This window comes from Talpa occidentalis, unplaced genomic scaffold (genome assembly GCF_014898055.3).
Source record: "Talpa occidentalis isolate TD23 unplaced genomic scaffold, MPIMG_talOcc4v2.1 talOcc4.4, whole genome shotgun sequence".
Classification (NCBI taxonomy): domain Eukaryota; kingdom Metazoa; phylum Chordata; class Mammalia; order Eulipotyphla; family Talpidae; genus Talpa; species Talpa occidentalis.
In genome coordinates this window covers 16,405,801-16,549,979 of record NW_023604295.1, presented here as the reverse complement: position 1 = coordinate 16,549,979, position 144,179 = coordinate 16,405,801, and the positions used below count along the sequence as shown (strand labels likewise).

The 144,179-nt window shown below is 34.4% G+C and overlaps 1 long non-coding RNA gene across 2 annotated transcripts; it reads left to right on the top strand.

The window, feature by feature from the left end:
- The first annotated feature begins 35,545 nt into the window (after positions 1-35,545).
- On the top strand, positions 35,546-123,178 carry LOC129146714 (uncharacterized). 2 transcript variants are annotated; one of them, XR_008553778.1, is made up of 4 exons: positions 35,546-35,599; positions 41,409-41,512; positions 119,918-120,025; positions 122,972-123,178. It is a non-coding gene; the product is annotated as an uncharacterized LOC129146714 (long non-coding RNA). The 2 variants fall into 2 exon arrangements; XR_008553779.1 differs by lacking the exon at positions 119,918-120,025.
- The last annotated feature ends 21,001 nt before the right edge of the window (positions 123,179-144,179 follow it).

The following is a 144,179-nucleotide window of genomic DNA, read 5'->3' as shown; positions in this document are numbered from 1 at the left end:
AACATCCCTGTCCTCTATATATTTGTCTCTCTCTATATTTGTTCACTATATATTTGTCACACACACCGCTCATTTTTGACAACCAAAATAGTGTGAGTTGTCAAAAGTCACTTGAGAACATTTCATTCCATCTGAGAACCACTGAACAGGGTAAAATGAATGATCACTCCCAGAAATATTTCAGCAATGCTATGGATCAGTGACTATACCTCCTTTTCATTGTTTCTCTTTCCAAGTAGCATTATTTATTCCACTTCTGCCTTTGTTGTTCCTTTGTATGTTGGAAATAGAAGAAAAGAGGACTTGTCTTCATTTCATAGATTTCTGGATCAAGAGCTTGATATAGTTATCAAATTAATACTATTTTGGCTATGGAGATAGGGCAATCATATGTATTTTGCATGTGAGAAGAAATTGTGGCCAAGAGGGCAAGACTCTTGTCTTTCATTATTGGTCCAAATTAGCTGTGGCAAGCCTTTGCTACTTGAGTACAGTTCTTTCCAGTGTAGGTGTGATATGTAATTCCTTGACTTCAGGTCCCCAATTTTAGCCCATTTGGCTAATAAAATAAGGAAGACAAATTTATGTGCTAGTTTTGATTAATGTATGTGGAAAGGATTTTGTTTCTTCTTTTGCCTTCTTTTATCTGACAGGAGAAGACCGTAATGAGGTTCTCCCAGAGGTTCCAAGAGGAGGCTGGGAGATCATTTGGAGCAGTCACTCTATCTGAATTCCTCTAGCAAAAACTAGCCTAGATCAGTCAATTTGCAGATGTATCAACCACTCTAATAGTAATCAGCAAAACAATCTTAGGAAAAGAAAGTCTGTCCCTCAACAGGTCTTTTTCTAGTCCCTATGGACTCTCTGTTATTTGAGGTAACATTGTTCCATTAGTCCAAGACCCAAAATACAAATGCTCTACAGGTTTTTAATTTGCATTCTCAAGATTTTAATCTTAAATTTATACATGCATCTCTGTTTCCCTCATGAGTCCTTCAACTGCAGAGTTTCTTCATTTTCATGATTTTGAATTCATTGTTTTTCACATTGAGATGTTTCCTTTGTTACCTACAAGTTTACCTTTATATTTATGTAAAATGTGTGTGTATGTGTGATGTGTGCAGTGTGGTGCTCCTGAAGCAAGTGTGAACTTTCTATACTAGTACAACTCCTATTGATAAGACATCAGCTATGTATTAAACCATTTCTTGTGTCATTTCTATAATTTCTATCAATTTGTAACAGGAAAGAAGGATTGCAATGTCTTTCAATTCAAACCACTACTCATTTTTAGTTATTTACTTGGTAGACATTGCAAATGTCAACCATGTAAGAAAGAAATGTAAGACATCATATTCACTGATTTCTAAGAATTGGGGAAACATTGCCCTGGGGTTATTTCAGTAAGGTAAGAAGAACTCAGCTTTGCTCACAGGACACCTACATTTTCTGGAAGCAGTAGTTGAGAATCACAGTACAGCAATATATGGTTTAGAAACCATTCATATGCATATAGCATTTTTTTTGTTCTTTACAACAATCTACCGACATAAGTATTATTTCTAAAAATCCCACTATACTAGTGTATGGCATAAAAGAAATTTGGAATCAACCCATATGCCCAAAAATAGATGACTGGATCAAGAAGATGTGGTACATAGACACCATGGAATATTACTCAGCATTCAAAAAAGATAAACACATGCAATTTGCAGCAACATGGATGGTGCTGGAAGGGATCATGCTCAGCGAAATAAGCCAGAAAGAAGAAGAAAAATACCGGATGGTCTCACTCATAGCAGGAATCTAGAAAACTTAAATAAGGGACCAGGAAAATGAATAACTATAAGAAAGTGAAAATCATAATCAACAAACAACTATGAACCAGAGACACTCTATGAGGGGTGGGGGGCAGGGTGGGGGAGGGATTGGGGTTAAAATAAAGGGGTCACAATTGTATGGGGAATATAAAAATAAAATTAAAAAATAAAAAAAATGTTTGAATACAGTGGAAAAAAATCATTCCTTTGTTATCAAAAAAAAAAAAAAAAAAGAAATGGCTTACTCAGATTGTCTTCCAAATGAACAGCAGAGAAATCATTTAGATCTGAGGGAAAGATTCCATATTTCTACAAAACTGCATGACTTCCAAGCAGCATAATTCTTAGTAGCTCCCTTCCCTCTTTACTACCAGCCTCCCCTCTTCTTTCTCTCCTTTTCTTTCTTTTTTTGAACCAATAATAAGGGTAACTCTCCTTTTAAAGAAACTAAATGACTTCCTACTAAGACAGACTTTCTGTTTCAAACAGGCTAACGGTGGTAGTTTACTAAGTTGAGTATAAATTAAAAGCAAGTTTATGTGCTCCAAGACTTAACTAGGTATTAATGAGTATAAAGTAGGTCCATTCAAAAGGAACCACATTTTAATTCTTCTTTAATCAATATATAACACAAAAATATGTGTCAGCAAGAATGGCTTTAGTCTATTTTCTGTTTAATAAGTACCCTTTAAGCATTGTATAAGGCAAAAGCTGCATCTTTCTTCATGATTTTTTATTCTTTATAGTAGAACATGTTTTAATTTTTAAAAGAGAAAATGCCTGTTCAGATGAACACTAATCACTATATATCATTTTCAAGGGAGAAAAGAATAACAAATGTTTAAAAGACTAAACAGTGTTTCTCTCTGAATAAATATCTCTAATTATTCTTTTCTGTGCTTGACTAACTGTATAAAACATGATTAGGTCTAATGCTCTATTGATGTATCACAGTCTTAGGCAGAGTTAATGGTATACTTAGCTTGGGTCTGCCTTTCTTTCTTTTTCTCATTTTCCAAGCTGCATTGTAGCACAGACTTTAGTCAATACAGCAGCTCCCTCCTGAGCAAGCATTAAATTGAACAGATGAATGGCAGCATTTTAAAGCAGATCTGATAACCTAAACATGCTTGCAGGTTTTAAAGAGTCCACATCAGACAAAAAGAACTACTGGACACTTGAGAGCTGACATATTCTTCTAAAAAAGAAAGGTTCTCGAGAAATCAATTGGGCTATAGAGAATATTCTCCAAAAGATCAAATAGGGCAAAATAATGTTTCTATTCCTCTAGAGAAGTATACAATATTTAGTGGAAATACTCTTTCAAATAGCCAAATAGATTCATTCATACTGTAATTTCGTTTAAAAAGAGTTGAACCTAATATGTCTAAAAATGACTTTTTAAAATCCCTCACATCATTTTGAAAATATTTTCTATCACAGTAGGTGTTCAAAGAAAAACTACACTACTCAAAAAGTAAGTTCATAAATCATTTAGCTTTTTAGTACTCAGAGAATAAAGTAGAATTTCCTGAAGGCTGTAGGAGGGATGTGTGTGTGTGTGTGTGTGTGTGTGTGTGTGTGTGAGAGAGAGAGAGAGACAGAGACAGAGACAGAGACAGAAAGACAGAGACAGGGAGAGAGACAGAAAGAGAGTAAGTAGAGTATATTTGAATACTTGTATATTTGAAGTTCAACATAATATTGACAGTCATCTAATTGCAGAGGAAAATTTATAAATATCTCTGATGACAGTGATCTTTTAAATTTAAGACTTAATGTGAAAAACCTCTCTAATTTAGAACCCCGCATTAGCCATTATTTAAATAAATTATGTCCATCAATCCATGGAATGTCAATGGGAAGAAATTATGGGGTGAGGCTAGAGCCTTGGGGGTAAAAGAATTCACCAGAAACAGAATGGAGAATAGAAGAGGTTTTATTGAAATAGGCTGCTAAGAGAAGCAGTGGGGGAGACAGGAGAGGTCTTCTGACTTGAGACTCTTGTTTTTGCAGGCTTACACTCTTGTTTTTGCAGGCTTTCTAGCTTGGGCTGCCAGTTTGCACCAGTCATCTGCTGGAATGTCTGGTGCAGGGCTCTAGCCTTTGCTAAAGAAACGTGTCCTGACCTCTGCTTGTGTGTTCCTGGGGTTGGGTTGTTTTTTCTGGTCAAGGTCCTAGTCTTGTGGCCTGATTCCCAAGGCAACCTTCTGTACTCCCTTATCTATTCAAGCCTCCCAAACTTGCCTGCTAGCAAGGAGCTGGGGGCTTAGTTTTTAACATTATTAAATGCTACCCTGACATAGAACACATTTACTTACTAATTTAAATCCTTTATTTGATTCCTTTTGTCAAATAAACCTACATTGATTTTGTAACAGTGCAATCCCCACAGAAAGGGGAGGTTCCAGGTTCCCTGCCCCACCTAAGGAAGGGTGGAGCTGAGCAAAGAGGGGAAGCTAAATAGGACTTGGGAGAAAAGAAGAAAGGGAGAAGACTTGGAGGAGGCACAGGGAGGAGAGATATGTGAAGAAGCCTTGCGTGCTTCTCAGCCTTGGGCTTTGGAGACTTGGAAGGAGACCTTTTAGGAGATAAAGACGTGGGTGAGAGACTGAAGAGGCTGAGAGTGGCAGCCTTTATCTTGACTTGTGCTTTGATTTGGCTCTTTTCCTTCCAGACTTGCCTGGCCCTTCTGCCCTTTTCATATGGGTCCCCACCAGAAGGTGCCTTTTGTGCAAACTTTTGGGCCTCAGTGGTCCTGTTTTGGGCCAAACCTGTTTGGCTGAGGATTTTCCCAGGAGGGGATGGGTGACTTTGGGTGCTTCATGGGGAAACTGTCTTACCTATTCTTTCCCTTCTCTTCTCTCCATTGCACACTAATTGTATTAAAGTTATTTTCTGTGACGATTTTATGCACTAGGAGTATGCTTGTTTTTATTTTTTTAAAGACTTATCTATGCATGCAAGAGCTGGGGTACAGGCCAGAGGTGTGGGGGGTGAGAGGATTCACCAGAGACAGGGTGGGGAACAGAACAGGCAGACTGACTGCTGAGGGGAGCAGCAGGCCAGACAGGAGAGGTCTGCTGTGCCATGTGGGTTGCTCCCTGGCCGGCCGCGGATGGAACTTGTGCTGAAGAGGCTGCAGACAGCTTCATAGGTTGTGTCTTAACCCCTTGAGCCACCAGGGAGGCCCCAGGGTATGTTTGTTTTTATGCAACAGAACACAGAACCCATTTAGAGCATGCAGGTTTGGGGGTCCTGAGATGCTTCTCATCCTGCCTGCTGACAATTTTACTAACAAAATGGAATAAGTCTCTAAAAATTTTAAAATAGGAAAGAATGGAAGGAAGTAGGAAGCAAGACAGGAAGGGAAAAAGGAAGGGTCTCAATTGAAGAATAAGCAATTAGTGTCTTCACATGTCATGATTTTTGTCCACTAGTGAAAGATTTTAATTTGTCTTTGATAAAGAGATGAGCAACATATGCAGGAAACACTCACTGAAAACATTACCTAATAAACATGTAGGAAACATGAATTAAGATATATTTGCTATGCTCAAATATTTTATTTGTACTTTTTTGATTAAAATACAAAGAAAAACAATGTATAGACACAAAAGATGATTCCAAAATCTAGCTTTGCAACCACCAGATATGGTGAGCTATTTATTTTAATGATTTCTAGTAGAAGAAAACTAAGAAAGAAGAAAATACCAGAGAAAAATATCAATGAAAATATTGGGTGTTTCAAAAAAATCACTCTGGTTATATTGATCTACTTCACTTTTCTATTCTTAACAGAGAACATTCAATAATCACATCCATCCATCATCTTGACATTGCCCTTTGGAGAGCAATTAATAGTATTAGTTTATTTAGCCTATTAGGATGTTTCAGAACCCACATATGCTATTAATATCTGTGCATTTTAATTTTACATCTTTGATTAATTTTTTTTTCCTTAAATAAGACAATTGCAATCACAGGATTGACATCTGAAGTACATGCGGGAGGTTCTGGGGAACAATAATGGGTTTCTTTTTCTTTTTTTTTAAAGGTTTATTTATTTACTTTATACAAGAACCGGGGTACAGGCAGAAGCATGAGAGGGTAAGAGGATTCACCAGAGACAGAGTGGGGAACAGAGCAGGCAGACTGACGAAACACACTGCTGAGGGGAGCAGCAGGAGAGGTCTGCTGCACCATGTGGGACCCTCACTGCTGGCCGGGATCGAACCCGGTGATGCAGAGGCTGCAGACAGCTTCACAGCACACTCAACTGCCCAGGCCACAGGGGGAGGCCCAATAATGTGTTTCTATACTCTTAACCAGGATCTGATGCCAATCATACATTTTCTTTACTAAAATTGTCTGACTGGCATAATATTTCATGAAATTATTCTTTCAAATGGGAATTTTTTTTCCAAGTTACATTTTTTGAACAAGCTAGTAAAAGGATTTTCAGTATTTAAGTGACGTGAGTCTTTTTTCTTGCTAAGATAACATGTGTGAGGTTATTTATTGCAAGGAACAGAGCCATTGAATTTAACAGATTAATGCTAAAAAAAATCTATTGAAGGTCTAAGGCAGTGTTGTCCAATAGAAACATAACTTGTATCACCTATAAAAATGAAAGTAGTGTAAGAACCTCACTAAAAAATTTATAAGGGGGCAACCCTGGTGGTGCAAAGGGATTAAGACTCAGCTCTATGAAGCTATCAGCAGCCACTGCAGCACAAATTCCATCCCCAGCTGGCCAGGGAGCAACCCACATGGCACAGCAGACCTCTCCCGTCTGGCCCACTGCTCCCCTCAGCAGTGTATTTCGGTCTGTCTGCCTGTTCTGCTCTCTACTCTGTCTCTGGTGAATCCTCTCACCCCCCACACCTCTGGCCTGTACCCCAATTCTTGCCTGCATAAATACATAAATCTTTAAAAAAATTATAAGGTAGAAAATAATTTTTATAATAAATTCAGTTAAACTCAATATATCAAAAATAATACTTTATAAAAATGTATCAATATAAATCTCTTTCAATATAAAAATCAATATAAGATTTATCAATATAAATCTCTTTCAACAGGTGCCTGACATTCATAACACTTAAAACATCCCCTACTAAGGCTATAGCTTTGAGAACTATAAATTCTTTGGTTTTGCTGTGTAGTCTTTAGGTATAGGGCATTCAGACAACTTAACATGTCTCCCTTATCAAAGTTCTGTGTTCCGTTCTTTTACACACCAACAGAAAGGAATCATCTCTCATATAGGGCTTTCCTCACAGCAGCCTACAGACACCAATATCCTTAATTTTCCCCACAATTCCTCTAATTTTGTGGCCTGGGTCAGTGCATAGTTTATATTCTAAGAAATTGCAAAGAAAAAAAAATTTAGCAGTTTTTCCTTTGAAGATATAAGGCCATTCATTTTCTAGTTTCCAATACTTGGCAATGCCAGGTCTCATGCCTGATTACATTTTCTATATCTAGAATGTTTTGGGGAGCAACTCAAGGTCTCTGCTGCAAAGAAATAACTACCATAGTGAAAAATTGAAGTATTGCATCTCATTCTAGGAACGGGATTGCTTCTATGAGCTTTGAAGGATAAACAGGCTGTAGAGGTGGGGAGAAAATTCCCACAACCCCTTTGGGTCTTAGGTTTGCTGAGCAATAAAAATAAGATCAGACAGATGAGTAGGAGGAGAAAAGAACAAATTTAATTATTTAAGTGGGGAGATTCTACATGGATGTAGGTTTTAAAGTCAACGAGACAAAATGATTGTATGTGTCCTGAGCTAAAGGAATGAGGCTTCAAGGAGTAAGGAGGGAAAATCACACGATGAGAGAGTGACTCACACAACAAAAACCATATGCTCTGTAATTAGATATTTGTCCTGCTGTACAGGTAGGTTTTTTCTGTTACATTATTTTGGATAAAAGCCCTAATTCTGGGTAATAGTTGCTATTTTTATTCTACCTTAACTATCAGGTGGTTAAGGGAGTGGGAAAGGTTTCTCATTAGCCTACAGGGCCTCAAATGATTTCAACTAAAAATAATCCACACACCAAAGTGACACCTCTTGGGAAAGTCACATCTTGGAAGGGTCTCTCCTTTAAGGTTTAAACAAGGTGGTTAAAAGTGGTGAACAGTGTTGGGGTTAGGAAATAGAGATAATTATAGTAAGAGGAACTGATGAAAGAGTGTGTGTGTGTGTGTGTGTGTGTGTGTGTGTGTGTGTATTTGTGTATGGGAAGCATAGTACTATTGTGTATAAAGTTGCAAGAGTTTTTTTTTTCTTTTCTTTTCTTCTGGAGCATAATGTTAAAGGTATCATCCCTGGGTGAAGTGAGAGTGGTGAGGTGGAAGAAATCTTGTCCTAGGGAGACTTCATCACAGAATTAATAGTTAAACTCAGATCAATTTACTGAACACATTTAATTTTCTAAAGAGAGAAATCTTACCCGGGGAACTCACAAATCATATATATTTATTTTAATATCTAAGAACTAATACACAAGATGAAAGGAGTTTTCAAATCCAAGTCCTTTGGAATTTCAATTGGCATCTGACAACTGAGATTACAACTTTTAAAATCTTGCTCCTCCTATTTTCCTATTTTTTTCCTAGCTCCTCCTTACCTCTGAAAGTGTGCCTTTTATTTTATGGCTCTTTGAAACCATATATGGCAAAATTTCAAATGAGCAAGGTAGGGGTAGTGACCCCTCTTTCGGGCTGTGGCATGGTCAGCTGCAGTGGTGCCACTCAGCAAGCCTCTGCAAGTAAATAAAATGAAACCTCAAATTCTAAGAAAAATATGAGCTAATCTCTTCCCACACAACACAGATGGCTCACAAAAATGGGGAAAAGACATGTACCTGTGAGCAGATTTTTTTCTAATGATTTTCTTTGTTCTGGAAAGGTTTTTACTCTTCTGACTGGCAGGGTAGAAGCTCTTAACCTACCTGAAGATCAATATGTGCTGAATACTTTTCCAACTTTGAAGTTCAAAGAACTTATAAGTAAACACTGTAAGTCTGAAGATTTAGGTGATGAGGCTTTTTAATTACTTAATCTGTAATTATTTCACCTTTCATAATATATGACTAGTATTTTAAAGAAAGTTGATAATTGCAAAGACATTCCCTACTTACCTACTTTTCCCTTTATTTATTTATTTATTCATTTATTTATTCATTTTTGCATATAAGAACTGAGGTGTAGGCCAGTGGCGCTTGGAGGGAGAGGATTCACCAGAGACACAGTGGGCAGCTGAATAGGTGGACTGACTAAAATATACTGCTGAGGAGAGTTGTGGGTGAAACAGGAGAGGTCTGTTGTGCCATATGTGGGTTAGCTTCCTGGCTGAGGATCAAACTCAGGCCTCAGCAGTGATAGCATGATAACGCTGAGACTTAACCCCTAGGCCACCAAGGAGGCCCCGGAATTATTTATTTATTTTTTTTATTGATGTAACTTTGGTTCATAAAATTATGTAGGCTTCAGGTGCATAATGTTATAAAGGAACATGAGTATATGTGCCTATTCCTCTTATGATCTAAATTAACAAAATACATGCAGTCTTAGTTGAATAGACCTGTTGACTAATAAGCAACAGAAATTCATTTACCAAAGGCTGTAATTTTGCAAACAGGCTGCTAGACTGCTTGGATTCTGGTGAGAGATCACTCTCAAGTTTCAGACAACTGACTTCTCAGTGTATCCTTGGACGGCAAGAAAAGAGGCAGCTCTATGTTGTCTTCTAATAAGAGCACATATCCCATTCATGAAGCATCCACCCTCAAAATTATAACTTCCTGAAGGTCCCACCTCCAAGTACCATCGCATTGATAATAAGATTTCAACATATGAATCTTGAGGTGGCACAAATATTAAGTCCATAACACTCTTCAAATGGTTTACATCAACAACAATCTCCTTTACCAGTTTTCATGATTTTAGTTTTTATTCATTAGAATGAAGCAAATATTAGTCCTTATCACAAAATCAATTGTGTCAAAAACAAAAAACCAAAAACGAAAAACAAACCAAACCAGATGAACATTCTTAGTAACTATTTTGACTTTAAGGAAAACTTCACTTAGCATCAACATCTCAGGCTAATTTTGAAAAATACTTTTTTAAAGGATGGAAAATAGGGCCTCCCCGGTGGTACAGCGGTTGAGCGCTGGATTGCGAAACTGCCCGCAGCCTGTGCAGCGCCAGTTCAATTCCTGGCTGCTCCCCGGCCAGTGGAGGAAGGTCCCACATGGTGTCAGACCTCTCCTGCCTCCCGCTGCTCCCCTCAGCAGTGTACTTTGGTCCTTCTGCCTGCTCTGCTCCCCGCTCTGGCTCTGGTGAATTCTCTCACCCTCCCGTGCTTCTGACTGTACCCAGTGCGTGTATAAACAAAACAAACAAACAAAATAAATAAATAAATAAAACATGCCTCTATTTAAAAAAATAAATAAATAAAAGATGGAAAATACATTTTTGTAGTGGATATAATACATTAAAAATAAAGCTGAGCAGCAGTTTAAATATTCATGTGTCTTTTTTTTTTAAAGATTTATTTATTTATACAAGAACCGGGGTATAGGCCAGATGCATGGGAGGGTGAGAGGATTCACCAGAGACAGAGCGGGGAACAGAACAGGCAGACTGACGAAATACACTGCTGAGGGGAGCAGCAGGCGAGACAGGAGAGGTCTGCCACGCCATGTGGGACCCTCACTGTCCAGCCGGGATCAAACCAGCGCAGCAGAGGCTGCGGATAGCTCCACAGCGCTGCGTTCAACCGCCTGTGCCACCAGGGGAGGCCCCTTCATGTATCCTACTAACTTATCTTCCTAATTCTCAGTGTGGAGGCTTCTGAGATATTACATAGATGTTACACCTAGCTGGTATGTGGGAGAAGAATTATGTCGGTCTTGGTCCTTCTTAAGAAGTCTTGCTTCCTGGAAGCTCCCAAGAAAGATGACAAGGCTTTTGAAAAAAGCTGGATAGGCACGCTTCTTGGAAGTAGAATCATAGCCAGAATAAAGGGATTTTTTCAGATCACTGACTATGGACCAGAAGCAGCAGAGAGGTGGCAGAATTGAAAATATCATGCAAAGTAGAAAAATCAGCACCATGAAATTGCATAACAGATGATGAGAGAACCAATTCTTCAAATACTTTAGAGCTTTGTAAATTACACAGTTTCATGCGATCCTGATGGCTACAGGAACGAGTTCCTGAAATTTTCTGTGAGTCCATCAAGATAGGACTGCCATGTAGAAATCCATTTGAATTTTTGAAAAGGTAAAGACAGATGATAGTTTTTACCCCTGGATTTGAGGCCTATGAATTAAACCTTCTGAAAATAAATATTGCAAGGCAGACATATGGTGTAACATTTTTCCACAGAGTTGCATCACTTTTCTTCTGAATATTGGGTCATTCTTTTACAGCTCTATAGGAAACCTCTTGAATCTCTCTGAATAAAAAACAGAGCAAGACCAGGTATTGAAAAGTGGTTCAAACCTTTCTAAATAATTTAATACTTACTTCCAAAGTCATTTAACAAGGCAGGACACATAGAACACAATTTTTATACAAACTTAGTGTTTAGCTCTCAAATTTCTAAATATTCATCCTCGGATTTTCAGCGGATCCCTGTAGATGTTGCCTAACCCTTATTTCTGATAGTGTTACTTTTAGTGCATCAAAATTAGTGAAAGCAAAGCAGGAACTACAAACTATAAAAAAGAAAACAGAAGGAAGAGATTCAACATCATCTATATACAACTAAAAATGTTATTTCAAAATTAATCAGAATTGAGAACTTCACTCTGAATTATCTTGCATTTATAGATTCATATTATACAATTTACTTGTCAAATGCCCACTAAGTTCACTGAGTTGCTTTCAATACAGATGTGTACTGTGATATCTGAAGGCTTAGAGTTTAGGTATCAGTCGTTTCCCAGTTATTTTTACTTCAGGGATTTATTTGATATTCCTGGTCTTCAGAAAGTAAGAGAATAATAACTTACATTTATGATTGCTTTAAATTAAACTCTCTCCTGCAACACACACACACACACACACTCACACACCATTTTGTAAAATACTCAATATTGTGACATTTATTTGTAATACAGTATATAGCAATTGCATGTTCACAATCTTATGAATACAAAGATGGTATGTAAATTCTATTAGTAAAACAAAATCTTTCTTAATTAAAATTTGAAGATGAACTAAATAAAATACAAATAAGTTTTTAGACTCTAAGGCCAACTAGTGGGATGTGAAAGGGGTGAGTAAATTGAGGAAAAGTAGTGAATTGATGAAGCACAGACTTTTAATGGTGAACAATTTTAGTATCTGCAGACATTGATTTATAATGATACACACCTGAGATTTATATAACATAATGCAGTGACACTTCAATTCATTTTTTAAATAAAAATAAAAATTAACAAAATAAAGGTTTAAAGAAATAAATATAGGAGAAAATTTGATTCTGATAAATTTATCCACAGTTCTTCTGATCATTCATAATAATGTATTTATATAGTTTTGTAATTATCTAGTAAATCAATCAAATTGCTTAAAAAGAAAAAGAAAATAAACTCAATGAATTCAGGACATAGTTTTATTAAAATAGTTACTACTTTCATTTAGGTTTCTTTATGCTTTGTAAATAGTAAACAACTTACTATTTCCTTCAAGAGGAAACAATTATTTCAAATTATAGTCATAGAATAATTAACACTACTAACCACTAATTTTTACTATGACTACAATCTTACATTTCATTAAATGTATCACTTCACAGCTGTCAACTGTGTAAACTTAGAACAAGATTTAAGAATCAATATTCCTTTAAACCTGTATAAATTTTTTTTGGCAATGCCAGGAAATAAGACTTGCTGACCTTTGTTTTTAGTAATCTGAAAACAGCATAAATTATGTAAGTAACATCTGATTTAACAGTATTATGTCATTCTTTTCTTTTCAATCTTCTTTTATAATATGGCAAAACTCTATTTTGCACATTAATGGTTCTAAAAGAGTTTTGTTGGTTTTTTTTTTGCCTCCCAGGAGACTTTTGGAAACGTCTGGAAACAGTTTTGGTTGTCAAAGGGGTTGGAGAACTGACATTTAACAGGTGAGAGACCATGGCATTGTCATATACCCCAAATTCCCAGGCCAGTCCCCCTCACAAATAATTGGCCACAAATATCAATAGTATTCAGGTTGAGAAACTTTATTGTAGATCACTGTTACTTGATTAACGAAGTTTGTGTTACTATCACCGATATTTATAGCTTTTTTTTGTCGACTAATTTGCACTTTCTATTTTTTCTTTTTGAGGCTTAAACATATGCAAACATTAAAACTAACCAGTGATCGAAGTGCTACATGCAGTTAAACTTTAAGTTTATTGGAATTGATTTCTTTGAATTTCTGTATATTTCTGATTTTATTAATCCAATTTGTTTTTTCCTCTTTAGTATATATTTAAATTTTATTTAAAATGAAATGAAATAGTAATTTAAACCTATATATCTTGAGTTGTTTGCCTTGTCCTTTTTTATGATGTTTTCATATATTATACATGATAATATTACAAGTGAATTAAATAATTAATGATTAAATTGAATTATATTGACCCTATTGATTTTCTTGTAATTAAGGACAAAAAGCTCAATGAATTATCTTAAAAGTATTAGTCTAATTATTAGTTAATAGACACTTTAATACATATAATGAAGAAGAAATCAGTCAGGAATGTTGTGACTTAACCATGACAATAAAAATTTGACCTTACATAATATTGAAAATAACCATTAATGCACATATTATAATTTCTTACAAATTATTTTGATGATTCATATAATCTTTAGAAAGCAGTTTATGGGTTGCCTTTTTTTCATTTACATGTTCTACTTCAAACTACTCAAACAAAGTGAGATTTTTCCAAATAATTGAATTAAAATAATTTTGGAATACACTAATTTTCCTCATAACTATTTAGAACATGGAATTATATCTGTAATTCAAAGGAGGTTTCAATTTATGGTGTCTTAATAAACAAGTGTAACATTAACATTTAACTCATATTCATTTATCTTACTATGAAACTGATCAGATAAAATATTATAATCAAAGATATGAAGTCACTGAAAAAGAGATCTTAATTAACTTTCTTAGTTACTTAAAGGGGAAGATTTGAGCCAAGTTAGCCTCTCAGAACTGTGATCAGTAAATTATCTTTCATAAAAATACAAAGGAAAATGAAAAAATGTATTTTCGACACATAATATAACATTAAAATCCTTAATATACAAAGAAAATATGAGCACAGCAATAGAAAATTGAACAAGATTGATTAACATGACATGTAATTCTTTTAAAGATTTATTTATTTATACAAGCACTGGGGGACAGTCCAAAGGCATGGGAGGGTGAGAGAATTCAGCAGAGTGAGAGAAGGGAGCAAAACAGGCAGAAGGACCAAAGTACGGAGGGGAGCAGCAGGTGAGACAGGAGAGGTCTGCCTCGCCATGTGGGAATCTCCCTGGCTGGCCGTTAATTGAACCAACGCTGCCGAACCTGCAAACAGCTTCACAGCACTGTGCTCAACACGCTGCGCCACTGGGGAGGCCCAACATAACATGTAATTCTATAAGGAGAAAACCTAGTAGATAAAAAGAAATATAAAAAAATTCAACCTCAATGTGTCAATTTCAATTACAATGATGTACTAATAATAGGTAATACACCCTAAAGATATTATGTCTTTATCTCTGGGATCTGTGGATGTTACTTTGTATTGCAAGAAATAAGAATTTTTATGATTGTGATTAAATTAAGGTTTTGAGATAGGGAGATTTTCCCAGATTAAGTGAACCAAAATACTGCCACATGGATGTTTATAAGAGGGAGGTAGAGTCACTGAAAAATAGCGTGGGATTTTTCTACTCATATAAGAAGAGAAAACAATGGGACCATTGAGGAAGATTTCAGACAGATGCAACTGCACGTCAAGGAATTTTAGCTGCCACCAATAGTTGGAAGAGACAGGAGTGAATTATGAGAAACTTAGGAGGGAGTGAAACCTGCTAAACGTTCAGTTCCACCCAAATGCTACTGATTTCAGATTTCTATACTCCCAATCTGTGAAAGAATAAATATCTTTGTTTTAAACCACCAGTTGTTGATAATTTCTTATATAAGCAACAGGAAAGTCAGTTAGGTGGCAAAATGACTTTTTAATTATCAGATTTTATTTTTTTTAGATTTATTTATTTATACAGGAACTGGGGTATAGTCAGAGGTGTGGGAGAGTGAGAGAATTCACCAGAGACAGATTGGGGAGCAGAACAGGCAGATGGACTGAGGATACTGCTGTGGGGAGCAGTGGGCGAGGCAGGAGAGGTCTGCTGTGCCATGTGGGTAGCTCCCTGGCTGGACAGGAATCGAACCCATGCTGCAGTGGCTGCGGACAGTGTCACAGCACATGCTCAACCCACTGAGCCACTGGGCAGGCCCACTCTTATCAGATTTTAATAAGACCTAAGATCAATATGATTTGGCAATGTCCAGCAGAGTCAAGGACATTTTGAATGTTTTGTTGAATTATATATTACTTTGAGGTAAATTGATTATTCAGTAAATGGTTTTATAACAGGGTAACCCCCAGCAAAAGGGGGATTCCAGGTTCCCTGCCCCACCCCAAGGAAGAGTGAAGCACTACAGGGAGGAGAAGTTAGAAAAGTCTGGAAAGAGGAGGAAGAAGACAGGAAGAGGGGGATGACTTGGGAGAATAGAGGAAAGAGAGAAGACCTGGAGGAGGCACACGGAGCAGAGACACGTGTGAAGAAGTGGCCATGCTTGCTTCTCAGCCTTGGCGTTGTGCCAGGGACTTGGGGCATGGAAGGAGACCGCTGAAAGAGACAGAGATGTAGGTGAGAGACCAAAGGAGAGGCTGATAATGGCAGACTTTGTCTTGATTTGCCTTTTGATTTTGCTCTTTTCCTTCCAGACTTGTCTGGCCCCTTCTGCCCCTTTACCATGGGTCTCCACCAGAAGGTGCCTTTGATTTATGGCAGGCTTTTGGTCCTCAACAGCCATGCTTTGAGCCAACCCTGTTTGACTAGACATTTATCCACTAGGGGTTGGGTAACTTAGAGTGTTTAATTGGACACTATTTTAACTATATTCTTTTCTCTTTATTGCACACTAGTTGTCGATCTGTTGCACACTAATTGTATTTAAGTTATTTTGTATTGAAGGTCTTACACACTAAGAGTGTGTTTGTTTTCATGTGGTGGTTGGCAGATCCCATTTAGAGCAGGTAGGGTTGGGAGTCCCAGTATTTCCCTCATTTTGTATGCTAACAGTTTGAACTTTACACTGTAAGATCTACAAAAGCAGGGATTGTTTTCTATTTTGCTCAATATTAAAAACAATCTACAGATCTACAAAGTTTGCATCTTCAGTGTCTACAACATACCTATCCTATATGGGCACTTGAAATATAATTTTTATATTAATAAGTAAATCATAAAGCTCCCAAATATTTTTTTTAATTTAGTTATATAAGTTTTGAAGAATTTTAATAGAACCTCTCCTTTTCCACTTACTAACCTCTGAGACGCATTCTAAAATGAATAAGGTTTAAAACGTATAGTCAGCATTTGAAAATCACATACATATCCAATAAAAAAATATTTGTCTAAATAACCTTCATTTTATTTATGAGCCAAGAATTTGCATCCCTAATTACAGTGAAAGGTCATGTGTAAGGCAGATGTGTTCATTAGGATCAAAGCCGATATAAATTAAAAAAGCCAACACTTAAGTTTCTTTTGTGTTGGGTGGTGATCTTTAACTGGCATGTCAGATATGGCTGCCTATCTTTGGAGTCCGCCCCATCATGAAGGAATCTTTTCCTCTGCTTCATTCTTATCCCTCTACCAGTCCTTCTTCCAGATTAGAACCCAGAAAGTATCTAGACAGTGTATATAGAGAGCACTTCTCAGCACATGGTAAAGAAAATAAGCCTGTTTTGTTTGCTTATTTTGATGGGGTTTCTGTAACATGCCAATGAATATACTCCTAACAGAGACATGGGTACTTTGAAAGTTTAAATAATGTATTTAGGATGGCCAAGCTAGTAACTATCAGATAAATTACATTTATCTCACTCCAAAGTCTATGTACCTTTTATATTTCACTTTCTTTTGGAAGTTCGTAAGAGCTTGAATTTAGTGCTTTTTATTAGTGCATACATTATATACCATCAATATTTTAGATTGCATCAAATAAAGCTCCAGAGAAAATAATATATAAACTAAACATTCCAATTCATAGAAGAATAAATAAAAATTTATTACTCGTTTATGGGTAAGTTTATACTTAAGATGTAGACCTGAGGCTATTTTAAAATGGAAAATACTTCTCCAATTTTTTTATAGTTATTTTCATTAGCTAACAGTAAAACAATTTTCTGATATATAGCATCATTTAAACCAAGATACACTATGATTCTTTTTCTAGCAACAGTAGATTGTTTCCTTGTAAAAAATGATTTGATCTTATAAGAAAAAATCAATAAAATGAAAATTTATAGGTAATACCCTATAAACAATTGTTTGTGTTATTGAAAAAGCAATATATTAAAAAATTCCTTATGTTTTATTTTAAATCTTATAAATTATATTGTTTTTGAAGTAAATCATGACTTTATGAAATGCATTTCTTGCTTCCAGGCAATATATGGTGACACAGATATAATATGTAATCATAAAGATAAAACATGGAAATGTAGGATCCCATTGGAAGTTCACCAGATTTATTTTCAGCAGTGAACCAAAAGGCAAGTTTTAACACTTATTAACTGAATGATCATGGACAAATACTTCACAATTTTGAAATGTTTCCTATTACCTAAAAAAAAAGCATAGTTGCATTTACCAAATATTTTGAGTCTTGAAGAGACAAAAATATGTAACTTAATATTTCTATAAAATGCATCGATTATGAATTTATCAATTTATGAATACTAAACATAAATTAATGAGGAAGTGACATCATCTTTCCTAAAACTAGTCCCTCATAGTTTTGTTTCCGTGGTAACAAATCCAGTGATTTTGCCAATCCTCATGTTCTTTGAGTTCTATGCCAATCCTCATGATCTTTGAGTTGACAATTTGACCATATAAACCTTGTGGAAATTAAAGAGTATACACTAGAATTTTGGTAGTAGGGATAAAAAAGAGGAAAAACATTTTAGAAATAGTTACGTGGTAAACCATGATTGATTGATTGCTTGGATGAAGAAGTTCTTTTTCCCTCTGAAGGATGAAGGAACTTGATGACTCCTTGAATATCAGATTTTGAAGAGATGGGTTAGGTATATCTGGTTTTATAGCTTGAGTGGAGGGTGATACTAAGCATCAAATTATATGAGAAGGATAATATTTACAGGAAAATGATGCATTTGTAAAGCTAGCTTTGGGATAACTGTGGCATATTTCATCAAGAAAGTATGAGTCTGAAGATCAGTGCAAACTATGATATCTATGAAATGTATAAATCATCATAGGGAGGATATAGAGTGAGCTGACATATTGTCCAGAGGTAGACATCTGGGATGTGAAAGTTTTAGGAACATGTATGTAAAATAAATATTTGGGGAGAGAGTGGAGAGAAATGGAGAAATTGAGCTGAGTATTTTCAAGAAAGCTTGTGGAATGAATAGATGTATAACTTATGACTTACCATATATCCACTTTTCACCCAAAACCAAGCTGCCTTAAGACCTAGTTCCAAAGCAGAGAACCAGTTTAGTGTGGCTATCCCAGTTTAATTTTTATTTTTTTAAAAGATTTATTTATTTATACATACAAGAACCGGGGTACATGCCAGAGGTACAGGGAGTGAGAGGATTCACCAGAGACAAAATGGGGAGCAGAATATTTGGATTGACTGAAATACACTGCCTTGGGGAGCAGCAGGCAAGTCAGGAGAGGTCTGCTGTGCCTTGTGGGTAGCTCCCTGGCCGGGGATCAAACTAGTGCTGCAATGGCTGTGGATAGCTTCATAGGTTGTGTCTTAACCCCTTGTGCCACCAGGGCGGCCCCCCAGTTTAATTTTTAATCGCACACTCCTTCAATCTCAAAAATGTCTTTGTTTGAACAATAAATTGGCGTATGACCATCCTAAGACTCTCCTGCCCAATGGAGATCAAATTGGTGGAGGAAAATTAGTCCAGGGAACTTATTTCTGCAGTCCGTCCTGACTTATCATAGTGTGTTGATTGTTCTTTACCTCATTGCCCCAGCAGAAACTAGTCATTGCTGGTAGCTCTGGGGACTAAGTAAGGGTACCTACTCTTTTGCCCATCCCTTTCCAAGCTTTCTATTAAATGATCCTCAGTCATTCCATTGGAACATGCTTTGTGTTTTTGCTAAGACTTTTATTGGTGCAATGGTAAGGACAGAACTAAGACAATGAGGTGTCATGAAAGATGTGATTTTCAAGAAAACTTGTGTAATGAATAGATGTATAAGGACCAATGATGAAGCGAATGCACAAGAGTGAAATATCAAAATTGGGAAAAGATAGTAGAAGTCATGGAAAGTGTGTAAATTATGAACTCTATGGCTGAGCAGTGATAAAATTAAGCACATGTTAGGCAAAAAAGAGAAAAAAATTGTATCTCCTTTGTTACTCAATTTAGTGCAGCAGCACTAAGCATTACCAAATGCTTATTTTGATTTTAGGCATTGGATATGAACATCAACTAAAGTATTCTTGGGAGAAAAATTATGGAAAGGAGAGATTAGGAAAGTCACAATATATTGCTGCAATATATTTACTTGAGCTTGAGTCTGTCTGTATTTAACCCTTTCTGGAAAAATAGAGAAGTACTGCACAGAGAATTTTATTGATATATTATTTTGATCAAAAATACTTTTGTCCCGCTCATGAACACTTCATTTAATCAAAAGTATACAAATATTTTAGCATCAAAAATCCATAACACGTATGGTAGCTAATAAGTTGTTTATATATTTTTAAATCCTGCCTTTGATGTGATCAATCACTTTTTCAAAAAGCTACAATTGTCCAAACTGAAATGGACTTTGATTATTAGAACAATATCAATAATTAGAAAGTAGGGCCTCCCCGGTGGCGCAGCGGTTGAGCGCTGATTTTGTGAAGCTGCCCGTAGCCTCTGCAGTGCCAGTTCAATCCCTGGCTGCTCCCCGGCCACCGGTGGAGGGTCCCACATGGCGCACAGACCTCTCCTGCTGCCTGCTGCTCCCCTCAGCAGTGTACATCGTCAGTCTGCCTGTTCTGCTGTCGGCTCTGGCTCTGGTGAATTCTCTCACCCTCCTGCGTTTCTGACTGTACCCAGTGCTTGCATAAATAAATAAATAAATCTTTAAAAAAAAATTAGAAAGTAAAGATATGAACAGATATCTAAAAACATGGCAAATTTGGGTGGATGATGTTTAAAAAGTTAAATAAGCAGTATATAATAAGCTTGCCATTCTCAGGAAGTTAGAATTCAGAATAATTAACCTGACAGAGAAAGAGTCAGTTTTGTGCACTCACCCCAAATTCTCATAGTTTTTCAAGGGTTTGGTACATCTGGGGATACTGATAGCTGAGCCCTGAATCCAATTTAGAGAAAGCATCCTTAATGTTAGCTGAAGGCAGTGGAGTAGAAACTTATCACTGAGGAATGGAATGCATGCCTTTTGGCTGAAATCTGCTTAGAGGAATGCAATTTTTGCAGTATAAAAGTACATAGAAATCTTAGTTGTATTTTTCTTTAAATCTGTGAAAAACTTTATATGCCCTTAAGGGATAGAAAACCTAAGCAGTTCTTAAGAAAACAGGAACCATCCTAAAGAAGAACAAACATTGTACAGCAACACCTCCATCGTGGCTCACTATTCTTTGTCCCATTTCAGAGGCCAGACTACCTGGAATTTTGTAACCCAACAAAACTTCAGACTCCTCACATTTCCATCCAGCTTCACAGAACTGGGCAGCAAGTTCTTGCTAAGGTTCAAGTCCAGGAAAATCTGTAGGAAAGAGACTATTCTGTTGGAGATCTAGGACTCTAAGTAGATACTGTGGAATTTCCAAAAACATTCCACATGCTTTGAAGAGCCCTAGTCTACACCACTAGTTTTCTGGGTTTGAATTAAAGTAGATAGTCAATGAATGAAGTGAGGAAGAATGGAGATAACAAAGCTGGTTTCTATAGAATCCCTGCAAGTACCAGACTGTTTTCCCTTTTTAAATAAAATGAGTTATTTTACAAATTAGCATAATATTTTGAAACACAGATTCAATGTGTCAAAATGAAAATCTTATACTTTATTTTTGTGGGCCCCTCGCCGGCAGCCGGGGAACGAACCAACGCTGCAGAGGCTGCGGGCAGCCTCGCAGCCCAGTGCTCAACCCCTGTGCCACCAGGGGAGGCCCGAAAATCTTATACTTTAATGAACAAATATTGTTAGTGGCTACCTGTACTAATTCTTCCATATTATTGAGAAAAGCTGGTTGTAGGCAGGTAAACTTAAATATTAATAAGTAAAGATGAAACTTCCAGTAATCCCTCGTAAGTTTTAGAAGAGGAGAGAACCTTCTAGATGTCCCAAAGGTTACAGATGTGCACACCAAGCATTGTTATTTTTCTTGAGGGTGCTGAGCATGCCTTTTTGATCTATTCCTAAGGAGGAAAATATCTGGAAAGAACGTTTCTAGCCTTTGTTCACATATCACACATGCTTTTCTACAAGATTTTTTTATTTTTATTTTTTTGCAAGAAGAGACTGCATTATTGCACTGGCCACTGCAGATTGCTCTTTGCAGAGTGCTATACTAAGGGCTCAAATACTAATTTCCTTTATTGCAATGCAGGGATACTTATGGAGGCCAGATTCCTCAATTACTCAGGGAATGAGAACAATTTAGGGAGAGGGGTTGGGAAGGCTGTCTTAAAGCCCAATAGGCCTCAGATTTATGTCACATTCTATGTTATTTCACTAGTAATGAAGCTGATGTTTAATCTCCACCTATCTGATTCCAAATTTTATTACTTAATGTTTGAAACTAAAGATTCAAACATATCCCACCTAGTTGCATTCAAGTCTCTTATTACAATTTCTAAAACAAATCATTTAATTTGCCTAATTTAATTATTCTTAAGAATATAAATATCAATTTAATGAAATTCTTTTGTTAGAAATCTGGGTGTTTCATGAAGTTTATAACTAAACTTATTTAATTTTTCTCGTTTGATAATACTTTCATGACCATAAAGACTGTTCTGCCACAAATAAAAGCTCAATAAATTGTTCTGATTTGTTTTAGCAAGAGTTTATTTTTTTACCTTTCCCAGGCAAAGCTATTTTACTAGGAAAAAGTGAGCATTTACAATCTAAGCATTTCAATGTTAATATATTGACGAGAATGCAAATGTAAACAAGTAGGCTATGAAATTATTTTGTCTTTCCCTTTTGGAAAAGCTACCAAAAATGTAATATAAACAGGTATATAAACTGAGTAAATATTTGTCTACCACTGTTTATATTTTTCCTTTTCTATATAAGTTAAAATCAGATGCACATGGGAACTGGCAAATAATGTTAGAAAAAGAATAGTGTGTCAATATTTACAAAAGAAGATCTGATAGTGCCACACTGAATACCCTTCTGTGTGTGTACATATTTTTAAGTTGAAAGATTCTTTGAAAAAAAATGACATTTGCTACACTCTTAAGAAAAAGAACAAAAATAGAGGCATCAAGCTCCTGAATTCAAACAATACTACAAAAAAAAAAAAAAACACCCAAAAAACAAAACAGATGAATGAAGGAGATGTGGCATATATACACATTCAGATATTAAAAAAAAAAAGTCTTGCTACTTGCAAAAACATGGATGAATCTTGAGGCTATAAGCCAGATAGAGAAAGACAAACATCATATGATTTCACTCATATATGGTATAGAGAGAAAACAAATAAATAATGAATTAAATAAATTAAAGTTAAACTTTCAGACTAGAAGGACACTTAGTGGTTACCAAAAAGGAAGGAAAAAAATGATGGTAGGTAAATTGGCTAAAAGGGGTCAATTGTACTGTGAAAGTTAGAACTTGAACTCTTAATGTTGAACTTAGAGTAGAATATACACGTATTGATTTTCAATGATACACATCTGAACTTACATTTTATAATGCAATGTTACTTCAATAAAAAAATACATATAATTCCTTCCAATAATGGCATGCTATTCTATGTAGATTGCATGAAAGAATCTAGGTTTGCCAAAATCATTTAAATGTAATCTATTTTCTAGATACAGCAACATGGACTGCTTCTTCCACGTGACTTCATTTGCCTACATATTTTGCCTCTTGACCCTCGCCCCAGTTGCTAATTTATACTTTCTATTTCACTTTAATGATTTTTGTCTTTGCGACTCCATCTCTTGAATTTCCCCATTCTGCATTAAGTATAGGATTGCCAGATAAAATTCAAAATGCAGAGTCATGTGAATTTCAGATAAAAAAATAATTGTTTTAGTGTAAAAATATTCCAAAATTTTCATGAGTAAGTTCTGTAGGAGGGTAGATGGACAAAGAACTCCACAGAGAATGTTATTGTAAACAGGACAGGGCAATTACATTTGGTTTATGTCAAGTTTTTTTTTTTAATTACAGTACAGGGCCTCCCCGATGGCACAGTGGGTTAAGCGCCACGCTGTGAAGCTGTCCGCAGCTTCCGTGGCGTGGGTTCGATTCCCAGCCGGCCAGGTTGATTCCCACATGGCGAGCAGACCTCTCCTGTCTTGCCCACTGCTCCCCTCAGCAGTGTTTTCAGCGCGTCCATCTGCCTGTTCTGCTCCCCATTCTGTCTCTGGTGAATTCTCTCACCCTCCCGCACCTCTGACCTGTACCCCAATTCTTGTATAAATAAATATAATCTTAAAAAAAATTACAGTACAATGACATCTCAAAATGAAAACTAAAACTTTGGCCTGTAAAGTGACCTTGTTTTCTCTGACTTTGAATGACTAGAGACTTAAATCATCATTTTAAGATAAATCTAATCATTCCATACCCTTCTGTGAAATATGCTTTAACTTATGTTGGTGAATGATCTGACCAAATTATACCATTTTCAAGCACAAAGGACTGACTACCTTCTCATTGGGTACCAGTAATTGAATAATAAAAAATGTCAATATCATTAACATTAAGCAGCTAGAGTGAATTTTCACTTCTGCTGTAATTACAGAATAATTATAGGATTATTTAATCAAAGAGTAAGGTGATAACCACTGTGAGGTTGATAAAATGCTCACATTACTTGAAGGAATAAATTATTTCATTCAAGTTGACATGTGGAAGTAAAAATCACAGGATGTAAAAACATTTTCTATTTCAAAATTTAACCATGATATTTGTCATCCACTAATATAACAGCACTTAGTTTCATATCATATCTAAAGTTCAGACAATATAAAACCGAATATTAAGCATATTTCTATATATAACAAATGTGTGTAATATTTTCTTAAAAATGCTAAATATAGTGATCAATCACATCATAAAAGTGCACATTCTTTATGATAACCTTATAAGGAATATATGTTTCACATATGTACATATATTACACTTATATACACATAAGAAAAATATTGACATAAAGAAAGAAATTGAAATAATTGGATATACACCTAATAAAACATCTTTATTTGTTCTGGTGGTTACCTCTGGTTGGGTATATGGGACACAGATAACTTAATTTTCTTTTTTGCTTAGTATCATTTGCTAAATATTCCCTAATATGTTTTCATCAGGCAAAAAGAAAAAAAATATTTTTTTTAAAAAGCTATCCTTTAAAAAATTCTTTACCTTTTATTACATGGTTTGCCAGAGGCCCAAGTAAATATAGGATGTATTAAGCTGGATATGCCTAGTAAAACTAAAATGCCAAAGTGAATAATAAAATAATACATAAAGCAGTAATTTGTTTCCTAAACTCTTAAGTATAAGTGACTTCTTGCTGAAGAATTGGCCAATTGTACATTGTTTTTTATTGTTACTTATATCTTCAAGTGAATATGATTAGCATTTCCCCTAGGGTCCTTCTCTGTGGTTATTGATGATTTCAGCCATTCATTGCATAGGCACATGATGAATTAAAATCACCTGAGAAGGAACCTAACACTTTTAAAAGAGAGTCATTGTGTTCAAGAAAACATGGCCCTAAAGTCTCTGTGCTGAAAAATTAATCTTTACAAATTCCCACTGTGCAAATGAGTACTCAAGGCACAAAACATGGAAAATAACCTAAACTTTGTCATTACCACTCAAATATTTCTCATGTTTATCTATTGAAAATTATGTAGCATGTCTAATAGGGCACTTTATAAATCTGTAAAACATGATACAGTTTTAAGAGAAGTCACTTTTACTGAGATGAAGTACTACATGGGGAAGCAAGAACATAAAAATCTATCCAAAAAGATCTTCTGAAATAAATGTATTTAAAAATGTATTGCCAAAAACTGCATTATTGAGGGACAAATCGGGCATACATGAGGATTGAAATATAATTAAAATTATTATTATGTGGCCCTATTCACTCATAAAATGTGTAATAAATACATTATTTATACACACGGGTATTTTTAATCACTATTATATGAACTTACATTTTAATACTCTTACACACTGTAGACTGATAATAAATAGAATTATCTTAAGTACATTTTTCTCTTCCAAACAATTGTTTAAGGATTCAAATGAAGAAGAAAAATAAAGGATTAGTATATAAATATTCAAATAGTACATCCATTACGAATCACCTTCATTGCTCTTACCCTAAATTTCACAAATATCTTAGGATTGGGAAAATTGTGTTTGCTAGAACTTTGACTTCTGGATCAGAATCCTCTGATTTCACATATATACAATCCAGAGTAAGTCAAAATTCCCTTTAATTTTGAATACAATCTTTTTTTTTTTTTTAAAGATTTATTTATTTATTTATTTATTTATACAAGCACTGGGTACAGTCAGAAGCGCGGGAGGGTGAGAGAATTCACCAGAGCCAGAGGGGAGAGCAGAGCAGGCAGACTGACAAAGTACACCGCTGAGGGGAGCAGCGGGCGGCAGGAGAGGTCTGAGCGCCATGCGGGTGGCGGGGGATCCAACCTGCGCTGCAGAGGCTGCGGGTGGCTTCGCAATCCAGCGCTCAACTGCTGTGCCACTGGGGAGGCCCTTGAATACAATCATTTTGATGAAAGTTTTATATATCCTGTCAGACCCTATCACGATTTGTTCCTCTTCAACTTATTTTCAGCTCATTTCAACCATTCGTGTCTAGTCATCCCATTGCCATCTCTTCTCCCAAGGCCACAAACTAATTTCAAGTTGAAAAAGCAAATGGCAAAATACGAACCATGTTTAATTTCTGGAAAAATCTGAAACTTCCTCCACTTTATATGTTCTCATCTTGACGTTGTTGACTACATTCAGAACTGATTAGCTTTTTCGTTCCTCATTTCAGGCTTCTCTCACCCACCTTAAATGCTGTTCTTCTCAACACTGTGTTTCATTCTTTTTTCTTCACATTCTCCCTTGGTGATAAAATCTATTTTGATGGCTTTATCGTCATAGCTAATGACTAGTCGTAGCTAATGACAATTTGAATCCTTCTTTCCATTTGTGTTTGTTTAGCTATTTACCCCCTGGATGTTTTTACAACGAGGTTTCATTAGACACTTCAAACTCCACGTATTAAAAATGCGGTGTCTCCTCTTTATTCACAACCTGAATCTTTCTATAACTTTTTTTAAAAAAGATTTATTTATTTATACAAGAACTGGGTACAGTCAGAGATGTGGGGGTGAGAGAATTCATCAGAAACAGAGCGGGGAGCAGAACAGGCAGACTGACGAAGTGCACTGCTGAAGGGAGCAGCGGGCAAGACAGGAGAGGTCTGCCACGCCATGTGGGTTTCTCCCTGGCCAGCTGGGGATCGAACTCATGCTGCAGAGGCTGTGGACAGCTTCACAGCGTGGCACTCAACCCACTGCGCCACCAGGGAGGCATTTGTCATCTGAGTCACATAACCAGCTTTCTGGGAATAATCTGACTTTTCACTTTCTCTTGAGTTTGTACATTTCCCTTGTCCACCACTTCCAACTTAGTCAACACTCATACATTTGCTTGTTTGGGTTATGGCTAACAAATCCCCCTTCCATTTATCCTTCACAGAGTGGTGGGGCGCATAGTTGATCATGGTATTTATTGCATTATTCCTCCTTAGTTTTGTTCTAATGTGTATCTTACATGGTCCCATCACTGTGCAACTATAACAGTGTAATCCCATACAAAGGGGAAGTTCCAGGTTCCCTGCCCCACCTAAGGAAGGGTGGAGCTTAGCAGAGAGGGAAAGCTAAGAAGGACTTGAGAGAGAAGACAGGAGTAGGCACATGAGCAGAGAGAAGTGAAGAAGAAGCTGCATTTGCTTCTTGGCCTTGGGCTTGGACAGGGATTGGGGAAACATGGAAGGAGACACATGAAATAAACAGGGGTGAGAAACCCAGGGGAAGACTGACAATGGCAACCTTTCTCTTGTCTTTTGATTTTGCTTTTTTCCTTCCAGACTTGCCTGGCCCCTTCTGCCCCTGTAATTTGGGTTCCTCCCAGAAGTTGCCTTAGACTATGGCATGCTTCCACGTTTTAGTGGCCCTGCTTTGGGCCAACCCTCTCTGGCTGGGTGTTTACCCATGAGGAGATGTATATAACTTTGGGTATTTCATGTGGAAACTATTTTAACTATATTCTTTCTCTTCTCTCTATTGCACACTAATTGTGTGAAAGTTATTGTCTATTAAAAAGTCTTATGGGCAGTGTATGTTTTGTCTTTATGTGGCAGATGGCAGAACCCATTTAAAGTAGGGAGGTTTGGGGGTTCCAGGGTGCCCCTCATTCTGCCTGCTAACACAGCTCTTCCTTTATTTCTGGGTTCACCTAAGTGTACATGTTCATTGATTTCAGAATGTTTAACTCATATTTCCAGATGAAACAAATTTATTAATTAGCACTTACATAGTTTCCAGTCAAAATTATTGGCAAAATCATTTAGGTCATTTTGTGTTTTCCCCCTCTGTGGAGGATATGCCATATATTTACATTTAAGATATATTTGCATTGTCAAATATTTATATTTAGGTTATTTAGATTCTTTGGTTGTAATGTGTATTTCCTTCTCTGGTTCCTAGATTTTCAATTTGCATATTAACCTAATGCTTTTTATGTCTTATTTAATGTCTATGTAACTTAAAGTCATAAAAATCTTTATCTCTTCTGAGAGTTTGCAATGTTTATTTTATTTTAAAATATTCTATTTCATTTTTGTATTTGTTTACACAAACTTTGATTTCACTCTGCTGGCTAAAAACTTCAGTACCATGTTGAATTAAAGTGGTGATGGGCATCATGTCTGAAGTTATTTACCATCATACTGGTAATGCTACGAACATATCACCATTAACTATTTAACTGATAGTGCTGGGGGAAAGGATGTCCTGAGCTAATTCCATGCAGGCTTTGTGGACTCCACCCCCACTCCAGACCAAAGCCATCAGGACATTGGGAAAGACAAATCCTGTCACCACCAAAGGGAAGGTGGCTGGGACCTGAGGGTGGAGTTGGGCAGCCAGGTTTGGTATAAAAACCAAACACATGGGCCTTGGGGTGCTCGCTCTGTCGCTTGCCTCCTGCTTCATGGCTTCTGGCTCACAGCCAGCTCTCAGAGTGCCATTTGGGATACCAGATCGGCAGATCAGGTAGGATGCATTTAAAACTTTGTCTCCCACTTTTCTTCCCGAGTTGTACATTTCCCCATTGCCCTTCCCTTGTAAATAAACCTTTTATTAACCTTTCGTGTGTGCCTGCAGTAGAGCATTGATAAGTCCTTTTAAGCACACGGGTGAGGACCCACAGTCAGGCAACCCATTTTGTATGGAGGCTGCCCTATAACAATAGTGATTTTTTTAAAGATTTATTTATTCATGCATACAAGTACTGGGGTACAGGCCAGAGCTGTGGGGTGTGAGAGGATTCACCCGAGACAGAGTGGGGAACAGAACAGGCAGATTGAATGAAATACACTGCTGAGGGGAGCAGTGGGCAAGGCAGGAGAGATCTGCTGCACCATGTGGGTAGCTCCCTGGCCGGGGATCGAACTCATGCTACAGTGACAGCAGATAGCTTCATAGGTTGCGTCTTAACCCCTTGTGCCACCAGGGAGGCCCTTGATTTTTTTCAAGATTGTCTTTGCTCAGATGATGACACTTGTAATTGATGCCTACTCAAAATTAATGAACAGGTGAGCCACAGAGAAAGTTTGGACTTAACTGCATTCTCTATAGATCAAGGAGTTTATTGTGATCACTAATACTAGGGGGACTTTATTTTTCTTCTTTCCACCCACAACAACAACCAAAACAGACAAGTTTCTTTTCTATTTCCCTTTGTATTTTACCCAGAAGTTGTAGCACTCTGGGGCCTTGACTTCATGCAAAGGCCTGAGGCTCTTCTCTGACTTGCTTCTCCCCACCAGCCTAGTGAAACAAAGAAGCTTATCACTGGGTAGACCCCACACCCTCAGGGCAGCCCCTAGCACCGGTGCCTTATTAATTCTCTGGGGCCTTCTCCTTTTTCTCCTTCAGATTGATGATTTTCTTTTCTGTCTTCCAGGATCAGTCTTGCATTTAACATTTCTTTCAAAAAATATTTTATCTGGTATTTAATGTTTTTCTGTATTGGAATTATTTTATAAACTCAGTGGTTTGCTATGCTCTGTGTTTCAGTATAACTTCCCTTAATGTTTTGTTTATACTCTCCATGATCCTTTTCTTTTAGAAGACAACTGAATCTTTCATTTTTAATACATATTTTGACCCCATTATTTTGTTCACACAAAAGGTTTTTCATTAATTAGGCTAAATAATATAAAGTAGGGGAGGAATATTTGAATAAGAGCAAAAAATGGTGTATTAATTGTGATAGAATTGTAAGAACAGAATGGATTTGAAAATGAAGAAGATGAAGACAAAAAAATGCCTCTTATCTATTTAAGAGGAATATCAGGGTAAGGCTGGAGCATGGGGGTGCAGGAATTTACCAGAGACAGTGGAGATCAGAAAAGGCAAGTTTATTGAAATAGCCTGCAAAAGAAAAGGAGAAATAGGAGAGGTCTGGTGTGAAAAAGGATTTGTGGCTCCCTTTCATAACGTGTTTTTGTGGGCTTTTCATTTTGTGGAGTGGGTTTTGGGCCAATTTGTGCTGGTGCTGGGATGTCTTGTCTTGGGTGTTGACCTTTGACACAGAATGTCCTGACCCTGCTTCCTAATTTCAGATCAAATTGATAGGTCTTATGGGCTGGTTCCTAGTGCAAATTTACCAATTACTTTTACCTATTCAAGCTTTCCAAACCTTCCTGCTGGGCAAGGAGTTGGGGCTTAGTTTTTAACCTTATTAAATGATACCCTGACAACTTACAGTGCAAGGGATAGTATGATTAATATTACCAATGTTCCATCCTAGTTTTTAGTCCATTTATAATTTGTCAAACAAAACATCATCACAATTTTTATACTGCTAAAGAGAACATCTGGTATTATAAAATAGAGATCTCAATGTTTGGAGATTATATATGATTTTGTATATATACAGAAATATATATACACACATATGTATTTAACCACAGAATGTGTAAGATTATTATTCTTAGACATGCAAGCCAAAATAGTTATTAAAATAATTTAAATATGAAGCACATACCTAAGTGACATGATGTATAGATCCTTTTTAAATCTTAGACTACAAAAGTTCTGTTTTCATATTTTGCAAATTGAAGAAAACCATATTGTTAGCGCACAGACTGAGGGTCACCCTGGGATCCCCAACATGTTGATATGATGTGACTGATACAATCGACTCCATGGTATTCCTCCCAAGGACAGCAACAACAAAAAAATCACTGCTAAGGGAAATGGCGCAGGGTCATGTTTAAGGATAAAGGATGTGGAGTTAAGGAGAGTGGCTCCTCGGTTATAGCTGTGGGCTGTTAGGCAGGTTATTTAGTATTAAGGTTGGCAAATCTCAACTTCTCATTTATAAATGAGTGTAATCATCAGTCCTATCTTAGGAAATCATTGGTAGAATGTTGATGCCTAAGTGACACTTAGCCATGTACAGGTCACTGTGTACTCAGACTTGTAGCGTTACTGAAAGCCGGCCTCAGTTTCCCTCAGCCGATAAAATGAAACAGTTTGAGGAAAAGGAAAGTGGTTTAATTTGTTGACAAATGAGGAGGGCAGCAGACTCATGTCTGAAAAACAACCGTCCTGCTCTTTGGCAGAGTGCAGGGGTATTTATAAGAGTCTGCAAAGGGGAGGAGAGAGGGGTCAGCATGGAGATGGGTGGGCGCCAGCTTGCTTTTTTCAACAACGGCTGTTTTCCTTGGAATGCAAGAAGGCAAAACTGGTCAAACAAGAGGGAATTGCAAGAAATATGGGAAAGACAAACATGTTAACACTTATCTGAGAGACCGATCACTTGTAACTGCATCACTAGTGGGTATAATGTAGTATATACATATGTTGACCTAGAATCATGTATATTTGAAAACTATATATTATTATATAATATTCCTTCAATTAAAAAATTGACAAAGATAAACATGTTACATATTGTGCCTTTAATATTGTTTGATAACTATCCAAATAATTTCAAATTTTATAGGTTGCATGCAGTGTTTTTTATTTATTTATTTATTAAAAGATTTATTTATTTATTATTATTTATACAAGCACTGGGTACAGTCAGAAGTGCGGGAGGGTGAGAGAATTCACCAGAGCCAGAGTGGGGAGCAGAGCAGGCAGAAGGACCGAAGTACACTGCTGAGGGGAGCAGCGGGCGGCAGGAGAGGTCTGCACACCATGTGGGACCCTCCTTCGGTGGCTGGGGAGCAGCCAGGGATCGAACCGGTGCTGCAGAGGCTGCTGCGGGCAGCTTCATAACCCAGCGCTCAACCACTGCGCCACCGGGGAGGCCCAGCATGCAGTGTTTTTTAAACTCATATCAACTTAAATATATACACTAATAATGTAACAAATATCTTGGCAATCAGTTTTTCTCTGCCCTTGACTATTCTAACATTACTTAGAAATAGTACTATTGATATATTTCACTTCCTCCAGTTGACACCTGTTTAGCTAAATCACTTTATCCCTTTACTCTTCACCTTAAGCTTATTTAGTAACTACTGTATCTGTAACAAAACTTAAACAAAAAAATTATATATGCAAATTGCCTTCATCAACATCTAGAAAGCAAGGAATAGACAGAAAAAAAATTGCTTCTATGACCTACAGAGATCAACAGTATGTCTATTTTTTTTTCCTGAGAGATTAATGTCCTGATTTCTTAAAGGCAAATTGAAATGTGCATGAGATGCTCAGAAGCTAATAATCAATCTAGCTTGACAACAGATTGGTGAATTCTAATATAAGGCTACTAAATTAGAGACCTATTCTATATTATATCCATAATAATCCTCAATGCGCTTAAGTTAATAAAAAATAATACCAAAAAATCTATATGCCATTCTTTGATTAAACCCCAATCATTCTAATTCTTTTTTATACAATCCTTCAATTAGATTTAAGTTTGAGGGCATCTATGTGTGGTGAACATCACCATTAAAATAATGGTATAAATGAACTTGGAAAATAATCTATTGCAATATTACACAGTCAATTGTAAGTTCATAAAAACAAAGTAAGTAGGACAGAGCTGGCGCGCGTGATCTGTGGTTTCTGATTCCAGCATTTATGAATTCCTGGGAAGTTTGTAACTGCAATTGGATCACTGACCCTTAGGAACCCATTTCAGTGACGACTGTTGTAATGTGAGTTTCTCTACTTCAACAGAAGCTGCTTAGAGACAAATTACTTTGGTGCCAGAGTGAATCCACCTCAGTAGCCGCCTCGGATAGCATTACAATCCGATGCAGAAGCCTTGCAAGTTTCGCTCTTTGACCTTTGAGATGACATCTTCTGCCTGATAGTCATTATTTTCTACCTCCAGCTCAGTAGGTTTCCCTAGCAGAGCAGTCATTAGAGCTCCGCAGGCAACATAAATGACCAGATATATATGTTTCCACTTTCAGAAATTGGAGGGGAGGAGATGAAAGGAAAGAGAGGGCGCCAAACTTGCTTTTATTCATGACAGCACCTTCCCCTTGCTGACTCTGAAGCCCACTGCTGTTGATTTCCCTGTGATCCTTGATTTTCCTGTGATATTTCAAACTACTGCGGTTTCTTGAACACAGTTTTAAATCGGCCTGGTTGTGTATTATCTGAGAATATCGCATGGTCTTTTTGCCCTACAATTCTGAAAACTGTCTTTAAACAAAGGTTAACATTCGGTTAAATAAGGCACGTAGGAAGAAAGCAGAAGCCAGCCAGGGGATGCTGCAACTCCTCTGAGTAGGTTAAGTATGTGCTCTCCAAGTTTCTGGAGGGAGACATCAGCCCTGAGGGGTGTTGATACATTAGCAAATAACCCATTTCTCTCAATTCCGTGAAGAGATTCATTCTTTTATTCTTACGCCTTCTCCACTTTACCTAAACTTTTCACCTCCTCTCTTGATATTCTCTACTACTCCTTCCCCTTCCTCATTTTCTCACGCTCTATCTCTTTTCCCTGTAAAAATCTTTTACAGATTAGGAATGGATTACAAGAACGCTGAATGCTTACTAATCTTTGCCTGCATAGAAATTTTCACTGTTTTAATATTGACATGGGGTAAATATAGCTTATTCTATACAATTTTTCTTTCTACTTCCATTGGTTTCCACCATCATATATCATAAAAAAAAAAATGATCTTTTATTTACAAGAGGATATACTAAGTGCTAGAAAAATAAAGAAATATGGGGCTTGATTTCTGCTTTAAGTGTGTTTTCTTCATATAAAATATGAAAACTACCATTAAGAATATAGCAGCATAAAATAGGGGATTAATAAATGGTACAAAGTAATCAGGCAAGGTGGCATTTTTCATTAGCTGTATCAATGTTTGTGTGAGGGTGGGATGGAAAGAGTGGCAAGCATGTAAAGAAATTTTACTACTTTTTTCCCATGTACGTTTAACAGAGACTGATTCTCTTAAATGAATCTGAATATGGGCAGTCTCAACAATATTGCTAAAGAACTTTGGAAGCTCTATTCATTTTCTCAGCAGGCATATTAAAAAAAATTAGCAACAACAAATGCTGGCGAGGTTGGGGAGAAAAAGGAACTCTCCTGCACTGTTGGTGGGAGTGCAAACTGGTCCAACCACTATGGAGAGCTGTGTGGAGATTTCTGGACCTACTAAACATAGAGCTTCCATATGATCCAGCAATTCCACTCCTAGGTATTTACCCAAAGGACACAGAAACATTAATTCCAAAGGGCACCTGCACCCCTATGTTTATAGCAGCACTATTTACAATAGGTAAGCTTTGGAAACAATCCAAATGCCCAAAAATAGATGACTGGATCAAGAAGATGTGGTACATATACACCATGGAATATTACTCAGCAATCAAAAAAGATAAATACATGCAGTTTGCAGCAACATTGATGGAGCTAGAAGGGATCATGCTCAGCGAAATAAGTCAGAAAGAAAAAGAAAAATACCAGATGGTCTCACTCATAGCAGGAATTTAGAAAACCTAAATAAGGGACCAGGAAAAAGACTAATTAATACAAAGTGAAAATCAAATCAACAAGCAACTATAAACCAGAGACACACTATGGGGGGGGGGAGAAGGGCAGGGAGAGGAAGGACTAGGGTCAAAATAAGGGGGGTACAATTGTATGGGGAATATAACCAATAACCAAAATGAAAATGCATACATTGTGCAAAAATGAAAAATGATGTAAGAATTATATAAAATAAAATATTAAAAAATAAATAAATAAATGCCAACATTTTCTCAGCAGGCAGGTAGGTTTTTGGCAGGCAGCAATCACAAACACTGCATTAGATATTGTCATAAAGGAATGCTATCATCAATGTGAATTTGAGCAGCAAATGAAGATATGGATTTTATTTGAATTTTAACTGAGAAAACTAGGTCATAGGATACACATGAGTCAGATTTTGTTATTTCAGAGCAATATTAAGGTTATATCTTAATTTGATAAGAATTTCCAAAATACGACTAATAATGAAGCCAGGGACACATTGGTATAGGAATGTTAGTGCCAGCACAATTTTGACCCAGATCTGAGAAACAGAAATATATGGTAGATCTATAATGATTCCTTCTATATACACATTCTTTTCTCCTCCTTGTTAATAATATCTAATTCAAATAACTTGGCCCCAAAGCTTCTGAATGCATGAATAAGTAAGTTCCTTAATCACTGATCAATGCTAGGCTAAGAAGAATTATCACATCATAGTCAACTAGCACAAAGGCAAAGAGCTAGCCACATTTCCTCAGAGTTTATGCCTGAAAATGTTCAAACTTAGACTCTAGAAGAAAGACAAGCAATGTGAGAGAAAGCCCTTAGTCATAACAACAGTAGAATGTTCAGTGTTTACATTTCTATTGCTTAGAGAAAACCAATTTAAAATGAAAGAGCATGAAGTCAGCATCTTGAAAGAAAAATATGTAAGCATAGAATCTTTGTTCTGTTGCAGCCCCTGGTCTAGTTATTTATCAGGCCATTTTATTTCATTGTTGCCATCTGCATTTTAATTATTCACATTATAATCTCTATTCTCTAAGAAAAAGTTATTATTTTTTTCTTAATTGATCTGAGTTAGGAATTGGTCAATAGACATTCAGGAATCTTAAGCAATTGGTAAACACTGAATGTCCATTTATACTCACTAACAACTCTAAATTATTCATTTTCTCAAAATAAAGTTTACTAAGTATTGCCATAGAAGCTAAGGTTCACATTCAATTAAAGACAAATGTAGGTAACTGTGCCAGGAATGTAAGTTTGAGTTCAATGTTTTCTCAATTATTAAATAATAGGCAATTCTGGGATTGTGATATTGACTTACTCCTCCATCATATAGTATTGGAAATAAGTTTTTAGAGGGAAAATTTATCGCATCCATAATTTAACAGACTTTGATTTTTGCATGGAGTTTGATGTGGTTCTTTCTGTTTTGCTTTTTTTTGTTCTTCTACATGAGTATTCATTCACAAAGTTGATAAGTAGTGTCATAAAGGACAAGTGTTATCATTATATTGTCATTATATCACTGTATATCCCTGGCTTCTTAGGGGTTATCACTATTTTTTAAAGATTGTATATATGACTTTAATGACTTTAAGTTTTTATCCATAGATGGAAGGTATGAAAAATGGCATTTTAAACCAAGAAATATTATGTATATGTGTATGAATTTTTGTATATCTGTATATACACATTAAATCATTGTCTTTAAATAGTTTAATTACCTTGAATTGCAATAATAATCTGTAATAGTTTTACATGATCAACTAATCACATTACACAGAAATTGGAAGCTTGCAGATTGAATTCCTTACTATATTAGATTTTAATTATTATTCTAAGGATACAATATTTAAGGTGACAGTTTTATTGGGTAACGATATGAATGCTAATAGTATTCCACAAAAGGAATAGTAAAGCAGTTTATTTTAATTTATTGATCTTTCAGATTCCTAGCAACCTACTCCCTCCTACTTATTTTCATTTGTAGCATCAATCAAGGTGATGAGTTTGATGAGAACATAGAGAAAATATCTTTAGCTTCTTTGTAAAACACTGGGATTTATATACCATGCGCTAAGCAAAGCAACTTTTTCCTTTTTAAGTTTTATACAGCTTCATATATAATCTCAAAGTATGTGAATGAAAAAATAAATCTTCTGACTTAAGATATTTCTTTAAAGAGTTTATTTCTGATCACTGATATGCCTGAAATTGCCCAGAAGCATTCGTTTATGGTAATGCAGTTGTCTTTGCAAATAATTTTCAGTTATTTCAGCCCAAAACATAAAACTGACCTGTAAGAAAATCCTGGAGTCCCCTGGGTAGGAAAAAAAAACAACAAAAACATCATTATCATTAAAAATGCCTTTGCTGCAAGTGTTAATTAGTTATAATTGACAGTTTTTCAGTGTTTCTAATAACAACAAAAATAACACATGCCAATAAAAAGAAACAGGAGGAATATTTCCCAGAGGGAACTGATTCATTGACTTTAACTGGGTTTGGAATGCTAGTTTTAGAATAAAACAGGAATATTGTTATATATAACCATTTTATTCATTCTTTGTGCTTACCTTTGCTATAGTAATTTAGGTAATAGTATTCTGAAGATCAGTGCTTGATGCCTTTAACAAAAGATGCCACCTTTCCAATAGAGAATAGTGACAAAATTAACCTAGTTTTCTGCTGATAAATATTTAGAAGGTTTATACATTAGCTTTCATAGATTTCATTACCCATTATCAAGTCTCTATTTTATACTTATATTTGTTTGTTTCCTTTTGTTGCCTAACTAGGATAATGACATTCACTTCATCACAGACTTACAAACTTGATTTGTTCAACCTTTCTTTTTTCTTCTACCCAGATATTTAATCAGTTATCTAGGTCAGTTATTACTATTTATGAGTGTCCTAAATCATTTTTTTTCCTTTCTTTGTTTTTCATGACTGCTGAATTTAAATTCCTTTAGTCACCGCTGAGAATATTATAATAACCCCTGAATAGCCTCCAAGGTACCAATTTTCCTATTCTTCTTCACTGAGGGTTCTCAATTTGTTTTTTCTCAGTACTTATTTATACTCTTGAAAATTATTAAAAGCCCGAAAGAGTTTTTGTTTATGAAAATTCTATCTATTGATATATATTGCATTTGAAACTATAAACCATACATTTATGAAATATTTTTATTAATTCAATTTCAAGTAAAATTAATATTAACATGGTGAGACAATTTTATGAGAAATATAATAATAAAAAATTAGTGAGGGGGCCTTCCCGGTGGCGCAGCGTTTGAGCGCTGGGTTGCGAAGCTGCCCGCGGCCTCTGCAGCGCCGGTTCGATCCCTGGCTGCTCCCCGGCCACCAGAGAAGGGTCCCACATGGCGCGCAGACCTCTCCTGCCTCCCGCTGCTCCCCTCAGCAGTGTACTTCGGTCCTTCTGCCTGCTCTGCTCCCTGCTCTGACTCTGGTGGATTTTCTCACCCTCCCGCGCTTCTGACTGTACCCAGTGCTTGCATAAATAAATAAATAAATCTTTAAAAAAAATCAGTGAGAAGTTAGGAATTATAGTTCCATTTTTATTTTCTATTTAATAGAAGACAGCTGAATTCTCACATCTGTATATGTTCCATTTATTATATTGTATGAAATATTGCACATACAAGTATATAAGTTTTGATTTTAATATTATTTTCAGATAATTGTGAATATTATACTTTTATATTATACCAAAACTCAACAAGTGATAGTTTGTTAGTGACTATTTGTGATGGAGAATATGAAACTGTATCAATAAACTTTTGTTCTCTTACATTAGAATCCATTGTTTTGACTTTTCGCCTGTTCAGGATTTATAACATTATGTATTAGTCATTTGAAAAATATGGTTACCTAAGTTATGTAGAGCACCCAAAAGGAAAAGTATTTTATAATACAATATTGGAAAAAATTCTGGTTTGTTAACATCAACAATATTATGGTCAGAATAGTATTTAAGTATAGAATACTTCAAACTCTTGTATAAATATCCTGAAGTTTTATTTTTATTGGAAAGCTCAAATATTAGCATTATAACACATATTATCAGTTGTTTCTTTCAAAGAGGTGGGATCACTTGCTACTTATTTCTTTTGAAAACTATTCTTCTAAACAGTCAAATATGGGCCTCACCTGGTGGTGCAGGTGGTTGAGCGCAGTGCCGTGAAGCTGTCCACAGCCTCTGAGCGCCAGCTCGATACCGGCTGGGCGGGGAGGGTTCCACATGGAGTGGCAGACCTCTCCTGTCTCGCCCGCTGCTCCCCTCAGCAGTGTATTTCGTCAGTCTGCCTGTTCTGTTCCCCGCTCTGTCTCTGGTGATTCCTCTTGCCCCCCCACGCACATCTCTCCTGTACCTCGATATGTGTATAAATAAATAAATAAATCTTTAAAGAGTCAAATTTGAATTATCATAGCTTGTTACTTATTCATTTAGTGGCAGATGTTTCATGAAAAAAAAGTGGTATGTCAGGGATCCCCTAGAGTACCCTAAGCTTGGTGATTCATAGAACTCAGCATACCCACGGCTAACATTTAATACAGCAAAAGGATACAAAGCAAAATAAACCAAGGGGAAAGGCTCAAGGGAAGAAATTTAGAGAAAGTCAGGTAAGAATTTCCATCAGTTCTCTCCAGTGGAGCCAAACAGGGTGAACTTCAATCTTCAGACAAGCTGTGGCAAATTTTGTGAAGTAGTTGCCTCTCGGAAAAGACAACTTTTTACTGCCACTTTACTCAAGTTTCAAAGTCTTTATTTGGAATTTATATAAAGTTTAGTTCGACCTCTGTCTAGATAGTACCGAAATTCCAACTCCCAGGATGAATGAAAGCTGGTGTTCAGCAGAAAACACATCGTTTGAACTAAGAGTTACGGAATGGTGGGAACTCTTCCTTGGCTCAAGTTTTCAAACGGTACCCAAGAACTTGTAGTACAACAAGCTTTTTTGTGGATAGGTAGCCTTGTTATGTTTATGGTTTTTTACATATTGTGACTTTGTTAAATTGTCATGGTGTCCAGTGGTGAGGCAGGATTCAAGAGAAGACCATAGGGGAAAATGAAATAGGGAAAATTCTTATTCATAGGTCTGGCAGGAGATGCTTGGCTCCCCTTAGCAGCCACACGGGAGGCAAGGGAGGGTTTGGGCAGAGAGCCAAGGCAGCACAAGCCTTTACTAGAGTTTACAGGTAAAGTGCTTTGGGGTTCCTAGACTAAAGTGATTGGTTAATTCAGGTCAAAAGAGAGTTGGGGTAAACTAAGCAGAGGGTCTCAGCTAAGAGGCACACGAAAGGAAAGTCCCTGAGTGAGAGAGATTGCGTATCACAACAGGGCCCATATATCAGGAACTTACAGGTATTTGGGACTCTGAGGGCTGTTACCTAAGGCATGTGCTCGGGAGGGACAGGCATCAGTTCAAGGCCCTTTGCAGGCTGCTTGTCTTGTTACAAGGGAGGCCTAGGCAGGAAATTTATGGGTAGTTTAATTAAATACTCAACACTACAGAAGCAGCCAGTTTAGCTCAGAATGAAGTAATGTGTAGGTGTTTGTTTTGTTTTTAAAGATTTATTTTATTTATACAAGAACCGGGGTACAGGCTCAATGCGCAGGAGGCTGAGAGGATTCACCAGAGATAGAGCAGGGAACAGAACAGGCAGACTGATGAAATACACTGCTGAAGGGAGCAGAGGGCAAGACAGGAGAGGTCTGCTCACCATGTGGGTTGCTCCGAGGCAGGCAGGGATCGAACCATCACTGCAGAGGCTGCGACAGCTTCACAGCGCTGCGCTTAACTGCCTGTGCCACCAGAGAGGCCCCTGTTTTGTTTTGTTTTTCCCTCAAGAAATGTACAATAATATTTTGGAATGTGTCATATGTACTAATGTATATTTTTTCTTATATGACATGCAATTTAAAGATAGGTACCCAAAGTTTGAGATTAATTAAAATGAATAATAAGTTTCTGCTTTTTCAAAGGACTTCTTAAATGAAATGGTAGTTTATTTATATTCTTAGTAAGCATTCATAAGGGTAAATAATTCAATGACTGGAAATACAATTTGGTGCTACTATCTTGATTCAAGCTAAGACACCAGCAGCTTTATTCAGCATTTCTTTAGCACCATCTCTGCAAATATCAAGGCAGATAAAAAAAAAAAAAGGCAAATAGCAACTTGGAGCATATTTGGTCTTGCAGATCTCTTAAAGTGATACCCACAGGTCTACAGAATACAATTTGGGAATATTAATCTGCCCTATAGCTAGAGTCTTTGTTATAAACTAGCCTGATGTTTTTCACTCAATTGCTACAATTGTTAGAATTCTACTCTGTAGAATAACATCTGGGCATTTAATTGATGTCTCTATGATTTTAACCTGACTTTTTAGGCTAGATTACCACCTTTTTTCTGCAGAAACACATGAAAATGGTAGTATTCCCCTCATAGAATGGCATCCACTTTTTATGTTTCACAAATATTTATCAATCTTTATGCAAGCTCAACAAAAAATGTAATCTCTGTGAAATTAAAAAAAAACTGAAAATAACTATTCTACTAATAAATTTTGTTTGTATTTCTTTGTTTCTCTATATCAGGAATACAGTTTGGTACCCCCTCTTAAATTTCTCTATCTTACCTCACATTAAAGATGCCTAAGTCACAACCTAAAATCACAGCCATTGCCTATATTTTCCAGGCCTTTCTCCTAGTGCTCCCAAGTTCAGCAAGTGGCTCCACTATCAGTCAACAGATGTGTAAATCAGACACCTGGAATCTACTCAGACAACATTCTTTCCTGAGGTACACACCAAATTCTTTGCAAGAATTCTTTACATTGTCCCCAACACCCCTCTTTTAAGGAAAAAACTGTATTCCAATCAACTATCATTTTATAAAGTATGTTTAGTAACTATCTATTCCATCAGAAACTTTAAAATGAGTACCTTAGTCAAGAACTTTCTTAAATGAGTATTTTCTTTTCTTATGGTTCATAGTATAAATCAGCAAATTAAAAGTTCTTGACTACTGTATTAAATTAATTTTTTTAACATTTTATTTTTTTTTAATGGAGGCATGTTTTATTATTTATTTGTTTGTTTGTTTTGTTTATACATGCACTGGGTACAGTCAGAAGCGCGGGAGGGTGAGAGAATTCACCAGAGCCAGAGCGGGGAGCAGAGCAGGCAGAAGGACCGAAGTCCACTGCTGAGGGGAGCAGCGGGCTGCAGGAGAGGTCTGCGCGCCTTGTGGGACCCTCCTCCAGTGGCCGGGGAGCAGCCGGGGATGGAACCGGCGCCGCAGAGGCCGCGGGCAGCTTTGCAACCCAGCTCTCAACCGCTGCGCCACCGGGGAGGCCCTGTATTAAATTAATTTTTTAAACTATCTTTAACTGAAACTTTGTGAGACAATATATTTGCCACAAATATTGCTTATTAGTATTCATTTGAATCTTTGTCACTCAAAACAAAATTGAGAATAGCAGAACTATCAATGTAGCCTAGAATGGCAAATCTCTAATAATTGTTGTTTGCTTTAAAATAAAAAGTAACCTTTATGGACAACTATTACAAGTATGTTAAAAGAGAGGAAATCACTAGATCAAGAATAAAAACAATGAAATAGTGAATATAAATAATTACATTTAGCTAAGACCTTGAAATCATTAAAATATTCAAGAAGACTGTCAGGAAAGTGAATATAAATAGAAGAAAATTAGAGCTAAATAGTAAGATGTTTAAGCAACAAAGGAATTCATAAATAAGAATTTTAATACAATTCCTAAATTAAAAAATTAAGATAAAATAGTCAAGATATTTATTTTAAAATTACGATAATTTAAAGAATTTTGAAAAATATTTGAAGAATAAACATTTAGCTTGATTTTTTTATAAAAACAAATATTTACATAACTTATATAGGCTGGTTAGCACATATTAGGCAAACATTTCATTTGAGAAATAAAATTGAATAATGTTCCCTATATGAAAAAAAAAAACTTGCCAAAGTTAGAGCAGTCATTTTTTCATAAAATGATGAGTTTTTATTATTTGGCTATAAGAGAATTAAAAAATGGTATTATCAAAATTATAACCAAGGACATAGTTTATCATTTTAAATTATCATTGAGGTGTTTGGGAATAGTAAATGCTATAGCTATATAGGGAATTAAATTCCATTTATCAAACAATATAACAACTGAGATTATCTAGTGTTCAAGAAACACAAGGTGTCACACTTTGGTCCAGATCATCTGAGAAAAATCCTTTCTTGGGTACATCAAAATAAAGCTAGTAAAATAAAGTTGATATTTCAACATATATATGTCAGGAAAAATTAAAAAAAAATAACAGCTATTAAAATGTACCAAGTATGACTTAGTATGCAGTCATAGAATGTCTCACATGCATCACTAGATCAAGAATAAAAACAATGAAATAGTGAATATAAATAATTACATTTAGCTAAGACCTTGAAATCATTAAAATATTCAAGAAGACTGTCAGGAAAGTGAATATAAATAGAAGAAAATTAGAGCTAAATAGTAAGATTTAGCTGTCACTGGCTTTTGTTCCCACTGAATGATAAATCATACAGATAAATGCTTTATATATATTTATTTGTATAGCATTCTGAGCATCCTTTATGAGTATTTGTTTCTTCCACAAGTCCATTGCATACTCTGTGATGAACATAGTTCATTCATTATGGAAAGTTCTTCAGAAAGAAGACCACTTGTTTCTGCAGTTTCCCTGAACATGAGAAATTTCAGCAGGAGAGGGCACTTAGATGGTTCTGTCCCTGATCTAACTTTCATTACTGAGTTCTGGATCAGGGAGTTCCTCTCTGGAGGATTATGAGTCATTTAACAGATCATTGCTCCTGCAATCACAGACTCACCAAGTAGTCATTATACTTCCTTCTGGAGTAATATCCCTTCTCTATTAGGGTTCAACTTCTGCCCTGGAGACTGGAGAGCTAGTAACTCTGCCTTGGGATAGGGTGATTAACCTCAAATTGCTTTTCAGCACTAGGTTGAGTTACTCTTCCCCAAGAACCTTTTCCTTATTTGCTCAGAAGTTGATAAGGCATTCTAGCCGTTTCTTAATATATTTTCATAAAGTAAAAAATAGTTGATATCAAATCATTAACTCAGGGCCATATACCAGTTAATGCCCTTCATTGCATGCTAATTGAAATTGAAACTGAATTTTATGTGTCTGTAGAGTGTTATATGTCTTGGGCACCTGCTCTGATTCCCCTAGTGTGTCTGAATTTGAAGGTCAAAACCTAGGTCATTGATTTTGCTAAATATGGTCACCAAAGAGTAATTAAAAAATACTAGCAAGTATCTCATTTGTAAAGAGGACAGTTGGGTCAGTGACTTTTTTATTTTCTATCATTGACATCTAACACCTGAATATATGTATTAAATTTGCTAGGTTAGCAGCCCTTAACCCTATTAATCAGGTGATGTCAATTTTCTGATTCAAGTACTATTTTTGACTTGAGTAAGATTGATCATTTCCATAACATTTTGCCACTGGTGATTTATAAATTGAAAACAAAGGATGTGACTCATTCATGAAAGAGGGTCTTTTTTACTTTTCTTTGTTATTAATGTATATATGTACGTATAGTCTAATTCTTATGACTTAGTTAAAACACAGATTAATGTCAATATTGGGGAAGAAAGATATCTGATAACACAGACTTGTAGCCAACTTTATTCTTAGCTTCATCAGGTATGTAGATTTATCCTTTAGGCACTTACAGTCATGTATTGAAAAGCTTTATATTTTTTAAAAAGTGATAGATGGTTGAGTGCAAAATTGAAAATTAGTTAATCTTTGAGTAATACTTGAATACTTCCTTTTCATTAAACACACAGTATTTTCCTCTATGTCCATTATAACTTTCCTGTTTTCTAATTCCACTGTTACTATTTTAGTTTGGTCACTAATACTATCACCGTTATTATGTAACAGCTTCTTCAATATGTTCATATTTGTTTTCTTTATATCTAATTTACTCTAGATACAAAATAAATCTCCTCAATGTTTCAAATTTTGTCAAATCTCTTCACCCTGTAGTACTACATACACATACAAATACATCAAACATACATGCACACACATGCATGCATGCATATAATTACACAGTGGCATTGCATTCCTTATCAATAACAACTTCCTCATCCTTTTACTGACAGTCCAATACTGACTTTCCCTTCACATTCTTATATGATAAACATACACCCTATGTGACAAACAAGGAAAGGTTACATCTTTTTTCCCCTGGTATATGTCTCTATTATAATTTATTCACTTGGTATGCAATGCCTTGTCTTTAACTTCAAGGTCCTAGTCAATGCAATTTCTTACCTTTAGAAAGGCACAGGAGTGATCCTTCCTGGGATATTCATGGAACTTTTAGTCCTTCTTTAATGTTACTTATCATATTCTCATTTGTATTATAATTATTTTGTATGTTTTAAAAATATCCTTTATTTGGTCACCACTTTAGATAGTCATTTATTATTATTCTTATTCCAGGACACAGCCTTCCTTAGTTCATCATTACTCTATGTGTCTTGGATGAATGGACTAACTTTATTTTCATAAAATGTAGACTATATAATTTTATTTTATAAGATATTGGGGACTTCTTAAAAAGAGAATGCCTGAATGGTTAGATCAATTTTGGCTTCGATGAGATATTATTTTGCCTAGAAGTTCATATCTGGAATCCAGTTTTGCCAATAGGGAGTCTAAAAGCATCTTGTAATGTTGCTCTTTCTATTATCTCTGTCTGGTTCCAAAATAGCATCATCTTTGATATACTAGGTTCTTTAGAACAGAAACACATGCATCTGAAGAGAATTTGGAGAAAGAGTCAGCGTCTTTAGGAAATGTTTCTTGGTCCAATGAAATATAAGCAAAAAAAATTGCATTGTGATTTAGGAGGCATGGTTGTATCCTAGGAAAAGAGTGCATAAACCACTTGAAATGTTTTTACTCAAATACCACTGTTGATGTAAAAAATGTCTATCTGTTTGAGAAAGCAAGAAGCTAATACTATTTTCCATCTGCTAGCTCTCATATAAAGATCTCAAAAATGGCAAAATGATCTATTAAAAAACATTTGGTATTTCTTAAGGAAGCATATAGAAAACTGTGATGTCACAGATCTCAATTTTCTCATGAGAAGTTATAAGCAAGATACAGTTGAGATTTTATTTATTATGCCAGTCATCTACAGAACATGCTAAGTGAAATTGACTGTTACTTTGATAGTTCCAACCTTGAATTTCTCAAATCTACTTAAGAATGCAATGATTCCTCAAACCATATTTTTTTCAAGCACAGTGAAGCAAACCTCAGGGTTTATTTTGTCAGATAAAAATTCAGAATCAGCCCTCTTAGAGACAGAATTGCCTCATGCTGCTGAATTAATTAAGAAACTGACTTCAGCAGGACTGGTACATTGCAAGCACAAATGTCCCTGTAGGCAGCTTTTCTTCAGTGGCTATCTCTCTTTTCCACTACATTTCTATCTTTTGCATCACACCAATATTTCCATTCCTCTCAGAAGTGGATTAAAACTTATCTCTTTTCAAATAGTGGAATAAGATCACTTAAGGAGTCTGTCTCATTTTTACTGAGAATTGAGGGAGAAACATTTGTCAGCACCGATCTGAAAACAGTTCTTAGTGATTTATTAACACTTTCTTCCTGTGAAAGTACTACCAAACACTGAATGATGAATGATTTCTGAAGATTGGAAATTCAGACAGAAATCCCAGAAAATATTTTGAGTTAGTCTCAAAAAAAAAAAAGCAAGGTGGAAAAAACCCTGATTTCTAAAGCCCCATGAGATCAAGGTCACATTGACCAACATGGTGCTTCCCTTTATGTTTTAAAACATCTTCCCACTAGAGTGGAAATATATAGTTGGAATACATCTGCAAATATTCAAAGAGTGTTGCATTAAGTCTGTAGGAACTCACCTTAACTCAGATGATGTGCATACAATTTATGATATATTCATGTTAAGATATATTCAAGTTTCCCTAAGGATGTCAGTTGCACCTGGATTTTGATTCTATACAAATATGAGCATAGCAAGACTCATTACCTCATTACCAGGGCTGAACTTCACTTACATTGGCTAGTTTTACAATATTCAGCAATTACTAACTTTTCCAGTCTGTCCAAATGTATTTCTTTAAACACAAGACACTTTTTCTCACCACTTTCAGTGGGAAAGGCATGTTCAGCTACTAGAGGCATGGTTGTACTTTATACTTTATTTACTGAGCATCAGCAATTTCATCAATCAACAAAAAATTAAAATTATTGCTGATAGTTCAAGTTATAAAGTCCCCTATCTTTATAAAAGCCATGAATTTATCACTCCTACTAATTAAAATGTTCTTTGACAAGAACCCATGTGAGTGAAACAAAGGACAGTATGCAGAGTAGAAAAAACACCAAAGCCTGATTTGTTGGGTTTGAATCTTGGTACCGTTCATGTGCTCTTTGGAGAGATTTTACAATTATATTATGCTGTAGTTGCCTCTTGTGTCATGCCTCTTTTGTCATAATAATAATAATCTAGTAGGCAGTGTGGGGGATTAAATATGTTAATAGATGTAAAGAGGGTAGAATAATGTGTGGCATATACTGTGTGTTAGCAACTTTAATTTCTATCACCAAGAATTGAGCCCTAGAACTGGGGTATAGACCAGAGGCACAGGAGGGTGAGAGAATTCTCCAGCGACAGAGCGGGGAGCAGAACAGGCAGATTGACCAAGAACACTGCTGAGGGGAGCAGCGGGTGAGACTAGAGAGGTCTGCCACACCATGTGGGTATCTCCCTGGCCAGCTTGGAATCGAACCTTCACTGAAGAAGCTGCAGACAGCTTCAGAGTGCTGCACTCAACCTGCTGCGCCACTGGGGAGGCCACACAGAATGAATTCTTACATAGAAGTATGTCTTCAAGTCAGTGCAGGAAGGCTAACCAGTGGGGATGGAGGGAGAGAACTATGTTTAAATTTCTTATCAAGTAAGCTATAAACTTGAACTTATTTAAAAAAAATGTGTAATTATCCCATCTTTATGAAGATCATGTTCTTTAATTGTTAGAGACACATGCAAATTTTTTTTTCCATCTGAGTCTCTGATTATCAATCCATTAGCCAGAGAGCGGACAGGGTGGTCTCTTTAACATAATAATGTAATCATTTTACTTCCTTACATAAATTTATCAAGGTGTTCACTATGCTTTCAAAATTTATTTTACAGCCTATGCCATTTCATTCAAAAACCTTCATGTTTCAGTCCTCTTTTTAAGTTTATAATCTGTCATGGTCTGAAATGTTTTCCTTTTTCTATTCATGCTCCATTCCTGGTCTTTATTTTCTTCTTCTTCCTTCTCATCTTTTATATCCTATTAGCAGTAGCAATAATGCTTTTTATGGGCCTCACCTGTGGTTGCCAGCATACTTGCATTAGAATGGTTCATTCTTTGTCTTTAACACTTTATCTAGAATTAGTTGGAACTTTGATTTGAAAACACTGTGCATATTAGTTTGTATTTGGTTCATTGGATGGAATACTGTGAATGAGAAATAATATTTTACAAATGTTTCATGAGAGTTTGAGGGCAGTGATTGAGTTTTGGTCTTTGCAGCTCTGAGACCTAACATAGTTCATTACACTAGAGGGTGACCACTAAATGACAGTTGATTGAGGACCTCATTCAATTTTGCATTACCAGTATTTCATACAGCCTATGGTGCATTCCAGGGATAGGTGCCTAACATGCATTAAGATTAATTTTCTGGGGCCTCCCTGGTGAGGCCTCCCTGGTGGGGTTAAAGTCTCATCAAGCTATCGTCAGTCACTGCAACATGAGTTTGATCCTTGGCCAGGGAGCTATATCCCACATGGTGCAGCAGACCTTTTCTGTCTTGCCTGCTGCTCCTCTCAGCAGTGTATTTCAGTAGATCGCCTGTTATGCTCCCTATTCTGTCTCTGGTGAATCCTCTCACTCCCCCACAACCCCTGCACCTCTGGCCTGTACCCCAGTTCTTCTATGCAAAAATAAAGAAAGAAATCTTTAAAAAAGAAAGACTTAATTTTCTTAGAATCTTAACTTGCTTAGTTCATATGCTCCCAAACAGTTTTCTTCCATTAATCTTCTCACTTAATATTTTAGAAACTGAATTTGCACCTTGAATATGTACTCAATTCTCCTTCAGTGATGTTTTTCCTTCTGGGTTATAATTTTTCTTCAGCCCTTACTTTATAGTCATGAGTGAATTCTTTTTATAGTCATGAGTAAATTAAGAAGCACCTTGCAGGTCTCATTGGAATTTCTAAGAACACACTATCTTGCATTTATAAACATGAAAGCTATTGTTAAAAATCCTTTCTTAAGTAAATTACATATATGCATATGGAAAACATTTTAAACCAGTGACCAACATATTGGAAAAATCTATTTAACACTAGAACTAGAGTTTTCCATAGAAAAACTTGGAATTTCTTACTTGTGTTATATTTCTTAGAATGATAAAATTTTCTTAATTATCCTAAAATTGTTTACTAATTATAATACTTTCTCTGGTCAGTTAGGTGCTTCAATAATTGAATGCTTTTTGAACATGAAATCATGAAATATTTTTTTAAGAATATATGTGTCACACATGCAAGTGATAACCTAAAATATTAGTTTCTCCCCTCTTTGTCAGGATATTGACAACTGCTGGATCTCAATCAAATCAAAGATGTGTTAGTATGAGAGATGCACTGAGTATTTGAAAAGTTGGAGATGTATTTAGTTTAAATTATAATTAAAATCTCTTGAAACCAAATATATTATTTTATTTTAAATGACATACCTTGGCTTTTAGAATCATTACACTTAATTAAATATTTTTAAATAGAATGTGTTAAATGTTCATGAAGTTTTTGCGGAAAGAGGCCTCTTTTTGAACCAGGAATTGATTGTCTTTAGTAACAAATGTAACTTCAACCTTGAAATGCTTGAGTTAAATTTCAAACTCCAAATCTATGATATTTGAGTAGGTGCTACATTTGCCAAATTATTTTCATCCATCCCTAAAGCTATTAGTTCCAAGCCCTGCCAATAGCAAGATCAATGAAATACAAAGAAAAAAATCAATGTAAGATTGAACTTTTTGCTGCATCTTCATTAAGACAATACAGTGTGTAATTTAATTCTGAAACGTATTTGAAAATGGAATTCATAACTGCTACTAAAATTGACCATTAACTGATTCTAACTCTTTTGGAAACTGGTCATATTAACTTAGTCATGTCCATCATGATACTTCACATAACCACATAACTCTCTAAAACCTAGAGTACAGTTAGTAACAAGAAAATGAACACCAAGTGACTCATCATCCAAATTAAGAAGCATAATACTGTTAGCAACTTCAAAGACCCCTTATTATGAAATGAGTTCATTTCACTAAGTCCTCCACCAAGGTTAAGCACTATTCTTATGGTTCTTTTAATTGTTTAGTTTTAGTTTTCATTATTATTTATATATTAATTTTTTCTGAACTACACATTATTAGGTATTTTTTGGCTTTAAAATTTATATGAATTGAATCCTACTGTATATATTTTTCTGTGATTTACATCTTTCACTTGTTGTACTCTATATATTTCAGTTATTTTTACTTCTGAATATTATTCTACTGTATCCATGCACCACAAAAGCTTTTTTTTTATTTTAGACTTCATGGATGTTGATAAACTCCCAGTTTCCTACTCACACAATAATGCTCTGAACATTCCATCATATGTACAACAATATGTATAAATGTATCTAGACTAAATGCCCATAAATACAATTGTTCCACTTCATTAAAAACTGCCAAATTATTATTATGCATTGCACATTAACTAATTTACTATTTATACCTTGCTGTGTTTGAAAGCACCTACTTGTAAACATATGATATCATAGACCTCTTAAATGTGTTAATGGTTGTGAAACTGTCTCATTATTTAAAAATTAATTTCCTTGTTTTCTCAAGATACTTATTATATCAGTCATTGTTTTTTCTTTTAATATTCTGAAGTACTTTCCCTAAAGTTTTAATACATTTACTATTTTTAAAACCTTAGTTGTATGTTTATTTCTTATTAAACATAGGAGTATGTCATTTATTTTAGATAGAAGTGAATTGCAATTTATACATAAAATATTTTCTCTGAATTTCTTTTCCAAAATTCTCTTATGATGCACTCTGCTGAAAAAAATTTCTTTTTTTAAGATTGATTTATTTATGCATACAAGAAGTGGGCTGTAGGCCATAGGTGCAGGGGGGTGAGAGGATTCACAGGAGACAGAGTGGGGAGCAGAACGAGCAGATCTACTGAAATACACTGCTGAGGGGAGCAGTGGGCAAGGCAGGAGAGGTCTGCAGTGCCAGGTGGGTTAGCAACCTGTCTGGGGGTCAAATTCGCTCTACGGTGGCTGCGGATAGCTTCACAGTGTTGAGACCTAACCCCTTGCGCCACCAGGGAGGCCCTGATGAGAAGAGTTCTAATTTTGACACATCAATTCTGCTTTAAAATTTTGTGTATTAGTGACTCATTTACTTAGAAAATAATTATTGCCACATTTCAACTACAATTTCTCCATTTCTCCTCCACAATTTGTATTTGCATATGGGAAGCTCTTTCCTACACTGATGATTTGAAAATAATTGTCTACCTGTGCACATGATTCTCCCACCACCAGAGTCACCATCATATTGATTGGTGACTTTTATTCCTCGTGCCCTTCCCTTCTCCTGTCCTCTGGTGATCACCATTATTTGGCAGAATCTAGTAGTTAATTTTGTTATGATTTGCTAATTTTCTTTCTTTGGTTATTTATATTCCATGAGTAAATTAGTAAAACCCCTCAGTTACTGTCTTTCACTTTCTTATTTCACTTAGCATAATCACCTCAAATGCTTATGTCACAAAAGGCACCCTGTCATCTGTTAGGGCAGAGTGAGATTTTCACCCCAAGATTATTGAGATACGAGTTTCTGATATTGTAGCTTCCCCTGTGGGTAAATAGTTGGGGTAGGCATGCTAGGACTACTACTGCAAGCACTGTGGTGTAGAAAAGGTTGTTTGCAATTAAGTCTTTGGTGATATGGTGGCTGAATATAAATGCCATATTTAGTGTATTGTCAAATAAAAGAAAAATATTAAAAGTGCATATGTAGTTTTGATGATTATGGCTTTGTAGTAGAGTTTGAAGTCTGGGAGTGTGATGCCTCCATTCCCTTCTTTTTTTTTCAGGAGAGCTTTGGCTATTCAGGGTTTTTTGTGATTCCATATGAATTTCATCAATAATTGTTCTATTTCTTTGAAGAATGACATTGAAATTTTGATTGGAATAGCATTGAATCTGTATATTGCTTTTGGAAGGATGGCCATTTTAATAATGTTTATTCTTCCAATCCATGAGCAGGGGATGTCTTTCCATTTCTTTGTGTCTTCTTCTATTTCTTTTAACAGTGTTTTATAGTTTTCTTTGTATAGGTCCTTTACCTCTTTTGTTAGATTTATTCCCAAATATTTGATTTTTTTTGTTTCAATAAAAAAAGGGATTTTTTTTTTGATTTCTTCTTCTTCAGATTTATTGTTTGTGTATAGGAAGGCTACTGACTTTTGCGTGTTGATTTTGTATCCTGCCACTTTACTGAACTGATTGATGAGTTGAATTAGTTTTTCTGTGGACTTTTTGGGGTTCTCTATGTATATTATCATATCATCTGCAAATAGTGATAGTTTGACTTCTTCTTTTCCTATTTGGATTCCTTGGATGTCTTTCTCTTGTCTTATTGCTCTGGCTAGGACTTCCAGTATTATATTGAAAAGCAGTGGTGAGAGTGGACATCCTTGTCTTGTTCCAGATCTTAATGGAATTGCTTTCAGCTTTTCACCATTGAGAATGATACTGGCTGTTGGCTTGTCATAGATGGCCTTTATGATGTTGAGTCCAACCACTGTGGAGAGCTGTGTGGAGATTTCTGGACCTACTAAACATAGAGCTTCCATATGATCCAGCAATTCCACTCCTAGGTATTTACCCAAAGGACACAGAAACATCCATTCCAAAGAACACCTGCACCCCTATGTTTATAGCAGCACTGTTTACAATAGCTAAGCTTTGGAAACAACCCAAATGCCCAAAAATAGATGACTGGATCAAGAAGATGTGGTACATATATACCATGGAATATTACTCAGCATTCAAAAAAGATAAACACATGCAATTTGCAGCAACATGGGTGGCACTGGAAGGGATCATGCTCAGCGAAATAAGCCAAAAAGAAAAAGAAAAATACCGGATGGTCTCACTCATAGCAGGAATCTAGAAAACTTAAATAAGGGACCAGGAAAATGAATAACTATAAGAAAGTGAAAATCAAAATCAACAAAAAACTACGAACCAGAGACACTTTTAGGGGGGCGGGGGTGGGAGGGGAGGGATTGGGGTCAGAATGGGGGGGCTGCAATTGTATGGGGAATATAAAAATAAAATTTATTATTAAAAAAAATAATAATAAATAAATAAATATAAATCTCAAAAAAAAAAGTGCATATGTATACCTCCTTTCTGTTATTAAAATTGTTTAACACTATCTTCTGTGATTGAACCTTTGAATTCCTATTATTTGTCTCTGAAAAGAGAACACTGGAAACATTGATCTCATTCTGTAGTTGACCTGATGTTTTGATTCCTTTCAGGGAGTCATTGAGTTTGGGGGGCAGTCTGTTCACACAAGTGTAATTGGAATATATGCTTTTTAGGTATTGGTAAAAGGTGAACACAGAAAATGAATACAAATGTCTTAGATGTTAATGTATAATTTTCAGTGCTGGAGATGGTAGTATGAGCAACATAAATAAACAGCACATGTAATAGAAGACCAAGCCTATTACAGGGAGGAAGTGTCTGTGGATGAGAAAATCATGAACAATTTTTGAGAGTATTTGACTTTAATTTGTGATTGGAGGATTTAAGAAACAAGTAGAGAGAATCACAAAAGATGTATTTTTGGAAGGATATAATATAATTACTAACTGTTCTTATAAATAACAAAATATTCACCATTCTCTCTTACTTGCCTTATCAATGACTTTTACTTTAAACTACTAACTCAACCTAATCTAATGTCTCTATATTCACAGCACATCTTGGGACTGTTTCTTTTATCAAAATTCAATATGCTTAAAAGTTAATATATGAGCAACTAAGCAAAGAAATAGTGGGGGAAAAAACAACTTTAATAATAATATTTGAACATTTTTGATGTAGGATATTAGGTTGTATCTGGAGGAGAAAATAAATTGTTTAAGTTTATAATGTGTGTTCCTAGTTTGTGGGACTATAAAATATTAATATTTAATTTGCCTTTGTTTCTACAATGCTTTTTGCATTAAGATGTTATTTTAAAAATCATCATAATAATTTTACTGAAGTACAAATTGCCCACAGAGTAAGATACATTTATTTAAAAAGTTAGATTCTATATGGAAAAATGGTAAATAAAGATTTTTTTGAACAACCAAGTACATTAAATAAAAAGAGAATATTTATAGTTAGAAATTCTCATGCAATTTTTAATGGAATAAATGTGGACATATTATCATAATAGTCATTCACTTCCTTCAGTACTCAATACTTTCAGAGAAAGGAAATGGAGCTAGGACAATAATAATAAATAGTACTTAAAGGTAAAAAAAGCAGCAATTTTAGATAGAAATATTACTATAATGAAATGCAGTAGTGTATAAATGAATAGACAAATTATAAATTCAACAACAAAATACCCTTAATTGCAAAATACCCTAATGTCAAATAAGTGGACACTTAGATTACCAAGGCATGCTCAGATTTTCAGTAATATGAGTTATTAGAAAAATCAAAAGTCTTGTCTCAATTTTGATGTCGTATTTGGAAAAAGAACAGGGGATAAGAAAAAAAATCACAGAGGAAAAAGATATGACATAATCCTTTGAACATTAAATTTGACATGATCATGGTTAAGCTATTTACATATTGCTTTGGAATATCTTTACCTAGAAGAGATTTTTCTAGAAACTATTTTCTTGGTCTTATGTTGTTATTGTTGTTGTTCTTTTAATGTGCTTTCAGTTGAATACATTTTTTTTAATTTATTTATTTATGCATACAAGAACTGAAGTACAGGCCAGAGGTGTGGGTGTAAGAGGATTCACCAGAGACAGAGTGGGGAGCAAAACAGGCAGATTGACTGAAACACTGCTGAGGGGGTCAGCCGGCAAGTCAGGAGGGGTCTGCTGCGCCATGTGGGTAGCTCCCTGGCCAGCCGGGGATCGAACTTATGCTGCAGAGGCTGTGATAGTTTCACAGTGCTGTGCTTAACACCTTGCACCACCAGGGAAACCCAACATTTTAAAAGAAAAAATTTAAAAGAAATAACTTAATTGCAGGGGCCTCCCTGGTGGCACAAGAGGTTAAGTAGCAGCACTATGAACCTACCTGCAGCCACTGCAGCACAAGTTAGATCCCTGGCCTGGTAGCTACCCACATGGCACAGCAGACCTCTCCTGTCTTGCCTGCTGCTCCCCTCAGCAGTGTATTTTAGTAGAACTGCCTGTTCTGTTCCCCACTCTGTCTCTGGTGAATCCTCTCATCCCCCATACCTCTGGCCTATACCCCAGCTCTTGTATGCATAAATAAATAAACCTTTTTTTTTAAAGAAATAACTTAATTGCAAATAAGAATTTGGGAAAAAAAAACAACCTATTTTTGATGAAACTGACAGATAATCATAATCTCAAATACCATCACATTAAGACAGATTAATACCTCACATGCCATGGTCAAGACTATGGGCAAATAGAGCAAAAATCAAGAGGGGAGACTTAGGAGTGACCTTTGTGTGGGAGAGAACCAAGACACTGGTTTCTCTAAGTCAAGTGAGTCAAAATGAGAAGGGAGTGCCCACCTGCATTACCCAATCTTAATATATCCGGTAAAATAGTCCTTGAATGGAAAGAATTATAGAGAGTAATTTTCAATTGAGTAATTGAAAATAAGACACATAAAGTGATATCCCAGAGTTTTGCTACAAAGAACACAAAGGACGGGGTCTTACCTGGAGGAGAATTTGCAGAAATATTTGAAGTATTATTATTGCAGTTGATGTTTTTCATTTTTAAGATAGGAGAGATAGCAGTTCATTTGGATGCTTATGAGAATAATTTAGCATAGAGCAAATATTGCTGATATAGGACAGAAAAAGAAGAGCTGTTAGAGATGTGTCCTTGAACAAGTAAGAAGTGATAAATTATTACATGAGAGGAGGGATTCAATTTATGTAGTGAGAAGGAAATTCCATCTTCTGTAAGAGCAGCAAGTAGGAGAAAGGAATATGTGAGAGATGCTGCTCATTGATTTCAATTTTCTAGTAAAGTGGGAAGTAAGGTCATCCAGTATATAGGAAAGGGGAAGGAGTATTGACGAAGATGGGGGTCACTGAACAGACCCCTATGTTTCCCTGGTGGTACTGAACACCCTGCCAAGCCCTGTGTGATCTGATCTCCCTTACCTCAGATATTATGCTCTGCTACTCACCCTTTCAGGGTCAAAGAATGGCTCTCTTAGTCTCTTACTCAATTCTAGAAAATATCAAGTCCATTCTTGTCTTAAGATCTTCAGTGTTTTCTTCCTTTGCCTGGCATTGTTTAGACTCTCTCACTTCAGCAGGCTCCTGGTCCAGATATGAACTTGGTTTCATAACCAACCACCTCATCCCTATTTAATCTGTTATCTCATTTTATTTTGCTTGTTCTTGCATATCACTACTTAACATATCAGTTTGTTTATTGTCCGTCTTTTTCCTATAGAACTATATTTTCATGCTACCATTTCTAGAAGCTAGAACAGTGACTGACAGAACTCGATGGCCAATATCTCCTTTGAATGAGTAAATGAATATTCACTGGGGTGGGGGTGGGGAGGAAAGGAGATGGTATAGCACAGCTAGATATCCAAACTCAATAATAAGAAGTGAGTAATAGGTAATATCTGTATCATTTATTCAGGAGACATGGATATGAACAAAGTATTTAAATGATTCTGATTAAGTTACAATAGGAACAGATGAAATTATCAAAAGTGTTTTTCTTTGGGAGGGTGTTGACATGAAAGAGAGAAAACAACATGCTTCATTTTTGTTACATTCTTTTGAAATTTATTTTTTTAACTTTGATTTAATAACACTGATAAACAATAAAAGCAAATTGTTATAAAAAGCCAGTTTGAGTGACAATGCATTTTACTGTCACTTTTGCATCTAAAACCATGTCAGCAAGTTTCTTCACTCCCACTACAAATGCAGTAATCTGGAGAAGTTGAAGATTGAAGACCCAATGTTTTATAGAATTGATGACAGGTACCTTCCAACTCTGTAGGGGAGAGTGGGGATAGGGTCAGAATAGGGCTGGGGGATGTCTTATGTTCTCCATATTGCAGTCTACTGACCACTTTTGTGATAGACTGCAACTAAGCATAAAAGATTATCTTTTTTGGGCCTCCCCGGTGGCGCAGCGGTTGAGCGCTGGGTTGCGAAGCTGCCCGCAGCCTCTGCAGTACCGGTTCGATCCCCAGCTGCTCCCCGGCCACCGGAGGAGGGTCCCACATGGTGTGCAGACCTTTCCTGCCGCCCACTGCTCCCCTCAGCAGTGTACTTCGTCCATCTGCCTGTTCTGCTCCCCGCTCTGGCTCTGGTGAATTCTCTCACCCTCCCACGCTTCTGACTATACCCAGTGCTTGTATAAATAAATAAATAAATAAACAAACAAATCAATCAATCAATCAATCAATAAATCTTAAAAAAAAAGAAAAAAAAAAGACTGTCTTTTTTTTTTAAAGATTTATTTATTTTTATACAAGAACCAGGGTACAGGCCAGATGCGTGGGAGGGTGAGAGGATTCACCAGAAAGCAGGGAACAGAACAGGCAGACTGAAGAAATACACTGCTGAGTGGAGCAGCGGGTGAGACAGGAGAGGTCTGCTTTGCTATGTGGGATTCTTGTCAGCCAGCCAGGATCGAACCTGCGCTGCAGAGGCTGCAGATAGCTTCACAGTGCGGTGCTCAACCGCCTGCGCCACCAGGGAGGCCCAAAAGACTATCCCTTTTAATAAATTTCATAAAACTGAATTTAATATATTCATTGCATTTTTTAATATGACCTAGTGCTAATCCACGTTTCTCTGTACAGATGATATCAGAATATCTGAACTTGAAGTAGTCTTAACGTGTGTTTTTAGCTGTGTGAAATCATGCAAGTTAATTCACATCTACGTGACTAGTTTATTTCAAGAATATATGGTATATATACACAGTGAAATGCTATTTAACCATAGAAATAAGTGAACTCTTGCCTTTTGCAACAAGGACAAAACTGGAGTGGATAATGTTAAGTATAATACATCAGAAGAAGAAAGACAACAACCAGATGATTTCACTCACATGTGGAATACAAAGAATCAAAACAGAGGAACAAACAAAATAAGCCCGAACTCTAGAAATCCAATGCAGAATTGAAGCTTCCAGATGGGGCAAACGAGGGGACAAATGGCAGAGGAGCCATAATTTTTAATGATGGGAAATGATTGGTGCTTTGGTGGTGGGTGTAGTGTGATAACACACATCTGAAGAAAGGTAACCCTACACCCCTAAATTATATACGGTGTTGTAAAACAATGTTACAGAAAAAAAATAATTTTAAAGAAATGGATATGCTTAGTATGCCTCTACTTTAGGGATATGTGATTGAGGAAATTAATAAATATGCACTATGTAGAATAGTACTTGATGAACCATAAACAGTTAATGATAATAGCATCATCCAAATTATCAATATTATTACAAATATTTCAAGTGGACTCCAAATGGCTATATGGGCTTGCATTTCCTTCCTCTTCTATTCAATCAGTGAGGCAATGGTGGAAGTTGACAGAGCCACCTTATATATATTTAATCCAGAGCTTAAGTATCAGATAATCTCAATAATTCACATTTGGTGAAATTTTCGGTCTTCACTATAAAACACAAAAGGGTAATTGCAGATTTTAGTAAAAATGAAAAATTGATGTTAAATTTTTCTGTAAGTTGTGCATGAAATGCTGACTTTGAAACGAGTTAAAAACATTAAAAATAATTAGTGCTGATAATTGAAGGCGGCTTGTATGTCACTCCCAGTACAATATACATTTGTCTCTGGTGTTGTTATCATGCACTGTGCAGTTCTAATGTTTCAGGTTCATAATTTCATTTCTATAAATTCTTTCTAGCTGCAGTTGTGAGGGTAAATGTCAGTGAGAGTGTGTGTGCAGCACATGCAATTGGAGCCAAGTTGCATCAGATGTGTATAAAAATTCTAATTTTCAAATTATTTTAAAATCCATCCTTTTTTCATGAACTATTAATCACATATCAGAAAATGTTCCTCTAAGTAAAATATTTTTGGTGTCACTAGTGGCTTCAGATGGCTCACAGTCCATGTAAGGGCAATCAGATCTCAGAGGTAAAGGAAGCTTATAGAACTTTCATTACTAGCTACCATGTCCTCCTTGTTACAGAGAATATTTGAAGCTGGAACAGAACCTACTCACAGCCAGTTCTTTAGGCCCCTGTTGAACTACTTCAACTGCCTCATATGGGTTCAACAAACCAAAAAGGAAAAATATGACTCATGTTCACTGATTGATTGGATGTTATCGCTATGATATTATCGTGAATTTTTCCACCCTGTCCGGATTGCAGTGCTTTTAAATACACATATAATTTGGAAATAAACTATAATATATATATAATATATATATTTTACCCATTTTTTGATAAAAAAGTGGAGAAAAGATCACTATTTATAGGAAGATAAAGAAAGTGGACATGTTATGAAGGCATGCATTTTAAATTAGATGAAGACATAAATCCGTTGCTGAAATTATTTGCAAATATACAGACAATACCGAAGCTCAAGACAATACAACACAAATCAGGTACAAAATTATTTGCCTATAAATCTTAATCTCCCACCATTTTATTTTCTCTCATCTATTTGCTATGTGGCCCTCCTGAATTTTAGGTGCTAGGTCTATTACTTGGAAATAGGCCTGCCCTAATAAAACTGACATTTCTAAAGGGCTGTTTTTGTAGAATCATGCTTCTGCTTCTGAGATCCTAATTCAAAGCCATTGACAGAGCCTCAGTTCTTTGCAGGGTACAATATCAAGAACAAAGGGAGTCATAAAAATATAAGGAGAGAAGAGATGAGAGTAGGGATAAACTCTTAAAGCTGTTTTATTCCTCATAATTCTGAATATTATAAAGTTCTCATATTAAAACAGAAATCTCCATTTTCACTCCAACTTTTGTCCTCTATCAGTTACAGGCAAAATCAGGCAGGCTTTTAAAATTATATTTGGATAACTTTTCTGCTTTGACAAAAACTTGATAACTTTTTTTTTCAATTCCAAATTTTATCAAACAATGGATTGATTATATCATATATACTCAGTTTTCATGGGAGGAGTGAAAAGCCACCAGGTTTTTCAAGTTAACATTTCCAGTCTAAGAGCATAACATGAAATAATAATGACTAATCTGAAAGCAGAATGAGGTATCTTATTCAACTCTTGTGAAATTCACACTATTCAAAGTATTCTATTCCATTGAATTATGTCTTTTCAATATTTCCTACAGAAGTAGCATTTCAGCTGAGCTGAAATGAGATGCTTCATCTTCATGAAACACTTCGTCTTTGCGAAAGGCTGCTTGCATGTCATGGTATCTCATGCTGTGAGCATCTGATACATTATACTTCAAGTGTTCCAGCCAAATGTGTCTTTAAAATAATTCCATGTATTAATTTTTGACCCTAGCTCTATCTCTTTGTTTCAGGAAAGATAAATTTACTTTTTAATTAATTATAGATGTCACAAACTAACTTTGATTCTCAAGACTATGAAAGAAATATGAATTAACTATAATCAAAATATAGAACATCAGTCTTGTAAGTAAATTTCAACCTAGTTTATATGATATCAATAAGTGACAAAATAACATTTATTTCAAATAAAATTACATATCATCGGGTTAAATACATACGATTTCTTTAGTATCAAATTTGTCGTTGCTTTCAAATTGTTTAAAACACAAGTATGCTAGGGGCCTCCCTTGGTGGCACAGGCGGTTGAGCACGGCGCTGTGAAGCTGTTGGCAGCCTCTGCAGCGCTGGTTTGATCCCAGGCGGCCAGAATTCCCACATGGCAAGCAGACCTCTCCTGTCTCACCCACAGCTCCCCTCAGCAGTGTATATCCACAGTCTGCCTGTTCTGTTCCCTGCTCTGTCTCTGGTGAATTCTCTCACCCTCCCCCCACTCATCTGGCCTGTACCCCAGTTCGTGTAGGCATGAATAAATAAATCTTTAAAAAAAAACAACAAAAAACAAACAAACAGAAACCCCACAAGTATGCTCAATGACAATTGAATAAGAAGTATACAGTATATCCTAAATTTATATGACCATAAGTCCCATACTTTATAGAGCACTTTGCCAGACCAGATTTTCAAAGAATGAATGTTTAATCTGGGCACTCCATGGCAATTCAAGTTAACACATAAAATTAGCATCACAGATGACTATTTTTCTTTGGCATAATACAAGAAAAAAAAAAAGATGGCAGAGTACAACTTAATTCATATTGATTTATTTTTTCAATATATAAGGAAAACACAATAGAATTCTGAAAAAAAGTAAACCAAGTTTTAATGAACAATTAAAAAGCCTAAAGCTAATTTATGTACAGGGAAAATAAATAATTCATATGTAACAACAGTAAAACAATAAGATCCTGTTAAATCAAATTATAGGAATACCTTCTAAATCAAGTGGTCAAAATTTGACAATATGCATATGTATTTATACCCAAATAACTAAATTTAAGTTGATTTACTCCTCTCTTCTGATTTTGGCTTGTGCATTTGTTATTTTCATTCACTAATATCATTCATCTTGAAAGTAAAATTTCTAAAGCTTCTTTTCCGTTTTATTTTCTTCTTCCAGGTTTATATGCACAGAAATACTTAATACTAGCTTACCGTTAATGGAACCCTTAATTCTAAATGGTTTCTATGAATATAGACATTGCAATGTCAAGCTTAGTGTTTATTAAATATTACCTAATTTTAATCTAACCTTTCTATTCTTATGCAACTGACCTATCTGGATATGGCTGTACTGGTTCTTATTAAATCCATTACTACATTTCATGTTTGTAAAGGGTTATTATAGGTTGCCTAACACGCAAGCCTGGAAGAGAAGGTTAATGAAAGATTTGCTTTGCAAAATGTCACACAAATTGATGCCATCAGACTGGCCATGGTCCAATGGTAATTCATTTATAACTGTAATAGTGCTCTAATCAATTCTAATCTAAAAATATCTGAAAATGACACTTGTCCTGAAAATTTGTGAACATTGTTGCTGAGTGGGACAATCAGCATGGAATCAACAGAGAATTTGGTTTGTCAGAACTTTAATCACTGGAACTGAAATGATCAAGGGAAAAGGAAATGTATGAATGTATGAAATATAAACATTATTAAATCAAATTATATATATGCACATATATATATACACATATATATATTCCTGATGCTGTTTGACACATTTCAAATCAATGTTGTGCATGGAAGAAAGAAAAAACAAATTGCTCATGAACTTTTCATCTTGAAACTGTAGACTAATCCTTTGCAAGATATTTGCATTTTCACTCAAGAAGCCATAGATTCTATAATAATTTCATTAACTAATTTAAAGTATGGGGGGAATGAACCCATCAACAATACATATTGTAATTTCAACTATGACCAGCAAGATGGTGGCAGAGTTTAGATGCCAGGCTGGCTTCCTCCATATACTCACAACCAGCATGCAATAGAACAAAGACAAAGACTCCTGAAGGTAAAACAACCGCAACACAAATTAGGAGCAACAGTCCAGCAGAAAAAAATAGAAAAAACTTTAAGTGACCTGTGTTTACAGTGATACTCTGGCAGATCAACCCATGAAAAGGAGAGGTGGTTTCTGTGCAGAAACCACTACAGTTGCTGAGCTGGACACACATCCACATTGGGGGCTCTTAGATCCTGCGCTGTTCTAGAGGACAGGGCATGCAGATTCAGGATCCTGGACAAGAGGGTTCACTGAGGAAGACTATAGGAGATGAGGTACAGAGTGACTATTACTGATCTGAGCCTGAGGAATCAAGAAAACACCATTCAATTGCCTTTGACCTGAAGGGCAGTAACTTGCCAATCAAAATGGCTGTAGTGCTCCTGATTCACAAATGAATCCCTCTCTTTGTCAGTCAGTTTTATCTTGGAGTATTTGTTAGTTTTTCCTCAGGGTAAATAGATGTATCTCATAGTAGGAATTGGAAAAATACTGGTGTCACTGCCTCTTAGAGATAACTTGTGTCTTTTTATATGAAGTTATAGAAAGTTTTGTTCATCAGAAACTCCTATAGGTAAAGAACAGCAACACTGCCTTGGAGAAAGTATGTGCCAAAGCAACTGAAGAACCCATCCTACAACTGTTCTAGAGTAGCTGGGGTAGGTAGCTGATGGCCCATAGAGAGTAAACCACACGTGTGGCAGCCATGGTATTTCTCATGATGGTCTCAGTGTGACTCTACAGGTAAAAGAAATAATGGTTAGGGAGGATTTCTATGAAAACTTAATCTGATAGGTAAAGTGAAATTCCTGCTCCTAGTCTCGTTAAGTATGAGCTATGGGGCCTCCCCTGGTGGCGCAGTGGTTGAGCACTGGGCTGAGAAGCTGCCCGCAGCCTCTGCAGCACCGGTTCAATCCCCGACCGCCGGCAAGGTTCCCACATGGCGCAACAGACCTCTCCTGCTTTGCCCGCTGCTCCCCTCAGCAGTGTATTTCGTCAGTCTGCCTGTTCTGTTCCCCGATCTGGCTCTGGTGAATTCTCTCACCCTCCCGCACTTCTGACTATACCCAGTGCTTGTATAAATAAATAAATAAATCTTTTGGAAAAAAAAATATGAGCTATGGTAAAATTCAACAATATATTATTTTTGCTCATTTGTGACAATGTGCTGATGAAAAGTCTGGCAACTACTCTACCCACATTAATAAAAAATGAATTTGAAAAGATAACTGACTCTAGCAAGTAAAAGTCATGGATTTTTGTATTAAGTCTTCAATGAAATAAAAATATTTCACTGAAATATTTGAAATTGAAATATTCATCTAATATTCATTGAAATATTAGAAATATAAACATTTTCTAAATAGAAAATAAAAACCTATTCTACAAGTCTAGAATGAATAGATTATGTCTTAAGGAAACATAGATTATCAAATGTAAATTTATTTACATTTACTTATATTTTGTATATTTGATAATTTAACAAATTTAATTCAATGTTCTATTAAGCACCTGAATGACAACGAACAACAAAAACCAAGAGTTGGAAAATAAAGAAACCAAAGAAGTTATATCAAAAAAGAACATTTGAGACATATAAATGCTAAAAGTGAATTTATATTTATATATTTTTTTGTTCTTGTCTGTTCCTTTGTTCTTCTTTATATTCTACATATGAGTGAAGTCATTTGGAATATGTTCTTTCTCCTTCTGACTTATTTGCTTACCATAATGCACTCCAGTTCCATCCATGTTGTTGCATATGGAAAAATTTAATCCTTTTATAGTTGAGTAATATTCCATTGTACGTGTATACCACATCTTCTTTATCTGCTCAGCTATTTTAAATAAGGAAAACTAAGACAACAAAATGGAAAGACAAAATAACACAACACATGGAAACTTAAGAACTGAAGGGACTCTAACATCACAAGTTGAGAACAATTCTCCAGAACCAACTACAAAAATATGGACATAGAGAATTCTAAATTGCTGTGACAAAGAAAATCAAAGAAATGGAAGAAAATGCAGAATAATGAGTCAAAGTGATATAAGAGAATTCAAAAAACTAATGAGATATAACAAAATTCAGAAAAACAAAAAAGTGATCCAACATGTTTTAAACAATGTTGAATATTAGTATCTGATGATTTGCTGTGCCAAAAAATCATTTTGCTAAAGTAAATTCCTTTTGACAACTGTTTGTACATTACTTAAACTATTAGTTTTCAGTGTGAACATTATTTTAAATAAAAATCAAACAAAAAACAATTTTCAAATTTATCAAATCCAAAGCAATTTTGAAAAAGACACTGGCAATTTTATGAAAATTTTATAATAATAATATATTGAAAGATGGAAATCTCTTAAAATAATGCCAATATTATATTATGGAAAAAAGATATTCTTTTCTTTTATGTATATTTTTATATCATTTTTCATTTTTGCACAATGTATGCATTTTCATTTTGGTTATATTCCCCATACAATTCCCACCCCCCTTATTTAGACCCTAATCCCTCCTCCTCTACCCCACCCACCCCAGTGTGTCTCTGGTTTATAGTTGCTTGTTGATTTTGATTTTTACTTTATTATAATTAGTCTTTTTCCTGGTCCCTTATTTTGGTTTTCTAAATTCCTGCTATGACTGAGACTGTAGGGTAACTGAAAAATTATCAGGCTTTTCTACCCTCCCGCCATTAGGATTGATGATGGATCCTTGCGGTCCTGAATGCATGCCTGATAGTGGACACCTGGAGTAGGGTGTGGGCATGCGTAAGTGGATACATTGTGCTGAGAGACAGGGCTTATAAGGGCAGCGTCACTGGGATGCCAGAAGAGCAGAGCAGAGAAGCAGAGAAAAAGAAAGAGAGAAAGAGAAGCAGAGACCACCACAGAACACCGGAGAGTCCAGAAAGAGTGAAGATTTGCTGGGGGCTGGGCACCCCCAGCACCCCCGCCTGCTTTGTACCCAGTAAAATCCCAATAAAAGCCTGAAAAGCCGCTGAGGGCTCCAGGACTCCCTCCTTCACCCATCTGCATAGAATCATAGAAAATGCTCTGGCCCTTCCTGCCACTTACTGCCATCCAGTATTTTTCTTTATCTTTCTGACTTATTTCGCTGAGCATGATCCCTTCCAGCTCCATCCATGTTACTGAAAATTGCATGAGTTTATCGAAAAAAAATATTTTTAAGAAATACATACATACAATACATTCATCCATACAATTCATACAATATTTACCACAAGTGAGTATAAAAATGTTATTTTTAATATTTAAATAATTTATGTAGGAAAATGCTTAATTTTTTTAAGGCAAGTAAGTATATGTGTATTTTTGTAGTATATTGTCTTTAGATAGAATTTTATATTTAAAATTGTTTTGAACAGTAGTATTTTATAGGTCAACAAATAAAATATATTTCAATTAAAAAGAAATGTTTTAGAAATAATGTGATTTGAATTATTTTGTGTTTTTCCTTACATTCTCAAAAGTTTTTTAGTTTGGATGTTAAATTCTCTCACTTAACTCCTCACAATCATGGCCTTCTTGGAGCTCCTTATGTGGAAGATGTTAACCCCAGGGGTGTAGCAAGTGATCACTCCTACAGGAACAGAACTGTGAGAATTTTGATAAGCATTCAACTCACAGGGGTCGTATATAATCTTACTTTTGGACCTCACCTTGTAAAGAAACTCCTACTCCCACATGTGAAGTCACTAATGATTGTTAATGCAAATAAAGGTCAGTTTCCCTAGACAGAGTGGATGGCAAGGGAGCCTCATTGCAAGGTTCATTGATCTCTGAATCTTCCAGCTACTTCTGCACAGATACATTCCATTTCTTCCTCTTTCCTGTATCAACAGCTTGCATTTTACATGAGACCTGTATTTGTGAACTCAACTGACGATTAAATCAGATGTTTTTAAAGATACGGTGTGTGGTTTCATCCCATCTGAAACTTACAGGTCCTGGAAAATGAACACCAGGTGAGCACACTCAAGGACTGCTCCTGTTTCCAACTCAGAAGTTAAGCACAGCTCCAAATTCATCTATAATATTAGGCCAAATATCCCACCCTGGTGTAACTGAATTTCTATTCCTCTTTGTCCTTACCCCAGTTCAACAGAAAACAAATCCTGGAGCAGTTTTTGTGGTATAGTTTTATTACAAACACAACTCTGGTGAGGCAAAAATAAGGAGAGAAAATATGGCTAGGAGTGTTATTGTGCCCATTAAAGATTTATAGAAAGCATAACAGCTTTTTTGAAGGGACTGAATCCTAATAGAGGCATCTGAAGCACTACTTTCAGAACACCCATCTGAAGGGAATAAAGGAAAATAATTCATTCTCTGCTTTCTCCTGCTCTCCATATTGCTCCACCTCACCTCTCATGGGGTGTAGTGCCCCATTCAGGCTCTGGGTTATGTCCTTGGCCTTGTCAAAGTCTCCCTGAGTCCAGAGCAGAAGGACTTTAGGTATTGCCATTCAACACTATTTGCAGGGAGCTATATATGTAGCTAATAACCAGTAAATAGTAACCTAGTTCTACTATTATAGGTGTGATGCAAGTTTTTGCAACAGTTGTTCTGTCCCTAAAAGCATGGCAAGTGAACAGATGTGTGATGCAAAAACTGGATGTGATATACTTTTCTTGAATTGCAATGGCAGTAGCCACTTAGTCTCTCAAAGACTTGTCTTCATTCTCATAATAAAGGTAATAATTTATACAGTACTATCACTGTATTCTCTCTAGGATAAGAATATTGATCCTTAAAATTATATAGATATGTACTTAACCAAGCAGGGTAGGCATCCATCTCAAAGTTCCTCCCAATCGTCCCTACCATTGCTGTCTGCCATAATTCTGGTAAATAAAGTTGAGAAATTTTATAGAGAATCCATAAATAAACTCACATATACTGACTCAACTGATCTTTAGCAAGATCAGATAACAAGACCAAGAATACATAATGAGAGAAAAGATAAATATTTTCAGCAAATTCTACAAGGAAAATTAGATATCCACATGCAAAAGAATGAAATTGGACCATTATACCATTCACAAAAATCAAAATAAAAACTTTAAGATTGAAACAACAAAACTCCTTGAAGAAGATATAAGGGGAAAGTTCTTGATATTATTTTTGGCAATGATTTCTTTGATTTGATAGCAAAGCAGAAAACAAAACCAAAAGTAGATGTGTGATTACATCAAAGCTGCTTCACTGAAAAATAAATTGAGTGAAAATATAAACTGTTGAATAGGAGAAAATATTTGCAAACAATTCCTCTGATATGGGTTGATATCCAGTCTTCATAAGGAGCTCCTATAACTCATTAACAATCAACTTGTCAAAAATGAGCACAGGACTTGAATAGACACTTCTCCAAAGAAGACATAAAAGTACATGAAGATACTCAGCATCACAAATCATCAAGAAACTGCAAACCAGATACATGAGATATCTTCATATTTGTTAAGATAATTCTTATCAGAATAACAAATAATAAGTGTTAAGATAATTCTTATCAGAATAACAAATAATAAGTGTTGACAATGATGTGGAGAATTGGAATGTATATACATTGTTTGGGAAGGCAAACTGTGCATCTGTTATGGAAAAGGGTATGGAGGTTATTCAAAAACTTAGAACTAGGACTACCATGTGATTAAGCAATCCCAATTCTCAGTAGATAGCCAAAAGAATAGCTATTGGGATCCTGAAGAGATAGCTGCTCTTCCACATCTGTCACAGCATCATTCACAGTAACCAAATCATAAAAGCAACCTAAATGTCTATTGAAGGGTAAAGGGATAATGAAAACACAGTATATACATAATATGGAATGTTATTCAGCTTTAAAAAAAAGAAGGAAATCTTGCCATTTGCAATGACATAGGTGAATCTAGATTACATTATGCTAAATGGAATTAGAAAGTCACAGAAGCATAAATGATGCATGATTCCACTTATATGAGATATGTAGCAGTCAAACTCACAGAATCAGAGGACATAATGGTAGTTGTAAGGACAGAGGGAGTGAAGAATAGAATGGTTAATCAATTGTTTATTGTTTTGAGGCTTCAGTTATGCAAGATAAGCAAGTTCTGGAGATCAAACACACAACATATTATCAATAGCTGATAATTCCATATTTCTAAATATGTTAAGAAAATAGATCTAATTTTCTTACCACAAAAAAACCTCAAAAACCACAAATGAACACAAGAAAATTTTGGAGGTGTTGAATATATTTAGTACCTCAAGTTGGTAATGGTATAAGAATATGATATGTCCAACCTTGTCAAGGTGCTTGTATCAGATGTGTTCAATTTTTCTACATCAATTAAAAAAATGAAGCTAAAAGTATAAATTGGTAAAATATTTTGAAGCAAATTTTCCATTTTGAAAAATCCAAGTGTAGAGAGTCAGATGGATTTGAAGTGATGTTATCTTAATTTTGTCATAAGTAATTTTGTCATGTGATGCTATCTTAATTTTGTCACAAGTAATTTTGTCATATTACTAATAATGTTAAGTGTCTTATAACAGAAATTTCAGATTCTGAATTTGTTGCAATAGCTAATTACAATAAATTTATTTTATTAAGTGTGGATTGGGATGCACAGAAAATTAATAGTCATGTAAAAGGGAATATTGAGGATATGTATTTTATTGTCTAATTCAAATACCAAGAAGCTAATATTTTTGAGCTTCATTTAAAATAAGCCATTGGATTTGACAGTAAATGACAAACCTTCCTTATTAATCTTCCTTTTCATGGAAGATTTTGTACTTTGTATTTACTGCCTATTTACTCTCCTTCATGAGAGATGCAAACTACAGCAATGTGTCTAATGTGTTGACTAAAAATAACCCTCAACTATATTTTAGACAGCTCTAAAGGCTAGACTGTATTATCTTTTGAGACATCAGAACAAAGACCCTTTCAATTCCTGAAGAATGGATGAAAAATTGCTCTAATTAGTTTATTTTAATCTGTAGAGAGGAGTATAAGTTGTCTACACATTATAAATGGCTAATTTTTACTGATTAGTTTTTTATTTCTAGACATTTATCCAGCCACCTGGCTTGCCCCTGGTCAAATTTACTCTTTTATTTTCCTCCTCAATTAGATCATGCCCCTCAAATTACTGTGATTTAAATACAAATGACACAGTTCATAATGTGGCATAAAATCTGCTTTTCTTATCTTTGAGAGAACAACTATCCCTTTAGTCACTCAATACAGAAACTTAAATTTTTCCAATTGCTTACTTTACACATCCAGATGTTCACCATATTTGTTCTATTTAATCTGCTAAGCAGCTCTTACCTTCCGTATCTTTTCATTGGCAATTTCATCACCTTAGTTCAGTCCCTAGACATCTAATCTGTGAATTAGAAAGGTGCATTTTATTTTATTTCTTTATTTTTAAATTATTTACATAATTATATATATATTTTATATCACTTTTCATTTTTGTACAATGCTTTCTTTTTTCAGGTATAGTCCTCATAAAATTCCCACCACCAATTCACCTGTGTACCATCGCCATAATCCCTTATGATCAAAACAAGTGTGGGAAGAACAAAGGTGCATTTTAAAGGGTCCCTATCATCTTTCTAGTTTCTGTCCAGTACGACTATTCCTACCAAAATTGTTTTTTAATGTAAATCTTAATACCTAATCTTCTTACAAAGACCAGGGATATAACTCTAGGGATATAACACAAATCCTTATAGTGGCACTCTTTACTGTCCCTTGCTTCCTTCCCTAACCTTATCTTTAGCCTTGCGCAACATTCTCTTCGACCACACTACACTGAACATCCACATGTAAAGTTTCAAATCTCTTTGACGGTGTAGTCCCTGTCTGTGTTAGTTATTCTGTTAGACTATCCTCAGAATTGTTCCAGTACTTAAAATTAAGTAGTGTGGTATTTGAAAACCTTGTAGCTGTTTTTAATTTTTTGAGGTTTTTGTTTTTATTTGTTTTGAATTCAATACCAGATCAAAATAATGAAGTGAAAATAAGACAAGATGCAGTAAAAATAGAGTTGAAACAATCTCCTGGGAAAATAAGTAGCATTTTTTTTCAGTTTATTTCTAACATAATGATGATTTCTAATTTCTAATTGCCAATGACTCCCCTCAGTTGGCAAGAGGTTCATTCATACATCAAAAGTTGATGAAGTATTATTTATTGAATAATGTGTTACCTTTAAGCTTGTGATTGTGAATAAGATTTGATCTCTGACTACAAGGTGCTTGTAGCCTAGTGGGCAAAATTGGCTAACATGCAGACAATTATAATGAAGAATAATTAATTCAATTAAAGAGATTTCATGGATTCACTTAAAGAAAAATTCCTATTTCTAGTTACAGCGTGGTTGGATGAGAATTTATCAGAGGTAAACTTCTAAGTATTTGTGATGAATAAAGAAGCATCTTAAGTTTTTACGTTATCAGTGATAAGTCTTACCACACACAAGGAGGCAAAATAGAATGTGGCCGATTGATATATCAAAACTTCAGGAAACTCAAAAGATACTCCAGTTAGTATCTTTATTATATATTAATATATTATTATCTTGACAAATTTATTACTATTGCAGTGAGATTTTTCAGTTTAAGATATTAGGACCCTATTGTGGAGAAGAAAGTGTAGTAGGGCATCGGGTGTGAAACAGAATAGAAAAGACATAGCTAACATTTGATTGAATACGTAAAATTGACTTGTGTGACCAATTTTAACAAAAGTTTCTGAATAACTTTCCTAACTTTCTTGCTCTAAATTTGATGAATAATTTGAAACAGAATGAATTATGAAGAGGTTGTAATATAGCTATCCAAAAAAAAAAAAAAACCCTCAAATTTTGAGTTAATGAAAACTTGAAAGAAGCTCAAAATTTGGGTTTGTTAATACTATCTCTTAATATCTCACAAGATGAACCTACTTATTGTTTACAAAAACTTCATGGTTCATTCATGTCACTGATTCTTATTTAATTATCCATCTAGGCAATTAAATGATTTCATGAAATTCTATGTACAATTCCATAGTGTTATTAAGAAAATTGACAAATTAACTGCCAAACATTATCCCATCAGTGAAAATAGCACTGGTCTTCCAACTCATAGGTCTGGCCTAGTAGTTGTTGGCCAGTGAGATACCAGAATAATTATATATGTGTAGAAGCTGTCACAAACAAATACATTTTGTATCTTTTGCTTCCTCCTTACCTTCCTATTCCTGGTTATTTCCTCAGTTGTGCTGATAATGAAATGGACATATAGCAAAATCAGAAGGCATAAGATATAATCAACTTCTACCAAAGAAAAAAATTCAACTTGGAACATTTTCTCATATAAGGAGATACAAAATAAATTTTAAGAATTTTTTTGTGTGAATTGAGCATTTTATTGCATCATTATTTGTTCACTACTTCAATATGCTAAAAAGAAACTTCCTGATGATCATTCTGATTGAAGAAATTCTGATACCAACTTTCCAGTATCATTTTCACACAAATATAACATTTGCCCATGATACTGATAAATGACAGAAATGTATTTTTCTTGTTATTTTTCAAAGATTTATTTATGTTTGCATACAAGAGCTGGGGTAAAGGCCAGAGGTGTGGGGGGTGAGAGAATTCACCAGAAACAGAGTGGGGAACAGAACAGGCAGATGGACTGAAATACACTGCTGAGGGGAGCAGTGGGTGAGTCAGGAAAGGTCTGCTGCGCCATGTGGGTAGCTCCCTGGCTGGGGATTGGACTTGTGCTGCACTGGCTGCGAATAGCTTCATAGGTTGTGTCTTAACCCCTTGGGCCACCAGGGATGCCCTCTTGTTATTTTTCTAAGAGTGTTTCATGGGTACCTAATTTTCAAAAGTAAAAGAGGATTTAGCATTAAATTTAAATATTCAGAAAACTTTGGGGACATGTATATTTAAGTTGTTATATACTGGTGAATCATTTTTGGTAACTAAGCATTTTTCACAAGTACCAAGGATTCACTGACTAATGAAAGAGATTTAACACATACATTAATATTTTAATGTCCAGATTTCAAAACAATTTTAAAATATATTTTGTATATCTGTTATTTTTGTATAGTGTTTTGACCTTTTATGATTGATGCAAAAGACACTAATACCATTTGTTTCTCCTCATGCTAGTCTTATGACTGTTTATTTAGAGAATAGTGTTATATAAACACTATTATATAAACACTATATAAACACTATACTTAGAGAGATGCATCTAGAGAAACAACACTGAGCTACATGTATACATTTTATTAAAGAATGATGTTATTTAATTGGGAAGTTTGTAGAAAGCTATATAATTAAGCTTAAGTCATCAAATAACTTGATGATGATAACATTAACAATGAAAAAAGGTTCATATGTTGATTTAATGATGAAACTGGTCCAAACTGTAGGAAGCATTTATTTCCTCTAAGCTTCCCACAATTCTTATTAGAATTCTTAATATATTTAATCTTTTTTTTTTAGTGCATGGGTTAAACTTTTAAGTTCAATGTGCAGAATATTCAACCACTATTGTCACAGTATACAGTATAGTCATTCAAGTTTAAAATTTTTAAAATAAAGTTACATTGTATAAAAAGTACCATTAAAGTAAAGGAAACAACAGTAGAAAGTAGGAAGGAAAAGAAAAAAAATATGCTCTTATAGCATAGAACATTTTTAATATGAAATAAATCATTTATGAGCTAGCCATCAGCACTTTTACTTTTGTTATAAATTATTATATCTATTATGCTTGTATTTGTTATCTGATTTTATTTAAACAATGACATCTAGTGGTTGAGTAAAATCACAGTTCTATTAAGAGATTGATATGAAATTAATGGTAATACATGTGGAAGACAAATTTTCCAGACATTGTGAGGTTAACCTTTAAAGAATAATACATTTTTTACAAGTAGTGGTGGAAGTATGTGATTATCATATCTGGACATCTGGGTTTGATGTTCTCATGAATCCAAGTGGAATTGTTTTACAGCTGGCTGAAAGCAGCATTTGAGATATAAGAAACTAAGGAGCTGAAGTTCATCAATATATTACTGATATCTGAAGTTGTGACTTGACTTCAGACACTATGCAAAATGAAAGAAAAGTGTTATGTAAAGAATAGAACTTCTGAGGGTGTAAACACGTAAAAAACTTTATCAAATATGAAGATACATAAACAAAAATATCATCATATTTTAATAGTAATAAAAGTTACTAGGATTTGTATACCTATTTATAAAGACATAAAGTTATCAGACTTAACTTATTCAAAATCTGACCAAATTATTTTATCAACTAATAGAAAGAAATCTGTTATCACTTACTTCAATTAATGACTACTAAAACTCTTGTGTTTCAGAGAAACTTTCCACACAGTTAGTGAACTTCTAAATGTCTTTAATTTCATGGTTCGGTAACTCTTAGAAATACCAATATATTTGGTAAAGTGAAAATATTAAAATGATTAATACATGGTTATGAGATTAGATGAGTACCCGTTTTCCCACTAACTCATACATGTTCTAAAAGATTTATAAATATTAAAAATGTATGGGGTGACTATAGCAGGTCAGCAAATTTTACCTTATGAGCATGCTATATTTACTGCATATACATATACTTAATATAAAGAGTGAATTCAAGTTTTAAATGACAAAAAACAAAAATACAAAGAAGTTTTCAATGAAAGAACTGAGGAATCAACTTCATTACATTAAACAAAAAAAAAATAGGAAATCATTTTATCTTATAATAAGGAAGTTTATTTAAAATAAATTGACTATTTCTAATAATAACATGGAATTTTATAAAATGAAATTTTGACATGAATTTTGTCTGAAAAAATTGTCCTCTTTGCTATTAAAATTTCCCAAATATATATGTCTGTAATGTAATATGACTCTGTTATTAAGTTCTCCAAAGAAAAGTGTCTCTATCTTTCCTCCAAACTACCTCTAAATAAATCAGTATTGCATAAGTGTTTCAGAAACTAAAATTCAATTTTTCTGTATGTTCCATCTACCTTTGATATATTGTTAAAATAACAATGTCTTTTCCCCCTTTCTACTTTAACAGTTAAAATTATTAACATAAATGATGGCTATGGCACAAGTATAATTAATTATGCCAGTTAGCACTTCCATTTGTTATAATATTATTTTCCATATATATTTAAATTTATAAGATGCTTGGTTATTTGTTTAAAAAATTCTCTATTATATTTACCTGAGGAAAAAACATGAAATGACCTAAGCTGATAAAGAAAATAAGTAATAACTATGCCCAGATATATTGGTTATCAATTTTTCTTCTGTAGGGAAATGCTTTTGAAAGGAAGTTTGTTTTATATATTGATTGTGATTTGGAATCACTGATACTTTGTACAACGATAATACTATGTCTTGAAACTGAACATTCTCAAAAAAAATTATATGAAATTCACTGTTAAATAAACCCCAAATTATTCTTTCATCATTTTAAAGGTATCATGATAAGGTAAAAATGTTATTATAAAAGATTTGGCTTTTCCCTGAAAAGATAGAAAGCTTTCACAAGAATTCTACATCCTGAGGAAACTCAAAATGCATGAATAATGAAGAATATGACTGATAAATCAAATGTTTTTTTTAATTAAAAAATGATAAATATAATAACATATTGCTAACATGAACTTGAAAATTTTTACATGTTCAAGGTTTTTGAATCATATACAATGTGGTAAACCAATGTAACTTAAATAAAAGTAAATAAACAAATTTATATATGTGGAAGTAACTACTTCTAGTCATACAAAATCTTGATATCTGGTTTATGAATGAGGAATATTTGTGTAAAGAAAATCCTAAGACGCCATAGTTTTTCTTTCTTTTAGTAGCTTATTTCAATACAGAATAGTAGTTCGTTAAGCGCTCCCTTTTTAATTTATTTCATTGCTGTTGCTGTTTTTTTTTTTCTGTGACAGTTACTTTATGTTATTGCAGTTAATCCATGACTCAGAGAAGGATGCCTCAAGGAAAATTTTCTAAAAATACATTATGCAAACTGAATTGTAAATACAACATAGGCATTGTGTAGGGTGCAGCCAAAGCAGTACTCAGCCAGAAATTGATAGCACTAAATGCTTACATTAAAATTCCAGCTGTCTTCATCAGGAGTGTTGTATAGACATCTAATCAGCCACATGAAGCCAATATCTTAACCATTAATTTTTCACGAGTTCACATTGGTTTTTCACTTTCTTTCCCACATCGGTTTTACACCTTCTTTTCCTAAATTTCCACTATTACTACTTTTCCATTTTATTTTATTTTAAAAAATCACCTGCTGCTTGTTCAAATATATAGTGTTTTTCTGTAGATGGATACTTAGTATAGTACAAACGTAACCCAGTGGTTAATCCCTACATAGTAGGTTAATGCTGGGTGACTAGCTCACATATCTGCCTCTGAGTGAGGTAGTAGCCTCCACTGACCTAAGGCATTGTTTGTGCTCCAGGTGGCTGCACACATAGATACATCAGTTGGGAGGCTTCCTTGATTAATGTGTTTCTCTTATAGATGCAGATGGCATGACATTTATTGCCTTTATTAATTTATTAGGACTGCCATATGGGAGAAATATCTCTTCTTTTAACTGCAATCTCTTGGGGAAAGAAGGGCCAACTCATTGCCATGGGGACCATATCAAGTTACCAAAACTAGCTGAAGATGAAAGAAATCAATGAATTATTTGGACAGAAGCAGTGTGCACTGGCGTTTTTCCACAATTCCTACTTTGAAAACCAGATGGAATGCAGTCTGTCAGGTGAAGCAAATATTACAAGTGTTCCCTCTATTAGGGACTGCTTGCTAGATTGTATATCAAGTAAAAATATTCTAGACTGAGTTTATAAGACTCTTCAGCTGATCATTAAGATGGAATTAATTAATTAAAATTTTATATAACCAAATTACAGAATAAGAGTGGAATAAAAATGTTAATGCACATGTATATTTTCAGTCCAAATATTTATCAGTTTGTTTTTGCTTGAAATGTTACACTTGTGCTAATAGAAGGCATCTATATAGTCTGCACAATTGTTTAGGTAGCACAAAATCAATATTTCATATTTAGGGATATTTTATAGTTGCGTCTTTCCTAAAACCTGTGTTGTTCAACTTCACATATTATACGAGGGATAAATTCAGCAAATATTTGTTGAATTAAATGATCTTTCAATCAATTCCAAATTGGTGAATTTCAAAATTTTAGATTTTTCATTCTTATTTCACAAATCACTAAAACATTAAGGGATCCTTCTTGATATACTCTTTAAGATACCATTTCCCTACTGACATTCAGTTTTTAATTTTAGAATTACAAACAAAGTCTTTCTCACTGTTTTAGTTTACAATGAATTTTGTACATCAGAAAATCTAGGCCATTTTTTGAATGAGGTATTTTTGGGGCAGAGACACAAGCTATGTATTTGCCTGAGTGCATGTATACTTAGATGGACAAAATACATACTAATATCTTCATATTTAAAACTGCATTGTACTACCATCTATGCCACTAGTAAATACCAAAATTTGTTGTTTTGGGGTTCTTTTTTAGAAGAAAATCCTATCAAAGCATCTCTGCAAAAATGAACAAACCATATTTCACTGAGTATCTGAACATATGGAGATGAGACACCTCATGAATTAAATTTTAAATAAACTGACCTTACTTGATCCTTGACAGCAGGAATAAAGAAAGCACCAGCAAGAGTGGATACACATCAGTGTTCCAGATAGACTGCCTAACTATCAATTTTAATATAATATCTTTAAGATAAACAAAAGAGTGTGTATATATATATGTGTGTGTATATATATATATATATATATATATATGCAATGACATACAAGGTGATTTATAGCCTCCTTGTCCTCTCATCATTAATCTCCTCCCTCTTTATTCACATTATGCATCCATTCAAGAAATGTTTGTTGAATAGCTATTATGCTATGTGCTGGGATAGTACAATAAAGCAAAAAGACAAAGATGCAATACTAATGGCACTTAGGGTCAAGGGGAACTGCCAACAAGTATGAAATTAAAATCAGGTATAATCAGCATTGATATAAGAGATATGCAGGATAATACAGGAACAAAAGAAAAACACTTCACCTCTGCATGAAAGGGAAATTATACTCTGTTAGAGACTTGAAAGATATGTAATCACATTAAAAAAGAGAAAGTTCTCATAGTACAAGAAACAACCCAGGTAAAGCCTGAGGGGGAGAGAGAGTTTTACACACCTTCTAGACTTTGAGGGTAAATCTAGGTGGCAGGAAAAACTCTGGATGAGGATGATGAGGTAAGTCAGAAACAGGTACATAAAAAACAATTGAATAGTATTGGCAACTCATAAAATGTTAATTCTGACCCCTTTGTGCCAAGTTTGCAAAACAGAAGGGACAAAGATTCCCTTTTTTTCAGTATTCTGTAATACAAATTACCGGACATTCTAAGTGTTCTCTAAGACATCTTCAAAAAAGAATTCAGGGAACCCACTGCAAATGTAAAGAACAAAATGATTTTATGAGTAAATGTGAAAAATGCATCCAAAAGTTAAAGGACCAGAAATATTACCATTTTCTTAGTCTAGAATTACTTATCAGTTATGAAATTGCTTAGTCTGCAATTGGCTTTGGGAAAGATTTGAGCTTTCTTTGACTAACCTCATCTCTACCATTGGGAAGCAGCTAATTTGAGAAACAAAACGTACATGTCTCAAAAGACTGGTGGATTTTTGTATTCTTTTAAGGGACCTGAGGTGAGACTCTGTATTGTTCCTTACTAATCTCCCTTATGTTTAAGCATGGAAGTAAAAGGAAGGTTAATCAGAATCTCTAAGAGCTGTCCATTTCATTTCACCAAATTTCTTCTGCAGCAAGAGTCTCTCACAACTGTGTAGTGAAGACAGAATTAGAAGGATTTATTAGAAGGCATAATTTCCCCTTAATGATAACCTAGCATCTACTAGATGGTGAAGTTAGTTGAGAAGTTAATAATGTCTGTAATGACAACCAAGAATCTTTTCACATAATCTATTAATTATTACATATAAAAATATATAGTGCTGATACATTATCAGTTTTCTTCTCTTTAAAATTGTTTATGAACAATTTAAAAAAGTATTCAACTTTCTTACCATCAGACACCTTCTAAAAAGTGATAGATTTTTGTATGGTCTTTCAAATCTTCTCTTTTGTTACTTAATGTTTCTTGTCTTATTTAGAATCTATCCATTATTATATGACAAGATTTTGGAGGCAGAAATAATGCTCTGTTTAATTGGCTTGGTTTCTAAAAATTAAAGATTTGCCATATTCACAGTTGTAGCCTCATCACCTTAATTTCGTTGTAACCCAAAACTGTTTGAAGTAGAAATATTTCTACAAAGGCATGGTAGTCATACTTTTCATTACTATCAAAATACAATAATTTCTTAGCAAAGATTTTTCCATGAACCTGTTATTTTTTGAATGTCTGGAATAACCTGCAACTCCACATGGAACAAACTCTTGGCTAATATTTCGATAGTGCTACGCTCTTCTGATGATATTCTTTTCTCCTTCACTTTTGTCCTCTTCAGCTGGCCAATTTTGGAATTACTAGTCACTCAGCTCTAAAATAAAACATGAAATTTTAAATTAAGAATTAGAGAAATGTACTATGAATAGGAAAAATAAATTCTTAATATTCTCTTCACATAAACGTCACAAAGCATAATGTTCTGAATATAATAGTAGTGAATATAATAGTAGTGAAACTGCTATGTACACCCGGTATCTCTGGGATACAGCTCAATCATTTGCATCTAAAAGAAGCCAAAGAACCATTCATTATTTAGTATTATTTTATTATTTATTTACTAATATTTATTAAATACCATTAATATTTATGGATTCTTGGGGAAAATGTACACAAACAACCCAACTTTTCTTTTCAGAGGCAGTGAATTCCATTCCATGTGTGCTAGAGAAACTGGTCATTATATCAGAGAGTAAAAGTGTAAAACTTAAAATTCATTTCAAAAATTGGGTTTCTTTCTGCACAAAAACCTATTATTTTCTTTGAAGGGAGTCAAAATGAACAGAGTTTTTTTTTTTTTTAGCTTTAGGTTACTTAAAAATTACTAGGAACACATTAATCCAAACCACAATTTAAATAGTGTCTAAAAATAATTATAAACATAGATGAAGGGATTGGGGTAAGTATATTAATGCATTCCTTATTCCATTGGAAAGTAAGCTTTTACAATTTATTTTACCACTTCTTTCATTCTGTTAATGGACTCAAATATGTCAATAGAGATAATTAAAGTTTATATCACAGTAATAGCACTGTTGCAGAGTCTTTGTATAGGAGGGTCAAAAGAGGCATGTTGATAAGGAAAATGAAAGGAATGAAAATGCTCTAAATTGCCTTGCTTTTAAAAGAACAAACAGACTAAATAAATACAAAGGAGACAATACCTTGTGAAGGACAGAGGTGGAACAATTTGAAGTACATTATTTGTTTGGGAGAAATGAATGGTCTTGAGGGTTTTTTGGTTTTTTTTTTTAATCCATGTTAAGAGACTTGGAAGCAAAACAGGGAGAAAAATCACTATCTAGTATATGGTTTAAAATTCCAATAATAATAACTTTGTTGTTCTAGAAAATCTTCCTTTCTTCTCTAGCAAAAATTACTTCATTCTCCAATGAATCACTTCCTATAACGTACAAGATAATTATTATTTCTGTCTCAAAAATCTCTTTTTATCCTGCTTTCTTTACCACATATCTTTTATTGGTTACAACAGATGATTTATAAATCAAATGTGACCTACCCTCATACATCAGTATTTTACATAAAAACAAGCTCAAATATAAGAATATAATTATACCTTTGGTAAGTATATTTTTTAACTTGACTTTAACAGTCAAACATACAAAGAGATTAGAAAGCAAGATTCAGTGTCTGCTGACTGTAGTTTTTTAAACTTTTTTAAATGCACTCTCTAGTCACATCTACACTGAAGACATAGTGGACTAGAGCAGCACAGTGATACACAGAAAACCTGAGATTGTATACCAGTGTTCCAGCTCTCAGATTAAGAAGAGGACTGTGACATAATTTTTCTTATCTCTACATTGCAAACAACAACAATAAAACTCTTTATTTTATATAGTGAGCATGATTGTGAGCAATGATTGAACATATTTTGAGGAAAACATTTCCAATTATAATAGCTCACTATGTAATTGCCAGTGAATATTGAGCCTAAGTATTTCAAATATTTATATAGTCCTGTACTTGTTTATTTTTTTTTGAAGCACTCATATATCAAAAAATTGTGCATCCTTGGATCCTTTTAGAATAAAGGAAAGAAGGAAGGAAATGAGATGTAAAAGGGAATTTAGAAAAATGTATCTAGGAAAAAAAAGAAACATTTCTAAGTGTTCTCCAGTGTACTCCATTATGTAATCAGCAATTTTCACTCACAGAAAAAAAATACAACAAAAAATTGATTGCAGTAAAAAGCACAGTTTTTTTTAAAGATTGATTTATTTATGCATACAAGAACTGGGGTACAGGCCAGAGATGCAGTGGGTGAGAGGATTCACCAGAGACAGAGTGGGGAACAGAATAGGCAGACTGAGTGAAATACACTGCTGAGGGGAGCAGCGGGCGAGACAGGAGAGGTCTGCTTCTCCATTTGGCTTGCTCTCTGGCTGGCTGGGGATCAAACTCCTGCTGTAGAGGCTGCGGATTGCTTCACAGTGCGGTGCTTAACCCTTTGCGCCACCAGGGAGGCCCAAAAGCACAGTTTAATAATATATGTTGTCACTTCAAGAAATCTGTTTTTCTAGTTTCTGGAAAAGAAACTTGAAATATTTTAAAACTTGCTTGCATGCTGAAAAGAAAGATCTTAATTGGACTCTTAAAATCCCAGGAAAGGTAATATGTTAACTTGTGGTTACTTCTAATATAACATTTAAAAGTAAATGTATGCATTTCATTCTCCAATGTACACGTGGAAATAAAGTTAATCAAATGGGCAAACTAATTGTAACAGATATGCATTGTCTTGGTAAAATATAATGCTCAGCTACTTCCCAATATGAAAGGTATTTAATTTTTAGGAAATAGGTAGATTTCACAAAACACTTTATCTAGGGACCATTAGCAGTTCCTCACAAAGAAGTGTGAGATATTAAATGAAAATTATTTTTGGAAAAGAATAAAAGTCTGTAATTTATGTATAATTATCATTAGCTATTTTTTCCCTATGTTGTATGTGCCTCCTAAGATTTAGATACATAAATTCCTGCCAGCAAACTTCTTATGATCAATACCAAGAAAAATATTATGCAGAATCTGACTGAAATGTTAAAAGTTGTTGGCATGTATGAAAATTATAAAAATGCAACAGAGCAATGTAAACGATTTCCAATGGCAGGTGCTTTCAAGATTCAAAGGAAGTGAAGGCTGAAAGCTGCTATCTAGTGTTATAACCCATAGTAATCAATTTCCAAGGAAAAAGAAGAATCCAAGAAAGAAAAAAATATTAAAAAATAAAAACAAAAAACAATGGTGTGCCTCTTGGTGGCACAAGGGGTTAAGTCTCAGCACTATGAAGCTATCACCAGCCCCGTGGCATGAATTCAATATAGGCCTGGGAACTGACCTCTCCTGTCTCTCCCGCTGCTCCCCTCAGCAGTATATTTCAGTAGATCTGCCTGTTCTGTTCCCCACTCTCTCTCTGGTGAATCCTCTCACTGCCCCGACCCCTGTACCTCTGGCCTGTACCCTAGTTCTTGTATGCATAAATAAATACATCTTTAAAAAAATTAAAAGAAAATAATGGCATAAAAACATGCATATGTCAGAAATTCAAAAATCTTATTATAAGTTGGAAGTCTAATGTTTCATAGTAAAGAGTACATATAAGACAGTCCCATGGAAGAGATAAGAGGGTACATCTTGGAGGAGGGCTAGAACAAATGTCTCTAAATCAGGGAAGTAAATACAAAGTTATCAAATTATTCTTGAAAAGAAAAAGAAACATCACCCTAGCTCTAAATCTGAAGCTTTGTTTTCTTAAAAATTGGGAATTAAAATTGCTCATTCACAGAACAGACTTAGTCTTCTTGTTCACAACAGAAAGTGAGTGATATAATCTAAACGGTACCTTGCTTGATCATCTCAAATTAACATATTACCTGTCCTGGGATTTTACGGGTCCAATTAAGCTGTTTCCTTGCAGCATGCAACCAAATTTTAAGCTAAAGACTAACATTTTCTCAGTAGGTTTAATGTAGAGGCCCTTAAATACAACAAGCTCCTCCACAATCCCTGCTGGCTTTTAATGCTGCGTCTCGATGGTAAATTAGTTCCAGTAGTATAGTTCATTTAGCTCTTGGCCCTTTCACTGACATCAGGCCTCTACAAAAGTCTTGAAAATATACAATTTTATTTAAGCAATTTTTCAAATTACTGAGTTTATGCAGAGCTATTTTGGAAACCATCGCTTATCAACCTAAAATCTGAAGCCACTGTGTTGTCGTAATGTTTGTGCTCTTTTTGGAGGAAGCATCACATAGCACAACTTTTATAAATATTTTAAATTTGTAGCCTAAGTTTTCAAGTTATGCTTAATATGTAAATATTAGGAGTTTTGGTCTTAATACCATGTTTCTCCAACTTTAGAATATGTAGGTATTACCCAACAGCATTTTGGACTCAGAGGTACCTACGCACAATGCTTGATTGGTACAAATTTTGATTTAGGGTAGACTCCAAGAATTTGCAGAGCTGGAGAGTTCTCAAACTCTGTGAACAATATGGAAGATGGCCCTGCTTAGTAATTGCCATTTTTAATATTTCCAAGAAAGTTTTAGTTCTTACATCATTTTGAAAATCCCAAAGCACCAATGGTTGAAAACAAAGCAAAACAACAATCTAAAATATCTCAGTAGATCAAACCAACAGTTTATTTTGTTGCTATGCTACAAGTCCACTGTGGGTTATCTCAGAGCATTCCTCATTAGCATCACTCAGGAAACCAGGTTGATAAGTATTTATCTCAAAACAATCACAAGACTAAGAAAAGAAAAATCAGGACTCTATATTCAGGCTCATAAAGCATCTTTGAATCATTTGGGTTGAGCAAGTGGCATCTGCTGTTTATCAGGATCAGTAGAAGTCTGAGCACTTCCACCCAATTCATCCTGGTTCACAGTTGCCGAGGAAATCACAAAACAGCCAAGTGCTGCATGGAATAACACTTTAGTCAGTAAGAGAAGAGATTGAGCAAGATCAGCTAATGTAATGGGTGTCGCACCTCTGTGGCCAGCAGGTCACTCTGGACAGCTAACACAAGGCCTTGGCCTGCCCTCACCTCTTCAATGGAAAGAGTCAACACCATCCTTGTAGAGGACAGATATAGCAGTGGGTTTGCCTACATGTCATCCAGATTTAGGCAGGATGATGACTGTACACTGAGTCTGAAACAGTGAATGATATTCCACGCAAGTGGCTATGTTCAGGACAGGCTGTGAGGAGTCTTTCTTTTGGTAAGGAAGTGTTGTAGCCTCATCTACTCAAATGTGGCCAACTAAGTTCCATAGAGTGTGCAAAAACTGTTGTTCTTAACAATGGCAGATCCCACCCAGTTCATGCTCAATTCCCAGAGACAATGTATGATCCTCCTTTGTGAGAAGACACTGCATGAAAAGACAGTGTTGCTGGATCGGGAGAGTCTTAATAATAATAATAATATATTTTAAATTGAGCAAGTTGGGCCTCTCTGGTGGCACAAGGGTTAAGATGCAACCTATGAAGCTGTCTGCAGCCATGGCAGCACGAGTTCGATTCCCGACCAGCCAGGGAGAAACCCACATGGCGCAGCAGACCTCTCCTGTCTTGCCCGCTGCTCCCCTCAGCAGTGTACTTTGGTCAATCTGCCTATTCTATTCCTCACTCTGTTTCTGGTGAATCCTCTCACCCCCCCACCCCCCACCCCACCCCACCCCACCCCATGCCTCTGGCCTGTACCCCAGCTCTGGTATGCATAAATAAATCTTTAAAAAAAATAATAAAATTAAGCAAGTCATTACAGCTTAACACATATTGATGCCAATGTAAAAGGCATCAATGTAATTTACAGAATCTCAAAGCTAAGGTGTAAGGAACAATTGTGAATTTCATCTACCAGAGAAGAAAATATGATATTGCAAATTATAACTTACATAAATAGACCAATGCAATAAAATTTTCAGGAGGATAAAATATTTCAGCTTTCTCTGTAACTTATTTGCTTGTAGCTATAAGAGACAAAACATCAGTCAATTTCCTCATAAAGTCAACTTTCTATCCAAGTTCTATTTGTTGCTGCAAATCTGGGATTGCTATATATTTAGTATAAATAAATGTTTTTTAGCAATCTATTGGTTTTGTCTACTGGACACTGAGGTTTTATTTTGAAAGATGGTGTGTTCTTTCTTCCTAGTTTGTCATAGAATTTCATTTAGTCATTTTCATTGTTGTTTCTTTTTGCTTTCTTATAATCCTTTCCGGTTTTGATAACACCTTATCTATAAATGTGCTTGAGAGAACAGATGGTGCTTCATGAGAGAGTAGGGCTAGATTCACTAATCATGAGCAAAGAGACAGATTTAGATATTCCATTTTCTTCTTTGATGCATTCCATTTTAGTAGAAAGAAATAATTTCATAAAGCTGAGTTTGACTTGTATTCATACAAGACACACCTGTTACAATTAGCCATATGTATAATTTTCCTATTTTGCAATGTTCGCTAAGGTGATACATGCTATTATTTCTGCTCCTAATTTAAGACAAAAGAAAGAAAATACTGTTTTTGCATTATTTTGAAATTAATTGAAATAGATGCCTAGGGTTTGAAGGTCTGCTAAATAAAACCAGTTATACTACATAAAGCGTGATTTCTTATCATTATAAAACTAGTTCTTGAATCTGGTTACTTCTTTGTTTCCTTCATTTATATCAGACTTTTTTTTAGTATCAGGCTTTTCAATATAAATAAAATATAGGTTAAATGTGATTTACAATTATGATAACAGATACTTTTGTATTTCTTATATTCAAGTATGTATAGAAATATAGTTATAGTCCAGCATAAATAAATATGAAACTTTTAATGGGAGTTAAAAGTTTCTCTTAAATATACAATACAACTTCTAATCTTGCTGTTAAGATTTAATACTCATATTCACCTTATTTTGCAAAGTTTTTTATTTTTTTTTAAGATTTATTTATTTATACAAGAACCAGAGTACAGGCCAGATGCATGGGAGGGTGAGAGGATTCACCAGAGACAGAGCAGGGAATAAAACAGACAGACTGACGAAACACACTGCTGAGGGGAGCAGTGGGTGAGATAGGAGAGGTCTGTTTCACCATGTGGGATACTCGCCAGCCTGCCGGGATTGAACCCACACTGCAGAGGCTGCAGACAGCTTCACAGCCCGGCGCCCAACTGCCTGCGCCACCAGGGTGGGCCCTGCACTATTTTTAAAATAAAACTGTTCTCTTAGAAAAAAAAAAAAAAGATTTAATACTCATTACCAGATCTTTGTACTTGATCAATTTTTGGTTTTTTGTTTTCATTTTTGTTTTAGTTTTCCTTTGCAAGTATTTAGGATCTTGGACTTATTTAGGATGTGACTATTTCTTTAGAGAAATACAGTTTAAAAAAAAAAAAGGTCTGCAGAGTTTGTGGGCTCTTCAATTCATATACATATTTCTTAATTTATAGCATCATTTCTTCTGTGTTCTTAATTCTCCATTATTATTTCTATGTTACAACACCTTGATTTATTTATAAATTATCTAAAGGAAAAAAAATTTTTTCTAGAGTATTTTAACCTCTTGGGTATCTGATTATATTTCCTGGACAATTCTATTTTATATTACAACCCTTTGCTTTTGTATTTCTAATCCCTAAGTTCTTTTCTTGTTCTCTGGAGGGTCCCTTTGACAGCATCCTGTTCTTGTATCGTGATACATCATCTTCACATCCCTTAGAATCCACATCTCTTAGACTTCAATATGAAGTCTAATATGTGAGGTTTCATTATGTTGGCTACTTTTATTTAATTTCCTTTGAGATTCCTATAGAGAATATCACAAGAAAATTCTTCCATTGAATCTTATTGCCATATTTTTACAAGAAAGTAATTATTTTCAGGATGGCTGCTGTAAGCAGAGCTCTCATTCACCTATGGAGGTAGGTACCTATTTGAACTAACAGTTGAGTGTTTGTGGCATATAATTATGCCCCAAAACAAATCTTAATGTGAATATGTGTTGTATGTTTAAACAAATAGATGGCATTGATGTATTACTCTTTCAAGTATTTTTGAAACCAGACATTTACAGCTTAACCTCACAGTTTCATTCTTTGGGTATTTCTACATCATCTGGGACTTTTCAACAGTATTTTGAAGGTGAGCTTCCTGAAAGCACTAGAATTACTCCTAATCTGTAAGGAGGATGATGTCTTAAAATGATTAAAATTTGAGGCATTCCTTTGTTTAAACTTTGACTGTCTAGTAAATAACTGAGGTTGACCTCCATTTGGGATACAATGCCATATATTTAGGATACAGCGATGAAACAAGACAGACGCATGCTCTACTCTCAAGGAAATAACAAGCTAGTAAGAAACAAAGCTCAAAACAATACTTGCACAAATAAATATACAACTTCTTTTAAAAAAAGATTTATCTATTCATGCATAACATAACTGGGGTACAGACCAGATGTGCAGGAGGGTGAGAGGATTCACCAGAGACAGAGCGGGGAAGACAACAGGCAAACTAACTGAAATACACTGATGAGGGGAGCAGTGGGCAAGACCGGAGAGGTCTGCTGCACCATCTGGGTATCTCCGTGGCCGGCTGGGATTGAATCTGCACTGCAGAGGCTGCCGAAAGGTTCAAAGCGCTGTGCTCAACCACCTGCGCCACCAGGGAGCCCCTAAATATATAACTATTATCTGTAAAAATTGCATGAAGAACTTTTCATTTGATCCTATTCCAGGAACATGATCCAATGCAGAGAGAGATCTTAAGGAAAGACATGCTTGAGTGAAGAACTGAATAATGGATAGGAAATAACTAGGCAAAGAGGAGGGAAAAAGCAAAAGTAAACAAAACTACTACAACTATCCCATTTCCAGAGAATAGTCTGAAATAGCAAAAAACAGAAGAACCAAAACAAATAAAAAACACCCATGTGCGTTTTCTATGTAGAAAAGAAGTGACCCCAGATAACAGATGAAGTTAAAGAAGAAAGAGGTAGGATTAGGCAGGATTATTGAGATCATGTAATCATTTGGATTTGGAGACCAGACTACTTTCAAATTATCTGATATTTACCATTTACACATCACTTTACTAAGACTCAGTTTCTCTTGTCTATGAAGTAGTAGTAATGTGTAGATTTGGATTGTATGGAAAGGAAGATCTAACACAAAATGCATGTGACACATGCTAGGAGCAAATTAAGTGTTTGTGTTACTGTTCTAAGTAGACTTGGTTCTGGTATTGTTAGATAGATATGGATGGAGATAAATACTCAGCGTACTCAATTCAATGAAATATTAAAGAGAGAGATTCAAAGTTATCTGTTCCTTCTCTACAAGAAATAGCCTAACCGTTTAGCCAGGTAATACATCATGTAATTTTAAATCTGATGTCTATTTGTTGAAAAACTTAACTCCTAATGGTAGATGTATAATCTGTCCCATTGTTAAATACCTAATAGTGAAATGTTTGCATTTAAAAAAAAAAAAAACATTTACTTAAGTATTTTTTTTGTCTTCTATAACTATTTTCACAGATGAATCACATTCTGTACATAAAAATATGGAAGTTTCAAAGTGACAGCTGTTCACATTGATATCTTTATTAAGCCTCCCAGAAAAATGCCTTGTGATGATACATTTTCAAACAAATATAGATGATGATTTAATGTTACTTGATTTTTCTTTGTAATAAGCTGTCCCTAGAGATTCTATGTTTCATAACATTAAAAAGTCTGCTGACGATGTGACTGATAAGGAACACTCCGATGTAGGGGTGAGCAGAAGTGTTTAATGTCTCTGCATTGCACTCAGAGGAACAAGAGCCAGGCAGATCCAATTATGGAATTTATAATTGAATAACTAGCCTCCCCTTCCTAACACAATATTCTAATCAGTTCTGACTCTTCTTAAAGAAACATACACAAATATTTTCTCTCATATGTATCACATGTTATGATAAATAAAACAAACATTTGCATTAAATGTAAGATCCTGGTTTATGAGAGAGTCTAGTTTAAAATTAAGTATTGTTTTTTAATTTATACAAGAGCTGGGGTACAGGCCAGAGGCACGGGAGGGTGAGAGGATTCACCAGAGACAGCGTGGGGAGCAGAACAGGCAGATGGACCAAAAGCACTGCTGAGGGGAACAGCAGACGCGACAGGAGAGGTCTGCCTCACCATGTGGGATTCTCCCTGGCTGGCCGGGATCAAACTCATGCTGCATAGGCTGTGGACAGCTTCACAGTGTGGCCCTCAACCGCCTACACCACCAGGGAGGCCCTAAAATTAAGTATTTAATATCAGTGCAGTTTCTCTTGCAATAAGATGGATCTTCACCATTATGTTTTTATTAATGATAATTTCAAAACTTTTGAGGAGTGTAATGCATTTCTTTTAGAACTGATCCTAAAAAAGAGTCTTTCTGCACAGGTAGTTGATTTGGTTCCAGGTTCTGTTGATTCCAGGTTCCCATTTTGTAAGATCGGGGCAATCCTTTAGCAGGAGTAAGTATTAATAACAACAACAAAAACATCTTGACAGCTAAGAAGTATTGGAATATTTTAAAATTAAAGTACAAATTAATATTCAGCCTTTTCTTTTTTGTGCAGAGAAGGAAATACTAAGAACAATAAGGAGGAAAGTACTGATCACAAGGGACGGATAAAAGGAGGCAAAAAAGCAAATGGCGAAAAGTTAGTGATTTTGAAAATCCAGTTAAGAGACCAGGAGTTTAAAAAAAGGAGTCCAAAAGGTGGAGAAAGTTAAAAAAAAAAAAAAAAGCCACAGAAAGTGAAGAATGTATCTGAGAAATGTGTTTGTTGGCTAAAGGACAAAGTTGGGATTCACAGTGGGAGTGGACTGTTTATGCAAAGCTAACCAAGGAGGTAACTTCCAGAACTTATATGAACAAGGTTTTTTTCTACACAGTTAAGGGACTTTGAAGTGAGGAGGAACATTGAAAGGGAAAACTTCACCCACTGTAAAATGTAACTCAGGATAGTATTTATATAGATAGAGCTGTACTGGGAGTTAAGACTTTATATTTTAGTTCAGACACCATTTACAACTCAAAGACTACTAATAAAAGTTCCTATTTCCCCTGGGGCGATAATGTCTACCTCTACAAACATAATAGGAATTTTGTAAAGACAAATAGATAAAAATGTCAACCTCTTTGAAAAATGACTGATTAAATTCAAGATAGCCTTCTTTTCTGTGTTTTTTCAGAAATGGTTTCCTTGGTTTAATTTCCATTTTGGTTGACTCCAGATGAGACTGATTAAACATTCCTCTTCTTTAAATAATGAGATCTTAGAACTCTTAATTACACAGAATTTCGATAATGATTCTTCAAGAAGTAGTTAAACTTCATTCAACTTAAAAATGTGACTTGCCAGGTAAACGGTTTTGTTTCTGGTGTTATTGTTTTAGACTTGAACATTGTCTGGAACTAGCAAGGAGAATTTCTAAGAAATCTGAAGTCAGTAACTGATTTACTGGTATTAGAGTCATAGAAAGGATAATATAGCCACTTTGCCCAAGGTATGCCTGTGCTCCTTGCTTATTTATGAGTCACTGGCACTGCTGGAAAACAAACAGCTGCATCAGTATTTTCCTGGATATTAAAGTCACTTTTATTGATGCTTCTGAACTTGATGTATCATCTCATGGGGACACTGCAAACAAAGCCCTTGTAAATATACAATTTATTACCAAGGAACCTATTTAATGAAAATGTCTGCTGCATGTAAGAAAAACTACAATTGTCTGCTTGGAAAACATTCAAATTCCATTTCCAATTATGTGTTAGTGTGAGGTTTCCCTGGGTTTTGCTGTTGTTCTTTCTCCTTTGAATCCTCTGTCAGCTGATTATCATTCTTCTACAAAGAGACAGCTGTATATGTGATCAAGCAGTATGTATTTGGAATATCATGAATGTGTTATAGCAATATACCTCCAACCCATGCAATCTCTGTAAAAGGTTTATTTATTTTGTATACTGGTTGAAATAACTAAAGTGCCTACATCGGTTATTGATCCATAAATATTTTGATCCTTAATATATCAGAAAAAATTCAGCATGATAAGTGAAAAAGAAATAATCTATGCCGTTATTAATCATTCAAAAACTGCTTTCTCCTATAATGTGGACTTGTTTAAACTATTTCAAGTTATTTTAAATCTTTCTTCATAAAACAGTTTTTTTAAATGATCCTGATTATAAGATGACAAAAATGTAATATTTATTTCAAGAAGAATTTAGCATTGCATACTAATTTCATTTTAAGAGGAAAACAAAACAAAGTATTTATATGAATATTATATAGCATAAAATTCTAGGGTAAATATGAATCTGCATCAACATTTTTCTTTTCTTTCCTGGAATACAAACAGAAGCAATATCAAAAATATGGGGCCTCCCTGGTGGCGCAGGCGGTTGAGCGCCACACTGTGAATCTGTCTGCAGCCTCTGCAGCACGGGTTTGATCCCGACCGGCTGGTGAGAATCCCACATGGTGCAGCAGACTTCTCCTGACTCGCCTGCTGCTCCCCTCAGCAGTATATTTTGTCAGTCTGCCTGTTCTGTTCTCCGCTCTGACTCTGGTGAATCCTTTCACCCTCCAGCACATCGGGCCTGTACCCCGGTTCTTGTATAAAAATAAATAAATCTTTGAAACATATATATATATATATATAAAGAAACATAAGAATAAAATAAGGAAAAAATAGAAATACAAGAAAGAAATATAAAACATAAGAAAACAAAACAAACAAACAAAAAAAACATGGCCAACACCACTTTCAGTGAAACTAGAAGGTAGATAAAATCCACACACTACAAAAAACATGAAGATAAATGTCTTTATCATTGAGATTGTACAGAATTACTGTTGGAGGAAGTAGAAGGACCCACCAGAACAACATCTCAGAAACAACCCACAAAAATTCATATCCTACAGACGCACTCTTAATGTGGAAACCCAAATCATCTCTTCTTTACTGTATCCAGTTAGATTTACCTGGGCAATGACTATGTAAGGAGTCATCCATATGACCCTGAAAGAGAAAAGGGAATGTCATAGACAGCTCCCAAATCCACCCCCAGGAAACTTACTTAACTCAGGAAACTCCAGTTTGTTTTATTAATAATGGAAAGAAACTAAAAGTATTCGACATAAAATTGTTTTCATATAGACTATGAAAATGGCAATCCTAAATTAGTAACAGATGATGAAGACAAACATGAAAATATATAAATATAGACACAAAGAAAATAAAATCATAATGAAATATTTTTTAATGGTTTAAAAAAATAACTGAATACATTACCTCAATTAGAATGTTGTGTGTGTGTGTGTGTGTGAGAGAGAGAGAGAGAGAGAGAGAGAGAGAGAGAGAGGAAATAGCATATAAAACATGTATCAATCATCAGGAAAGAAGAAATTCTAAAATGAATACACATAAAGATAATTTTGAAATGGGTCACAGCAAAAAAATGCTGTGGAAAAATAGAAAGTGATGGGAACAAGTACTGAAAAATTAAAATAGCGATCGAGCAAAGAAATGTGGAAATGTATATTATATTTCTAATAAAGTTCTTAAAAAGAAAGGCAGGCAGAAAAGAAAGAAAGTGAAGTGGAAAAGAGTGTGGGAAGAATAGAGGCAGAAAAGGAAGAAAGAAGACAGAGGGGCCTCCCCAGTGACACAGCTGGTTGAGTGCAGCACTATGAGGCTGTCCTCAGCCTCTGAAGTGCAGGTTCGATTCCCGGCTGGCTAGGGAGAAACCCACATGATGTGGCAGACCTCTCCTGCCTTCCCTGCTGCTCCCTTCAGCAGTGTCTTTGGTCCGTCTGCCTGTTCTGCTCTGTCTGCCTGTTCTGCTCCCCGCTCTCTCTGGTGAATTCTCTTGCCCTTCTGCACCTCTGACCTGTACCCCAGTTCTTGTATTAAATAAATAAATCTTTAAAAAAAAAAAAGGAGAAGACAGAGTTCTTTGAGATTTATCCTGCTCGGGATTGTACTTGAAGCTGTATCACACTCAACAATAAAGACCAGAAGAAAACATTGCATTTTGGTAAGATACTTGAGAGTATTTTATGACATCAAGATGAAAGACAGACAGTCCAGTGCCCAGAATGATAGTCAATTGTGACTTTATTTGAAAAATCAATCCCTAAATTGCTGTAGTTATTGGAATAAACTTGACTGAGTTTTGGAAGTAAATTTTTGGAGAAGATGCATAAAAGATTATTTTCTTTTTCAGAGATATACATAGATCCTACCATAAAAAAATAACAAGGGATTATTTATGATGACTTAAACCATCTTGAATATTTTCTGATTTCATATGAGAGCCAGTAAGAGTTTAAACAAGTCCACGTTGTAGGAGAAAACGGTTTTTGAATGATTAATAATGACATGAATTATTTCTTTTTCAACTTAACATGCTGAACTTTTCCTGATAGATTAAGGATCAAAAAATATTTATAGATCAGTAACCTCTATAGAACAACATTAATCATATCTAGAGAGACTTATTTTAGATATTGCATTTAAAGATCCTGTATTTCCTTCTCTTTTTATATTATCTATTTCCCTGATGAGATAAATCATATATCATTTAATGTGTAAATTTTTCATATATCATAAATCATAAATCATTTAAAGTGTGTATATTAGTGATATTAGCTGTCTTGTTCTTGGTTGATTATGTTTCTTCATGAGACTGAGTTACAGATTCCTGAATTTTCAACCACGTGTTGATTAATTCTAAATTTTAGGTATAAAGAGACATTGCATTCTTCTATGTTTCTCTGAAGGATTTTCTGTTTGTTTCTGTGTCTCAATAGGTGCTAAGTTTGGTTGGATTCAAATTGGGTACTTATTTCTTTATCAGAAACTTAAATCTCAGTTCATAATTTATCTTTAGCTGAGTTGAATTCAATTTGCCAAGTACATGTTTGTTTCAATAATCAGAAAGATACTTAGAGTTGAAAGGAGGTTTGGAACCATTTCAACTCAGTTTATCATCTTTCTGTGACTCGTTTCTTATTTTTCAGTTCTTGTGCTTGTTATACATTTTGTCTTCTAGCTTTTAATTCTGCAAAGATATAGGTTTTCTCTCAACGTTTAAGTCAATATGTGCAGGACTAGCTATAACTTTCTTTCAGGATAACAGTTAGAAGAACAAGAAAACTTTCATATTGTTAGTACTTTCTTTCAAATAGTGACCACAACCAGGGTCCTCATAATATAGTTTTAATTAAATTTTAATTATCTGAAGTTGATGGCCCACATAAGTTTCAAATGTCTTGTCTGACATTCATATGTTAAAAAAGTGTTGTTTGTAGGTATCTGAACCTAGAGCCTCTATCAGGTTTATCTATACTTTCACATAAATACTTAGAGGATGAGACTCATGTTATTCTGAAATTCCCAATAATAGAACTGCCTTAGGAATCAATAGAAGTGTTATACCTGTTTCTGAAACGTTATCAAGAGGTGTTCACAATTTGCAATATCATACCAACTATGCCAACTCCTCTGAGGTGTTGGGGTTACCAATACAACACATCTGAAAGAACAATAGTTCTTCTCAGAACATACATCTGACTGCAACATGATGACTTCATATTGGTACATCTGTGTATTCACATATTGAAACACATTTTCTTAAAGTTTTTTTCTTTTATTTTCTCCTTACATTAAAGTTGTAATATTGCATTCATTTATTTTTGAAATTCTGTAGATACACAGGTACAGAATGAATTTTACTATAACAAAGGCCTGGAGACCATTAAAATTTCTTTTATAATAAAAAGCATTGAATCTAAAAGGATTGAAAATGACTGATGCCTCAAATTGACAGAAATGTAAATGTTTAATAATGCACTGACTTTGCAAGACTCCAGGGAGACAAGCACTTTAATATATTGCTTTTGGGTACACGGATTGATACAATTCTTAGTACTGAAAATATCTATAGATATTTGGAAATATCTGTAACAGCTGCTAACGGAAATACCATTTCATATCTGAGGACTTACTTGAACGATATAGAAGCATGCATGAAGTGTCATTTGCCAGAGGCTATTTATGGTAAAACTTCTTGTATTAACCAAAAAAAAAAATAAAAATAAAAATAAAATAAAAAGGAAATGACTCTGTAATCAATGCTTGGGTTTTGGCTTTATAATTTAATTCCCTTCATACAATAAAATGTCATGAGCCTGTTAAACACAATGGGGAAAATAGTTCTATTCTGACATGTGGTGGTCTCCAAAATGCTTCATTGAATGAAATAAGCAGAATAGTGTATAGAGCTGATGTCTCATGTGTAAAGGAGAAGAAACTAAGGACATATACTTTTATTTTATTGAATATACCTTAAAAGAAATCATAAATCCAAAAGGCAGTGCCAGCCTGTGTGTGTTATGGAGAAGTTGTTGAAGTTAGGAAAATGTGTTGTCATACGCAGGAACTGAGATCGACTTTGCACTATGTTTTCATTTTAATTAGTTAACTAGTTGGATGTAGTAATAGCAAAATTAAATAAAAAATAAGCTAACATACAGTTAAGATCTCTGCTTCAATTTATATCTTGAAGTCATGGATACAAAATGTGTCCTGGACGTTCCCACACATAAAAAATTCACTTCTAGTTCTTGAGGGAAAAATCCATTTGCACAAGAATAACAGATTGTGAGTAAAAAGTTGAACATTTACTGATTTCCATTGCTAAATTCATACTGCTGTGTGGTGCTATGTTTTTAATCCCTGCCATGTTATTAAAACACTCCAGGCATCCACATAAAAACAAACAAAATACCATGGTAAGACAATTCCTGGTTGGAAGGAAGAATCATGTAGAGATAGTTTGTATTCCTATCATGTCCGCTGCTCCCCTCAGCAGTGTATTTCGGTCCGTCTGCCTGTTCTGTTCTCTGCTCTGTCTCTGGTGAATCTTCTCACCCTCCCATGCCTCTGGCCTGTACCCCAGCTCTTGTATAAAAATAAATAAATCTTTTAAAAAAAAAGAAGTTCTATCCCTACTATACCACCTACACAGCAACCAAACGTACTCTGCATCTCATTCAAACTTTTTGTCCCTGTTTTCAACAAACAGAAGTTTTCTTAAACGTACTTTACCCTAGCTTAAACTATTTATAGTGACTTTTAGGTATACTGTATTACATCTCAAATAACTCATAACTAAATATTTGAGCAGAAATATTACTGGGATTTGTAGTTGGAAAAATTGGGAGACACAAGTTACTTTTGACCATTATTTTTCATGTAGAGACAGCAATTGGGTCTGAAAAAGTGTGGGTATGTATGAGATGCTCTTGAAGCAGCGGTTACTTAGCCAACACTGTTTTCTTTCTTTATGTGCAATGACTAAGAAGAGGCAGATAAAATTCACTGTGTTCACAGAGCAGGCTAGTTGTTTAATGAAAACACTTGGCTGCATTAATGGAGACTGTGGGGACATAAGATTGTTCATTAATTCATTCAACATTTCTTTTATTCAAAGGCTAATATTTATGTCGAAGGCATTGTGAAACAAGGTAAATAGGAATCATTTTCTGCTATTGATAAGTTTATAATCTATCAGGCAATGGATGTTTAAAGTAAAGAGGACAACAGTATATTTTTTCAGCTATTTCAAAATAATTTTCTTATCCTGGAATTTATTGTTGGTTGGTTTGCAGACAATGTATTTCTAAAATACAGGTCAAGCTCTACTGGAATAATTTGGACACTTTCAATAGTTGTAATCCTGCTCAAGAAACATGGATTATTTACCATGTTTATAATTTCTATCCAAATGACATACATCAAGATTGATGCATAGTTCTGAAAATTATATTTTAATATAAGCATATTCTAAAGGAAGTATAATGTAGTGGATAGAAATAATTCCTAGGATATCAATCCCTATATTATAGCAAGTTGAAATATACACATTTAGTTCAATGTTTTTTTTTTACATCTTTTTCTGATGCGCCAATTATTTTCAGAAGTAACAAGTTTTACAAAAAGTAAATTAATGTGAATCTGTAGACTTTAAAGACCTTACCCAGTTTTTCTTTTACAAAACCTCTTCCTTCCTCTTTCCTTGTCTCCCTCTCTCATTCCCACCCATACTTTCTTAGTGAGCATGGAAACCCAAACACCTTTATATTTTGTGTTTGCGCTAGTCACTTTTTGACAATCCAATCTTCTCATAATGATGAAAATATAGGCTAAAGAGTAATTTAAAGCATAAAGAAAGTTGATGAAATACCATAAATATACGGATCTCCTGTAATTTCCAATGATATTCCTAAAGAATTGGGGTTTTGAAAAATTTCCAGTGCAAAATTTATTTAACATGTCATATAAAAAATGGTGAGCAAATATGAGGCCTTGTGTTAAGAAGCTAAAGAAACTTGCACAAAAAATGCATGTTTTATCTGTGCACACGTGGAGGAGGGCTTTCCACTCAACATTGTGAAAACTCAATTTTTTTTTCCAGCTGTCCCAGCGCAGGGATCTGGCATTTGAGTAATTAGAATTCAGAGTAAATAGATTGTGTAAGGAATAAAATATTCTGAAATCTTCAGTCATGGGAAGTGGCCCGAGAGACTAAGAACCCACTTGTAAAACTGAAATTAACATGAAAACATTTTGACCTCAGAAAACGGGTAATAGTAGAAAGAAGACAACACTAATTAAATATTGTCTAGTCTGTTTCATAATTTGATTAGAACCTACCCTCAATAAAGCAAATTAAGGGTATTTCCCTAATTATGACTTGAAAATTAAAATATTCTGAAAAATAAATGTTGACACTTGAAATCTATTTGAAGGAAAAAATTAGAATTTCAAATTTATGTTTTTCCTATACTTCAAAGATGCAACATAGTGATAATTAGTTGTGGTGAGATCTAATTTTGAGCTCTATTCTTCTTTTTCTCTCATCTTTCTTATCAACTATATTCTTCTATTTGTTCCCTCTGTGACTAAGAACAATATTTTTTTTTACCAGGCATTTTATTTTTCCTACTTAGGTGTTATAAAATTTAATTATATTTTCTTTGTGGTTTCTTGACAATTTGTCTTAATCATATCAACCTCTATTTTTGTATCTGTCGGTTGGTTATTTTTCTCAGAGGGCCTATTTTTCTTTACTTATGCAAGAGCAACACAGATAATTCCTCAAATTTTTTAGCATTCACACTATATTCTTCTTTTTTTTCTCTAGACTTTGTATTCTTTATCCTTTTATTTTGTCCTATTCTATTGGATGAAAGATAATTAGGGTCTATTAGACTGAAGACAGGGTGTCTAGACTGTTCTTGGTTCCTCCAATCTAGTTGCAGATCTCCTGGTTGACAGATTTCTGACTGTTACATACTGTTCAGAGGGTCTTTTCCCTAAGAGAAATGAGGCAGAATAAAATATGGAGCATTCCAGGAGGGAAGTAGGGAAACTTGTAAGATTTTCTGTGTGTGTAAATATACATATTTGTATATCTATTAGTAAAAATATATAAATATATAAATGCATAGATATACAAATGATATACAAATATATGCATAGATATACAAATATATATATTCAAAGAAAAAATGCTCAATGTTTAGTTCAGTCTAGTGTTCTGGCTTAAAAGATCATTTTATTTAAAAATGATTATCTTCAATTTACAAATTGGTGTAATAAGTTAGTAGCAGGATAAAAACTGGAGAGGTGTGACTTCCACCACTATTCTTTCTCCTCTGCTTCCTGTATCTGAACTCTTTGTACCTCTGTGCACCCTGGGATATGCAAGTGACTTGGATAAGAGTTTGGACTTTCCCATTTAAATGGGGCAAATTTTACCATGGGTAAAAGTTTTTGTTCTTCATCCTATCTTTACCTTAACTTAGGCTGTTTCTGTGAATTGGTTATTATGCTTCAAAGCCTTAGTCCATCTCAATCACTGCACATTTAGTGAACTTCTGGAGGATTTATTTTTTCAGTTTCTATATATCCATTTGCAAGGATGTACAGTGTGTCTATGGCACTGGATATTTTCCTGCATAATTTGCCAAGCAGCTCAATTACTTCATTCAACCGCTGCTGCTCATAGTAGCTGAACTAAAAAAAAAAAACAGTCCGTTCTCACATTTGTGTAATTCTCTATTGTGGATAAAATATTTTTAATCTTTCAAAAACCTGGGTCTACTAAATTTACATATGATAAAGAGAAAACTTAGCATTTTCTTCTGCATCATTTAGATATCCTAGACCATCGCTGTTCATTTTTTATTTTTCTCAAGAACGTGAAGTCATTTTATATTTATCTTAAAAATATTCCATTTTTAAAAAATATTTCTTAAACGATGGCATCTGTTGTTAAGATAAACTTCTCTACATATTTGAATAAATTCTAATAGTTTTTAAAGGATATTTCTGCCTTTAATACCAAAAAGTCATAGCTCCAGATTCTCCCTGTATGTACATTGTATCCCCTTGTCTGCTGTGTCCTCTGTGGTTTCAGTGAAGACACTCTACCTCTGGGATCCATCATAAAAAGGTCTCATCCAATTATGCTCTTTTAATAGGAGGAGAGAACTTAATATCAATATTGTCTTGTCTTCCAAATAGTGATAAATATAAGGAAAAAATATATTTTTAGTACATCCATGACTTTCAAATTTGGAACACATCAATGGAGTCCTAAATAGTACTCTATTTTATGCAATTATTTAAAGAAAGTTTTGTTATAGGGGCCTCCCTGATGGTGCAAGGGGTTAAGACGCAGCACTATGAGGCTATCGGCAGCCACTGTTTGATCCTGACCAGGGAGATGACCCACATGGCGCAGCAGACCTCTTCTGTCTCACTTGCAGCTCCCCTCAGCAGTGTATTTCAGTTGATCTGCCTGTTCTGTCCCCACTCCGTCTCTGGTGAATCCTCTCAACCCTTCCCCCCACACCTCTGGCCTGTACCGCAGTTCTTGTATGCATAAAATAAAAAAACCTTTAAAACAAAAGATAGTTTTGATATAAAAGTGTAACTATCTGTAACACTATTATTCATTGTATTAAAAAAAATGAAATCTCTATTTCCAACTTCTCAGCGGTATAACAAAAAAAGTAAAATGAAATTATGTTGTGACAAGTTAATTAAATATAAGTAGGCAAAAGGAAAAAATAACATATTAAAATATCTGGAAAATGACAAAATATTTAGCAGATTGTATTTGTTTGCTAGAATTGCCATAACAAAGTAACACAGATGAGATGACTTAAACTATAGAAATTAGTGTTTATTTTCTTGCAGAGATGAAGACCTCTTTGTAGAGGCTAGACGTTTGAGACCATGGTGTCAATAGGGTTGCTGCCTTCTGAGACCCCACTCCTTGGCTTGTAGATGGCCCTTTTCATGTTTACATGAAAACTGTAATCCTTGTATTCATGTGCATGTTCTAATTTCCTTCTGTAGAGCACCAGTCATATTGATTAGGGACCATACTAATGACCTCATTTTTAACCTAAATTATCTCTTTCAAAACCCCATGTTAAGGGCCTTCCTGGTGGCTTAGGGGTAAAGGCCCATTGTGATGACTTGAGTTCGATCCCCAGCCAGGGAGGTGACCCACATGGCGCAGCAGACCTCTCCTGTCTCACCCTCTGATCCCCTCAGCAGTGTATTTCAGGAGAACTGTCTGTTCTGCTCCCCACTCTGTCTCTGGTGAATCCTCACCACTTGCACCTCTGGACTGTACCCCAGTTCTTGTATGCAAAAATAAATAAAATCTTAAAAAATAAAAATAAATAAATAAAAATAAACACCCTGTGTTCAAATTCAGTCCCATTCTGTGGTGCTAGACCTTAGGACTTCATTGTATGAATTTTGAGGAAAGACAATTCATCCATAACAGAGATTAATAACAACAAACATTTTATATAATATAAGTTATATATCATTTAGAGGTAGATATTTTCAAAATCCTTCCTATCACAGCATTAATCTTATTGGTTGCCTGACAAATTTGCTTTCTTAGACTCTTATTACTACCTTCCTTTATATTTATTTTCACTCACATCTTTAGAACATTGAGGGAAAAAATATTTATTTCTATCTTGATACCAGCTCTTTCTAAACTATTTTTCATCAATGACTTTATTAAGAAAAATTTTGAATGTATTCTATTAGCTTCCTACTGCCATTGTCACACATTAGGACAAACTTAAAAGCACAAACACACTTAATATCTTAAACTTCCTCAGAAGTTCAAAATGGGCTAAAATCAAGGTGTTGGCAGGGCTTTGTTCTTCAATGTTGCCTCCAGGGGACAACCCATTTTCTTTCATTTTGAGTTGTTAGAGACTGCCTACTTTCCTTGACTCAAGTCTTTTCCATCTTCAAAGCTAGGTATGACTTTTCAAATCTTCCCCATGTAGCATTACTCTGACACAGGCTATTTCACTTTCCTTTTCACACGTAAGGACCCTTGTGACTACATTGAACCCAAGTGGATAATTCAGGATAATCTTCCTAATTTCACATCAACTGACTAACAAGCTAAATTCCATCTGTTACCTTAATATTTCTTTGCCACATAATGCCTATATTCACAATTTCAATATTAAGATTTGGACATCTTTGCAGAATGATGATCATTATTCTAATGACCACAGTAACTAAAATATTGAAACTAAGTTTTTTTGTGTGTTTTGATGTAAAGCAGCCCTTATCTCATACTTTTGGGATATAAAATATCAATGATAGAAATGTCACAAAAAATCTATTCTTAAAATAAGATCATACACTACTACTTTAGCAAAATGATGAATCTAATTCTGTAAATAATTCCAAACAATTATATTGCTTATATATATGGATTCCCAATACAGTGGAAACACTGAAACAAAAATTGAGGTCACACATTTTATTTGGTAGATGACCCTGAGACATGCAAGTAAGGCAGTAAGGATTATGGTATGTGAAAAAGAACAAAATTAATAGAGAATCAATTAATAGCAATACTGAGAGTAATTGGGACAGTTACTTTTCAAAATTAATTTTTGTCTGGAAAAAAAACCTGTGTAATGCACATCACATCATTCCTTTAAGACGTTAGAGAAACAAAACAAAGGGTCAGACAAAACCAATCCAAAACCCCAACTAGAAATCTGACTGCAGAGTTAAGGCTACCAGGAGAGGAAGCAGAGAAGAGAGAGCCATGTGTGAAGAGGGCACAATGGTGGACTATGGGTGCCTTGGTAGTGGATGTGGTGTGGCAACATACATTTGAAGGGGCTTGATATTATCCATCTAAATCGTATACAGCGTTGTAAGCCTAGGTTACCTAAAAAAAAAAAACAAAACAAAAAAAAAAACTAGCGAGATTAGGTATTTTCTACAAATTCCTATTTCTTCTTGGATGGTTAGCCTCAAGAGAATGAACAGAAACACAAAGTCTGACAGAGTGTGGTCTGTGGTGTTGGAGAATACTCCCAGGCAGAGGAGCAGATTAATGTGCAGGTGCCTGAGGAAGGGGCTGCCAGCATGCAGAAAACTCTCAGTGGAATATGCAGGTAATTTCTGAGGTAGTTTGAGCAGATATGGGTAAGCAACACTACAATTTATTGCTTGTTCTTTTTAATCTGCACTCATCCTATATCAAATGTACTCTGTTAACCTCGGAAGAGTGTGGACTAATTATCTTTGTCCTCACTACATCATATGTTGAAGTCTTACCCCCTAAAGTGTTGGTAATTGGAGGCAGGATCTTTAGAAGGTAATTAAGCCATAAGGATGAAGTCTTCATAAATGGAATGGATTAATCCTGTTATAAAAAGATCTATCTCTCACTTTCTTTTTAAGTTTATTCTTAGGTATTTCATTTTTTAAAAAAGATTTATTTATTTATTTATACAAGCACTGGGTACAGTCAGAAGCGTGGGAGGGTGAGAGAATTCACCAGAGCCAGAGTGGGGAACAGAACAAGCAGATGGACCGAAATACACTGCTGAGGGGAGCAGTGGGCGGCAGGAGAGGTCTGCGCGCACCATGTGGGACCCTCACAGGTGTCCGGGGAGCAGCCGGGGATCGAACCGGCGCTGCAGAGGCTGTGGACAGCTTCGCAGTCCAATGCTCAACTGCTGCGCCACCAGGGGAGGCCCAGGTATTTCATTTTTCATTTGATTGTAAGTGGAATTGTCTGTATATGGCATGGCTCTTCATGAGGGAAGAACCTACCCCGAAGTGTTGGATTGTGTGGAACACTCCAACTCCTCTGTATGGTTGCTTTTCACTGAAGGGTGTGTACCTCCATACCATTTGTACATCCCCTCCACAGAGCTCCAGACTGTGCTGGAAGCCTTGCCATATGTGTCCCCTGTAAGATCTGCAGCCTCTGGATATTTCTCACCACCCCCACCTATTCTATGAATTGTCGACCTTCTCCTGGTCTCCTTGGGTGTCATCTGATGTATTGATCTCTGATGTTTAAAGAGTGTTTCAGTCTCACCCTGAGCTGGGGGACTAAATCTCTATAATCTCACAATGGTTAACTCTTAGATGTTCATCAAGGGGGCAGGTAAGGAACCTCCTTTATCACCATCTTGGTGAGGTTATTCTCAATTTCCTAGGTTTTTTAATTTAGTCAGTCATAGGACAATTATTTTGATTGCAACATTCGCGATGCTATAGTTCAACAAAATACCCCCCATATTTCTACCAAAATAGATCAACCTCAAAAATTTCTGTATAGAAATGTGTCTTCCTTAAAGGTACACACTCAGAAATGCAAATATATTTGAAGGTATATCACTTGGGGCTTGAATATTTTTATCTAAATCAGTATACATGATTTTTTTGAGGACAGGTTGTTGCTGATGAGTCTGACAGAGTCTGCTAAAAGAGCAGACTACAGGCAGATATTCTAGAAAGGGGATTCTGAGAAAAGAAAAAAATACAATGTTGCCACCTTAGTTTCTACACAAACAAAAAACAATACATGCAAACCTGTGCAACTGTGTATAGACCCTACTCCATCAGAACTCACTATGTAGCTAGGCTAGATGTTTTAATGGTTTTCCAAGAGAAGCTCAGAGTATCCAAAATCAACCAGGTGAGAAAAGCCTTAATAAAATTGCCATGAGTAGAAAACACATTGCCATATTATTTTGCAGAAAAAAAAATACTTGGCTTCATATTGCTTTTTAAGTGAATTCAAATATTTTCATTAAAATATTTGCATACATATGTGCAGGTATACACACACACACGTAATTTTATAAAATAAACCTGCAGAAATATTTCTCATGTATTTTAGATGATCTCAAGATGACAATTGCCTTGGGATTCTTGGAAAATCAAAGTTTAATACTCAACACCATTGATATGACCTTGGGTTCCTGATAAATGGAAGCATTAAGACTCTACCCAACAGGGTTGCATTTCCCACCTGCATTTTGACCAGTTTCCTTAATGACCTTGCCAGCTGATATAAATTGCTTTTTGGAGGGAGCCCAGAGGAGTGTTAGAAAGCTTAAAGATTTTGCTTCATGTTACAGTAGATGGCTTTTAATAGTAAAGGAAAAAAGTGGCAACTTCTGACATACAAAAATGCCTCTTTGGATTTTGACAGTGGATAACAAGCACTTCTTTTTTATAGTAGCAGGGCAGAGGTGTTACTGAGAGACATACTAAATAAAATAAACAAATTCAAATTATATGTCATTCTTTCTTGTACTTACAGTCATCTCTATTTGGCTATCCTGTCATGATCGTGGGACTATCACAGAGAGTCCAAAACATTTCCTATTATTTTCAACATAGCCTCATTTCTATTATGTCAAGTGTCTCAATCTTATGGTGAAGTAGGTAAGACATTATTTCATTGAGTTAGATGAATATAGTCCATAGTCCACTGATGTCCTCTTAGATTTGTAAAAACTATGGTTTTGTTGTATTCCAAACAGATTCCATAATTTTATTCAGTAATCTCTTAAATTAAGTTGAAAATACACAATCAAGTGATTAAAAATATGCAAACATTTCTAATGAACAAAATAAAGTCATTTTGGTTTTAATGACTATATTTTATATTAATAACTCATTTATTTTTATTTTTATTATAACTGGTACAATTAATATCCTCCAGGTCTGTTTAATATGTGGTTACCTGCATGAATAAATAAATGTCAATATTATATGACTTATTTTAAGTGTAAACATGCATATACTTATACACACAGTTAATGTGTTAATTCTTTGGAATTAATTTCCATGCCTTTGGAAATTATTCACTCTTATAAAATGCTGTGGTCCATGTATTTAATGTACTTTCATTTTCTCACCCACAGTTCACATTTAGCATGCACTTTGTCATAATCTAATTATTTTAGTTTATTTCTATACCTTAAAAATTCCTGTATTTTCCTGTACTCCTAAAAAATTTCCACCATCTTCACATGTAAATATATTCACAATTCTTTCCCCTCACACAATCAACACTTAACCCTAGGAAAATAAACTAGATGAGAAAATGAAAGCAACAGAGTACATCCCGTTCCTATGTGTACCTGAAGTTTTTATTTAAAACAAATTGAACAGCAAGCCAAAGATCCAGAAACTATAGAGTGTTTAAAATATAACAATCAAAGGTTGAAGATTCACTGGGGAAGTATCAAGTATAATTTAATTTATGTTTAACAAAATGGTTGAGACAACAAATTGCTTTCTGGAAGAGTTCAGGGAAATTTACCTTTTACTAGTCTAGCATAATATCGTCTGGCAAAATATATCCCTTGGTATTTCCTGGCACACTTCTTTACCCTGTAGATTATACTAAGATTCTACATTCAAACAAGTATAGACAACAGAATTATGAAAGAAAATCAACACTTTCACTCTGTACTAACATTACAGAGCATCAAGTTGAAGCACCTGTACAGACTGTGGTTACTCAAACTCTGATTGGTCGATAAATTCATTTCACTTGCTGGACCTAAACAGATTGAGACTTTCACAGTAAAAATCCAATTTTATCTATCAATCATTGTGACACAGGCTGTGACCAAAATTATGGCTCTAGTAACTACTTTCAATGTAGCTCAAGCATTTGGTTGCTGTGACTAAGATATACCACAGCTAGAAAATTATGAATTGCTTTTTGTTGGTTTGATGCATAGCCAGGTAGGCAATACCATAAAACTGTTTCATGTGGTTAATATGTTTGGTTTCTATCAACATTAATTCACACTTCTTTGGAAAGTTTTGCTAACAAAAAAATAACTAATGAAAGTACTGATTGTGTCATAACTTTTTCCAGCTCTTTTTGTTAAAACATAAATATGGGTTGACATTTCTTTCCTTCCCACATCAACTTGTGAAGGGCATCAAAAACCCTGCAGATGATAGGTTTAAAATTTCAGTGAAGATGGGTCCATTAATTGGCCATCATCCTGATAGACATTTATACCCAATCATTTGGAATTCATGTGTGGTTTTTGCTATGAAGTGAGTTAAGTTAAAGTACATTCCAAGAGCAGAGTCCTTCCTGCAACTCTGACTTTTTCAAGGTTGTATTTCCATCATGTGTAATGATTATAGTAAGTACTGTAGTGTTCCTGGCTTCTTTTTTTTAATATTTATTTATTTATGCATTCAAGAGCTGGGATACAGGCCAGAGATGTGGGGGTGAGAAGATTCACCCGAGACAGAGAGGGGAACAGAACAGGCAGACTGACTGAAGTACACTGCTGAGGGGAGCAGCAGGCAAGACAGGAGAGGTCTGCTTCGCCATGTGGGGTTCTCTCTGGCTGGCTGGGGATCGAACTCCTGCTGCAGAGGCTGTGGATTGCTTCACAGTGCAGTGCTTAACCCCTTGAGCCATCAGGGAGGCCCTGTTTCTGGCTTCTTGGTATTCAGGATTTGCAGCAGAACATTTAGGGAGACATTGTTCTACATCAGAAACAACTCAAATTTGAAATTAGATACAAATTTACAGAAAATTGTGTTTCACAAATTGTTGGACATAGTCATCCTAATTTTATATATTAAGATTCAGAGAAATGGGTGCTCAGAAAGTGGGTATAACCTTCCTCCCAAAGAGATGGTATTAATTACTTCAAACCTAGAATTGGTTTCCTAGTCTTTCCAATAAATTGCCATCTGACCTTACAATCATGTGTGACCTGTGTGCCAATCTCAGATCTCACCAAGAAAGAAAAATCTCCCTTGTAAGTTTCTACAGGCTTGTTGCCAAATAGTTGAACATGACTTGGTAGCCTTAGGGGTCATATTGTTGATACGAGCAAAGCTATCATCAGTCCTCTTTCTAAACGACTGCACAAAGTCGTGGTTCTCAAATATTGTGTGCCCCAGAACTACCCAAGAGCTTGTTTAATCACAGACCATTGGGATTTCTTGTACATTCAATTTGAGTGATCCAGCAAGTCTTATGGTTCTGTTAATTGGCTGTGGAAACTTGGTGGTGTGATGGGGCAGTGTGTGGGAGGGTGAAAAGTGGTGGTACAAAATCCTAGGAGGGAGAAAAGAACACATCTCCTTCGAAAATCACATATTTGTGCTTCATGAAACTACCTTTACCTCTAATTCTGCAACCAACTTTCATATTTTAGAAAAGCTGCTCTTGTGTTTTACAGAATAATTTCTGGCCATTGCTTTGGCAACTGATATCCATCTCAGTGTCATGAAGATTGTAAAGAACAGTGGCACTGAAGCAAATTCCAGTGCACTTGAGTAAAAATCCCTTCTATAGATAGCAACCTGATATAAATAGAATTTATCAATGAGAAATTCTGTGAATGTGCTGCCCCTTCTAATTAATTATACACAGTGCAAGGAGAGTGGTTTTGCTGAAAACACTAATCTATTCATGTGAATTCACTCACCATAGGTCAACATTTTCTCTCTGTTCTTACATTATTTGGCTCTGGTGTCCTTCTTCTGTCTCAGTTTTTGCTTTTTTCTCACTTGTCATTCAAGTTCTATCCAATGCTGTGTTTCGTTCAATGCTTCAAATGGATTTTTCTATTTCCTGTCTCAGGTCCTTGCCATTTCTTGTTCTTAAAATGCTTTTTCCCACTTTTAACTCTTACCAATTTTTTTTTTTTTGTAATCTTCCACTCATTCCCATCCAATTTTCAAGGCTAGTTAAAGCATATGAACTACTCCAGTAACAACTTGCACTTCTTTTTGATAGTACTTGCATCCATTTATTAGCTATTATTTTCCTTGTTAGATTGTAATTCCCCTGAGGGCAGGCACTGTGCAATGTTCTTGTTTATTTGTAGCATCTCAGTATCTTGCACATAATGTAACATCTATTTGTAATTATGCACATAATTCTAGCCTACTTAATATATTATTTATTTTATTGAAAATTGTCTTTTTTATAAACCAAATCAATTTATCTTTTGAATTTACATCTATAGATAGGTAGAACTATATCTGCATGTATTAGAAAGTTCTATGTATCATAAGCATCTATATACCCACCCATCTTGCTTTTTTAAATATCTTGAAGCAATTTTAACTGTATGCAGCCTCAGTTTTTACTCTGACTGGCTAATTATTCCATAAGATTTGTCAAAAGTAAATTGTTCACTAGAGAGAAATGTGTACATATGTATCAACAGAGATCGAATTTGTGTGTGTGTGTGTGTGCAAAAAAATTAGATGTAATATGAAGTCATGTTCATAAAAGCTAGATTCTAAGTAAATTTCTTTGATAATTCACTGAGCTGCCTTTTGTTTTCTATTCCTATAAAATGAAATAGTTATGGAATAATTCTAACATCAATATTTTGAATGAATTGGTAAATAGTGTGAAATTCCTTTCAATGTTTTAAAATGTGATTTCAATGTATCCTCTCACTGATTTTTATTTCAATTAAACACAAAATTATTTTTATCCTCTATTAGGATATGTTAAACTCAGATGTGGCTTTTAAAATCAACTACAAGAAAAATGTGGATTATTTGTTAAAATTCAAATGAATATGCTATTCTAATCTATACAGTAAGACATGTGATTTTGATTATTTTCTTTTAATTTTGTATATTTAGACTTTTGTCTCTATACTAAATTCTTACATAGTCTCTTATATTTCCCCTTTAGATCTCATACCTAATTGCCATTTTTATTCTCTGTTTTATAATAGCTGTCATTGGATAATGGAAGAATCAATCAAACATTTTTTTTTCCTTCATGTCCCTGCAGCAGCAGAACTTTATTATTTTTACTCCAGTGACATGGAGAAGTTTGAATCAATATTGACAAAACATCAGGTCTTTTTGAAAAACCTTGCTATGATAGCACTCAAAGCTTAACCATTTCACATCTTTTACAGCTAGGGAAACTCAAATTTATTTTCCTCACAAACACATACATTTTAATTCCTTGGAAAATCATTCTGTTGCATTTGAAATGCAGTCACCATAATTGACTTCTTAGGCACAGAACTTGTATTCATCTCCATATCTGAAAATAGAATCAAACCCTAAACAAAGAGAACTTTATAATCAGGTTTTGAAGATTAATGTTTCTTTAGAAGGGGAAACAGATCTTGGGAGCAATCTGATTTTGTTCTTGCTATTGATAGAAAAATTGAGTTTCTAGCTGAACTAGTAGAAAAACTTACTAGTAGATAAATGGATATGTTAACCCTGGGAATAATTCACCCTTAAACCTTGTTCATCATTGATATTGATCACTAGAAAACTCTACAAACCACACACATACCAAAACCTTTTCCTGTTGAAATACTTCTAATGCTATTCTTTAATCTTCATTATTTTTTAAATTGAGGGAAAGTTGATTTACATCATTGTATTTGTTTTAAGGGTTGTAGGTTCAGACCTCAACAAATAAATGTTTTCGTACCATGCCCACCACCAAACCCTACCTGCCCCTCTCACACTGTCACACTCACTTCTCGCTTCCTTGGTTTGCAGTCAGATGTCAAGTGTTTATAACTAGCTTGAATTTGACCCTTTGTTTTGTTTCTTTACAGTCTACATATAAATCACACCATCAAGAATTTTTCTATTTGTCTTTCTCATCCTGACTTATTTTGCTTAGTATTTTCCTCTCTGATTTCATCGATGTTGTTGCAAACACCAAGGGTTTCCTTTTTTTTAAATAACTGAGTAGTATCCCTGTGTGTGTGTGTGTGTGTATGTGTGTGTCTTACATTTTTCTGATGCACTGTTCTGACCTTGAGCCACCTAAGTTGCTTCCATAACTTAGCTATTGTAAATAGGACTGCAATGAACATAGGAGTGCATATATCGCTTCAAATTAATGCTTTTTCTTTTCTCAGGTACACACCTAGGAGTGGAATTACTGGTTCATATGGTAAATCTATTACTAATATTTTGAGAAATCTCCAGACTATTTTCCACAGTATCAGTCTCAATAGTAGTGTGCCAGGTTTCTTTCTTTTCAAATCCTTGCTAATACTTCTTATTTCTGGTCTTCCTGATATGGGCCCTCCTCATGGGTATGAGATGGTATTTCACTGTGGTTTTGATTTGCATTTCCTTCATGATAAGTATTGAGGAGATGTTTATTAAGTACCTATTCATCATCCATATGTCTTCTTTGGGTTAATTGTTTTCTTTTTGCTGAGTAGTGTGATTTGTTTATATGCTTTAGATATCAGCCCTTTGTTAGATATATAATGTGCAAATGCTTTCTCTGATTCAATAGGGTGTCTTGAGTGCTATGATAGATAATAATATTGCTCTCTCTTGCATAACTGACATAGTTTATTATACAATCTCATGCACATACTCCTAACACACACCAAATATAGCAACTAATTCCTAAAGTTGTCCAAGGTTGTTTTTATTTTGGGGGAATGAAAGGCTTGCTTTTTTGTCCTCTCACTTGTCCTTTAACACTGAGAAAATCCCAGCTTTAACATTAAGTAATATTTCTCAGAGGACACATTATTCAATAGCTGACCTCGTTTTTAGTTCTGAACTTAAAACTTTATAAAAATACAATGACAGAAAAAATTGTAATGTAGTGAAATAGAAAACAGACTGTGGAAAGCAGCCACACTCTCCATGTTTTACAAATTCATTTACATGGTTACCATTTGGTTCTCAAAACAACCTAAACTTGTGTTAAATATACAACTTGTGAAGTTGGCATCTTTCTGTTTTTGCAATTATGAGCACTGAGTCATATTTATGTGTTCAGTTTTGTGTAAACAGATAGACTGTTACGCAGATCTCCCAACCATTGTTCCAGAGTCCTTTATATTAAAACACATCGCCTATTCTTTATTAAATACAAAGAGGGAATTCACATTGTACATTCTTTATTGAGATTTGATTTTCTTTTTAAGTCAGTTAATTTTTCTGACTCCCTTTCTCCTCACACTTTCTCTTTGTAATCAGAGGCTTTAATATGTGGGGTAGCACTCTTCTGAAATAGTGTCTTTAAAAGTCAACATTATTTAGTGATTTCAAAATCACTACCCTTACCATACATACATACATACCTGTGTATGTGTTTGCATTTTTTATTTATATCATTCTGTGTATCATTATTTATACATATGTAAATATGTTTCTATGTATGCAAATAGAGTGAGAGTAATATATGAACATTATATCTATATTTATTTATCTACATAGAAGTAAATTTTACATCCTTATTTTAAATTTAACTCACCATAATGTTTCTATCTACTAGTTTCTCTCTCTTTTAAAATAGCTGCTTGTTCACTGAAAACAAACACAAATTTGATTTTCTTATGTGGCATAGATAAAAGCCCTAAACTTAAATTTGTGCAAATTAAATTTCTTATTCCAAAGGAAAAAAGTCAAGTGTGACTCAGAATCCTAAATTTATGGAAAGTCTATGCTCCATATAGCTGAACTGAACTTTCCAAAGGGGACAAATACGGATTGATGTTCTAAAAATTACTACAGGGTATAAACTATGCTTTCATGGTACCACAAGTCTAATCTATTAGTAGAAAATTTCCATGAGGAATTGGCACTTTTAAGCAAATTTACATTGCTTCATCACTGTTATGCATCTTTTGCAGACAGAGTTGATATGAAATCATGATTGATTTATGAGCACTGTTGAAATGAGGCAGAAAGTGTTGGACTTTGTTGCCAGGGAGTCCATTTAGGACAACCAATAATTACACTGAGAATTAGATTGTATGAAATTGGAAAAGTGTAAAAGAGTCTTGGCATCGATTATTATATGGAGAATGAAATAAATATCTTAAAGGATTTCTTTCATATGTAATTCCTCCTCTGGATACCCTATTTTCTTCATGTTTATTTTCAAAGCTTGCTAATATTATTTTATTGACATCTATTTTCAAGAGAAGTAAGAAGAAAATAAATGAACTTTCCTTAAACTTTGTGCATAAGCAAGGTTAACATAAGATGGGGAAGTGATTTATTATTAATATCAATAAAACTTCATAAACATAATTGGTATCATTTACCCATCTTTCTGTGTAATAATTGGTGAAATAAGGATTGGTAAATTTATTCATTTTATCATGCTTGAGGCTTAAAAATCTCTTGCTTAATATTTCTTTTGTTTCATTGGTTAAACAAAAATTTAAAAAAGCATATACATACATAGTGGTGTTGCTATAAATTCTGCAGTTTGCATTTATTTAGCAATAAATTTAAAATTTACTTCCAGTGCAATATAAAGCTCATTTAGTCAATAGATTGTTTATTCATTTAAGATTGTGTAAGAATATTAAACTTTACTGCATGCCATTCAAATGAGAATATTTTATTGTATCTATTTTAATTGTGAGGAAATACAATTTAAGTAAAATTTCTAAAAAATTAAAAATTATAATGCAAACACATTAATTAAAAATATATTAGCTGGTTGGTTGGTTATATACTTACTATTTTCAAATTCAAATGCCTTTCCAACTATATCTAAATTTTTCATGTTATGTATTTTAAAACATTTATTTAGTGATGGAAAATAAAGATGTTTAGAATCACCCTCAAATTGATTTGCCCGTGACCAGTAGATTAATCTTTCTAAAGTAATGTTTTCGAAATGCCATTCCCCATTTCAATAATCTGCAATCACTCTCAGTTTGCTTTAAGATAAAGCCCAAAATAAAATTATCTTAAAACACATTTACCTTTGTGGATGTATTTTGAAAATTTATACCCTGCATTGCCTTATTTGAGGTAGAAAAAAAACCTAGGAAGTATTAACAAATATTTCCCTGATATATTGGAAAGTCCAATATTGAAGAACTATGAGCAGAGATAAAATAAAAAGGGAATAATTTGCTATCTATTCCAAAAGTATGTGGTATAAGAACAGTATGCTTTGATATATATAGAGATGGATTTTCATATCCAGTAATTTTGCACCTACAAATTATTAAATAACTGGCAGATAAAAAAAAAATCAGATGAAAACCACTAACTATGAAAGGATCATTTTAACTTGAGTCTGGAAACTAACTTTATTTTTCAAACCACATTTACACACTGTCTTAAGAGAAAGGTAATGCCCAGAGAAAAAAGAGAGGCTCAAGTTTATTGAGTGATTTTTTTTCCAAGTAGGAAACTTAAATTGGAAAGTTGTAAGAGTTTAAGGAAAATCAGGTGTCATGTAAACATAATTCCCTCTGGAGAATGATCCTATAGAAAAACCTACTCATTATTGCCTCATAGATAGAAGAAAGGAGGAGAGGGGAGAAAGCGGTAAAACATTCCTTGGAGTTCAGTTTCTTGGTTTTTATGTACTTCTCCATTTATCAACTTCTTTTTAGTAGCAGTGTGGAGGAAATATACAGATACATTTTAAGGATGCTAAAACTTCAGAGTTGATTGGTTCCCGTTGGGAATAGTCTGGTGGTCTTCAAGTGTATTAATGAAGTTCCCATCCTCGCATTGGTGTTTTTTTTTTTTTTAAAGATTTATTTATTTATGCACACAAGAGCTGGGGTACAGTCCAGAGATGCAGGGGGTGAGAGGATCCACCAGAGACAGAGTGGGGAGCAGAACAGGCAGACTGACTGAAATACACTGCTGAGTGGAGCAGTGGGCGAGACAGGAGAGGTCTGCCGCACCATGTGCACCAGGTTGTTCCCTGGCTGGCCAGGGATCGAACTCATGCTGCAGAGGCTGCAGATTGCTTCATAGTGCTGGTGCTTAACCCCTTGCTTGACCAGGGAGGCCCTCTTGCATTGGCGTTAATGTAGTGTTAAAGAAGCACCATCCAAGGAAGGTGTCTTGTTAAGTGAGTGCAGAAGAATTCACAAGCTGCTGGAGAGTGTAAGTGATAAACTTAGAAGTTCATGCTCACTCAAGTCTGGAGGAGGATCACAGAGGACCCAAGAGGGTCCATGGACTGTCAATTCAGAGTCAACAGAGTTCATAATAAGTGTGATCGAAATCAGATTGATTCTCAGTGTTATGAGTAAAGAGACAGTGAAGACCTGGCCTATCATAGGTACTGGTTCAGTGGGCAAATAAGACAAGCCATTGACCAACAGTAAATCTGTGGCTGCTCTACCACAGTGTCAGATAATATAGCTCCCCAAATGTATGCAGATACCATCACGGAGGTATTTGGGAGATGAATGTGGGTGGAATGTTGTAAAGCAACAATCACTAGAAAAAAAAATATAGAGAAAAAGCTGAAATTAACTGGAAAGTATAATCCTCCTTTTTATGTAGTAGAAAGGTCACCCTGGAGAAAATCTCAGTACATTTCTGAAAGATAATCTAAATTTTCTTTGCACATCTAAGTTGTGCAAACTTTGTTATTAATTATGTAGTGTACCATTTTCCTATTGCTGATTGTTAATTACCACAAACATTAATTTATAGCAGCATAAATTTATATTTAACATTTTTGTTTATCAGAGGTCTTATTAGGTATTTGGTGTTAGCACTTCAAGATATGGATTTTGAAGGGACACAATTAAGCTCATAACACCTATGTTTATATAATTGTATCTCTGTATAATTTTAAAAAATATTTATATATTTAGTTCCTCTAGAATAATTTTGGTATACATAGAGAGGGACTTTTAAAATGATAAATAGAAAAATTTATTTTTGAGCAAGTTTCATAGTATCCTTCACCAGTTGCTATTGCACTTTCAAAATGATTCCAATTTTAAAAGAAATGACAAGCTTTTTGGACAAAATAGAGGTAAATTTCCAGTTGGTAAATTCACAGGTTATTTTTTGTGCTTCCTTGATATCTTTACTGAATCCATATTAATCCCCCAAGTCTATTTTTTAATACATGTATCATCCTATCCCAAAATGTGCATTTTCTCAAAAATTGCATTTCCAATACCTGCATCATCACCACAATGTCCCTCTAACTTGATGGTGTTATTCACAAATCCATCATTGTGGGTCAGAATGACTCTTCCACTTTACTACTTAATTCCAATAATCTATCAGTTCCATAGAACTTATGATCTCAGCTGAGGTCTAGGCAGAAGCAAAATATAATTTTAACCAAAAATACAAAAATACATGTAAGTACAATGACCTGGGTAATCTCGCAAAATATAACCAAAATAAGTTTCCATCATCATGTGACCCCATCTCAGAATTCAAAAAGAAAAAAAGATAAGTTAAAAATAATTTAATGTTCTTGTATCTTTTTTAAAAATCTCATTAAAAGTCAACATCTGCAACCCCCTTTCCACTTCTTATTTCTGTATTGCTCATCCCATGAAATGGTGCAGAATCCCTTTCTCGCTGCTACATGCTCTCTCTGACTCCGTAGTTCTCTCAATGTCTATTTGATCCTCTGCTTTCCTATCTTTTGATATTTTTTTCCCAATTTTTTTTTATCAGTAGAAAGTTCATCTGTGCCTACATATCCCAATTTCTTTCCTTTTGTCTCATTATGCTCTAATTAATTTGATTTGTATAATAAAATATTACAGTTGGTATTGTGTACCAAGAAGTAATTGTAAAAATTGCCCTTAATGAGCAGATATTAGTAGTAAACATATCAATATTAATAGATGTTTCTAGTCTATATTGTATTTTTTCTCTATGTAGCTGTACTATTATCATTCACTATCTTCTGTTCCCAATTTTTATATCAAGAATAATTTACAGATTAGCATATTTTTGCTTCATTTAGACAAATCAAAATACTACAATCATTCCTCAAATATTCTGGATACATTAATCTTCCAAATAAGTTTTAGAACTTGTCAAATTTCTCCCACAAAATCTGTGATCTCAAATAATCATGAACCGCATAGAATAAATCTAAACATAGCAAGTATTCCCATTGAGAAAAGCTACTACCACAGTAAAATTTTAATCTTTATTTTTCCCTTCCAAATTTTAAATAGAACTTGTTATGTTGACTGTGGTGTATTTTATTTTCTATTGGATAAAACTGTATTTGAAAATTTCCATAGTATATTATTAAGTGGAACATATTCATTATAATATTCTGATTCCTTAATATTATTTGTATTTTCCATAGTTTTCTGTCAAAACGAAAAAGAAATAGTACCATTCTCATATATTTGTTTGTATCAATCTTTATTTTAATTTTTTGGCACAGTTTTTGCATTCTAAAAGATATATTTTGCCTTTTTAAAATTGAAATACATAATTTTATGTTTATCTCTATGAATATCTTCAGTAATAATAATTGTACTAAGATATTTGACCCAGGCATTTACTGTTAATATTTGACTCAATTTGATTTAGTTGCATCTGTTATAAAGTACCTAGAGCAATATTTCCTTTTCTCTAAACTCAAACTGAGATTTAAACCTTTATTAGGATAATTATCATGCTGATATTATTTATAGGATACAAGATATTATTTATAGGATTACAGGATATTATTATGGTGAACATTACTACAAAATGTTTTCATCTTCCCCTTTTGAAGTTTATGCTTTTCCATTTTCTCACTCTACTATTTTGGTGGGTTTTTGTATTTAAATTGCAGATTTGCATTTTGTATTAAATTGCAGATTTGCATTTCTTCTTGAGCTAAAAGCAATATGTTTCACTATTTATATTTGTCTTTAAGCAATACATATTTTATTAACATGCTGAATAAAGTTATAATGTTTCAGTTTTCGTATTAAATTTTAACAGTTTAACCTATTACAAATGCCAACCTTTTGCAACGTTCAAAATATTGATCATTTTCATTAAAATTAAAGTGTTGTTTAATTAAATCACAATGATTTTATAATTTTTTAACTATAAATGTTTGGGGTTTTGTCTGACATTTGACCTTTCATGTTGCTTAGACCACTGGTGAACACAAATGGTTGGCACAAATGCTACAGCCAGGAGGAGGAGACATTGTTACCCTCTGGCCTCTACTTCAATCAGCTCTCATTCAGAATAACCTATCTACTCTCCCCCTTTATTTATTTATTTTTTTATGAGTAAGTTTCCTTTGGACCTCAGTCTCTTTTCCTGGGGGTGGATGTTGCTAAGTCAGTATGTTGCATAGCAGACATGTCCCAAATTGCCATTGTTCTGGTTATTTCCAAATAAACACAGGTTGCTAATATATATAACCTGTCAATTTTTGCTTGAAGTCAATATTTTCCAATAAAATCTTCATTACTTTTGACATTTTTGTATGAAGTTCTCCACTCTCTGTTTTAAATAAAATCAGTCCCTTTAAGCAGAGTTGAGAAACTTACTATCCTTGAGTCTTGATTATTCTTTGGGAAGGAAGGTTGTTCTGTTTCTGGGCAGTGGTATGAGGGGGTAAAGGAGAGAAGTAGCAGCTGCTGGTCTTCCTAGCTTGCCCCTCCTAACATGGATCCCGTGTCATCTGACAAGATGAGTTGGGCTGACTAGGATTCCAGTATTTTTGGCGCACCACACTTGAGTTAGCCCTTCAACTTTAAGAGACAGGGCTGGGTATGAAAAGGGATAGGGGTCTTTCTACCACACCTGGCTGGAATACAGATTTGCAACATGAGATTGGAGTACCCTTGCCTTTTTGACTGGGAGTTCTGCATTCACTGCAGTTTTAATATCTTTCAAAGTTCTGATTGATACTAAAAGTAGTAATATTTTGCTTTTAATTTTGTGTATATTGATTTAGATCTTCAGGACTCTTAGAGAACAATTCATGAAATAAGTCTAAAATTATGAAAAAAATGATAGATTTTAATATTAAAAGACTTTGTATTTTCTTAAATTTAATCAAAGTTATGTACTGTATTAGTTTATAATTAAATGTTAAATAGTTCATCTAGGTAGTTTAGTTTTACTCACTAATGCACTTAATTAGTGGAAATTACCTAGGACTCCAGAAACAAATTTCCATGCATATGTAGGATGACAGTTTGATCCCAAGTCAAGAAATTGCTTTATAATTGATGGAGTGCCAATGCTATTTTAGAAGGCATGCTACATAATTAATTTCTGTAATAATGGAATTTACATAGCTATATTAAGTTCATAGCAATATTCAGTAAGTTAAAAATTATCTCCACTGTTATCTATTTGAATATATCATCAATATAGATAGAACAGAATAGAACAAATAGAATAGAATTGTTCTTAAATTATAATATGTTTTTATACTTAGAGTAGTTTATTTGATGAATATCACTTTTATTTACTTGAGTTTTATTAATATTCAGGCCGTCTAAACCAAAATAATCTGACTCTAGTCTGCATACAATCTTTTCTTAAACACAAGAAATTTAATTTTACTTTAAAATTTTGAGAGAATGAACTCCAATCTCTCTTTAAAATAGAGCCATCATCTGGAGAGGTCAGTAGAGATGAATATAAGTGAAATGAATATAAGCAAGACTAGAAAGAAAAATAAAAAGCAATAAAAAACTATAGAAAAAGTTTGAAAACACATTTCCTAGATTTTGTAGGCTGTTTTGCCTTTCATCTTCCTATCAGAAGAATACTTACAGGTTTCTTTATCACAGAAGTTTCATAAATATAAGTAGAGCTGCAAATAGGTACACAAATAGGTATCTATATGTAAACACAAGCTACACACTGAAAGGTTTCCTTGAGCAATGTACATTGACACATAATTAATGTTTAACTTTATTGAAAATCATTGTCACATTCATTTTTATGATTTTTCATGCACCAGTCATCCATTTTCACTTAGAAAGTAGGCTGTTGTAAAAGCAAATCATGCCTGCATTTGGAAGTTAATATCAAAGAAGAAAAAATTTGCATATATATCTATTCCTGCAGTGGCTTTATCTTACACGAAATTTCTGTGAGGACCCACTGCAAGATGTTATCCTACACAGTGGTCTATGTGTGTCTGTGTGTCCAAGTGGCTATGTGTATATGTGTAAATACTGTCTGTATATGCTCCTGCAGTGGCTTCAGCCTGTATAAAATGTCTTGCAAAAAATCCACTGTTGATATACATGATCCTGGTAGCCTGAATGCTATTTACCTTAAACCACCACTTATATTCTGGCTTTCTGTGGGTTAAACATACAGACATCTCCCAAATGTGGTGCTTTCTAACAACAGCCATTCATTTAGCTTATGATCCTTCAAACTGAATATTTGAGTTAGGCTCACTTGAGTGATCCTTTTGGCATCTGTGTTTGTAGTAAGCTACCAGATTTCTGGGGGGGGGGCAGTTGGTTTATGAAAATCTTAGTTTAGAGTGCTGTTGACTGAGACCTTGTCCATGTAATTTCTTTTGTCCAGCAGGGTGTATAAGCGGTTATCACAAGTTTACAGAGTTGTAAGTGCATTAAAAATAACAAGTATTAAACTGCAAGTGCTTTTCAAGTCTCCACTAGTGCTACATTGACCCAGGTAAGTCACATGGCTGTAGTGAAAATCAGTGAGAAATAGACTTCACCTTTTCATGGCAAATCAACTGCAAGGGAAATGAGAAGGAGTGGTCAATTTGTGCCATTTTTGCAATCTACTTACTTGATTATATTTCATCTCAATAATGCAGCAATTGAGTTCTTACCCTGCTATTCAAAAATAGCAAAACCTTATCTTAATTTTGTTGTCACCAGTGGTATATTAAAACTAAATCAATCCCTATAAAGATGTTTTTACATGCAATCATGATTTTTGTTTTCCCCATTTTTCTGAAATTAAGACTTTAACAATCAACAATTTGAAGCTCAAAATAATAATTGTGTAACTTTGATAAGTTTCCTTACTATTCCTATTTGTTTAAACCCCTTTCTTTTGACTCATATTTGTTTTTCCTTTGAGAGTGGTACAATTGAACTCAAACAGTAGCACAATTAAAAAGAGAGTATTTTTATAACATTATGTATGAATAAATATGAGTATTATGCATTTGATATGTAGCTAAGTAAATATATGTAAAAACATTTATACCTATATATCTAAATATTTATATATAATGTAAATATATATTTTATGACAAATAAAATGAATATTATATATTTGTAATATATACATGCATATATATAATATACATTTGTGGGACAAAATTTAAAATGATTTTTTTAAATTATTCTAAAAGTCATTATGAAAGTTTGAGTTGATTATACAAAAAATGACAGCTATTTTTAAAATATTATATAATATATTACTCTGGTTTTTATTTTTTTCTCCATCAAAATGTCTAGATGTTGTTAGATACTATTTTTGGTCCAAGTTTCTTTGAAGCAAAAAAAGCATATGTTGTTTAAAACAGGTATATAGTTATAGTGATGACTGGCAAATTCCTTGCCCCTATTGAATTTTACTTCTCAAAACATACGATTCCTTGTTTACTAATTTCTTAATTCAGAAATTTTCAGCCGTAGAATTGGGGGAAAAAGCTGTACAACATTCATCTCTGAATTATGTAGCAACTTGTTTGTATTGGTATTTGTGATTTGTTTCAAATATATCTGACAAAGAACAAGGTCAATATTAGTCTAATACAATGTCAGTTGCTTCTTCGTGATGCTTTCTGAACTGAGCTGGAAGGAGGCAGCACCTGATCACAGGGGAAGCCACAAGATTGTTGTCCATGAGAAAGTCACTCATTCTGTTTATAAAATGAGGAAAAAGACAAAATAGAGAAAACTTCCTTGGTCTACATGTTATGTGAACTTAAGTCCAAGAGAAACAGCACTAAGTCATATATAGTGACACTATTCATAATGAAAAGTGGCACAGCAGCTGAATTTGTCAACAAATCTCTCCCTCTATATTGCCCCACATATACTGTGAAGCCTGAATGTGTTGTTGCAAGGAGCAGGTGTCTATAATTATAGCATTATTCAAAGCATCCATGGAAGGTTCAGGAGAGAGCACTAGGTGATATTCAAAAAAAGAAATCTCATAAGCAACCAACAGATGATGCTTGTAACTCCTTCTGTGCTCCCAATTTCCACGATGACTGGAATAGTTTAATAGTGGTTGAAATGGGCTGTCAAGCAATGGTCACATCGAAGTTGACATGAGATGCTTTTGAAAGTCTCATTTGTGATTGAGCCTTTCCTCTGAAAATGCTTCCTCAGTGCCTCCAAGCTCACACTGCCTTATTTCTATAAAGGGTATGGAGAAGGGGAGGGAATATAAAAAGCAGAATTTGCCCTGGACTCTCTGCTCCTTCACAGATCCATGCATTCTAAACTCTTGCTTCTTTTAAAAGATCATTATTATTTTATTTTTTTTGTTGGACCCTCACTGGAGGCCGGGGAACGAACCAGCGCTCAACTGCTGTGCCACCAGGGGAGACCCAAAAGATCAATATTCTTATCTTCAAAATAGGTATTAGAAAAAGTTGTAACACTCACTTTCAAAGAATAATGTGTTTAATACCTACCTCCTCACAATGCAATTTTAACTCAGTTTTTCATACACAAAATATTCATCAGAATTTTATTACTATTATTGGGTAGTTGAAGGGATTTCCTGTTTTATTGTTTTTTCCTCTTCTTTGTTAATGAATAAAAACAAACTTCTACTTTAATCTGACAAATTCGCACCCCAAAATATTTTATACCTAACATTGCAACTTGCATAAAATGTGATAAACATCATGCTTAAACTCTTCCTAAATGACTAGAACTGAGGACAAATCTTCACTAACAAAGTGATTGTGAAGGTTATTATGCATAGTAGCGAAGAGAGTATTTCAGTAGCTAGATTGAATGGATAGATTTAATACCCGCATCAACCTCTTTAAGTACTATGTTAATTTCGAATGCCATTTAATTTGTCTGTGCCTTCGTGTCTTTAGATGCAGAGTGAACAAGTAATAATATGCAAATAGGACTGTTTTGAGAATTAAATGAGTTAATGAAAAATATGTATGACAGCATCTGGTCCCTGGTAATAATTTGTTACTATTTAGAGTGTGAGCGTGTGTGTTTGTGTGTCATGCATGTGTGCTGATGTATCCACACATAAATAGGTCTGATGGCATATTACAAACTTTTAAATGAGCCAGAAACTTTGGGAATATGAAGAAACTTTGGTAATATGAAGAATCAATAATACATTGCATATTAGCATACACTGGGGAAACCCCACATCTCTTATATAAAGAGTCCTTTTAAGTCTTCATATTTGTTCATTTAAAACCAACATTTTGGTCTCACACTGCTTCAATGCACATTTTTCCATTTATAATTTTTGAATTAAACATCTGATAAATCTAAATTAATCATTCTCAATAAATTGTAGGGCACACCCTCTAGAGTTAAGATATGCAAGTTATATTTAATTTAGAAAAATAGAAACTGTTCTTTTTAATTCAAGAGAATGAATTTATTACAGAGACTTCATTTCATACAACCAATGAAAGTGCCCAAGACTGTGATTCAGAGACCTCTACTGGCTTTGAAGAAACCAGGGAGGAAACCGTGCCGATGGTCCTGATGACCAGCTGCTTGCAGACAAAGTGGACGACTCTCAGGTGACGGGCAGAAGCTACTAGAAGCTACTATATTAGGTTCTGGCACCTGCTCAAAACTCAGGCAAGTCCAAGTCACACCTGCTGTGCATTGACTTCCTATCAGGCAACTCTTCTCATCTCTAACCGGAACTGGAACATGATTATTTTTCTCTAAAAACTTACATTATAATGCTCAGAGTTCATGACTTTGCAAATTTTCTAACTCTATCGCCACGACTGATCTAAATGTACAGAAATAAGAGTGTTTCTCTGTGCCTTTTACATTGTAGCACTGTCATTTTCCAAACATTTTCTATTTAAACTCAAAAGAAAAGCCTCTGTTTTAACCTAACACCTGTCAGCAATGGCTCTTGCTCACTGATGTAACTGTATTGTACTCTGACACATGAGATCTAGTCAGGTTTTGTAAGACAGGTCACTTCAGCAGTCAAAAATAAAAAGGAAAATGTAACATCCCCAGTGCCACTATGGCAAAGGGGCACAAGTAGTTGTGATCAAGAGAGATATTTTCAATTATTAAAAAGAAACACCTCCAAGTTGTACTGTTTAATTAGGAGTTTTAAGATATTTTATTGAATCTTGTCTTCCATATTGAGCCAACAATATTGTTTTTTGATTATAGCAGTGAAAAATATACAAGATCATTTGCTCAAATACAGGAAAGACTGATAGAGTTTTGAAATCGTTTACTGGGAGAGCTGCACTAAGTTGAAAACACTTGGCTGAGCTACTTCTGAGAGAAGACCAGGCAGCAAATGAAATGGAGGCTATAAAAATGCATAAGAAGGCAAGTAATTCACAAGTGATTAATGATAATGGTGATATAGATAAGACCTTTGGTGATAAATACGCAACTCAGCTTAGAAAATACAACAAAGAGTAATTAGATTAAACTAAGTTATAAACAATGAGCATGTAAAAAAGATACCAAAAATAACAGATTTTGGTATTATGCTTGTATTGCTGAAAGCATAAATTGTTGCATAAATGGAGGGACGGGTATGATTTAAGTACTTTTGAAGCAGAAAACTCATTTAGTTATTTTATGAGATAAAGACACTCATTGTAAATCATTCCTACATTTGTATGAGGGCAAAATAAATTGCCTTGATAAAATCAAACTGATTTAAAGTACACTTCTTTAATAGCACTGGATAAATTTAAAAGTGTCCTATATCTTGCATCAAGGCTAAACCAAATTTCTCTTTCACACAGAAACATACACACACACACACACACACACATCCATTGATTTCTACATACTCACAAAATTTCTTTATTTTTAAATAAATTATTTTTCTTTATTTATGCACACAATAGCTGGGGTATAGGCCAGAGATTTGGGGAGGGTGAGAAGATTCACCAGACAGAGTGGGGAGCAGAACAGGTGGATCTACTGAAATACACTGCTGAGGGGAGCAGAGCGTGAGACAGGAGAGGTCTACTGTGCCATGTGGGCCAGCTCCCTGGCCAGTAATTGAACACATGCTGCAGTGGCTGCTGATAGCTTGATAGCACTGAGACTTAACCCCAGCATCACCAAAGAGGTCCCATACTCACAAAATTTCAATGTGAGTTTAAAATACATGTACTTTGCAAAAAGACTTTACAGATTATAATATGTAATCTATTGTATATTTCTGTATTATATATATAATGGAAAGATACATGCATTTTTAATAAAAAATTTGCTTAGATAATATTTACTTTTTATGAAATGATTTAAGGATATGATATTTTAAACCACCTAAACATGATTCCTAATTAAAGTAAAATTTGCACCTCTAAAAGTTCTTCCACAAAGAACTTTACCTTAGGCAGTCTGAAATTCAGTCATTTTCTTTCCCAGTTTTCCATGTTACTTGCCTTTTCTTTGGGTTCTGCCTCAGACAAGTCCTAGTAAGGGAGGGTTGGGCAGGAGAATCAGAGCTGCCCAGGTATTTCTTCCTCCCACTAGAAGACATTTCTGGTATAGGTTGTGTCTCCTTCAAATCTGCTCTAGCCTCTCAAAACACTAAAAAATGGATCTATCACATGATCCAGTGATTCTACTCCTGGAAATCCACCCAAAGAACACAAAAACACTAATTTGAAGGGGGAAACCTGCACTCTTATGTTTACTACAGCTAAGATATGGAAAAAACCTAAATGCCCTAAAACAGATGAATGGGTAAAGACGTGTTATATATACACAAGAAGATTACTCAGCTATCAAAAAAGATAAACTCATGTCATTTGCAGCGGCATGGATGGAGCTGGAAGGGATTATGCTAAGCAAAATAAGCCAGAAGGAAAAAGATAATTATCAGATGGTCTCACTTATAGGGGGAATATAGGGAAACCTAACAAAGGATCAGGAAAAGGACAAAACTTGCAAGCTGACCATAGATCTGAGGCATACAGCCTAGGAAGTGAAGGGAGAGGATCAAGAGAAGACACAATGGGCCTCCCCGGTGGCTCAGCAGTTGAGCGCTGGGTTGCGAAGCTGCCCGCAGCCTCTGCAGCGCCAGTTCGATCCCCGGCTGCTCCCCGGCCACTGGAGGAGGGTCCCGCATGGCGTGCAGACCTCTCCTGCCGCCCGCTGCTCCCCTCAGCAGTGTACTTCGGTCCTTCTGCCTGCTCTGCTCCCCGCTCTGGCTCTGGTGAATTCTCTCACCCTCCCGCGCTTCTGACTGTACCCAGTGCTTTTGCAAGTAAATAAATAAAAAATAAATAAACACAGAACTTATTTAAAAAAGAGAGAGAGAGAGAAGACACAAGGGACAGTGGTGATGATTCATGGGTGCTGTGGTGGTGAGAGAATTATGGGGACTACACCTGAGGGGAGAAATAAAAATTGTAGAAAAATGGACAATAATATAAGAATATTAAAATAAAATAAAAATCTAGCCAGATAAATTCACATGATTCTGGACTCTGAGCTGGATTGGGTGACCCAATTGCTGGGCTCCAGTCTTACCACCTCCTCTTCCTGCTTCTCCCTGAAATCCGTGGGGAGCATGCTTCCTGCAGCTGCTAATTTCTGGGTTGCATCACCTTCACTTTTGTGGCATTTCAACATTTTTCTTGATGGTTTAAGCAATGCCTTGCATAATATTTGCTTCTTTGTACATTGAAATTCTGTATTTTTCTGCTTTGACTACCTGCAATGCTTTCTAACATATTTGTCATTCATGAAATGAGTATTAGCAGGGACCATCTTGGTAATAGGAGAGTGCTAGTTTATACAGATGGTTTTAAACAATTGATGGGGAAAATATGGGGCACAATTTTATAATATGGTGAAATCATACTATATAGAAAGTCATTAAACAATAGGCTGTGCAGTTCTTACTATATCGATGGGCAGAAATTTGAGTGTAGAAATAAGACAAGCTGATTGTAAAATAGCACTATTTATAGAAATTTCCCTTTTGACAAATGAGCATTTTAGTATTGTCATCAAAATGACACCTTCTTATATACAATTACTTGCTGTAGTGACATAAAGAAGATAATATTCCTGGCATCAATTATTAGGGATAAATAACCCATATTCAGTAGTATATCTCTGTGATATTTAATTATTAAAAGTGTTCAACAGATTGCACTTTTAAGTTATTTTATACACTGCACTTTTGGCAGAGTCTGGTAAGGTAAAAAATGCACACATTTGTGAGCACAGAAAAAAGTATGCAAGCTCTCAGACTATGTATTATTACGGAACTTAGTTCACCAGGGATACATTGCATTCTAGTTCTGCTATATTTGGATGGATGCATCTCTTCATTTATATCCAATAGGGAAATAAAAGCTCACTGCTTCTACACAATGAGGTAATGAACAGCATAAATAGTTCATATAACTTCTAGTTATGCATCATCTACCCAATAACAATCCACAAAATATATGAAAAAGTGATATTACTGTTTTTGAAATAAATGTTTATATGGTGGCAATTATTTTCTGCTTTCATGTATTTTGTGAGACATTAATGTGTTTATATCTCAAATTTGTTTATTTTAATATTCAGTATAATACCCTACTTTGATTGCAGCTTACACAAATTTTCTTTGTGTGTTTCTATTATTCCTTTTTGTCTATACTGTGTCTCTGTTTGTTGCTGTTTATTTTAATATTGTGTTCTAGGGGCCTCCCTGGTGGTGCAAGGGGTTAAGTGTCAGCACTTTCAAGCTAGACACAGCTACTGCAGCACAAGTTCGATCTCCAGCCAGGGAGCTGACCCACATGGTGCAGCAGACCTCTCCTGTCTCACCCATTGCTCCCCTCAGCAGTGTATTTCAGTCAATCTGCCTGTTCTGTCCCCCACTCTGTCTTTGGTGAATCCTCTCACTCACTGCACCTCTGGACTGCACCCCAGCTCTTGAACGCATAAATAAATAAATCTTTAAAAATATATAGTGCCCTAGACTTATTTAGAATTATTTTATCATTTTAACCCTTTTTTTGACATTAATTTTTTAACATTGGTATCAAAACTTATTATGCTCTGCCCTAGAACAGTATGTGTGCCGATTTCTTTTAAAGTAATGATACAGTATTTCTAAAACTATGGTAAACAATCTTAAATTTCTTCTTGATTCTTCTTATGTCTCCCTTAAAAAGAGTCAATTACAAAGTATGTTTTTCCCTTAAAAAAATTCCCAGCACTCTCCCCTTTCCTCTCCATGTGTTTCTCCATGTTCTCAGACTCCTAATTCCTCATTTTTCCTCCATTGCACAGTTGTAATTGCATGCTATGGTGGGATGGTCTTATTAACATCAAAACCATCAAAGTAATGCCATGGTTGTGACCTAGGCATTTGCACTGGTTTACATCTAGCATTCTTCTTTTTGAACTAATCTTTTTGTTTTAAAGATTTATTTATTTATTTATTTATTTATTTATTTATTTATTTATTTATTTATTTTTTATTTATGCAAGCACTGGGTATAGTCAGAAGCGCGGGAGGGTGAGAGAATTCACCAGAGCCAGAGCGGGGAGCAGAGCAGGCAGAAGGACCAAAGTACACTGCTGAGTGGAGCAGTGGGCGGCAGGAGAGGTCTGTGCGCCATGTGGGACCCTCCTCCGGTGGGCGGGGAGCAGCCGGGGATCGAACCGGCGCAGCAGAGGCTGCGGGCAGCTTCATAACCCAGCGCTCAACTGCTGCGCCACCGGGGAGGCCCTGAACTAATCTTTCTGAAGTGCCATATTCCATTCAAACTTCACCCTATCATTTACCTTCATCCATGTTCAAGGATTTTCTATTTTTTGGAGGAGAAGGTCTAATTTCACCAACTCAGCCTTTAAATATTTCCAATGATTGAAACCTACCTACCTCTATAATTTAATTACCACTAATCTCTTTCCTATAAAGCATTCATTCGACTATACTGTTTTATTTATGCTTCCTTGAATATGGCAAGGTCATTTAACTTCAACTATTTGCCACATGGTTTCTTCTAGAAAGAGAAAAAATAGAAGACAGAGACAAAAGGGGAAGAAAAAAGGAGAGATGAACAAGAGAAAAAGGAAACATGTTTATATTTAAGAGATTTCCTATTTATTAAGCACCCAGATTTGTATTAAGATTTAGATGCACTGGACATTCTCACAGGGAAAGAACCTATAATCTAGATGTCTCCTAAGACTGCTGATACTGGTGATAATAATCTGTGAAACTCTAATTTGCTATGGAAAAATTATTTTCACAGAATCACTCTTAGGATGTTTAGAAGAAAATATAGTCTTTTATGAGCTCTTGCACTGAGGTGGAAGATGATATCCTAAACAACACACCAAGTAATTTAACCAAGTAAAATAGATGAGCATTATACTATATTAATAAGAGGGAAAGACTGTTATCAGATTTGGTAGCAGTACGTGGGATATGTAGCATAGAACTCAGCACTGAGTAACTTTTCCATTAATGGTGAAAGGTAATGATGCCAGTGGGAATCTTTCTTTCCCATCTTCTTTCCCTTTAGTCTTCACTCCACTCTCTAAATCAATACTGAGCAAACACTGAAAGGACATTAATTCTCAGGGGCACCAAATTACTAGCGAGCAAAAGACACCCACTAAATAACCTGACAGCTATTACATTAAGTACTTTAAGCACATTATTTTAATTATATTTATAAAACCCTATGAAGTCACTGTTAATATGACACTTTTGCATATGGACATAATAAGCTTTAAAAATGATTAAGGCACTTCTCTAGGATCACTAATTTTAGAGTTGCAAGACAAAATGTCCCGTTCATACTGTTTATGCTTGGCTAAAATAATACTCAATGTTAAAGAAGTACAATACATCGGTGAAACATAATATTACAAATTTCTATAGAAGTCAGCTGTTTTAAGCAGAATTATTTCAAGATTTGGTAATGATTTCTCCTTCACTCCTCTGCCTTCCTCTCCTATGCAAATCCCATATAATGAACAATGAGATCATTTTAATAATTTATGCAATAAATACATTATTTTAAGCATCAGTACAAAATATGCTTAATCCTGATAAAATAACAGAACAATATTCTCTTATGTTAGTAATTGGATATGGATAAGAAAACAATAACACCGTAAGAATTTATGTATACTGATATACTTCAGGTATGTGTGCTGAAACTTAGTCTTTAAATATAATCACTGGAAAAGTTGCAAACTTAGTAAATTTTACTCACCATTTCTGAAGTGAAATAAATAATTGGCAATTTATGTCAAGTTCCAAGTTTCTCCCTTGAAGGGAATCATGTGTTTATAGAACTATTTCTAATCAGAAGGTGATCATTCTGGGTTAGAGGACAGATTCAGTAAAGGAATAAATACCCTCAGTGGAACAAAGAAACTATTGCATTTCTGCATTAATAATAGATCAGAGTAACCAAGGTAAAGGCAGTAACAAAATGAAATTGATTATAAACCATATTTCCCATGTTGAATAATAATTGGATTGTTGTGTGCTTTATTTTGCCACTAGTAATAAAACCACTCTTATTTATATTTGCACTTAAGTTTCAGAATTTTTTCTTTGTCTTTTCAGCATGTAGACCTTTCCATATGTATTTGCAGAAAGACTCTACTCTGAAACTTAAACTGTTTTCATGCTAAAACTTAAATATTAGTTTTAAAACAGTGATGTGGAGCCTTGTATGTATGTGTGGAGGAGCCTCCTGGAAATGTTTTGTAGAAAGGTAGAGTTAGCTAAGTTTATATTTGTTCAATCAAATGCTTAACATCAGAAATGAATCATCCATGGATTTTTGCTTAATATCTGTTTTTTAAGAGTGGATACTTTTAGCAAAACTAATTTAAGATATCAGCAGTACTAGGCAGCACCATAAGAAATAGGTGGGGGTTTTGTTCTTACATAATATGGAGGAAGGGGTTATTCTGTTATGTTAGTAGATAATACACCAAGGACTAGATGTTAGAGGACAGATGTAACTCCATTGAGTCACTAATTGCAGCCTCATGGCCACCCTGAGGTTTTAGGGAACATTCGTGAAGATGACAGCCAAAGTAAAGAGGAGACATGGAAATAATGCAAGCAGGTGTGGGAGGATTCCAGAATAGTTACAGGATTATACAATCACCATACAAATAATACCATCCCCTCCTATGTTTCCTAAAAACAACTTTGGGAAGTCAAATGCAGTCTGCTCTATATGACTCTAGAATTCTCTCAGATTAATAACATATAAAAATCCATGTGTAATCTTAAGTTCCTTATATAGTATTTGTATTTTTCATTTAAAAAATTGTACAAGATTTTGAGGAACAGAATGGTAAAAGTATGAAAGTGAGGATAATTAAAAATATTGTATTCATTATTTGATGGATGTACTCAAAGACAGTACATATTAACAAAGATATATAACAAATTTTCCCTTAAACTGTTGCTGGATACAACATGAGATTAATAACTGATCTTGTTTAACCAATTAGGTTTATATTATACAGGACACAAGACGCACTAAAGTAGTTCAGTTATGAATGGAAATCCTTAAATATATAGCAAATCATATTCCTCGGAATAAAATAAAATGAATTTTGAATTTAAGATATCAATGACTATTTCGTGTGTATTGGTTACCATTAATAATACCAAAAATAGCATGTGAAGTATATATTTAGTTTTCTCTGTTAGATTTATATCTGCTAAATATTTATAGACATATGTTACGTGGGTATGCATTTCTACTTTTTTTTCTTGCTTTGCTAATTTCTGTGTAAGTTCTTCCGTTGCTTCTTTTACCAAATATATAAAAGATGTGTATTCCTTGACAAACTAATGCTCTTACACAAAAATATATATGAATATCAAATAAGTGATTATTTATTGTATGTTCTCTTTGTCCATATCAGTAGTCCTTCAAATCATTTGAATGTATTGAAAATTTTATGTATTTAGGTTCAAAAGTAGTATGGATTAGTATTTAAGAAACACTGATCAGTTCAATTATAGGTCATGCTTTAGGAAACTATCCAAAACATATATGAAAACTATTTTCTAAGAGTCAGTGTTCATATTAATAGCTTTTTCTGGGAGCCTTTATAATGATTAATTCTAAATTTGACATATTTTCAGGGAAGGGAAATGCATCAATATACCTTTTTCTCAAATTTAGCTTTCCTATGGATAGCATATAACATGATAAATTATATGCTATTAATCTTAAGATAAGTTGTAGTGAAATTTATTAATTACCTCTAAAGTAAAGAATAATCAGGCAAAAGACAATAATACAGCAAAATTGCTCTGGGAAGAAGAAAATCTCACTAATGAAAATTATTTTAATATTTTGATGCAAATATTATCTGTTCAAATTCATTTTTAAGAGACAAAAGGAACCCAAATGATAACTTTCTTAGCTGCATTCTTCATTCTCTAATTCATAGTGACTCTTACTTCTTGTCACCAGAAGCTCTGTCCCTTCTAGATCACTGTAATTGTCACCCAAACATGCTCTTGGCATAGGACAGCAGACTTTCATTTCTCTGTTAGGTACATGGCTCCAAGGATCAAGGTAGTAATGTATTGAAGTTTAATATGAATACATTTGGTTTTTAAAAAAAAAGTAAAACAAAATTTGGTAAGACATTTTTTTTCCCCAAGGAAATTATTTTACCAGGTTTTGCCCCCTTGACATCTCAAAATTAGATGAAGTTTATTCTATTAAATAGCCATACCACACACATAAAAATACAAGCACACACATATATCCACTGCCCTATAAATCAGGTGTCTCTGTTAGACCATAGTAATGGGCAGTCATCAGTTCCCCAGAGGAATCTGAAATCCATTTGTCACATTCTAAAGTAGAGTGTGAATTTTGCCATATAAATAGATTTTTTTTAAAGCAGTCATTCGTTGAACTTGATTTGGCAGTGAAATGTGTCATAACTCTGCTAGTTTCAGGGATACTGAGATTATGCCTTTACGTCAACAAGGAACTAAAGCAATTTAGAACTTCATGGAAAGCAATCTTATATTGGTTTCCATTTTTCTCCTTTTAGGTAAGTGGGAATGTATTCCAATTATCCTCTCCAAATTTAGTAACTCCATAAGATTCACTGACAGTCTCCTGGGTTCCTTCTACACCATTAGGAATGAATGAAGTTTCAGAAGTATGAGAATCATTTCTTTTTTATTTATAATGAAATAATCTCATAAAACCTCCCTTTGTTAGTTTGAGGTAGATATGTAATCTGTGGGTTTAATGTTACCAAAATATGTCCATTGTAAAGAGAGAATGTCGAAGACCACTTATAACCAAATAGAACTACCAAATTTCCATGACAGTCACCTAAGAAATTGATTATCTTAGTGAATTTTTATTAAACAAATTTTAAGGAATTTAGATCCAAATAAATATTTCCTTAACTATCCTGAAAAGCATGCTCAGATTTGAGCTTATGACCAAAGGAATAAATAAAAAAAAGATGTTATCATAAGTTCATAGATTTTACTAATACTAAAAACTTTTATTGCACTCCATATGGATCTGACCTTCAGAATGTGTTTGAAGACTTTATATGAAATTTCTTATTAATCATTATGTCTCTTTTTTGGTAAATAAGACATTACATTTTATGTCACGGTGATGCACATTAATTTCACACCTGGGCATTAATGATCTTAAGTCATTTCTATGAACTGTATTATTTTATTATAGACAAAGATAGCATATTTGTAAATATTTATATAGTATTAATAGATAGTGTCAAATGCAGGCTAGAGGAAATTATATTGAGTTCCCGTTATGTGCTGAAAATTATTGACAATCTCATGAATTTCATTACTTTTAGCAGTACCGCTATTTGTAGAATATACAATATTATTCACATGTTTTGAAGTTGACAGAAAAGATGTAATTATCTAATTTCAAAGTGATAAAGAAAGAAAAGTGGATAAAGCTTACTTAGCACTTTAAGGATACAAAAACCATATTCCTTTAGCTGAAACACACGTTTAACCATCCAAAAATGTTGGAAGGAGTTTTTAAAAAGGTTTTGAACGCTACTGAAATAAATAGTTTCAAAAATGTATTATATGTATCTTACTTATAAGTATGTACATGTCATACTATTTTATACAGTTATTTTAACTTGATGAAATCCAAGTGGGTAAAAAAAATATGTTAATATGTATGGAAGGAATTAAAAGAATACATAAATATCTATTTTTAAAAAGGGTATCTGAAGTAGATTCAGAGCTCAAATATATACATATGTATACACATTATGCTTGTTGAAAGTATACATACATATATTTATACTCTAAGGCAAAATATTGAAATTATCCACATTCACCTTATATAAATTTAACACCATGACATGTTTAACATGTTTTTATACCTTGAGGAAGTCCTATTCATGAACATAGTTGAAGAGTATACAGAAGTTACTAGCAAATAGAATGATCTTTCATATAAATAAGTAACAGTTTATGTCTATCCCATTAGTACATGTATAGTTCAAAAATAGAAAATATTTTAGTCTAGTTTATAATATCATTAAATTACAGGGAAAAACAATGTTGTGTATTGATAATAGAGTGAGATCATTTATGGAATACAGCAGCCTTTATGATCAAAAAACAACAAAAAATAGAAATATCTAAGTATAATAAACAATTTTCTACAATAAATCTACTTAAACATAATAAACAATTTTCTACAATCTCTGTTTAAAATTATCTTACTTTATAAAAATATTTAAGGAATGAGAAGTGTATGTCAACATTAGCATTCATATGCAGTATTACCATGAACTTCTAGTAAATAAAACAAGAAAACTACAATAATGGTCATAGTTAGAATTGAAAGAAATAAGCCAACTTTTTTTGTAATGGTATAGTTATATATCTGGAAAATATAAAACACTATAAAATTATAGTGATATCAATGAGACAATATAATAAAAACCAGTAAAAAAATGTCTAGTTTGCATAAATTGTTATTATAATGTGCAAAGCAGTATAGCTCTGCTTTAAAATAACAATAGGTAGAAATAATTGGGAAAATAATTACATTATAATAAAAGGAAAAAAATCTGCAATTTGTAAAATTAAATTGAATTTTAAAATATTATTTTCTAGAAGGTAATCATACAATCTTATTGAAAGAAACAATAACTGAACAGATAGAACTGAATAAGGTAGACTTTAATTGTATTTGTAAGAACAATTACTGTTTATTATTTGATTCTAGTTTTACATTTCTGTCCATGAATGAGATTGGCCTGTACTTTTCCTTTTCTTATTTTATAATATCCTGTATAATCTTGAACCAGTTTAAGTTCATTTATATAATGAGTAATCAATATCACCCAACCTTTAATTGTCAAGTAATGAAGAGATTTTTCTTACTGACTTTACAGATTCTGTTTTCTGTAATCTTATTTTTATTTCTCATATGATTGTGGACTTTCTTTTTAATTAATCAGTTTGCATTTGTTTTCTTTCACATCTCTGTTGGTTTTTGTTTGTTTTGTTTTGTGAAGAGAAAGGGTGGTAGATAAATCAGTATTTGCTTTGTATCCTGTCTCAAATCTCCATTTTTCATTTCAATTATTTGTGCTGTTACCTTAATGTAGTGCCAGGAAGGGCACAGAGCTGGTTCTGTCGGATCCCAGCATATCAGTACAGGAGAGTCCTGGGGCCCTTGGTGCTTTTTCAGGATTTTATTGAGCTTCTACACATAGTGCTACAACCAGGTACATGGCAGGCAGGGATGCAGGGGTGTGGGGGGTGGGAGGAAGCCAGTAGGCCTCTCAGCTCCCAGCAAATCTTCACTCTTTATTGGGCTCACTGGTGTTCTCTCTCTCTTGCCTCTGCTTCTCTTGTCAAATACAAATACTGCAGCCATGGCCCACAGAAGTAAACAATAGAACTTAACATAAAAATGTAGCAAAACACAGGTGCCCCACCATCAGGCATGCAATCCTAATGGCAGGAGGGCAGAAAAGCCTGAAAATCATTTACCCTATTCTTTATCATACAATTCCACTTTGTTTTATTTAAATTTAGATGTGTAGCATTTATAATATTTATATGTAACAAAAAGCACATATCCAGAGATATATTAGTTTAATAGATATCTGTGGTATTTGTGGATGTATGAATAAGGCCTGACATAATACAGATGAATTTAAATTGTAATGAATTTATAAAAATTGAAAGAAAATCATTTTATGAATAAGGTAATATGTGCATGGATTCTACTACATTATTCTGAAATCGCTGACATTAATTCAATATATAATGCTAATGCTGATTGACGGTTATATGGAAAAAATTTTTTAATTATTTTTCTATGCAACCTAACATTCAGATGAATATCCTAAAAACTCAAAATAAGCATTTTCAGTTGTCAAAAATGTAATCAAAACATTCAAATAAATTAATTCCTTAGTTTCAGAATGAAGATTAACATGAAAACCACCTTGCAATAAAATCAGTTTTTCTGACAACATATCCAAGCACATGTTCAATGTATTACTTACCCAGGAAGGCTAAAAATATCAGAAGTTAATGAAAATGAATCCAAAAACATGTCTATCAAATGGAAAGTTTAGCATAGGGAAGGATCATCAAGCATTTCTCCTTTCAGAAATAAGATGCAATAGCTCATAATTCAGACTTATTTGTTTAATAGCTTACATACTTTGTCATTCTATAATACATTGTTTTATAATCTTAAATAATTTTTTGTCCAATCAACTTTGACGGATATGTTACTTATATTTTAGAAATATTTATTTTATTTTAACTTTCCTAAGCATATCTTACAGATTAACTTTTATTTTTTCTGAAATTTTATCATTTTTTTTTTTACTAAGCCTATTCAGGTAAAAAGATTTAATTTTCACATTAGGGCTTTTAAACATATTTGGCCTTCATGTACACTTTTGTTGATAATATCCTAATAAGAAACTCATTTCAAAGTTAAAAGATATCTAAATAATGTTTACCTGAAGTTTGGCTTGAAAATCAAATTTCATTAGCATATTATGGATTATTCTTCAGGTTGCATCTTGAAGAGTGAATAATGACAAATTAAAAATGGTAGAGCAATTTGTATGTGTGCATGTGTGAGATTATAATTGCAATTTCATAATCACAAGAGTGATATACATGTTTAAAGTGCTCTAAATTATAATTTAGATGAAACTGCTATCTTTACTAAATATTTCACTACTTGTGCCATAATTGATATGAAAAACAGAAGTCAATACTATTTTAAGATTTCTTCCATTATTATTCAAACTTAACTTCATGCAAGACAGATACACATATGATCATGATATATTTTTTTCTAAGTCTATTGCTTATTTTATTTTCATCATTAGTGTAGTTTTAAGAACTATTCAACTGCAATGTGAATTTGCAGCTCTGTAATTAAAGCTATGTTTCTAGATGCAGAATTCTAAATGGTTTCCAGAGCACTGCATATAAATGAATTGTGAAGGCCTTTTTCCCAGACATAGGGAGAGGGTTTATTTGTGTTGTTTATTGTAGTTACTATTTATTAACTGTCATTTGACAGTTTTAAACTCTGTCTATATATTACTTTATTTCATTTTGGGAAAAACCCTATTAAAACACACTTTTTTTTCAGATTATAAAACTTAGAATGCTGAGGTTATGCTAGTAGTTCAATAACAATTCAGACAGCTGCAATCTCAAGTTCCTGTCTGTTGTGTTTTAGTGCCTCCCTGCGTAAGGTGTCTTGATTAGTTCAGAAATGAACAGGCCATGCACTGTACAACCACTTACATTAACACAATTACTCTTAGCAAGCACAATGAAGAATAGAAAATACAACTCTCATCATTCCTTTTAAAGAGAATTGTGTTGTACTTATTTAAGTCCCTGTGACTGAACATTACAATTAGTTACTTAATAATTTTTTCCTTCTCCCCAAAATTACCAAATGTCTACCTTCTTCAGACTTTTCTAGTTGTGAAATAAAATTTATCAAATAAGTCCCTATGTTCTTGTCAAAGAAATAGTAAGAAATTTCTGAAGAAGGAACTAGGAAATGAGACTGGAAGGGTAAAAATATTCCTGGCAGTCAAAGAATTATGTTTGCATTGCAATAAATTATTTTTAGCTGTATTTTGATATCACTTTGTTCTATATCCCACTCTTATCTTTTCTTGCCAAGAACATGCCAATGCCAAAATTTTTATTATAAATTCAATCACATTTTCATTTAACTTCTTTGGGAAAAAAATTATACTAATATATATGCCAAGTGAAAATCTTAAATATGTTGGAAAAATCAATTTGGGGGATATTATGACAGTTCACAGAGAAATTAACATATAAATTTATTAGACATTACTATATTCCATAATCCTGAAAACATATTGGCTGTCCATAATGACATAAAGTCAGAAAATCCTATACACTGACCAAAAACACATGTTTACACAAAAATATATACTCTATTTTTCCTAGTTTCTAAATTTACAGTAATCCTCTGGAATAGCCAAAATCACACCTAAATAAGCAAAAGATTTTTTAGTTCTAATTGTAAAAAAATCTATTACACAATTCTGTGTAGTATATCAATAGTTATTCATTGACACAATTTATAAGAATGATCTATAAAATGAAGGTGACAAAAGCAAGTATTAGTTTTTTGAAAGAACATATGAATTTTAATCTTTATATTTATAAAGTACACAATTTTCCCAGAGAAAATTATATATATGAGTTGTGTTATATTAAATATAATGTTTAAATTATTGCTAGAAAAATCCTCAAAATGGTTAGAATTTGAAAATTATGGACTAAAGTAATAAAATCATAACTGAAATATATTAATACAATAGTATACCTAGGATAAAAATGTGCAGTGCTTCAGCAAACTTGCCATGCTGCAGCCCCTCTCTTTCTGCATGCACATGAAGCCACAAATGCTGTGGAGCCACAGATTGCACCGCTGCCCTGCAGAGGTCTGTATGTCCTTAGGAACTTTAGAGGGAGTCACAGGGTTGGAGGGTGAGGGTGGTGGATCACTTGAAGTGAGACTCCGAGTTTTTGCCCTTCTGACTTATTTCACTGAGCATTATCCCTTCCAGCTCCATCCATGTTCCCACAAATGGTGTGAGTTTGTCTTTTTTGTGTATCTTTGAAATTCTACATATTAAGCAATTAGTAATGATCATTTTCTGTCTTGCTGTTTCATTTTTCACAGAATGTGGCTTACCTCCATTGTGCAGATTTATTTCTTCTTCTCTTCCCATGGAAATGGTCTGTGCTGCATCTTTGAGTAGATTTTTGTTCTCTTTGTTGTATCCCATCTTGGAAATCTTGTTTGTTAGTCTGCATATCCCAAATCTCCAATAATCACCAATGTCCTTCTTTTATTTCTTATGATTGTCATAACTTCATTTCTCTCCCCCACCCACCCCCATGTGTTCACTGATGGTCTAAACTCTTTTACCTATTTTAGCGATACAATCTTAATTGAATATAGACCCTGAGATCTCAGTGTTAGGAAACAATTTTTTTTTTCTTTTTTTTTTTTTCATGTAAGATTTGTTTGGGCCTCTTTGACCAGTGATTTGAGAATTCAGTATAAGTTCTTCTATTGTGTAATACTACCTATATTCATGTGACTTTTATAAATATCATACATGAACATCCACATTTTTTCCCTCACAATATTTTAGCATGAAATAAATCATAGGACTTCCACCTAACTTTAAAATGTGTCTGGAAAATCAAGGAGAAAATAATTGAGAAATAGTTAAATTGTAGAGAAAACTCAGAGGACTCTAAAATACTTTTGTTTTCAGTGAAAGAGCAAGGTTCTCTCAAAGAGGCATTACATGCTAACTATAAGAGACTTCCACTGCAAATTGGGGGAAATTTAAGGGATTACAATCAATTAACCTTTTAATGAGTAAATAATAAAAAAAAACATTTATTAGAAGAGACAAGAGTGTGTTGTTTACTTCTGTGGGCCATGGCTGCAGTATTAATATATTCGTCAAGAGAAGCAGAGGCAGGAGAGAGAGAGAAGGGGAGAAAGAACGCCAGAGAAGCCCGGAGTGAAGACCTGCCAGGGGCTTGGAGGCCTGATGGCCTCCTGCTCCCCCACACCCCCACCACCGCACCCCTGTCTGCCGTGTACCTGGTTGCTGCACTACATGTAAAGCTCAATAAAAGCCTGAGAAAGCCACTGAGGGCTCCAGGACTCTCCTTTACCAGTCTGCTCTGCTTGAATCATAAAGAAACCAGCTCTGTCCCTGTCCTGCCACTACAGATGGCCACATTATTATGTTTTCAATCATGAAAACAATTTACACAAAAGTTACGCAATCAATTAGTAAGATAATGAGAATATCATAGAGTAAACCTAGATTTCTAGATCTGGTTTTACAACCCTAGAATCCTTTATTTTATACACAAGTATGCAATGTCTCAGGGTAGACTGATGATATTTGATCACAGAGTACTAGTAATTTAAAATGAAGATTATATCTGCATTCTGTTATTCTAAACCCAGTCTTCCTTTGTGATAATTTCCTTTTGAACTACCTTTGTGCCACGAAGAAAGAAAGACACCAATCCATGCTTGTAATACAGGAACTATTTCCTGTGAGTCCTGAGCTAAAAAAAAGCTTCCATTTTAATATTTAATCTACCATAAACTATTTTGAGTGTCCTAAGTGATTCTTCTGGAACTTCTAATTAGTATATTTTCTTAAGCAAATAAATGGAAATGCATAGCTCTTACTTTTCAAAGGATAAAATTGTTGTTTTATATTCTCTACTTCAAAATTAAGGGATATCAATATTTTAAGTTCCAATGGTTAATTTTTTTTTAAGATTTATTTATTTATTTATACAAACACTGGGTACAGTCAGAAGTGCGGAAGGGCAAAGAGAATTCAGCAGAGCAGGCAGACTGACAAAGTACACTGCTAGAGGGGAGCAGCGGGCGGCAGGGGGGGTCTGCGCCCCATGTGGGACCCTCGCCCAGTGGCCGGGGATCGAACCGGCGCTGTGGAGGCTGCGGGCAGCTTCGCAACCCAGCGCTCAACCACTGCGCCACTGGGGAGGCCCATCAATGGTTAAAAATTTTGATGGATATATTAGCTAGTAACTTTTCATGAAAGTAGTTCTTGAACATTATCTGTTTTTATACCCAAAATTTCATCTAATGCTATTGTGGTTTAAGTTTGCATCTGCTTATTTAAATCAAAATGCATCATTTCTTCTTTTCAGAAATTGTTTTTGATATGAGAAATATTATTTCTTTAGAATCCAAATGTAAAAGGTTAATTATGAATAAGACTATTACACATAAACTAGCACACCCTAGTTATTATATAGGTGTACTAATAGGAAAAATACCTCAACATTTTTGTCTCAGTGTATTATTCTACTGCTGAATAAACACAAGGGCCCAGGACTGGATACATGTTTAACTTTCTGGTGGTTAGATTTATAATAAATTCTCAGTGGAACATTTTGTAAAGATTTAAAATGGATTTAAAAAGCTAAATACAAGTTAAGAATTATAAAATGTTCTTTTGCAATTTCCTGCTAATTTACATATTTTTAAAAACCTGAGTTCCATATTACTAAAAAGATCACATTTCTATAAAAAATACATGCTAATTGGATGTACATATTATACATAGACACAAATACACAAGCATGTACATCCCTCTGTGTGTGTGTGTGTGTGTGTGTGTGTGTGTGTGTGTGTGTATGTAAAACGATGCCATGGTTTAAAAGAAGAAAATTATAGTATGCCTTTAGTTAATGAGTGTATTTACATTTTGCCTTTAATTAAATGTTTTACACATAAGTCCTTGTTCTTTAAAGATCTCAGAATATTATAAACCATAAATTATCACAAATCGCTGTGGGAAAAAAATGCAACTTTTACCCAAAAATTCCATGCTTTGAGATATATTCCATTTCAGTGTTATTTTTTTTCATCTTTCCTACAGAGCTGAAGTCTAAGTCCCAGAATCATTCTGAAAGACTGTTATATGTTATTTAATCACCATTCTGGAAATCCAACATTAAGCAGTAAAATTTTCACTGTAATATTTTATCTGTTGAATGTCAAATGTTCTAAAATTTAGTCTAAGACAAACTGCTTTTTCTTCCAAGTTACTTAAAGCAATCTTAACCTCTCAAAATTAAATCCCTTTTTTAACTTCTAAATATTTTTAATTTTACTGAAATTTCATCTCTCAACTCCTAATTATATATCATTATATGTTTACACTTATCCTTTGAAAAAAGAATAGTTGACTAAATGTAGTTTCTTAAACTGTTTTTTTCTTAATACTGATGCTAAATAATGTGTCCAATATTTTTCAGTTGACAACCAAAATATTGATGTTGTAGCTGTCTCTACTAATATGACTTATAATCTTGCAAAAGCCTCACTTGATTTATAGAAAGTAGTTTAACTTCCATTAAATCTTCCTTTTTAATGATCTTGAGTCCTACCTTTTTTTGTAAGAGTCTCAAAATTCCTAAATAAAGCTAGAGAAAAATGTCTTAAGGGACCAAGCCATTATTTCATCAGAGTTACGGGAAGAGAATTTTTTTTTATTTGATTGAATGCTTTACTTTTTGGAGCAATGATTAATTTGCCATTTAAAGTTCTTGGGCCAGATATGTTAATGTCTGGAATATGTTTATTCATCACAAAGTCTAGTTTTTTTTTTTTTATTTCTGTGCTCAAAAAGATAAAATAAGAAAGTATACAGATTTTTTTAATGTTGGAAGATTCCTAAATCTTTTCTTCTCCCAGCAATTAATTTTCCAAAAATATTTCAAAATTAAGAATATTATTGCTATTTTTAATTGAAAGTATATATTTGATTATATGTCAGGCAGAATATTCTAGATGTATTAAGATGTAAATCTTTTACATTTGGTGTACCTTTACATTTTACAAGAAACTAATAATCATGATAAAAATATTCCTGGAAAATATATGTCTTTCACTGAAGATTCTTTCATTCAAAGTTAGTTATTGATTATCAAATATGTCTCTCAAAAAATGAGTTCATTTTACACCTCTCCATTTTAGTAAGTTATTACCTAGCTAACAGTCACCAAACAAGTATTTCATTTATTGATTCTGTGTGTGTTGAAAAGAGTCTCATCCTGTCCTGGAATACTCAATAGACAACATTGTAACAAAGACTGGAACAAATTAGAATAACAATTAAGAAAAAGTATCTGTTCTTAAAGAACTGATATTTCTAGAGAAAATTGTGACACTTGAATTGTTTAAAAAAAACACTAAAGAACAACTTCTCATCTGTTATTATACATGATTTCCTTTAACTTTCTTTGAGTTTTCCAAAACACAAATTTTCTAAAATACCATAGAATTTATTCATCTATAAGAATTATAGTTATTTGTTTTTACCTCTGTAGAATAACAGTTTCATGAAAAATCTTTGTAAAAGAATAAGTACACCAATAAAGGAATGAAGGAGCTATTTATTCCCTTAATCCCTGGATCATTTAGTAATTTCAAGAATGATTCATTTTTAATTTCACTTAATTTTAAATGAATAAATCAAGATAACCTGATACCATTTAGAGGAACTTTTTGTTAAAAATTTAGAGTGAACAAAAATATTCGTAATTAGTTAAAATTGTATGGTGAATGGAATAATATATTGGACTGCATTTGTTCCAAAAAAATTAAAAGCTATGGCAGAATATTTACTTATAAATAAATAAAAAGTCATTTAATAATTAGATTTTTTTTTTTTTTTTAGATTTATTTTTATTTATTTATACAAGCACTGGGTACAGTCAGAAGCACGGGAGGGTGAGGGAATTCACCAGAGCCAGAGCGGGGAGCAGAGCAGGCAGAAGGACAGAAGTACACTGCTGAGGGGAGCAGCGGGCGGCAGGAGAGGTGTCCGCGCCATATGGGACCCTCCTCCGGTGGCCGGGGAGCAGCTGGGGATCGAACCAGTGCTGCAGAGGCTGCGGGCAGCTTCGCAATCCAGAGCTCAACCGCTGCGCCACCGGGGAGGCCCTAATAATTAGATTTTTAATTACAGAGACTACTTAGTCTTAATCATCTTGAAAATAATAGTTATAAGTATTTTATAACATGGATAATATGCCTATCACTTAGTCATGGCTAATAGTTTGCCTACTCCATGCTTTGATCCCTCTACATATACTAATTACCCAAGTGTCATAGCAGTATCAATGCTAGAAAATAGCCACTGGCTAAGTCTAAACACTAGTTCAACTTTTCATACATTCGTTTACATAAAAGCTAAATTTTATAATTTTGAAATGTTATAAAAAGCAGCATTTGTTTACTACGTGGATTTCTACAATCGCTCATTAAATTCTTACCCCAGTACTTACAACTATATAGATATGTCTTCCCTACTTGAATGTTTTGCCATGACTAGGTAAAAATGTACATTCAAAGTCCATAATGAAGGTCATCAAGTACCCACTTTTTTCTGTGGCCGTACTGCCCAAGTTGACATACCATAAATTAGAAGTTAGGATGTCCCTGTCTCCCCAGTAGGTCTTACTAAATGTGTATGTC